Source organism: Astyanax mexicanus, chromosome 5 (genome assembly GCF_023375975.1).
Source record: "Astyanax mexicanus isolate ESR-SI-001 chromosome 5, AstMex3_surface, whole genome shotgun sequence".
In the NCBI taxonomy this organism is placed as follows: Eukaryota; Metazoa; Chordata; class Actinopteri; order Characiformes; family Acestrorhamphidae; genus Astyanax; species Astyanax mexicanus.
This window is the reverse complement of record NC_064412.1, coordinates 41,546,019-41,662,182: the sequence shown is the minus strand read 5'-3', so window position 1 is coordinate 41,662,182 and position 116,164 is coordinate 41,546,019. Positions and strand designations below refer to the sequence as shown.

The 116,164-nt window shown below is 39.1% G+C and overlaps 3 protein-coding genes across 6 annotated transcripts; 2 read left to right on the top strand and 1 right to left on the bottom strand.

The window, feature by feature from the left end:
• Nucleotides 1-5,185: 5,185 nt before the first annotated feature.
• fmnl2b (formin-like 2b) lies at nucleotides 5,186-66,285 on the top strand. 4 transcript variants are annotated; one of them, XM_049479823.1, is made up of 28 exons: nucleotides 5,187-5,842; nucleotides 16,060-16,143; nucleotides 21,830-21,910; nucleotides 27,422-27,498; nucleotides 27,603-27,686; nucleotides 28,434-28,583; nucleotides 29,389-29,497; nucleotides 32,261-32,337; nucleotides 34,039-34,132; nucleotides 35,554-35,628; nucleotides 35,745-35,855; nucleotides 37,867-38,016; nucleotides 38,321-38,422; nucleotides 41,235-41,610; nucleotides 42,907-43,083; nucleotides 43,343-43,363; nucleotides 44,152-44,276; nucleotides 44,988-45,190; nucleotides 46,619-46,853; nucleotides 49,259-49,327; nucleotides 49,421-49,501; nucleotides 52,527-52,656; nucleotides 52,914-53,077; nucleotides 54,173-54,274; nucleotides 54,371-54,472; nucleotides 55,263-55,386; nucleotides 62,319-62,433; nucleotides 64,343-64,478. In XM_049479823.1, the coding sequence occupies exons 1-27, from the start codon at nucleotides 5,726-5,728 to the stop codon at nucleotides 62,408-62,410; spliced, it is 3,312 nt and encodes a 1,103-aa protein (XP_049335780.1). In that variant the 5' UTR covers nucleotides 5,187-5,725; the 3' UTR covers nucleotides 62,411-62,433; nucleotides 64,343-64,478. The 4 variants fall into 4 exon arrangements, with proteins under 4 accessions (XP_022531003.2, XP_049335781.1, XP_049335780.1 ...); XM_022675282.2 differs by lacking the exon at nucleotides 62,319-62,433 and having other exon boundaries at nucleotides 5,186-5,842; nucleotides 64,343-66,285; XM_049479825.1 differs by lacking the exon at nucleotides 43,343-43,363 and having other exon boundaries at nucleotides 5,188-5,842.
• A 5,169-nt stretch (nucleotides 66,286-71,454) lies between these two features.
• arl6ip6 (ADP-ribosylation factor-like 6 interacting protein 6) lies at nucleotides 71,455-91,490 on the top strand. The gene is made up of 4 exons (XM_007230841.4): nucleotides 71,455-71,807; nucleotides 74,721-74,774; nucleotides 74,863-74,995; nucleotides 89,362-91,490. Exons 1-4 carry the CDS (start codon nucleotides 71,561-71,563, stop codon nucleotides 89,453-89,455), a joined length of 528 nt encoding a protein of 175 aa, XP_007230903.3. The 5' UTR covers nucleotides 71,455-71,560; the 3' UTR covers nucleotides 89,456-91,490.
• A 15,000-nt stretch (nucleotides 91,491-106,490) lies between these two features.
• rprmb (reprimo, TP53 dependent G2 arrest mediator candidate b) lies at nucleotides 106,491-107,503 on the bottom strand. Its single transcript, XM_007230840.3, has one exon. It carries the CDS (start codon nucleotides 107,217-107,219, stop codon nucleotides 106,899-106,901), a length of 321 nt encoding a protein of 106 aa, XP_007230902.1. The 5' UTR covers nucleotides 107,220-107,503; the 3' UTR covers nucleotides 106,491-106,898.
• Between the last annotated feature and the right edge of the window lie 8,661 nt (nucleotides 107,504-116,164).

Here is a 116,164-nt window from a genome sequence, read left to right as displayed (position 1 = left end):
GTGAATTTTGTTTTGCACCTGTTTTCCTCCTCCGCCCGTTTCGGCGAAGCCTCTTAAGCACGATTAAAGCAGCTGCATTCCAATCCACTAGTTGGTGCAGTGGTTAGAGCATTGGGCTGCAACTGCGGTGGCACGGGTTCGATCCTCGCATGGGGTGGGGTCCAATAATAAGAATAGAATATATATAATATTATTATATATCCTATGCATATATATATATATATATATATATATATATATATATATATATATATATATATATATATATATGTGTGTGTGTAGTAATAATTATATATTAATTATTATCATTATTATTATTATTATTATTTTCCTTTTTTCTTGGGTTTACCTGCTTTGAGATCTACTGCTCTGAAGTTGGGTTCTGCAACCTTCTGGGCTGGAGAGCCACTGCTCCCCAACCCCTTACAGTTACACAGTTCTTTAAAATGTCCTCCTGTCTGCTTCACCAGAGTTACACAGTGCAGTTAGCAGCATGCCAAGCTCCGAATAGGAATGACAAAAATAATTTCCTTCCTTCAGGTCAGTGAAGCATCAACTACAGTTTGGAGCTTTCAGTTTAAGGTACAAGTACTACATTATATTGGAGATATCCAGTGTGAAATAGACTTGGTATTTAGTGAAAGATGATAGCGAGTATGAATGTTTGTCCAAAATACAACGCATTTAGCCAATTTTCCCAACAGGCTGACAATGCTAGCGATAGGGGCATAGCATTACCCATGCAAAAAAATTTCTATTCACTCCATTAACAAGCTCAAAGTAGCTTTACACCTCATTGGGAGAATTCCGAGGGTCTTAAACTTAGAAAAGTGGGCAGGTAGTTTATAAAAAAGACACTGTTTACACACATTACACACAGTTCATTGAGGTACTTTTCAAGGAGCCGCCATCTTGAATCACAACTGTCAAACACATTTCCACCAACAGCTGGAATTAGTTTCCTCTTTCAGCTTGTTAATGGTGTGAAAATAGCTATTTCTTTGCAAAGGCAAAGCTATTCCTATATCGCTTTCACTGGAAGCCTGTTGCTAGTATCAGCTAAAAGTGCTGTATTTTGGAATGCTGGGGGTAAACGGAGATAAGCTATTCAACCCATATTTATATTCTTTATCATCTTTTACTACACCCTAAGTTCATTTCACATCGGAGTTATCCCTTAATTTCTGGAAAAAACAAATAACAAAAATATTTCATAAAACAAGTTTCTTAACAGGGAACGCGTTCAGCTGCTTATTATAAGAAATCCATGCTCCTGAAACCACACTGATATGGAGAACATTGCAGCTCAACCAATCAGATTACCTATCACAGCTATGGGCGGGACAACACACTTTAATCGGTCACTGCACGGTCGGTACAACAGATGATGTAACGATAAAAGTAAAGTAGCTAAAGCTAACGCTATAGCATCACATCAATATGTTGTTTTAGTTTATTCAGGCTAAAACACAGAAACTCAAGTAGAGCAGCCGAAACAGCTTAATCTGCTTTCAATAAAACAGCAGAATGTCATTCAGTCCACTGTTGATTGTTGAGTTTTACTGGATACACTTTTAATGTGCAATGAAATTAATTTGACAAAAAAAAATCAGAGATATCAAAGCTACTGTTTTGAAGTTAAGTAAACTTAGTAAACTATAAGTAAGCTAGTAAACTATAAGTAAATTATATAACAATTTAACTTCAGTCATCCTCAATATTTGTTGTGTGAAGGTTTGGGAATGATAGAAATTTGGGAAACAGTCAGATAAAAATATGATGTTAGCTGCACATAATTTTTATCTTTAAAGTTTGATTGAAAAATACTTAATTTTTCTGTTTGCCCCTAGTCTGTGTGGGCTTTCTCCAAAATTTCAAAAACATGGAAATTAGGGGAATTGGTTATTTAAATCACCCTGGAGTGTTCAAATTAGTGAGTGTGTACAATTATCAATCATGTTAAATCTCTACATAGAAAGATTATTTATCCTAAAAGAAATTAAATTATAATCACAGGACCCCCACAAATCAGCTATTATTTGGGTGGTGGGTAACTTTCAGCAATGCAGTGACACTGACATGGTGATGGTGTGTTAGTGTGTGTGTATACAAATGGATCAAACACAGCTGTGCTGCTGGAGTTTTTAAACACTGTGTCCTCTCATTGTCCACTCTGTTACCTTGTAGATCTACCGGACACAGGATCCTGCCCACAGGACGCTGCCTACAGAATGCTGTTGGTGGACTATTCTCAGTACACCAGTCACAATGAGGTGTTTAAAAAAACCAGCAGCGCTGCTGTATCTGATCCATTTCTACGAGCACAATACACACTAACACACCACAACCATGTTAGTTTTTTTTTTTTAAAGAAAGGGTGCTCTAGAGGGCACTTTGTCTTGTTTTTGCCACTCTAGAGAGCACCTTACCGTTGGGGGGTGTTGCCCCCCACCCTCCTCCTGAAACTTAGAACTGCAATGTCCAATATGGTCAGTGGAGCTGAAAATTGGTAAATGCGTGTAAAAACAAGGAGTTGGTCATAAAGAACCGCTTAATCTGTGTAATGTTTATTTATCTCTTAAACAGAGCTGAGCACCTACCTGCAAGAAGCACTTACTGCTGCTGAGGGATATTCGCTCAGAAAAACCAAACTAAGCATATCTTCAGTTTACCACTTGCCACCAGGGGTCACCCAAACTCTATTACAGAGTGTTAAAGTCCCTAATTTCATTAAATTCAATCTAAACTGATATATTTTCCTACTCTTCTTATTCTTAAATATGTCCTAAAATGGATTAACATGCCCAGATTAGATGAATGGGTGAATGCCCATAGTGCCCAATGCAGTCCGTGAATGGTTGTTTCCTGTTGAGAGTATGCTATGCCTGATTGGTTGATGCTTCTCGACTGTGTGTGTGTGTGTTGGGTGAGTGCTGAGTGTTTACAAATGTGTGTAGTGTTGACTGAAATATGCCCTTGGGTTTCTAAAAAAGGCACTACATAAATGTAATTTCATGCATAACAGAATATAACAGAAGTTGCGGGAGTCTCTGGCCCATCAATAATGGCTCCATGATGCCCGCAAATCAGATCAAATCTACCGGAATCTAAAACAAGTGGCCCAAGACTACACACAAACGCACACTCAGGCGACACAGACTTTTTCCCCCAATCGCATGTGGGGAAAGAAAGGGAGAGAAAGCCGCTCCCTTGTGTACATATTCATGATGCGCATGCTAAACAGAGAGAGTTCTAATTGGCCTGTTTTCTGAAAAGAGTCTGTGAGTCTGCCAGTTTTTAGTGTGGACGGGATGCGTTCAGGAGCATCATGGCTCCCATCAAAAATAATTTCACCTCTGACTACTCTAGAGTATATCCATGTCTGGTAAAAAACAATCAAAGTCTTGCCCTCTGTATAGTGTGTAATAGTGATTTAAGCATTGTTCATGGAGGATTAAATGATTGCAAAAGGTATGTTGATGTAGGTAGCAGGGGGTTTCCAAATTCAGGCCTGAGGGTACCTCCCTGAAATTAATTTTTGCAACTTGGGATGTCTTTAAAACAAAACCTTACTGAAAGAGTTGTAAAAAGTGTTATTAGCATGTGATCCCTTTACCAAATTTAAATGACCAATATGTATAATATTTTGTGTAGTAAATACTAAAATGATGCAGATGTGTGATCAGATATTAAGGAAACATACTAAGTTTAAGCAGTGGCAGGTCTTGGCTGAAGCTGTTGACAGCAGAGCTTCAGCCAAGGTCACTATATAACATTGTTTTTGTCTTATTTAATGTAAGTAAAAAATAATTATCTTAACAGCTACATTTACAGTTAACCTAAACGCTAGCTAACTATCAAAGAATCAGTTTTTCAGCTTCTTCAGCTTCACTAGCTATAGCTAACTAATGTAACTTCCTGCTCTAAACCACTTTTGCCCAGCAGGAGGTTTTGGGCCAGTCACAGGTTTCTGCCCTGTCACGGGCTCATGTATCATGTTTTACTACTTTCCAAGTCTATTTCCCACAGTGTTTCTCATTTTAAGGTCTAATTCCATCTTTTTTACATTCATTTTAAAATGACTAGTTGTGGTCTCTACTATGAATGAATGCCATGTGAGCTGTTTTTTGTATTAATAAAAAGTGCTACGGTGATATCTGGTATAATGCTGCTTTAGCCCAATGGAGGAGTGATAGGATTTTGGCTCTTGCTCATGAATATTCATACATGCAAACACATGGCCTCTGATTGGCTAACAGCACTGTGACACCAGCAAGATGGACACCATTTAAAAACGTTATAAAATAAATATTTTTTACACTAATAACAGTCTTTGAAGTGTCATATGTTACTTTACAACATGTGTAATGCCCTGCTAAGTGCAAAAACACTTTAAAACTGTAACTAACTGTAAAACACCAAATCCACCGGAGATCCTATGTAAATCTATCTTAACACAAGGAGGTGGGTAGTCTAGCTCCAGACAGTAAAAATCCACCAGGCAAATTCTAACCATTTGTTCCTTAGCTCTGAATTATTGGGCAAAGCATAAAACACTGATGTGTTATTTGCACAAATAACACAGGAACGAAGTGCCATGTTGTTCCTAACCCTGTTAGCTCCTATCTGGCGAAATGATGTCACTGCCCGGCTTCAGCTCTGCCTGTGGGTGGTTGCGAGCCCAGGTGGGTGAGGCCATGAATACTAATTCACAGGTTGACATAGACACGTGCTTTCCCTATCGACTCATTTTTCTGAATATTTTATTGTACTAGCTACTGCTGACGATGAAGGTTGAGGAACAGTTTTATGTGCAGCTTGCACATAAAATATAGTATTTCACAAAGAACAAGTGGATTTTAGCGGAAGGAGACCTTTAATAAATATTTGGCCCAGCAAGGGAAGACTGGCTATAGTCTCCAGCACTTCATGCACAGAATAGTGGCCCTACAGTATTATAGAAACAAACCAGGCTGTGTAGAAACGTTTGGAGTCTCTGAACTGCATTTACCAGCATGCATCAGAACAAAACATTGCACCCCCCTCCGCCGCTTCTCGGCTTTTTGGCACGCCCCAGCGGGGGCTCGCAGCTCAAAGCCTTCATTGTGTCTGTCTGAATGGGCTGCTGTGTGTGTGTGAGAGAGAGAGAGAGAGAGAGAGAGAGAGAGAGAGAGAGAGCAGGCAAAATACATACAGAGAGAGAGAGAGAGAGAGAGAGAGAGAGGAGGGGGTGGCCGGGCAGTGTGCGTACGGCCGAGCCTCCGTCTGTTCTCCACACACACACACACCGCGGATTAACTAGCCAGCTCGCCGCTCTCTGCACGCCGAGGTGAGCCATGCCCGTCCCCGTTATCCGAGCCGAGCCGCTGGAGCCGCACAAAGCTGCCCTCCCACGCTGACTGACTGACTGGGTGGAGGAGATGCTCAGCGCGGAACCGGGAGCTCGGACGACGCGGACGGCGAGCCGCCGCGGATTAAGGATGTAGGCTGGGTTATTGTGGCGCTCGGCGTGGTTTTATCCCTTCTGCGGAGCATCTTCTTCTTCAAAGGGATATCTTAATATCAAGATAGATAACGCTAGATAGCTACACTCGCTATCAGTGGCTGCGCTCTCCATCTCCTCTTTTTTCTCACAGAGGAGGCTTAACGTTCACCTAACAGCTGACGTCTGAACAGAAACGTTGGGGAGACGGCCGTTGTCTACTCAGGCTAGCTAACAGAAAGCATGGGGAACGCGGAGAGCATGGATGCCCAGCTCACGGACTTCAGGGCGAGGAGTAAGCCCCCCAAGCTGCCCATGCCGGACCCGGCCGAGCTGGAGGAGCGCTTCTCCATCGCGCTGGTAGGTTGGTTAGCTCGCTAGCTGCATTAGCTAACTAGCTACATTTATTTATTTATGAGGGGAACTCGGGAAAATCGCTGCACTGATATATCAAAGAACTACCAAAGAACATGAAATAAACGAGATTTTTTGGGTTACATTACAGATTTTAATGTTAATAATGAAAACTAAACATTTAAACAACGTCTCTTCAACATTTATTACGTATCTAATAAACATGGGTTAATTAGTGTTGAAATCCTGACACGTTAATTTGTCTAGTTACAGGGTTAGAAAGGTTGGGTCTCTGTCTTCTACACTCACAGTGTTTCCCACTAACAGTACTAATAATTATTATAACTATAATGATAACAACAATAATATTAGTATATTATTGTTAGTATGTCTCTTTCTGCATTGAAAAACACAGTTTAAGCTATAAGAATAGCATATAATAAAGATATATAACTAGCTTTATAATAGTTTAATGTAAGTAAAGTTTAATACAAACAATACATACACAAACATAACAGTGATTTTAATGTTGAATCAGCTTAAAATCGATGTGCACAATGCCTTAGATAATTATTAGGCATTAGTTCATGATTAAAGTTTATGTGGGGTCAGTGTACGTGTATAATTTTTTTTCACGGTTTGGGCTAAATTTGAATAGACAATTGGGTGTGAAACCTCATTATTTGAATGTTTCCACCTAGAATGGTAAATGCGTAACGTGGTTTAATCTAGTTGGTTGTGTAGTTTTTATTTAGTTCTATTTTTTATGTCTGCACAGTAAAAAATAGGAAAATATACAAATAAATTATTACACAAATCTGATTTTTCTGTTTTTTTTTTCTTGTTACAAAATAAGGGTAGATTATGTCAGTTTTTGTTACAAGATGCAAAAATGGAAAAATAAAAATGAGTATAAGATTATTTTTTAAAAATTTCTTTAAATTGTGAGGGGTTAAAATACAAATTAGAAGTTTAAAAAATGGAAGTTATAAAATTTGATAAATCTATTTCTTTGTTTAACTATACTAAATATAAATCTTTTCTTTTTCAGTTTATTTTAGCCTCAGTCAGTCAGAAAATCATAACTGTTTACTGACTGGAGGATAGCAGGGGTCGTGTTTTTGTAGCTTAGGTAGCTAGCAGCGGATTGCTTTCAAGCTGCTAACACACACTCGCACGTACACACACACACACACACACGTCCATTGTGTGGAGGCTGCTGCTAGCTGTGCGCCTCAGTGATAGCGGCTAATCATCTTCAAGCGGGCTAGCGTGCTAGGCTAGCTACTTTAGTGAATAACATTAATTCCCCTTTAGTTGGCCTGGCTAGGCTCGCTTTGTGCAGTGTCTGTGTTGTGTGGGATGTGTGTAAATGTATCTGGTTGTGTTTGTTCGAGGTGTGTCTGTGAGGAGACCCTCATATTTGGCTGTAATCCAGTGTCTTAGCATCGCCCAGGCCAGTGTGCTCCTCTCCTCACAGCTCTTTTGTTTTTAGGGCTCTCGTGTTTTTGACATGCAGCCTGTCTCTGTTAGGCTGTGGCGGCGTGGGTAACTAGTGCGGTCTGATTAGCTGTGCGGTGTGCTGATTATTAAAAACCACTGCTGCAAATTAAGTTACATATTATAAAAATGGTGCTTGATCTAACCTAAGTGTGTGGATGTAACAGTAAGGATTAGACATTAAGCTACCACACACACTAATGCTACTCTAGCCCAGTCCAGTTTATGTGAATGAACTGTGGAACGTCTCCAGATAGAAATTTAGAAACACTTTGAAGCAAAACATTGAGAAGTCATTATGTTCTACTTCTTTTTTTGTTTTTAATGCTCTTTTGAAATGAATGAAGCTTTTATTGGAGAGTTGTATGAGGTGTTGGTCTTCTTGGTGTAGGAGTTTTAACACCCCTGTCCCAGTGCTGGGAGGTTAATCAAATCAACCTGATTAATCAAATTACTGTTTTAAAGTATTCAAAAAGAGATGATGCATCCTTATATATAGAAGCTGCAAGAGGGATTCTCAGTAGATATGCATGTGTTTCTGTCAGAAACCCGTGAAGAACCCCTATGTTGCATTGATTTTTCATTTTACGCTTTTCTTTGACTGAAATTTAAGGAGGCAATTTTTGCACTGTGTTCAATGTAAAAGCTGCTGAAAGGTTAAAGGGTCACTGCTCACTGTTTCTTCAAAAAAAGCTAAAATAAACATTTGTTTTTATTGTTCCAAAACTGCCTTATGAAATCTCTGAGGACTGGCTTTAAAATCTATTTTCTTGAAAATTAAGTAAATCAGTACAGAACAGAGTTGATTCGAACTGGTAATCAAAATGATTTGTGAATTAGAATTAATTAGATTCAGCCCAAGGGCTTGATAATATAACCAAACACTGAACGATCATTTTTTTATCTCAGTTTATACAACTCTGGGAAAAAAAGAGACGATTGAAATGATGGGTTTCTTTGATTTTACTAAATTAAAAACCTCTAGAATATAATCAAGAGGAAGATTAATTGTCACAAGCCATTAAACCAAGCTGAACTGCATGAATTTGTGCACCAGAAGTGGCATAAAGGTATCCAAAAGCAGTGTGTAAGACTGGTGGAGAAAAACTTGCCAAGATGCATGAAAACTGTAATATTTTTTTTTTCTTTGCATTATTTGAGGTCTGAAAGCTCTGCATCTTTTTTTGTTATTTTAGCCATTTCTCATTTTCTGCACAAAATGCTCTAAATGACTATTTTTTTTAATTTTGGAGAAATATTGTCTGTAGTTTATAGAATAAACAACAATGTTCATTTTACTCAAACATAAATCTATAAATGGCGAAGTCAAAGAAATCAATAATTCAGAAACTGACGTGGTCTCTTAATTTTTTCCAGAGCTGTATATATTAATATTTGAATCTCAGTGCCACTACTTTGTGTGTGCACGTGTGTTTTGCCAGTGTTAGTGTGTGTATGAGACGGAGAAAATGGAGGGAATGCAAATGTATTTTTGCTGCCTCATTGTCACCGATTTGCATCACAAATTCTGACCCAGTAGGACTGACTGTGCAGTCTGAATCTGAGTCTCTCTCTCTGCTCAGGTTCTGACGCATAACTCCTCCGTTTGTGCCGATTAATCCATCAGCGATCCTCAGGTCCGCCTGCCTGCCTCTCTTTCCCTAAGGAGGTTAAATTCCCCTGTAATTACAGTTGGAACCCCTGACGTATAGGACTCGTCCTGGGCTGAAGTTTATAGCAGAGTGGAGAAAGCCCTGGGAAGCACACTGTAGGTGGACATTTTGGCGACAAATTACTGTACATTCGCCTTCTGTCAAGATGTAATTTTGTGACTTCTTTACACCATGTCTGGTTCAGTCCTTCAGTATGAAGCTTAAAAGCATTTTGCAGATTGTACTTTCAATAACACATTTTAACAAATTCTTGTTTGTGTTTTAAACTTGTGAGGTAGTAAAATTAGCTGTTGGAAAAATAACAAATAGATTTTTTGATAATGCTCATTATTTTTGTTTAAAACAACATGTATTATTCTCAGACACATTACTAAGCAAGCAACAACTCTCTTCAAAACAGTTGATATTTTATGGAACTAAAAAGAGATCTTTAAACAGTGAAAAGATGTATGAGCAGTTAAGATAAAGGCTTATTTAGAAAAGTTTTGGATGAATGCCAGGCAACACTGGATAGTCCAGATTGATGGAGTTCTGAATGGTTGACAAAGTCCATCCTGATCCAAACACTGTGACGTCGAAAACCATGTTTTGGGCGGCAGTATTTGGAAGTGAGATGAGGATAAAATGTATTTTATTTACATTAAAATGTATTTTCCTGCAAGGCAAGACACCCTCACATGCTTCAAAAACACCATTTTGTTGTTGCTATGGGCATTAAAAGTGAAAAATTATGGTTTGGCAATCATTTTCTCCTAACCTCAGTCATATTGAGAACCTGTGGAGCATCCTTAAAATGAAGATCTATGAGGGTGGGCATCAGTAAACCTCCAACCAGCATCAAAGAAAAATACAATCAGAAACTCACAAACATGACTAGCTGGACCCAGCCAGCTAGGCCTGTCACGATAACAACATTTTCAGGACGATATATTGTCCCAGAAATTATTGCGATAAACGATAGAAAATGTTTTTTCCTGCTTCTGGGCTCCCAAAAGAACAGTAATGAAATACTAGCATATTACTATTACACCATTTTACAGTTAAACCATTTTTTATTTATTAAAAGCAGCATATTTTAATGTCCTAAATAACTAAAACAAATAAAGTACAACCACTCTGGGACTCTGAGAAAACTGCACTAAATATTAAACAACAAAAAGTAACAACATTAAAGTAACATTTACATTAATTCAACTTTTTATTTAACTCTGGACACAAAGGCACTTGCAGTTTCCTTTTTCTGATCATATATGTATATGCTGTAAAACACAAATTAGCGTCCAAAGACACAAGTGTCCATATGATCTCACAGATGGCTCAGCAGACCAGAGCTCTTGCTATAAATGTATTTTTAATGTAACTGTCAGACAAATTCCGAGCAATGAACACCAGCATGTTTTGTGTGGAGGCTTGGGGCAGGATCTCTCTGGGGGAACAATATTCATATTCAATATTCAGCTCGGAAAGTTGGGCTGGATGGTTGTGCTTTACATGAGATCCATCAGAGTCCATCTGGACTTCTAAAAAAACCTTCTAAATGCTCTCTAAACTGGTTTTAACTTAGAAAAAATCCTATTAGCCTTGAAACGCAAATTATTTGTCAGCTCCCCTGTGTGTGTGCGCGTATGCGTGTGCTCATGCGCATGTGTATGTAAACGGCGTCACTGATGCATAAGCTCCGCCTGCACTACACATTTCCTAACTGATAGATGCCGCTGTCTCACAGATTCATCGAGAGGTTGAAAGAGCAGCACAGCTCATCAGCAAAAACGATCGTGGTTAAATAAATGATTGTGCAATAAGTCGATAACATAGTTATCGCGACAGCCCTACAGCCAGCCTATAGTCACACTGAGCAACATAAAACTTAGTAACTCTTATAGCCTACAACACGGAGTCCAGACACTTACCTATTATATAACACATATTTAAATCCCAAGAGAAGGCAGTCTGTGAAAAATGACTACACATTGATGGTGAGTGAGAAGTGGCAGGACATGCCCAGTATGCAAATACTGTGACCAACATCAGGTGAAAACCCTGCATAATTGCTCAGTAGACACCGTTTAACTAAAGAGTCAAACTGAGCATGTGCAGTACAGCAGAGTAGTTGGCTTGGCTTCAACTAGGGTTCAACTACAATTTGTAAATTATTTTAGTTAGACCAACTTTTAACACAAAACTGAATAATGGTAGTTGAGGTGATTAGTTTGCTATAGTTTAGGGTACAGTTCAATATTTCTTGTTCAGCGGACTTAAAAATCACATTAAGGAGAACTATTTTAGGTTTTGTTTTTTTACAGTGTAGCTTTAGGTTTCATGCCCTTTGCTCTGTTTTATCTATATAAAAACAACATATTCCAACTGATTCTGACATTTTTTTCTTCTGTGTTCTGAAAACACGTCTAGAAACTTCAGAGCACTTGTAAATGCACATTTTGCACTGAAAGTGACGTGTTGGGGCTACGTGACCCTCTGAGCGCCCTGCTGCAACAGAGAACTATTAGAAATCACCATTAAGATGGCGATAACCATTGTAATAACCATTACATCATCTTAGTTTAATGTGGTTTCAGTGTATGATGATCCTTTCTTATTATAACAACCATACTTGTCACTCATCTCAGTAGCTAATTAGCTAGTTAACTACATTTCCTGTTCTGCCCTACATGGTACAGCAGTTTTATTCTGGCACCTGACAGCTGCATGATTTAAGGAGGATCTGGGAAATTTGAACAAGAAGCTACCAAATAGTTAACTTCGTCCTATATCATAGAGCAATTAGGGGAGGAGATATGATTAACTTTACTGCACCTTAACAGACTGGCTGCGCCCCCCCTAGTAGCAAGGGTAAACGTATTGGAACTGATGGCAAAACTATTTAAACGGGCCTTCAGTCATAACATGATGCTGTACAAGCTAGTCTACAGTTTTGTCTCTAAATCTCTTCTGCAATGCAATGCAATGCAGTTTTCTTTACAAGAACATTGTATCATCTATTAGATAAGCTATAAGACTTTATAATATTTATGCATCCAATTTACATCACATGAAGCATGTTGCATCAGCATGATGGTTGTGTGTGAGTATCCATACAGGGTATTCACATTTTAAGGAAAGTCACAGTTGGGAGAAGTCACTGCGGTCTCTTCCACTGAGTGGTGAAAAGACAGTCTGAGAGTTAGCGTTAGCATTCAGTGTGGCAGTGGTTCTCGAGGACCCGGTTTACTCTGTGTTCACACTGGCAGGCAACCAGTCAATCACTTCACCTCAAGTTTGGCTCATATTGGTGTGTTACAGGCCACTTGCATTGTAGTGGATGGGTGTGTATCAATGTGGCATCAACGTAGCATACTGGCTAATCTAGCCTGCTACCTATCGATACTTTACTTTCTCCCACACTTCATTTTTTCTTCACATTACAACCACAAACCAAACATTTTATGTGATAGACCAACACAAATCAGCACATAATTGTGAAGTGGAGCAAAAGTTATACTTGGTTTTCTAAATTTTAATCAAATAAAATTCTGTAAAGTATGACATGCAAAAGTATTCACCGCCTATATCAATACTTATTAGAGCCACCCTACCCTGCAATTACAGCAGCAAGTTTTTTAGGGTATGTCTCTAACAGCTTTACGCATCTAGAGACTGAGATTTTTGGCCATTCTTCTTTACAAAACAGCTCAAGCTCAGCCAGGTTGGATGGAGAGCGTCTGTGAACAGCAATTTTTATGTCTCTCCACAGAAGCTCAATGGAATTTAGGTCAGGACTTTGACTGGGCCATTCTAACATGAATATTCTTTAAGCTAAACCATTCCACTGTATCTTTGGCCGTATGTTTAGGATCATTGTCTTGCTGGAAGGTGAATCTCCTTCCCAGTCCCAAGTCTTTTGCGTAAAGACTTCCATAAAGGCCAAATTTGAGAAGTGCACGACTTATTGTTGTCCTGTGGACAGATTCTCCCACCTGAGCTGTGGATTTCTGCAGCTCCTTCAGAGTGACCATGCTGCTTTGCTGCTTCTCTGGTCAGCGCTTTCTTTACTCGATCTGTAAGTTTGGGTGGACAGCCATGTCTTGTAGGTTTGCAGTTGTAGAAGAGGGGCTGTATATTGTGACACATAACTTTTCAGATTTTTATTTTATTACAATTTTAAACAATTATCTGCTACTTTGTGTTGGTCTGTCACTTAAAATCATAACAAAACACATTAAGATTTTTGGTCGTAAGGTAACAAAACTATAAAGACACTGTAGTTTATAGCTTACTGTTGTTTTGTTACCAGTTTGGCTGTTTGCCCTAAGAAATACAGGTGCTGGTCAACAAATTAGAATAATTTGACATAGTGCAATCATGAAATTCTTTGAATGCATTTTTTGTGCAGAAAGCAAATCAGGTGTTCACCGCACCTGTCCTACTTGTTAGACTAATCACAGAACTCATTACCTGGAAAAAATTGGCTCAGCTGAGCTTTCCAAAAGGCCCATTTAGGCCATTTAACTGTGACACTGTTGTTTTATTGAATTAGAATAATGGAGAAACCGTTTCATTGAATTAGAATAAATTTTATTATAATTACAATCATCACTTTCTCAGTATTTTGTGGCTGCCCCCTTGGCTTGTATGACTGCCTGAAGTCTCCGCGGCATCGATTTGACCAGCTTGTCGCAAGTTTCCGCACTCACAGCTTCCAAGGAAGTGGCGATGTTCTGCTTCAGTTGGTCCAGTGTAGTAGGCTTTCTGTCGCGAATTTTCCGCTTGGCGATGGCCCAAAGGTTTTCAATGACATTGAGGTCAGGCGAGTTGGCCGGCCATGCCAAAACTTCAAGCTGTTTTTTAGTGAACCAATCTTTGGTCGACTTTACCGCATGAGCCGGTGCAAGATCCTGTTGAAATATGAAGTCTTCTTCGCCGAACTGTTCCTCAACAGTCGGAATCAGGAACGTTTCCAGAACATCTTGATATACGGCAGCATTGACAGTCTTCTTGAGGAAGCAGAGTTTCCCTACACCTCGAGCGGACATGCATCCCCAGACCATAACACTCTGGGGAAACTTGACGGATCTTTTCACGCACTCGTGGTTGTAGGTTTCGCCATCACGACGCCAGACACGAGGACCTTGGTCACCGAAGGAGATGCAGAAGCGTGATTCGTCACTGAAGACCACTTTCTGCCAGTCTTCAGCAGTCCACTCGCCGTGTTCTTTGGCCCACTTCAGCTGTTTCTCCATTTGTTTCTTGTTCAGCATCGGTTTTACTGCTGGAACGCGAGATTTGAAGCCGAGTTCTCGCAGACGACGGTAAGTGGTTGATCTGGAGACGTCAGCGCCGGTCTGCTTGTTCCACAAGTCGGTGAGCTCGGAAGTGGACTTGAACCGGTTGCTGACTGCGATCTTTCTCAGCTGCTTGTTGTCGCGAGCAGAAGTTTTTCGGACTCCGGAACAGTTGGTGCGCTTGCTGCAGTTTTTCTTGCGAGCTTTGCAGACGGAAGACTGGCTGATGCCGAGCTGCTCAGCAATTTTAGTTTGGGTCAAGCCTTGTTGGCGAAGGGCTTGAATTTGAGCCACTATTCCGGTTGAGAGGTCACGCTGCTTACCCATGATTGATTTTACAACTTAGAAATTCTACTCAACCCTGACTTTATACTGCACAGTGAACACTCTTCACAGAAAACAAAAATTCGAGCATTTATTCTAATTCAATGAAACGGTTTCTCCATTATTCTAATTCAATAAAACAACAGTGTCACAGTTAAATGGCCTAAATGGGCCTTTTGGAAAGCTCAGCTGAGCAAATTTTTTTCCAGGTAACGAGTTCTGTGATTAGTCTAACGAGTAGGACAGGTGCGGTGAACACCTGATTTGCTTTCTGCACAAAAAATGCATTCAAAGAATTTCATGATTGCACTATTTCAATTTATTCTAATTCGTTAACCAGCACCTGTACAGCTACTCTGTCTCAGCGTGACATCTGTAGAAACCTGTTAAAAAAAACTTTCGGTGCTGTTTTAGTTATATATAGTAAATGCCACTGGCTTAAACCGCATTTTTGTGTAATGAAGCTCCACTTATCGGTTATCAGGGCTGTAAATTCTGCAACTGTTCACACAACAACAGCAGCACCTGTGTTTAAGTTGAGCATAGCTGGTGTGAAGACTTTAAATATTATCCAGTTTGACTGCTTGTCACAGACCACACAAAATATTTAACATATCTTTACTTTGTCATACAATAGTTTGAAAAGGTCTAGTAGAATTACTTGCTGAAAGAGTATTTCATGTTTAATGTAAGATGCATGTTTGCATGTGTGTAAAAAATGGTGTTACCCATATACAGTGATAAGCTTAATGCAAGTTTGGCAGGTTAGTACATAAAATATAAATAAAAAGATTATTACAAAATATTAATGCAATATAATCTTTTTTCACTAATGTTGTTTCAGACGTGAGTGATGTTTCTGTTTTGCATTGCATTTTGGGATTATGGTATGCCTCATAAACACACTGTACTTCTGTAAATTCTGTGAATTTAGTCTGGTTCTTTAGCACTAAAGAACCTTTCAGGATTCAGTAATCACACCCTGTTTGGGCGGAGTCTCCATATATTTGACACTGTTTGGTTTGTAGAAGGGTGTGCGTCAGGTGGTGGCATGTTTTTTTTTTATTTAGTGCGATGCCTTTCCAGGTGTTGTGCCAAATTCTGCTCTCATCAGAATCAGGCTCACTTTGTGTGTAGATGCATCATGCAGCAGAATGAGTGTAACATAACATGAGCATTCCTCTCGGATTTTGGCAAAACCCTTTTTCTTGGTGCTATCAGGTCAAAATCAGACTTTTATGTAGTACTACATCTTCCTTTACTTTTAGAAGGAGTTCTGGTTTCAGAAATTTACAAAAGGTCAGTCAGTTCAAAATTGTTACCATCAGAGCTGTAGAAAGTACAGATGTTCATGCTCATTCAGGTCCAGCTTTATATAATCCATAATATTTCTATAATATTTCTTTGAGTAAATAAACTGATAGGTGTCTGTCTCTGTCTTTTTCAGAACTCCATGAATCTTCCACCGGACAAAGTGAGGATTCTGCGGCAGTACGACAACGAGAAGAAGTGGGAGCTAATCTGTGACCAGGTTAGTAAGAGAGGAAATCATATCAGTCATATTCTTAAAAGTATATTGTCATTTGCTAGTCTGGCAGAGAAAGAGTGTGTTTTGAGCCTGCCACCACAGCTAAAAAAGTTCTAGAGGAAACATCTAATCAATCTGTCAAGTCTGTGTAGATAGATTGATAGGTCGATTGATTGAAAAATCACTTTATTAAACCCAGAGGAAGATTTACATATTGCAGTAATGGCAAACATGTCACTGCTGGACTGAGAATAGACTACTAACCAAAAGTGTCCTGTGACCACTGGTGAAGGAAGAGAGAACACAGTGTTTAAAATCTCCAGAAGCACTGCTGTGGCTGATGCGCTCATACCAGCACAACACTCCACGATGACCCACCACCCAAGTAATAGATGCTCTATGGTGGTCCCTGTGGGGACCTGACCTTTAATGAACAGGGTGAAAGTGGGGGGTGTGATATATGTTCCCTACAATAATACTAGTTCACTCTAGTAAATGACAGTCATGTCACCCCAGGTTTGTCTGTTGTGAGTGTGTGTATGGCTGCCCGCACTGTCACATGTGGGTGTTTATCAGTCATGTTAAAAAGTAGATTATATGTTAATTATTCTAAAGTTCAGTCTCTCTCTCTCGCTCACTCACACACACACACACACACACACTCACTCACACACAGCTGATTCCTCTTTCCAAATTGTTGAAGTTGAAACATGGTGGAATATGGAGCAACACTAGTGAGTATTTACTCCATTAAACTCAGCAACTCAGAACATTTAAAGATAATCACATTAGCATCAAAAGCATCGAAACTACCCTGAGATATTACAATAAAATAAAAAAAAGAATCTAGTCTGCCAGGAATATCACACTGCGTTATTATTACTCCCCCTCCCACAAATCCAGGAAAATACTAGCGAAAATGTCCTCTCTGCTGTAAAGGAAATGCAGGCCTCCAGCACATATATGTTTATGCAGTATTACTCTCTCACAGGGTCGCCTAAGATGGCGCCACAACCAGGTGCTAAGAAAGTTGGCAGAGCAGTTGGAGAGATGCAGGGTCTGGGCAAACACCTTTACAGATCCCTCTCATCCACACATTCCATTTGTTATACCAGGAGAGGGCATACATAAGACAGTGGTAGGAGGACACACATGTCTGCTTACTCCTGGAAAGGAATGAAATATGCGTCTTGATCTGGCTACTCAACTGGTTTTCCCAATTGAGATCACACAGACAACCTTGAGACCAGATCTGGTGATGTGATCAACAGCTGCCAAGAAGGTCCTGAACTTTAGCTTACTGTGCCATGGAAGGAGGGAATAATGGCGGCATATGAACATAAGCAGCTCAAGTACTCTGACCTCGCATCCACCCAGTGGAAGTCGGTTGTAGGGGCTTTGTGGGAAAGTCCACACCGGAATTACTGGGAAAAGACTGAAGAAATCTTTCAAGAAGCTGGCAGAAGAGGCAGAGAAAGCAAGTTACTGGCTCTGGCTACGGAGGAGGGATACGAGTTGAGGTTCGACACCCCAATGAGGTGAGCTGGTGGCACTAGTTGATGGCCCTGCAGCTGACCATAAGTGCACTTGAGGAGGTGAGGCAGGCAGAGATGCCAAGCAGAATTTACACCATCTGTATATTGTATTCACAAAATATAATTATGATTTTACCCATTAAAGTTTAGAATGTCTGCATGAGCTCAAGCCTGACCCGGTGTCCAACTCGCTAGTTGGTGACCCTGCAGCTTTTACTCGGGCCAGGTTGGTCAGAGAATTCCCACCACGGGAATTTGCGTCGGGCTCAAAGTCTGTGATGTATGCCAACATTTTTAAATCCTATTTTTTATTTTATGCAAAGCTATGGCCTGCGCAGTGTGAACATGTGAGCTTCTTCACATGTCTGCAGCTGCAGCCTAACCTACATGGTTAAAATTAAAAACTTCACATGTTGGTCAGTCACCGCACACCTCAGGATTTGTGTAACTATGCAGGGGTACCCCCCCAGGCAAGAGAGTGGGAACTTTTGGGGGCAGAAATCAGTAAGAACAGGCACCTACATCTCTGAATTATAGTTAAAAATGATCAGTAAAGCTGATAAGATGGACAGAGAGTGCAGAAACAAGGAGATGGTCGGAATATTGTCAGTCCACTGTATAGTTAAAAGGGGTTGTGGTATATAAAAGTGCATTGTAACTGTATAACCTGTTTGAGCAAATGAGTGCTGTGGACAGTGGTGGAATAGTGGACTGTACTGAAGTGACTTAGTACTTAATAATATCCTGACACAGTGGAGATGGGTTGTACAATGTAACCGCTGTTGGTCACAATGATCTCTTGTATCGTTCTTTGCTGAAGAGGAGCTGGATGATTCTATGAGGATAGCAGTGAATACATTCATTATTGTCCGTCTTTCCACCACAATCACGAAACTGTCCAGCGATCAGCCCAGGACTGAGCTAGCCTTCCTGATCAGTTTGTTCAGCTTCTTTGTGTCTCTGGCTTTGATCTAGGCTTAAATCGTTCACCCTGTGTGATAATACACTGGGAGCTGGCATGCTGTTAGCTATAGATTATGTTTAAATTCCTTTCAAATTGATTTTGAGCATAGTTGATCTTAAAAAGTATCAGGCAGGGCTTAATATTTTCATATCAGTATTGGAAAAGAGAAAGTGGTTACATAATATTTATGATTATAATTTTGCCTTATGTATACTATATGGACAAACTATTGAGACACTGCTCATTTATTGTTCCCTGAAATCAAGGGAGTTAAATGATTTACTCTTGCTTTTGTTGGAGTAACTGTCTCTACAGAAAAGTCTTTCTATTACTGTATTTTTTTTGTACTATAAGGCACACCTTAAATTCTTTAGTTTTCCCAAACAACATCAGTGCGCCTTATAATTCAGTGCACTTTATGTATGAATTCTACCAATCAGGTTGTAAGGAGCAGTAAAGCCACTCCGCTTGTGACTTCCCCCATAAGGGGAGCACAATAGAAAATAGAATAAAGAAGGTCTCCTGCTTCCTAACACTGATAGCTAACACGTCAAATCACTCACACGTTACCACGGATATGCCATTAACCCCACATACTACTTTTATAGTGAATTGCCACAGAGATCGCACTGACATAGATTATAAAACAGTAGACCAAATTCCACATAATTACACAGTCCTTAGAAAAAGTTTTGTCCAGTTTCCGGCCAAAAAGTACCCAAGAAAAAGAAGGAAAAATATGAAAAACAAGTTTTCAGAAAAGATCCCAAATAATTTGATCAGTCTTACCAATAATCCTTTTAAAAAGTGGAAAAAATGGTCCAAGCAAGATGTTCCTTAGATCCGTGTGTTTATGATTCTGATGCAGCAATTCCTGGGTAGACCCATTTTCCCAAGATTCAATACATCCCCAAGTTGGAGCCTGGTTCAAAAACTCCTCCTAAATAAAACATTTAAGCCATTCTTTAACACATTGGCCCAGCATAATACAGATCACAACACAGCATGTTAGCTTAGCTTAGCCTATCATATTAGCATAGCATATTAGCATAAGATATTAACGTAAGACATTGGTATAGGTTATGACAAAAGGTAATTTGCATAGCACGTTAGCATAACACATTAGCACAAGACACCAACATAGCATAGGTCACTAGCATAGCATGTTAGCATAGCACATTAGCTTAAGTCACTAACATAGATCACTAGCATAGCACATTAGCCTAGCATTCAGATAGTGAACAGGTTCCTCAAACCCACTACTCATTTTCCCACAACAAAAATAAGATAAATCTAAGAAACACTCCCTAAAATATAAACTCAAAAGGAGGTACTTACACCCAAGCAGAAAAGTAACATGTTTCTCAGGCTAAGAGTTTTGAAGAACATCCAGAGCCAGTCTGGAACACCTGTAGAAGCTCCTCAACTGCTCTACCTGGAGGCACTAGTCTACTTCCTTTTCTACAGGAAATGTACCTATTAATATCGTCGCCCCCTAGTGGATGCTAAAAAAAATTAATCCTGTTTTTTTTTATGGTGTATAAGACCATGTCTGTTATACAGTATTAGCATTAGCCGCTAAGCGCTAGCTTTTTTTTGCAATTCCTAGGTGAGTATTATTGGCCTGTAGTCTGTGTTTACCGTGTTAAAACAAGCTACATGGGATGAACCTCTAGGTTATATCGACCTGGCTTACCGGAACACACCGGGTTCCTCAGAGTACCGCTGTCGTGCGGCATTAGCCAATATGCTAGTGGTTAGCCGCTAGCGCTAATGCTGCTGCACCCAGCTTTAGTGGAAATCTGGAAAATCTAGCTTACTGTTAATAAACTGAAGCTCTTTTCTCACCCAAATAAACAGTTTTCATGAGAGAAATCAGTGTATATTAACATCCAGCACTTAAAAATGTTTTTTTTTTTTTTTTTAAGAATTACAATAATTACAGTTTTGTTTACTTAAATTAGTTTAGCTTTACAGGTCTCGCCACCCAGCGGTGAGGCCTGCCTAATTAAAAGGAAAACATGGTGTCGCATAATGCACCTTGTAATCCAGTGCACCTTATATGAAAATAGACCAGAAAAATAGACGTTTATTTATGGTGCACCTTTATGGTGCAGTTTATAGTTGGAAAAGTACGGGAGATGATGCAGCATTGCTGTAAGGATTTGATTGCATTCAGTGACAAGAGCTTTAATAAGCTCAGGACACGAAGTTGGATAATCACCACCTTACTTATACCCCAGCTCTCCAATTCATCCCAAACGAATTGGATGGACCACAGTTCAATAGCTGGTGGCTTTATACCCCTCTATCTAGCAGTCTTACAATAAGTGAAAGCTTGAGCAGCTGAGATTGGTAATTACTCTGCATACAACAACTGTTGCCCAGTTTCAGAGAATTGAACCTCGACTGCAGTTCACCCTGAGGCATGAGGGAAACTCCTAGCTCAACTGGAAGAAGTTTTTTTTTAGGCAAAGAGACCAAAATGGATATTTTTGGCCATTAGTCTAGATGCTATATTTGGTGGACTCCAAACTGTGCACACCACTGCTGTACTATACCGCACTGTGAATGGAGATTCTTAATTGAAGGAGATTTGTAGTTTTAAGACTAGGCTTAATCCTTGTTCTGAAAGCCAGCCCATAGTGTAAGAGTGTAAGAGGGTAACAGTAGGATTAGCAACTGTAATAGCTGTTTAATTCCTTACTGTTAGAGTTTTTATTACCCCAAATCACTCACTGATTTTTTTCTCCCTCTACTGAGCACACATAGATTTCTTATTAATACACACTCGCTGCATCTCATCCACTGTGACACGTCGCCATGGTTACTCTGACGTATGCCGAGAGGGTGTGGCTGGTTTGGTGATGTGTGTGTGTGGCGAGGTGGCTGGGTGAGTGAGGGATGAATAATGAATGATGATGTTTCTCTGGAGAAGCGTGCGGGACGGGGGCGGAGTTCAGGGGTGATGGGGTGCGACTGTGGCTTCCTGCTAAATGTTGGGCTGAGTAATGTAGCAGGACAGGAGGCGCATCAGTGGGGGGTCATTAAATTTGCAGGAATACACATAATATTTTAAATTTAGGTTCAGTGTTGCATTCAGTACGCATTCATTTTTACTTATGATAATAATTGTAACTGGCAAATTGTCTGTGTGTGTGTGTGTGTGTTTATGTATACAAATAAACAGGAACGTTTCCAGGTGAAGAACCCTCCCCACACGTATCTCCAGAAGCTGAGAGGATTTCTGGACCCAGCTGTCACAAGAAAGGTGTGTATAAAACTCAGTTCTTATTTAAGTGTGTGTTCACAAGTTTGTACCATCTCAATGTTGGTGTGTTTGTTACATTGTATACTGTGCATTAAGTCCAATTAGATTTGGTTTCACACTGCGGTTTAGTGACCACTCTTCAGTACTTCCTGTAATCATCACCTTCAACTCTGAAGCAAATAAGACACCACTTAAAATTGATTCATTTCATTCATTTTACCAAATTGAAAACCTCTGGAATATAATTAAGAGGAAGATGGATAATTACAAGTCACCAAACCAAGCTGAACTGCTTGAATTTTATCACCAGGAGTGGCATTTCTCCAAAAGCAGTGTGTAAGACTGGTGAAGAGATCTTGGAGAACATGCCAAGATGGATTAAAACTGTGATTAAAAAGTTATTCCAACAAATATTGATTTCTGAACTCTTAAAACTTTACGAATGTGAACTTGTTTTCTTTGATTATTTGAGGTCTGAAAGCTCTGCATCTTTTTTGTCATTTTAACCATTTTTCTTTTTCTGCAAATAAAGGCTTTAAATGACAAAAAAATCTATTTGGAATTTGTGAGAAATGTTATCTGTAGTAATGTTCATTTTATTCAAATTTATACCTATAATTAGCTAAATCAGAAAAACTGATTTAGAGACTGAAGTGATCTGATAATTTTCTCCAGAGCTGTATGTAAGTCTCCCTATACTCCACACTGGTTGGTTTGTAGAATGTTGTCAGTTTGGCAAGTTGCCTGTCCACATGTTGTGCCAAATTCTGCCTTTCTTCCAGAATCAGACTTTCTTTAAGTGCAGGTTTGCCCTGCAGCAGAATGAGGCTAACAGATTCTCCTCAGATTGTTTAATTTCTGTTTATAAATAAGGATTAATCTACAGTTACAGTAGATACAAAAATCACCAGCGTAATCTGTTCTGTACCAATACTGCTGCTGTTGTAACCTGAATAGTAACATGCATCCCCTCCACCATCAAAAAACCTGAGTGATCATGTCTAAGTGGCTTGATGACTACAACAGCATCTCAGCTAACCATAATTCAAATCAACATACAATGTTTTTTCTGATAACATAAATGTGGGATTGATTGATCTGAAGCAAGGCAAGGCAAGTTCATTTGAATAGTGTAGCGGCTCAGTGGTTTAATACCTGGTGCTAATTGAGATGTTGAAATATTTTTTAATTGGGCGCCAGTTATTAAATTAATTTAATTAGATTAATTAATTAATCAATTAACTAATTAATTAATTAACTAATTAATTAATTAATCAAACCAATTAATAACACAAGACATCTCAGGGTGTGGTTTCTACAGGTGACAGAAATTTTCATAACCAAGTTATCCAGAAAAACACACTGAAATGACAGGTTTTGTAAAATAAAAGTATTTATTAAATCACACAGATATGAGTAAATAATTCATTAAAAAGTCATAAATGTAGCCATTAGCTATCAAATCATAGTGTAGAATGATAAATGAGAAATAAAAGAACAAACACGTTATAATGCTGATATGAAAGGAATAAAGATTAATATAACTATTAAGTGAGTATTTCTAAATAAGGGTCTAAGGCATTTTAAGTCTACGAAACCAATTCTTATTTCCAACCAAGCCACTCAAAATGAGTCATCTATACTAAAGACGCTCTATTAAAGACCCGACCAAACCATGACCAACAGACACCATCTGCCGAAAGATTAAACCCAGCTCTGCCTTACTCTGAGTTGTTGAAGTGGGCCTTGGTGACGTCCGCCTGGGTTGGTCGTCTGCTGCTTCACCCCGAAAAAGGATCACGTGAGCCTGTTTGCAGGGTGGGTGGACTTCCTGTGTCAGCACGGAGCCCCAGTAGAACCCACAGGGAAATCCCTTCGCCCTCAGGTGGCTTGCTGGTGGCCTCCGGACCGCAGGTTTCTGGGTTGGATCTGGCGGATCTCCTTTTCAGCTGTACTTTAGCTAAACTTAGATGGAATAATGCTTGGCTTCGTAGATTGTAAAATAACCTTAGATATTTTAACTAGGATAGCTAATATTAATATACTTGAAGATTAAATGCACTAGTCTAAGAAAACTAACTTAAGATGACTAAACTAACGGTCTATCCTTTCTCCATCTCTGGCTCCCTAACCTCTCTCCTCTAACTGTTTTCCTCAACTCATCTTCTCCAACTCCTTCTCTTCAACTCCAAACTGAACTGAACTGCAAACTCCTCCAACTGAACTGGAAACTCTAAAACTACTGGCAAACTGAACTGTGTCTGCCCAGTTTAAACTATTAGTCCCTGTGGCCTGTTTGGCCCCTGAGCTATGATTGGCCCTGTGGCCCAAGTGTCTGTGTTTTGATTGGTCTAGGAGCAATTTCAAACTTTGGTGGGGATTCACAAAGGGCCATAAAACCCCCTCTCGCTCACATGGTCAGCATGCTTCAGAATTTTTCTAATAGATCAAACCAAAAGAAAACTCAATTAAACAGTGGATCAAAATACATTTTTCAGCATATCAGTCTGTGAGGATAAATTCAGGAAACAACAATCTTACAATTGAATCACAATAAATGTAATATATATATATTTTGCCCACAAACAGTTTTGTAATACTCAAGATAATCTTAGAAATACATCAATGGATGGAAAGATGGAAAGAGATCAAGAGTCATGTTATTATTTAAACCCAATTAAATCACTTACAAGATAATACCTGGTTAAACCACTGATAACCAAATAAAGCTAAATTATCAAATGCTAGTTAAACCTTGTTGATTCAGACTTGAATGTGTAGGAAAATTTTATCAGGACAAATACAAACACATATACCATATACCAGACACATATACCATTATTTAGTAAGCATTCTATAAAACACCTTTTTTTATATAGTCAATTTATATGTATTTTAAGCAAAATCTTCTTAGTGAGAAATTCCTCTTCCGTCTGCTATGTTTAGATAAGGCTTGGTCCTTGCCTGTCTGAATTTACGACGGTGGGGGAAGTTGGTGAAGTTGGTGTTGGGAATGTAATTTCCAAGCTAAGAGCATTCATTTTAACTTCATGAATCTTATTTCTAAGTGGTTGCAGAAAGCACAAACCCCTAAATTGGTATAATATATTTGGTGAATTAACAATTTCCAAGGCATTAATTAAGTTTTGACACTCTCTTAAGTCCGCAGTCCCGTCCTAGTGATGCAAATGTTGCAAATGTGTTGCAAATGTTCCAAATGTTTACATTAACTCCGAGGTTTATGACTTGGAGGAATGTAAACAGAATTTTACCCTAAACTCGCATTTAGGGCTCTCGGGCGAGGCTGAGTGAAGAAATAGTCAGTAAATGTCATTTTGAAATTTAAGGTTGTTTGAAAAAAAAGATTACTCCAAGGTTTTTTTAGAGTGTTCTGGGTTCGAAGTTTCCTTATAGGCCGTAAAGTGGGGGTAGTGTGTGTTTGTGTCCAAGCAATGAAGAAATCCTCTGGTTAATCCACTACAATAGCATCTTTCAAACACAGAGGCAATTCAAAGTTGTTTACAGAAACAGGGGTAAAATACAATGTACAGACATTTGTACAGAAAAATACAAAGACAGACACAAAAACAAAAGGCATTAAAAATCAGCTGATTATATTTAACAGCAGCAGAGTGGCTAAACTGTGCTTCTCCACGTTTAGACATTACCTAATGATCTTTAGGTCCTTATGATCTGAAAGCTCTGCACGGCTGTAATAGTTCCTTATAGTCTTGAGTCTGACGGTTAAATATGACTGGGTTATCCTCTCTGGCACCCGGTGGTCTGACCTTTAAACTCGTGAGACATGATTCGTCATGTTAGTGTGTGTGTGTGTGTGTGTGTGTGTGTTACAGTTATGCATTGTACATTGCATGTGCTGATGTGTCAGGAGACGTGTGGCTCTGCGTGCAGGCCTGGCACGCTTGTTTTGGAGCAGCAAGTCCACAGTGCAGAACTCCAGAAAGAAAAATGTCTCCTGCATTATTCAGTTCATTTAATATGCAGCAGTAATGGAAGCGAGATGATTTCTTATTCTTAATGCCACAGAGAGAAATATGCAGAAAAATCATATTTGAATGATTCTCCCTTAGCACCAGTTGTAGAATATAAAAAAAAATCAAGTGTTTGGTGTCTGACTGGACAGTGAAAAAAATAGCAGCAGCTTCCTAATTATATGAATTCATACTGGATAGAGTTTACTCAGTCAGTTGAATCAGACCATTTATTTTGAGTTTGTCTATTGGTTTATGTTTCATCTGTCAATCAGAAATTCTCTGTACTTGACTTCCAGTGCTGATTTCCACCACATTACGGGTGTACTCAGACTAGGCAATCCGGTACTCTGAACCATGACTTTGCTAAAATGAACCCCGCCTACACGATGCGGGGAGGGGTCGAACTGTGATTATGTTGCTTGGGGTACAGTTCAGAACAGCTTGAGATAGTTCTCAAGTCATGTCCCCCCACATCTAGGTAGGTGATGAGGTGGAGGCGGGTGTGAGGTCAAAAGTCACGAAGGTGAGGAGCACCTATGAGGTATATATAGGACCAGGGGGAGGAGCTCGGGAAATTAAGGCGTGGTCCATATCCCAAAAATTATTTTCATTCTTAACAACACTTTAGGCAGGTATTTCTAAGTGAGTTAAAGCAAACTATCTCTGCTTTTATCAAGAAGACACGCTCGTGAGAGAGGGTGCTTTTCATGGCGGGGGTTTCAAATTCGGCACAACACCGGCAAGCCCACTGAGCAGTGAGTGATGTAACTGTGCTCGGGCACGGATTGTTTAAACGCAGTGTGGGTGCAGGCCAGCAGGGGAGTGGGGAGGGTGTGAGTACACCCTAAGAAAGTATTCAGAAGTGCTGCAACTAATGGTTGTTTGGTAGTAAAAGTTATTGGTAGTTAACGCTATGCCATTAATCACTTTAAAACTCAAAAAATGGCTGAACATGAAATAGAAATGTCCTTTAAATGCCAAAAAGATGTTTAAATTTTGAAAGTGTTGATATTGAGTTAGAAATATATATATATACTGTTGTGTTTGTGCACATTTGGAGACACAGACTGAATTAAAAGTAAACTGTGTGACCCCAGCAATTTGTGTATTGCAGTGCTGCTTCAAGTTGCTAATTCATAAAAATTTGACTCCAATGTTCACTAATCATTATAGTCGATTATAACACCGTCCACTGTCCGTACAGGTTAGCTAAGCATGCTGCAATAACAAGCTAATGAATAAAAGGGATACTTGTGACTGGAGCTCAAGCTATGTTAGCTAGATTTAGGCTGAGAACTCCATCTAAATAAAACTAGAGACTCTTACTGTAACCATCTCACCTCCAGCCTTGCCACAAGCATTCACAGGAGACACAGTTAAAATAACTGGTGTGTTTTGTGAATCATTTGTGATTAGATCACCCAGGATGCATTTAATACCAGACGGTTGTGTGGTGCATTAGATTTTTATTTATTTATTTTAAATATGAGGCTAATATATAGAATTTTTTTTACAGAAATTCAGGAGGAGAGTCCAGGAGTCCACACAGGTGCTGCGTGAGCTGGAAATTTCACTCCGAACCAATCATATTGGGTGAGTTATAGATTCAGTGCAGTGCAGTTTGTGAGGACTTGTGGGTTGTTTCAGATAAAATGTTGTGATAGAATTGGTTGAGTGTGACTGTGTTGTGCTCTCAGGTGGGTGCGCGAGTTCCTGAATGAAGAAAACCAAGGGTTGGACGTGTTGGTGGAGTACCTGTCCTTCGCACAGTACGCTGTTACGTAAGTAGAGTGGCTTCATTCCTTCCTCTGTCAATCACTGTCTCTCTTTTTCTATCCATGTTGGGGGTTCTCTCTCTCTTGGCTAAACAGAGTCAGAGAAGGAAAAGAGCTTCATATGCTGAGATGCTGGTTATTGAATTTTGCGCTGATAGCTTTTGCTTTGCATGGCAGAGTTTTAACTTTCCATCACTGTAGACGGAGTGACCCAATTTTGTTGGATCTGACAAAATCGTCGGATCCGAATTTCAGTGTCATGAGCGGCAAAGGTCCGTGTCGTGACATAGTCAAAGAGCAGTTATTTGACATGAGCGATGCCGTGAGACCATCCGACGAAAAGACAAGCATGTTAAATTTTTTGGTATTTTTTATTGCGTAATTTACTCCTTTACTCCTGACTGCACACTGTTTTGATATTTATTTTTCTTTGTCTGTATGGTGTTGTATTGTCTGTCTGCACTTTTGTACTGTTGCACTATTGTTCTGTCTACACTGTGTTTATGTGCACCATGGTCCCTGGAGGAAGGTTGTTTCGTTTCACTGTGTACTCTGTATATAGCTGAAATGACAATAAAAACCACTTTGACTTTGACTTTGACTTTGACAATTTACCATAAAACAGATTTTAAAATAAAAAGAAACAGAGCTGATGCAGGTCTGATGCTTCCTTTTGATAAGCTTTTAAATTTTAAAACCCTGATAAGTATTTAATAATGCCGTATACATACTAACCATGTTTTTCTCCTCTAGCTTTGATGGTGATGTTGCAGAGAGCAGTGGTGAGGGGGCGTCTGTGGAGACTCCCTGGAGCAGATCTATAGAGGATCTTCATGGTGACAGTAATCTGCCCTCACCGGTCAGCAGCAGCAGCATCCCACGCTCCACACGACACTCCTTACGGTAAACAGATCAACACAGATCAGTTCTCATTTCCTGTTTTGTTATTAATTGATACTAAATTATACAGGTGGGAGGGAAGATGAAAACATCCACAAACTAAACGTTTAAATGACATGAAAACATGTTTCAGCATAAAATTTAAAATGAGTGAATATTTGCAACAAAAAAAACAAAAAAAGTTTATTACTTAAAACGGTAAATATCTTGTCCCTGTAGTGTATTCAATTAAATATATGTTGAAAAGGATTCGCAAATCATTGTATTCTGTTTTAATTTATGTTTTACACAACGTCCCAACCTGGGGTTACATTAAATTTATTCAATTGAAATTGATAATTGATACTAAATTATGCAGGTGGGAGGGGAGATGAAAACATGCACAAAATAATTACTTACATAAAATGAAAATGTGTTTCAGCATAAATTTTTTATGTTTCTTTTACAATCTAATTTAGTAATTTAATTGACTAATTTATCTATTGATGCATGGTCACAATTAGTGTCATTTGTTGTCAACTGGTGACTTGTTGCACATCTGCCTGAAAGTTTTGATTGCAGAAAGTCATATAAACAATTTATATGAGAGAAAATCAAACAAGATATAACCAGTTTTAAAGGAGCAAAATGGAATTTAGGCTATTTATGGGGAGTGAATTATTTTTTGTTCTTTTGTGCCGAATCTCTTATTTTCATTTTGTTGTCCAGTCAAAAAGTTCTGGACAAATAGGATGATGTGATACTGCAATAGTTTGCATATTGGCCCACATAAGAAGGTTTAAATACCTCTGCTGTAATGTGTCCTCAGGTCTAACACCCTGCCCAGCCGCCGAACGCTGAAGAACTCTCGCTTGGTGTGTAAGAAAGATGATGTGCACGTCTGCATCATGTGTCTCAGAGCCATCATGAACTACCAGGTATGAAGAGTGACCCAAAACACATCCTGGAAACACCACTGCAGCAGTGCTGATGCAACACATGTACTGTGACATCTGTACTGTGCCATTTACAAAAATGGGCAATATATCGTAAATATTTTTAAAAACTATCAAATTATCAAAAACGACTGTACTGTAATCCTGCAACTGTGTTTTTGGTGTTGCAAATTTATACTGAGACTTTAATATTATATCTTTTTAAGTTTTTCAGCATATTATATCATATTACTTTTCACTACATTTCTAAAGCATGTTGATTAGTGTTTTTTCATGACTTTTAGTCATATCCTGTGGTATTTTACCAAGTGTGGGAGATTCTAGACTTTGAATTCACATTCACATTTAAATCATTTTACACCTGAACAGTTTATGGGACTAGTATCTGGATTATGTCTTAACCCTTGTGTGGTGTTCGGGTCTGTGGGACCCGTTTTCATTTTTCATCAAATGATATTTTTTCTAACTCAAACTCATTGGCATTGGCTCATTTTTTGTGAAAAACATATATCAAAACACATTTTCCATAAACACACACTGTACACCCCTTATTACATACAGTATGTTTGGCCAAGGGCTAATAAACATTGCTTCATTTGTAAATTTGAAACTAAACAAATTTTCTACTCATATCTTGAGTTTAATTCATTTTCTTTTACATTTTATTAAAAAAACTAATACAAAAAGAGTAGCACTTTTTAAAAGAAATGTAACATAAGAAAGGTAAAGGGCAAATATTAACCATGTAAGCTGTTTATATTGCTTGCAATTTAGGTGAAGCAAGCATGTGTAAAGCACTTTAATGTAAAATGGCTTAAATTTGCTGAATTAAATACAAGTAACAAAGTAAACGAGTAACAAAAATATGAACACCACACAAGGGTTAATAAGATTTTAACCACATGAATTTACTTACACTTGGTAGTCAAATGAATCTCTGGTTTGACAGACAGAAGTTCAGTTGCTATGTGGGAGGGACTGTGCAGATTTGCTCATTGCACTTCAAATATTACTAGAGAGACGGATGCATTTATGACTTATTTATAAAGTGGATTAAATGCATCTCAGACCAGCTCCTGAAATGATTTAAGTGATTGGGTTTGTTTCTGTTGTCAATGTGTGTCAGACCATCTTTTTAAATGGCTTGAGTGATGAGATTTGTACCTGTTTTAAATAAGTGTAGGGAGTGTTAACACTTTTAACATTTTTATGTGACTTGGCCTTATCGAGATATAATCCTGATGTAGTCAGGATGTATGAAGTGACCAGGTGTAAACGATAGGGGTGGGTTTCGTCACTGATTTTCCAGATCGATTCGATTCTGATTCACAAGGTCCCGATTTGATTCAAAATCGATTCATTTATGTCAATTTCAGTTATAATAAAAATTGTAGTTTAAACATGAAATGTAATTATACAAGGAGCACTCAAACTTCCATGAGGATGGTCTCGCGAGATAAACAGGGAAAATTGGCTATTTCTAAAGATCGATTCGGGGTTTATATGAATCGATATCGGATTATTCAAATTAAGATCGATTTAAATCGACCCCTAGTAAAACAGAATGTGGGTCCAGAATGTTTTCTCCTGGACACCTTAAGCCATCATGTGCACTTATTTAACTGCATTAGCAACTTACCTGATTTATCATCATAAAGCAGTGATTTACCAAACCAGATGTTGATATGTTAAGCTATAAATAATACAGGACTCCATGAATAGAGATTTGAAAACGTAATAATGAACACTGTGAATCAAAACCACTACTTTTTGTATTAAAGTTATTTGCATCTGTGAAAAATATTTCACACTTCTACTCAGTGATAAAACTCTTGCATCCAGACTGCGATTGAAAAAACAGGAGGACCAGTGAGTTTTCTGGCTTTCTCGGTCATGTGGCATCACGTTCAGTAGCTCCTCCATTTCCATCCGCTGTTGTGTTTACACGAATCTCCGTGGAAACGTGCGCCCAAAGCGTAATAACGATGCGTGTCAGTGGACAAACAGCTATTTTATAAATCGCAAGGAGACGAAACTCAGATATGTCCGGACGGGACAAAAATTACTGTAGGATCGCGGAGATCAGTGAAGGTAGAACAGTAGGTAATTAAGCCTGTAATTTTTTTAGGGGACGTCTGAGAAAACACATACATGGATGTTCCAGATGGGAATAAAATGACAGAGAACCCCCTATAAAAGAGATAATTACCCCAGGATCCCCTAAGAAACAAATTCTGTTCTGATAGGGCTTTAGTTAATTTAATTAGATTCATTCTTTCACAGTATTCTATTTGTTTTGGGATGCGCTCACTGTATGCTGTTAATTTGTATTAAATATTCAGCAGCTTGCATTGTGGTTCCAGATGAATTATTTTCCTTTCTTATTTACTAACCCAGTTATTAAGAATTACAGTTGCAAGAAAAAGTATGTGAACCCTTTGGGATTACTTAGAGTTCTGCATAAATTGGTCATTAGGTCACAACAATAGACAAACACAGTCTGCTAAAACTAATACCACACAAAAATGATATGTTTGCATGGTTTTATTGAACACAACATGTTAACATTCACAGTAATGGGGGAAAAAGTATGCAGAAATGAAAGTAATCCCAAAGGGTTCACATACATTTTCTTGCAACTCTATAATAAAACTTGACTTGACGTGACCAACCAGCGGCTGACTTTCACGGCTTACATTTAACCCTTTCTGCTCTTTCTCTTTCTCACGCTCTCTCGGCTTACAGTACGGCTTCAACATGGTAATGTCACATCCGCATGCTGTGAATGAAATAGCCCTGAGCCTCAACAACAAAAATCCAAGGTAACCCCACCCCCTCTCTTACCTCACACACCCCCTGCTTTCACTCGCTCTATCGCTGCCCTTCTGTCTCTATTAGCATGTGATGAAACTCTATCAGGGTCTGGAAAGCTGATTCTGATCTCAGTGGTTGAAACACACTGATAAGTGTTGCATGTATCGGCTTTAAAGCAAAAGTCTGAAAATGTTGTGTATTTGGGAATTTAGAGCTCTCTCTGTTGGGAATATGTAATTGCACAGAGCATGTGGAATATTTCTTTTTTTAAGCAGGTTAGTGTAAATAAATTGCAATGTGTTAAATTGTGGTTTTGGAGGTTGTGGTATTGTTTAGATTTTTTTTTTTGTTCACTACTGTCAAAATGTATGGAGCAATTACACCCAACAAACAGGCTATTGTGAATAATGTGGCCCCTCCCACCTCAGGAATACTATTGCTTTCCATTTGAAAGACAAAAATCTTAGGGACTGCTGCTTTAAGCTGTAACAATTGATCAAAGGCTTCAGTGATGGGCGGTCCCTGTGGTGCAATGGGAGCTCTAAATGGCCGATTATTGTCAAGTGTGCTGATTACACTGATGTGTGACCACTTCCTGTAACCTAAACCACTCACTGGAACATTAAGGTGAAATACCTGTGCAGAATTTAGACTAGTGATCTAATTACCTTTATGAATACACTCCATTGTGATCAGGACAAAAGCACCTGCTCATAAACCAATAATCTGTAGGAATGCACCAAATTAGATTTTCTTTTATAAAACTTGAAAATTTGAAAAGTGGATACAGAACAAATTGTTTTGCAGGATTTCGTTACTTTTGACACTTTTTTCATAATGTAATAAATTGAAAAGCCTCAATGTATAATATTTTTTCAATTACAAATCTTCAATTTAAAAATATATATTGGAACATTTAATATTTTAATAATCCAGCAGCCAGTCTTTTGGTAACCAAACAATTGCTAAGGCTTAGACTATCCTAGGCCTGTACAGCTTGTATCTTTCACCTGAAAAATCGCCTTATTTTAAGTTTATTTTTATTAAAAGCTTTAAGTTATGTGAGTAGTACGTAAATATTGAGTTTAAACTTGCAGTTTGTCTTTGCTTGTGGAAAGAGTCTGAAGCAATTATGCTTGAGTTAAAGGAGAAATCCTGTGTGAAAAGGATTTGGGATGTAGTGAAACATGATAGCAAGTACAAGTTTTTGTTAAATAGCCCACTGCGTTCTGAAATACAGTGCTTTTAGCTAATGATCCCAAAAGGCTTATAATTCTAAAGATAGTGGCATAGCATTTCCCATGCAAAGAAACTGCTGTTTTTACATCATTAACAAGCTCAAAGTAGCTCAAAACTTCATAAGTAGAATTCTAAATGAGGCCTTTTCAGAATGCTGGGGTTGAGGGGAAGTGGGCTATTCAACAATAGTTCATACTCGTTATCATGTTTTACTAAACCCCATTGTTTGGTGTAATTTATTGAGTTTTTCTAGTCTTTCAGGGTCATTTTTCAGATATTTTCATTGGCAAATATTCTGTACATTTCTACCATAAACGAATAATATGTTTACCTTGGTTTAAGCTGAGTGTGTTACAGAGTTTCTCCCCCTGTGTGGTATGAGTTCTCTGGTGATAAGTCCTGAGTAACATTACTATTGTTGAAAGCTGATTGTCTCTGGTTTGTTTTGGTGATGTCTGTGTGCTGAACAGGACCAAAGCCCTGGTGCTGGAGCTGCTGGCTGCTGTGTGTCTGGTGAGAGGAGGGCACGAGATCATTCTTGCTGCCTTCGATCATTTCAAAGAGGTGCGTTATGATTTTGACTTATAATTTCTACTTTTAACAGGGTGTCTCTGGTCCTTAAAAAGTCTTAAATTTGTTTGTATAAGAAAGGGCTCTGAATGGTTCAGTGGGCTTAGCGCTGCCATTAAGCTCGGGAGATCCAGTCCTGGTCATGCAGCTTGCCATCTCCCTTCATCACTCCAAAGGGTGATGATGCTCAGCACAAGGCGTCTGTGAGCTGATGTATCAGAACCGCGCTGGCTACTCGACAATGGTGCATTGGAGGCGGTGGCTGTCTTCACATGTGCTAGTCTTCACCTTCCTGGTGTTGTGGCATCACCAGTGATGGGGGATATACTGCTGACTAGCAGCTGAATAGGTGGGAAAATCACACAGGGAAAACTATTTCTTAAAATGTCTCAAATCCATCTTCCGAAACTCTGAAAAATGACACCGACAGTAAATACTATTTGATTTCTTACAATTTTCAAATATCACATGCAAGTTTACCAAGCTTACTGATTTTATGCCAGACTGATATTGGGCCAATCTGATACTTTCATTACTTGCTTTTGGCTAGTTAAGATACTGTACTATAGAGTTGGAGAGGTGTAAATTTTACGAAAACCAGTCAGATAACCCCAAATTAGCATGTTTTCAAAGTATGAACAATTCCATTTCTATTTGTAAAAAAAAAAAAATTATGTTTATTTAAAATATAGTTCCTTCAGAAAATGGAGTAATCACAAACTATAAAACTTAAATCTGTAAACCTAATAAGGTAGGATTTTTTGTTATTAGGATTAATTTTGTTATTTTAAAGAAGTCTTAAAGTAGAGCAGACATAGAACCCCTTATAAAACTTGAATTTTATTTCACCACACCTGCAGTACAGTATTTTTTAGATTAGTTTAGTAATTGGGTTTCATCAGATTCCATCCAATCAGATGGAAAACTCTGCTGGAGTCTATTATAGCTTCTGTGAATCAGTGTTGGATCAGTGGAAAACTGATTTCCAGATGTGTTTCTGTGATCATAGTGGCTAATTTTACTTAATGTTACTTAATTTTATCGTACTTACTTTTACTTAATTTTACTTTTCTGCGTAATAATATGTATAATTGAGCTGTAAGATAAGTTGTATTGTAATTGGTTTTGTGATACAAGTTTTGTTTTGTGTCAAACTTAAACTGCAGAACCCAGCTACAGCAACAGAGTGCAACCAAGCAAAATACTGAAATACATCTGAGAAGCTCCAACTAATTTAGGATCTTTTATTTGTTTCACATCAGTATCAGGATATCTAAGAGTGTTATCACACATCACATTTTTTTGTCCATATTGCACCCCCCTACTGTAAACGTATTTGTCCAGTTATTATGTTTTCAAATGATTAGGTTAATTCTCTGTGTTTTAATTATTCTGTTTCTCTTCCTCTGTCTCAGGTCTGCTCTGAGACCCTGCGGTTTGAGAAACTAATGGAATATTTCAAAAATGAGGACAACAATATTGATTTCATGGTGGGTTAATATGAGAACGCTCTCATGCTAAGTGCTTGTACTCCTGGAGATGTGGCTTCCTGAGTGCATCTGCAGCTCTGAAGGACGTGTTTCTGTTTGTGTGTAATTCTCTGTAGGTTGCTTGCATGCAGTTTATCAACATTGTGGTGCACTCCGTAGAAGACATGAATTTCAGAGTTCACCTTCAGTATGATTTCACCAAACTCTCACTGGACGAGTACCTGGAGGTAAGAATCCCTCCTACTTAGTCTAAGGCTACATTCACACGGCAGGTAACAGTGGCCAAAATCTGATTTTCTGACCAAATCTAATATATATTTTAGGCTTCTCACAGTATCTTATTAATGTGACCCATATCTGACATCTGTATGAACGTTGTATGCACTGTAATTGACACGCGTGCGCAAAAAGAGATTGCTTCACGTTTAGTTTCACTTTAATCTTTGTCAGGCTACAGCTGCATTCATGTAAAAAAAAAATGTTATTCAGCCATGGCCAGGTTTTTAGTTTAGTTTTTATTTTTTATTTTTTTCTTTGACGCTATAACCGTGATCTGTAGCAATATAGCTTTGTTTTTCCCAATTTAATTGGAACATTGCAAGGCTGCAATGCGAGCAGTCATTTTTTATTATTATTTTATTATTATTAATAATATTCCTTTGTATTTTTTGACGTAAAATCAAATGAATTCTGATCTGGTCGTTTAGATAAAGTCAAATAGCCGCAACAATACCACATATTTAAATTCAATTCAATTCAATTTTATTTATATAGCACCTTTTTACAACAAAATTGTTAAAAAGCAGCTTTACAAAGAAAAACAGGTGCAAACGTTTATAAGGGAGCACCACAGTGATGCAGTTATTATGTTGACAACAGTTACAAGGAAAATCTCCCTTACAATAACGAGAAGAAACCTTAGAAGGAACTAAGACTCAGTCAGAGGAACCCATCCCACTCGGGTTGACCCGCTCAGTACAAACAAATAACAGAACAAAACAACAGAACAGAGAGATAATGTGGAGCTATAGCTAATGTAACAGGTACTAATTTATGCATGTGAAAATGTGATGGGCACATAATAAATATTAGAGAGCTATGGCTAATGTAGAAACAGGTTCTGAGCGTGAGTAGGTGAGATCACAGTTAATGCATATCACAGTTAATGTTGATCAGGAATGCAACACAGCGGGCAGTGGAGAGCCAGGCTGGGCAAAATCAGGAACAGAGCATCTCGATACATGTAGAAGAGATAGATATAGAACGAAAAGCAAAGAAAGGGAAAAATGCGGTATTAAAATGATTGTGTAAAAACTCTGCTGAGTAGAAGGACAGGGCTGATATTCAAGTGGCTCTAATTGAAATTGAAAATGTGATTCGTTGCTTTTTTTGCACACACGCAATACACAAACACATCTGTGTCACAAATGATGTAAAAAAATGATTTTGGGCCCACTGTTTTTTTTTTGCACCAAATCCAATGTATATATTAGACTATTTACACTATCTTTTTTTTTATTGTGACCTAAATCTGACATTTGTCTGAGCAGTTTTTGCTGTGTAACTGATGCGCATGCTTTAGAGAGCAGTCCTTTTCTTCTTTGCCAGAGTCACAGAGCAACACAGCATCTGAGCTCAATGTAAAAAGGGCCTGTTACTCAGACACACCCTCTCATTTGATTTGTGTTTATTTAAACGCCATTTCCTGTGACTGTATTCTGCCTTTTCTTTACAAACACGAAGCAGCTTTTTAATTTTATTAGCAAGGAAACATCAGCTTGTATGTGTATATGTTGAGGCGTACCAAATCGGAATTTAAAAAATTAGATTTGATGTGTTTTTTGACATTCAAACTTAAACAAAAATGACACGTCTGTGTCAGATATGAGGAATGATTAGATTTGGGCCACTTTTACCTGCTTAGAGAGCTTAGACCTTACTCTTTGGTCATATCTTTTTTCATGATATTGAGTAAATCTCCCATTATATTATTTATGTGTTGAAATTAAATTTTGCTTTGAGACATGGAATCTGTGTGGAATCTAGTTTGAGGTGAGAAATTGTAGAGAAACTGTAGAGAATGTTTCTTAACATTGAACCATTTTAACCAGTAACAGTTGAACTGATCAGCCAATTATTAACATATATAAAATGTAGCCACATTCTATGATAGACCATATATTTATACTGCCTGTCTGTATGTTTGTTTGTTTGTTTTGTGTTTGTTTGTGTGTGTAGAGACTGAAGCACACAGAAAGTGATAAGCTGCAGGTGCAGATCCAGGCATACCTGGATAACTTATTTGACGTTGGCACCCTACTGGAGGATGCTGAGACCAAGAACGCGGCGCTGGAACGTGTGGAGGAGCTGGAGGAGAACCTTTCACATGTATGGAATATTGACTTCTTCTCTGCAGGCATTCTGCGCACCATCACTTCCTCTGATGGCCACCAAGATGCCAAATGCATTGCTATAATAATCAGGTCCTCCATTAGTTGCATAAGTGCCACATCTGCTCCAGTGCCAGATGAAAACTCTGGGACTGGAAGCAGCCATTAAATAGCATGAACAGATCATTACAGTGATGTAACGTTTTAATGTGTTTTTATCTCTAAAGGACGGCTTTGAGAATAAACTTGGATTGTTCTGGAACTTACCCTGTTATTGCCATCTGCTTTGTTTCTCTTGCCAGCTGACGGATAAGCTGCTAGACACAGAGAACGAGGCCATGTCTAAGATAGTGGAGCTGGAGAAGCAGCTAATGCAGAAGAACAAGGAGCTGGACTCTGTACGGGTGAGTGGGAAACACAAGAGTTTCTAAAATGTGGCCAAAACAAGGAGAACTGAACTTGGGAAAAGTTTCTCAGGACCTCATAATCACTACCCTTTTCAATTGCAGGACTGAATGGTTACTAAGGCTGCACTAGATAGGACCTGATGGCTTAATTACACTTTTTCCATTTACTGTATTAATAAATCAGGAGCAGGAAGGAGCACAGGGTCTTGTCAGTGGCTGCTGTCAGATCAACCCAATCTCATTCCTGCATGTTAATTTTTATTATTTTTTTTTTATATAATTTTATTTCTAATTTTTTCCCATTTTTCTCCCCAATTTACACGGCCAATTACCCAACCCACTCATTAGGACTCCCCCTATCACTAGTAATGCCACAACACACCAGTAGGGTGAAGACTAGCACAGGCTTCCTCCGATACATCTTTTCGAGCTGCTGCTGATGCAGCATTGCCGAGCAGCCAGAGCGCTTGGAGGAAAGCACAGCGGCTCGGCTCCGGTACATCAGCTCACAGACGCCCTGTGCTGCAGACATTACCCTAGGAGTGATGTGGGGAGAGAGCACCATCTACCCACCCGGAGGGAGCAGAGCCAATTTTGCTCCCTCTGACGCCGGCAGCTTGATGGCAAAGCTGCATGAGCCGGGGTTCGAACCTGCGACCTCCTGCTCATAGTGGCAGCGCTTTAGACCACTCGGCGCCCCCTGCATGTTAATTTGTGAAACAGATCTCTCTTTTGCTTTTTGTTGGTATGCTCTCTGTAGAACTTACAGCTCTGGAAAGAATTAAGAGACCACTTCCGTTTCTGAATCAGTTTCTCTGATATTGCTATTTATAGGTGTATGTTTGAGTAAAATAAACATTGTTGTTTTATTCTATAAACTACGGATAATGTTTCTCCTAAATTTCAAATAAAAATATTGTCATTTACAGCATTTTTTGCGGAATATAACAAAAAGATGCAGAGCTTTCAGACCTTAAATAATGCAAAGAAAACAAGTCCATATTCATGAAGTTTTAAGAGTTCAGAAATCAATGTTTGGTGGAATAACCCTGTTCTTTAATCACAATTTTCATGCATCTTGGCATGTTCTCCTCCACCAGTTTTACACATTGCTTTTGGATAACTTTATGCCACTCCTGGCGCAAAAATCCGGTTTGAAGGCTGTGATCATCCATCTTCCTCTTGATTATATTCCAGAGGTTTTCAATTCGGTAAAATCAACGAAACTCATCATTTTTCATTGATCTCTTATTTTTTTCCAGAGCTGTATTTAACATCGCTACTGCAGCGTTAGCACACCAGATACTGTCCTCGTCCAACATCGCTAAATACGCCAGCTACCAGCCTCAGGCCACATTATTACTAGCCAGCATTGTTACCAGTTTATGCCAAGATTGCTACTGGGGTTGTACAATAGATCATATTTTTGTTGTTATAGTCTATATATTGTCTATATAGTCTATATATATATATATTGTTTTAGTTTATATTGTGTGTGCCTATTTCCCAGCCCAACTACAAGCCTGTACTGTATTGTACTGATGTACTCTAGGTAAGAATTATCCTGTCTTAAAATCTAAACATTGCTAATGTGCTAAGCGTTGCGCAAAATATATTGTGTTCAAATGAAGCAAAACATGCTAGCGTTAGGCTGTTTTTCTTAATGCCCATGGGAGTCTCGGAAGTTTCACAAGTTTGTGAGTTAAAATAAAAACCCAGAAACATCCAAGTGCAGTTAGTTTTTATTGAAGTGGATCATATGAAGTCTATGAAATCACTGGCCAGTCTCTAGGGGTCAGACTTTAGCTGAACCTGTACTCCTGATTGTTTTTTGTCTCCTACTTCCTGCGGTGCCTGCTCACACAGTCTGCTGCATCAGACAATGTGACTATCCCAGGGCCTGATCCTCAAAACCAGTGTAGACTTTTCTGCACATACTGGTAGCATGTTGTCAAATGTAAGCATCATTAAATGGAATGCACAGGGATGTGAATTTACATTAAGAACATGTTTTTGGTTGATCTATATCCTTGGGAGACCTGTCAATATATTTTATATGGTTTGGGTGGTTATGAGCTCAATAACTGGGCTCAGCAAGCTGCTATGTATTGCCACTCTATTGTACAGATGACAGGGCTGTAGGTTCGATACCTAGACTTTGCAAGCTGACACTGTATTTAATCGACAACCTTCTTGTATTGATACCGACAGGGTTGTGGGTTTAAAATAGGGGTGTGCCATATCGGATCATATGCAATAATATCGCCAACATTTTTGAATGTCGTGAACCGTATATTATACCCTGAAATATCGTGCCATATCACCCACCCCTACTTATCACATCCGGTTACTACTTTTTTGCTGTTTTGAAAATTCACACTGTTCTCATTTCCTATTTTTTACTAGAGACAGATTCTATCTGTCCAGTATCATTTATTTTACTTTAGTCCTTCTTGTATTTTTAATCTCTTAGTTAGGGGTGTGCCATATAATATCGTATGCAATAATAAAATTTTGTGTTTGGTCATATCACCAAAAGTATCGTTATCGCGAAAAATACCATTAAATATTGTGATATTATTTTAGGGGCATATCGGCCACCCATAGTTTGATACTTAACTTGGCAAGTTGCCACCATATTGTACTAATTACAGAGCTGATGGTTAGATCCCTGGGCTCTACAAGTCGCCACTGTACTGTATTGTGTTAATGGCTGGGTTGTGAGTATTATATGGGGTAATTTACAAATATCAAACATTAAATGTCAAAAATAATTTCAAAAACAAACGTACTTGTGTTTGGCACGCAGGCCGTGTATCGGGATGCCAGTTCACAGGTGCACACGCTGCGGCGCATCGTGCGCGAGAAGGACGAGACCATCCAGCGGCAGACCAAACTGGAAAAGAAGATAAGTGAGCTGGAGCGGCGCGGCAGCCTGCAGATCCAGGTGAGGGGGGAGGGCGATGGGGAGGGTGAGGTGTCCCCCCTGCCCTCTCCTCCTCAGCCCATGCCACTGTCGCCGTGCCCCGATGCCATGGCTCAGGCTGGAGCATGTGCTGGCACCTCCTACAGTCTCAGCAGCACTTCTCACACTGGAACTCTGAGAAAGATGGCCACACCTCCTCCACCGCCGCCTCCACCTCCACCACCGCCTCCACCGCCACCACCTATGCCAGGCTCTTCTTGTAAGTGTGTGGATACAAATCAGTTTAATAGTCTTAGAACAGTGATTTGTGTTTTAGGTGCAGTCTTTTAGATCAATAAGGTGATTTTTAGGTGGGGCTGGATGCCACATTATTTTTTTAAGGCAAACCTGGCAGCGTGTTTTCATGCAGGACTTTTCCACACTGTCTCTCAACATGAAATTTATTTTTACTTTTTGGAATCAACTTCATTAAAACACTGGCATTCCGGCTGAGAGGCTAAAAATAACATAACCTACTTATCCAGTACTAAATGCTGAACATGGTTCTTTTATTCTTTCAACTGCTGCTGCTATACTTTTGGTTGTTGTTAAATGTGGTCTGCAGCTTAGTGTTGTTTGTTAGCTCTGCAGTGTAGCTGTGTTAATAGTTTCTCATGGTATGGGCCGAAAGCTGCACTCTGGAGAGTGGTATCCAGTTAGTAGGGTTAAAAGTCTTTACTTTGTTTACTACATAAGACATATAAGTCTTACACATTCTACACATAAGATTTTGAGTCAGAAAAGAAACAGAAAACAAAACAAAACCAAAAAATAAAAACAAATGCCAGACATACAGAGCTGAGCTAAGTCAAGAACTTAAACACTGACTACGGTGTCTTCCTGTGCTCTAGCTCCCATAGTTCCATCTAGAGGTCGAACAAGGAATTGCAGCTTCCTGTAACTGTGGAGCCTCTATAATGAAATTCTTATTAATTGCTATATCATTAAATTCTAATGTCATAATTTCTGGCTCTCATGATTGGCTTAATTAGACAAATATTGGGCAAAAGCATATTTAGGCAAAAAAAAATCATCCGATGCGATACAGTGATGCCAAGGGTTTTTGATAGCGAGCACATGTTATTGACAGAATGTGATCAAAACAATTAATTTAATTTAAATTACTACAACTTAAATTAAATTAAGTTAACACATTCGGTTTTATTTCCAGGTCTTCAAACAACAGTATACTAAACAATGTATTGATTTGATTTTGCTGAGCATCAAATAATTAGGAATATCAATGCTTAAATAGCACTGACCAGCTGCATATTTTATACGAAGAGTATAAGCTTCTTCTAAATGCTCTCTTTTTTATTCTGACAGAAACAATGAATAAGCAAGTACATTGTTTTAATAAAAGCAGTTTTTAAGAATCATATACTACAGCTGCAATCTGTCTGTGGGTCAAAATACCATTAAAATATTTATATTGTTAAATGTCTTTAAATATTGTGATGCAATAATTTCAGCTTGAGATTCTGATTTAAATTTCTCTTTTTGTTCTTTTGTCCAGTACCTAATGGACCCTCAGCTGCTCCGCCTCCCCCTCCTCCTCCGCCCCCTCCTCCGCCCCCACCCCCAGGGCATGCTATAGAGATGTCCACCCCTCTGCCTCCTCCCCCTCCCCCTGTAGCCCCTCCCCTTCCAGGCTGTGGAACGCCCACAGTCATATTCAACTCTGGCCTAACGGGTATGTAGCTGCTTTGTTTGTTTGTGTGTATGTTTGTATGTGTGTGTATGTTTGTGTCAGATAGATAGATAGAAATAATTGTACTCTTCCTTTTTCTGCTGCTTTAATAATAATCTTCTGCAAATTTATGTTTAATTATTTTTTTCCTGCTATTAAAAATCCAGTTTTTTTTCTTTTCACTTTTTAAAATTACTTGCTTATTTTACTCTCTAAACTTTTATGCTTTTATCTTATTTCCTTTTTCTTCCTGCGCTCAAAGACGGACCAATCAAGCTCTTCTGTAGGTTCCCTCTGTTTAGGTGATCTGTGCTGTCTTATGATTTGTTGTGGCCGTGAATGACCCATTCTCACAATCTCATCTTTTGTTTGTTTGTTTTTTTGTTTGTTTTTTTATATGTGGTGTTGTTTATGAACATGTTAACCCCAGTGTGTGATCTGTTCATTAAGGGTGTAATGGTTTCATACACAGTTGAGCACAATCAATCTTAAAAAGTTTTAAAAGTAGAGCTGTGTACAATTGACCAACTTTAAACACACAAAATTATTAAAAACTAAATCTTAAAATATAAAAAAAATCTAGCTTGGAAATGTGTATCATTACACCCCTACTGTTATTTATCCATAATCCACTCATAATATTATGACCATCTCCTTATTTCTAAACGTAGTGTCCATTTTATTCAGCTCCAATAATCATATAGGACACTTTGTAGTCCTATAATTACAGACTGTAGTCCTGTATTTCTTTCTCTGCATACTTTAATATCCTCCTTTTACCCTGTTCTTCAATGGTCAGGACCCCACAGGAAAGACCACAACAGAGCAGATATTATTTGGTTGGTGGTTTATTCTCAATAGTGTAGAGGATGATAAAGTATGCAGAGACACAGAAGGACTGCACTCTGTAATTATAGAACTACAAGGTGCACCTATATGATCAGTAGAGCTGATAAGATGTTCATTGCATATAGAAACAAGCAGCTGGTCATAATATTTTGATATAACTGTGTATATTAAGAAAGTCCGTGTCGGTTTTGTAATGATTTATGTGTTATTTTCTCTTTATAGCTGTGAAGATTAAGAAGCCAATCAAAACCAAATTCAGAATGCCAGTCTTCAACTGGGTGGCTCTGAAACCCAATCAGATCAATGGCACGGTCTTCAACGAGATCGATGATGAAAGGATCCTGGAGGTAATCATTTGAGCTGTGTAATAGCTGAGCTTTTCTTCTAGTTTCGTGTTGTTCTTGTCTTGGATTAAACTTTTGTATTCATTACCCAGAGCCTCTTAGTTAGTCTTTCCTTAACTTGTCCCTAATTGAACTGGTAAAATTAATATACTTCCCAAAATGTTATATCTCCTTAAAACAATCCCTCTGTTTTTGACCAAATCATTCTTTAAAACTATTGTATTGTTTGCATAGTTCATTTTATTTGGAACAAGAAACCCCCCAAAATTCATAATGTCATTTATATAAAGTCCTAATCAACTAGCTGGTCTTGCATCTTCAAATTTTCTTTTTATTAATCTGTACCAGTATATACCAGTTTTGATGTAAAATTCATTATAGGCTAAGTGTGTAGGTCCTGTGTGGACAGTGGTGGAAATTGATGCTGTAAAACCGATGGCTGTACTGTATACTCCTCTGGAATCAAGCTTTAATAGATCTTTTGCCAACCCAATTTTAATATTTCATTAGGTATTTGGCATAAATCTGACATTATTTTGGTCTTTATTTTCTATTCTAATCTATTAATAACAGCCAATCCCTTATTTGGAACAGGAGGTACAGTTACAGTTTCTGGAGGATGATTGGGAGACGATCTGAGAGAAAATAACTGACCTACTCCAGTGGAATTGTAACGTGTAGTGAATTGTGCTTTCTTTTATCAAAAATGATCAGGATCTGAACGTGGATGAGTTTGAGGAGATGTTTAAGACCAAAGCTCAGGGTCCAGCGGTGGACATGACCCTGAGCAAACAGAAGGCACCACAGAAAGGCCCCAATAAAGTGTCGCTACTGGAGGCCAACAGGGCCAAAAACCTGGCCATCACCCTCCGTAAAGCAGGAAAGAGTCCGGAGGAGATCTGCAAAGCAATTCAGACGTGAGTAAACTTTCTGTATCTCAGAAAACATTTAAGAAGAGCTTAATTATTCAGTATAGTGAAGTCAGTTGACCTTATGCATCTGTAAAACAACATGTTTGAAAGCAAAGATTTTTTTATGCCATATTCACATGAATTTATAAAAATGATCATGGAACTGTCAGCAGAAAAAAAACATGACATATACTGAATATATTTTTGTTGCAAACTATAATTGTGTCGAATACTTGACCTGTAGCACATTGCTGAATTATATTTATGGCATTTTAAGTGTTTCTTGGTTTTAAGCAAGTGGTGATAGCTTATCTGAGGCATTTGTAGCTGGTAAGATATGCAAGAAACCACTCTTCAACAGTGAATTACTAAAGTAATAGTAAGTACAGTCTACAGTATATGAAGGGTATAAAAGAAGTGAAGGGTGGGCAATATGACCACTAAATAATGAGAGACAAAATGGTAAACACTTTATTAATTTTAAGAACATGTTACTGCAACAAAATATAAGTAAAGCTTTGTTTAGTATAAATGTGACCGTTTCAAATACTAAAGTACAGAATAATAAGAGCATATACAGGGGTTGGTGCACGTCTTGCTGGCGCATCTGTGACCAAGACAGCAAGTCTTTGTGATGTATCAAGAGCCACGGTATCCAGGGTAATGTTAGCATACCACCAAGAAGGACCAACCACATCCAACAGGATTAACTGTGGATGCAAGAGGAAGCTGTCTGAAATGGCTCTTCAGGTGCGGATTGTATAAAAAAAAACATAAAACCACGGCTGCTCAAATCACCGCAGAATTCAATGTGCACCTCAACTCTCCTGTTTCCACCAGAACTGTCCCTCGAGACAATAAATTATTGTGGTCTAAAACCAGGTGTTTCAGTTTCATTGTCCAACCCCTGTATATGAACTGCAAACAATTCTACAAAAAAACTATGAAAAATACACTTCTTTCAAACACAGAATACCACTGTTATTATAATATGGGTTCTTATTGTTTTTAATCCTATTTTTCGTATTTTTACCCCTAAGATAAGATATCTATTAATCTTCTATTAGCCCACCCATTGAGCAAATGCACAGTGTTACAGCAGCAAAGAGATACCAAAGCACTCAAAAAGAAAAAAAATATCTATTTTATGTAACTAGTTTTGACAAATTTTGTAGAACAAGGTAAATACTAGTTGTTATAAGAAAAAATAAAACAAATGAGCTGCTCAATTAATTTAATATAACTGATTCAATGTAGAATTTGTATCAATATTCAGTACTGGGTCTGGGTTCTTATTGGTTAAATGTAATTTGCCCATACCCTGGTATTTCCTCTCTATTTCCTGTATGCTCTTGCTGATGTAATGTGATTCAGGTAAGATCTGGATTAAATCAGGCGTGTGATTAAGAGAATGCTGGATGTGTGTTTGCTCAGGTTTGACCTGCGCACTGTTCCCGTGGACTTTGTGGAGTGTCTGATGCGCTTCATGCCGACGGAGGGGGAGGTGAAGATGCTGCGGCAGTACGAGCGGGAGCGGCGGCCTACAGCCGAGCTTACAGACGAGGACCGCTTCATGATGCTCTTCAGCAAGATCGAGCGGCTGCCTCAGAGGATGACTATTATGGCTTTCATGGGCAACTTCAACGACAGTCTGCAGATGCTCACACCGGTGAGGAACATGGGGCAGGATGGGTGGAGGAGAGTTGGATGGGTGGAGGAGAGACGGATGGGTGGAGGAGAGATGGATTGGTGGAGGAGAGATGGACGGGTGGAGGAGAGACAGATGGGTGGAGGAGAGACGAATGGGTGGAGGAGAGACGAATGGGTGGAGGAGAGACGGATGGGTGGAGGAGAGACGGCTAGATGGGTGGAGGAGAGATGGATGGGTGGAGGAGAGACGGATAGATGGGTGGAGGAGAGATGGATGGGTGAAGGAGAGAAGGATGGGTGAAGGAGAGAAGGATGGGTGGAGGAGAGATGAATGGGTGGAGGAGAGACGGATGGGTGGAGGAGAGACGGATGGGTGGAGAGACGGATGGGTGAAGGAGAGAAGGATGGGTGGAGGAGAGACGGATGGGTGGAGGAGAGACGGATGGGTGGAGGAGAGACGGATGGGTGAAGGAGAGAAGGATGGGTGAAGGAGAGAAGGATGGGTGGAGGAGAGACGGATGGGTGGAGGAGATATGGATGGGAGGAGGAGAGACGGATGGGTGGAGGAGAGACGGATGGGTGGAGGATAGATGGATGGGTGGAGGAGAGATGGATGGGTGGAGGAGAGACGGATGGGTGGAGGAGAGACGGATGGGTGGAGGAGAGACGGCTAGATGGGTGGAGGAGAGATGGATGGGTGGAGGAGAGACGGATGGGTGAAGGAGAGAAGGATGGGTGAAGGAGAGAAGGATGGGTGGAGGATAGATGGATGGGTGGAGGAGAGACGGATGGGTGGAGGAGAGACGGATGGGTGGAGGAGAGACGAATGGGTGGAGGAGAGATGGATGGAGTGAGAAATTGGTGCATAATTGAGTTGAGCTGAGAGGTAGTTAGGTTGTTTCCAACAATAATAATAGAGGGTCCAACCTGGAAAAGTTGAAATTTGAAAATAGCAATTTTCAGGCCTGGATAATTTTTGGAAAAATAAAAATACCTAGAAAGTTTTGGAAAAGTCATGGATATTTGGTCTACAAATCTTTGTGTTTCAGTTTATCGATGGAGAAAATCTATTTTCATTTAACAAATACATCAGCTTAGAGTTAATTCAGTAGTTTAGCCCTACAAAATGGAGGATCTGAGGATCTGAAACACATTTTATTATTAAAGATTGTGTGTCAACATTTTTATCAGATTCATTTTAGGCAGACTATAATACATTTAAATTATAGTTTTAGTTGATTTTTGGTTTTATTGTCAATTTCTGCACTGATCGTATGGTCATGAAAATTTGACTTGAAGGCATGAAAAAGCCTTGAAAATATAATGAAAATTTAATGAACCCTGATGATAAGACCAGGGTATTTAGCTGCAGTTCACTTTATACCATAATACAAAACTATTGCAGAAGCAAGCAGGGATAATAATAATAATAATAATAATAATAATAATAATAATATTTTCACAATAACAGTATTCTGGGTAACATGATGAAACATTTCTTATTAATTTAAAGCATACACTACTGTAAGAAAAAATAAAATGTTTTCAAAACTTTACAAACATTATGTAGAAACAACCAGAACACAAAACCAGATTTTGTGTGGTACAATAGTAATATACTTTGTTGCAGCGGTGATATTACAATGTTGTTATTTTGTATACCTTGTATATAAGATTTTGTAATATATCAGTATTAACAATATATGTTTAAGTCCTGCTTGACCTGGGCAATTAAAGGCAACTTTGCCATCTAGAGTGCTAAAGTAGTAATAGGTCAATGTGTTGCTTTTACTTAATTAAACATCTAAAGTTATGGAAAAAGTAACTGTTGAAAATTTCCAGTAAACTTAATCATTGTTCATGGGTTGAAAAAGTCTGTAAGTTTTTCAATAATGTAAGAAGAAGAAATAAGCTCTGGTTAATTGGATGTAGTGTAGCAAAAATCTGTTTAGTTTTAAAAAAGTTAGTTAGTTAGTTTAAAAAAAATAAGATATTAATGGACTTTAGTGTTTTTAGTTGGTTCATCAAAATTTAATATTGTGACAATATTTTTTTCCAAGATCACCAACTTTTATTGCTGGGCAAAAAAAAAAAGTCCTCAAAATTAATTTTGTATTTAGATGCACTTTTATATATGTCTAATGTATTATTTATGATTCAAAATGATACAAATGCAAATTCTATTTATACTTATTGTATATGCTGTCCTGATAAATAAGTATTAAAATATTCCATTTCTTTTTTCAGGGTACAAAACATTATTTAGGGCTAAAAGTAATCCATTCAAATTGTGCACAGTTTAGCAGCATTCCTTTACTTGTTCTGCACAGGTCTGAATGGCTACAAACTACTGTGCAATTGCAATTCTGTTATCAAGTGTTTGAAAATATTCTTAATATAATATTTTTTTTTCTTTTTTAACAGCAACTTCATGCGATCATTGCAGCCGCTGTATCTATAAAATCGTCCCAGAAGTTAAAGAAGATCCTTGAAGTGAGTAGCAGTGTGTATTGGACTTTTTACAATCACTGGCGTTTCTGATTCTGATCCAGTATTTTTGACCTGGTGATGTTTTTTATTTCTCAGATCATCCTGGCTCTGGGGAACTACATGAACAGCAGTAAGAGAGGAGCTGTGTACGGATTCAAGCTTCAGAGTTTAGATCTGGTGAGTGTGTGTTACCCGCTGCATCATTTGTGAGAGGTTGCATTTGTAGAGGTTGCAATATTTCTGGGAATTGCAATATTTAGTATATGTAAATATTTGTGTAAATGACAGTGGTTTATTTAGTGATGTGTTTAAACCCCGCCCACTAACATTGTAGCCTTTTACTAGATCCAACTGTTCTAATTGGATAAACATGGTGTGTGTTTTTATTTGGGATGCACTAATGTGGGAATTCTATGTTAGTGTTGATATCCAATTTTACACATGTATGCAACTCTGGCAAAAAAATTAACATTTTATGAGTTTTGAAAAATGATAAGTTTCTTTGAGTTTACTTAATTGAAAACCTCTGGAATATAATCAAGAGAAAGATGAATGATCGCAACCCATCAAACCAAGCTGAACTGCTTGAATTTTTGCACCAGGAGTTGCATAAAGTTGTCCAAAATCAGTGTGTACGACTGGTGGAGGAGAACATGCCAAGATGCACGAAAACTGTGATTTAAAACCAGGATTATTCCAACAAATATTGATTTCTGAAATCTTAAAACTTTATGAATATGAACTTGTTTTCTTTGCATTATTTAATGATCGGAAAGCTCTGCATCTTTTTTTTTTTTTTTTCAGCCATTTCTCATTTTCTGCAAATAAATGCTCTAAATGAAAATATTTTTATTTGGAATTTGGGAGAAATATTGTCCGTAGTTTATAGAATAAAACAACAATGTTAATTTTACTCAAACATATACCTATAAATAGCAAAATCAGAGAAACTGATTCAGAAACTGGTCTCTTAATATATCTGCCGATGCACATATATATAACTTCTCAGTCTAATACATCTCAGTCTAACTTCAGAAACAAATGTTTTAGCTTTCAACCAACTGTATGCAGACAATACAATAAAATACAATATTTACAATACAATATTTATTTAGGTAACTGGTCCTTACATGGACTGTTAACATGTTTTAAATGACCAGTAACATGTTAAATAAAACAATAGATCTGTTAAAAAATATACACTGCTCAAAAAAATAAAGGTAACACTCAAATAACACATCCTAGATCTGAATGAATGAAATATTCTCATTGAATACTTTGTTCTGTACAAAGTTGAATGTGCTGACAACAAAATCACACAAAAATCATCAATGGAAATAAAATTTATTAACCAATGGAGGCCTGGATTTGGAGCCACACACAAAATTAAAGTGAAAAACACACTTCAGGCTGATCCAACTTTAATGTAATGTCATTAAAACAAGTCAAAATGAGGCTCAGTATTGTGTGTGGCCTCCACGTGCCTGTATGACCTCCCTACAACGCCTGGGCATGCTCCTGATGAGGTGGCGGATGGTCTCCTGAGGGATCTCCTCCCAGACCTGGACTAAAGCATCCGCCAACTTCTGGACAGTCTGTGGTGCAACGTGACGTTGGTGGATGGAGCGAGACATGATGTCCCAGATGTGCTCAATCGGATTCAGGTCTGGGGAACGGGTGGGCCAGTCCATAGCTTCAATGCCTTCATCTTGCAGGAACTGCTGACACACTCCAGCCACATGAGGTCTAGCATTGTCCTGCATTAGGAGGAACCCAGGGCCAACCGCACCAGCATATGGTCTCACAAGGGGTCTGAGGATCTCATTTCGGTACCTAATGGCAGTCAGGCTACCTCTGGTGAGCACATGGAGGGCTGTGCGGCCCTCCAAAGAAATGCCACCCCACACCATTACTGACCCACTGCCAAACCGGTCATTCTGAAGGATGTTGCAGGCAGCAGACCGCTCTCCACGGCGTCTCCAGACTCTGTCACGTCTGTCATGTGCTCAGTATGAACCTGCTTTCATCTGTGAAGAGCACAAGGCGCCAGTGGCGAATTTGCCAATCCTGGTGTTCTCTGGCAAATGCCAAGCGTCCTGCACGGTGTTGGGCTGTGAGCACAACCCCCATCTGTGGACGTCGGGCCCTCATACCATCCTCATGGAGTCGGTTTCTAACCGTTTGTGCAGACACATGCACATTTGTGGCCTGCTGGAGGTCATTTTGCAGGGCTCTGGCAGTGCTCCTCCTGTTCCTTCTTGCACAAAGGCGGAGGTAGCGGTCCTGCTGCTCGGTTGTTGCCCTCCTACGGCCTCCTCCACGTCTCCTGGTGTACTGGCCTGTCTCCTGGTAGCGCCTCCAGCCTCTGGACACTACGCTGACAGACACAGCAAACCTTCTTGCCACAGCTCGCATTGATGTGCCATCCTGGATGAGCTGCACTACCTGAGCCACTTGTGTGGGTTGTAGAGTCCGTCTCATGCTACCACGAGTGTGAAAGAACCACCAACATTCAAAACTGACCAAAACATCAGCCAGACAGCATAGGTTCTGAGACGTGGTCTGTGGTCCCCACCTGCAGAACCACTCCTTTATTAAGTGTGTCTTGCTAATTGCCAATAATTTCCACCTGTTGTCTATTCCATTTGCACAACAGCAGGTGAAATTGATTGTCAATCAGTGTTGCTTCCTAAGTGGACAGTTTAATTTCACAGAAGTTTGATTTACTTGGAGTTATATTGTGTTATTTGAGTGTTCCCTTTATTTTTTTGAGCAGTGTATATATATATATATTTTTTTTAAAAAATAGCTTAAATCAGTATATTTTAATTAGCGCCAGCATCGATTGATTCTTTTCCAGCATACAATAAAATCATTAGCAAGCGTTAGTTTAAAATATCGACCAACTAGGCAGATTCTTATTATGCTAAAAAACATTATTGGCCGAGACCGAAATATTTACAATATCATCGTCTATCCCTAGTTTTTATACTATGATTGTTTAATCATAGTGCAGTAATCAACTATGATTGTTGATTGATGTAAACAATTGCTATATATTGCCTTGTTTAAAGTATCCCAATATGCTATGATATATTGAATTGTAACCCCTGTATCGTGATACGTATCATATGAAGTATGAATTATGAGTTTCAGATATAGTCTTTGTATAGTTATTCTTGTTTGTGTTTTTTACCCACAGCTGCTTGAGACCAAGTCCACAGACAGAAAGCAGACTCTGCTACATTATATTGCTAATGTGGTGAGGGAAAAGTACCCTGTGGTTTGCATGTTCTACAATGAACTCCATTACGTTGAGAAGGCTGCTGCTGGTAAGTTCTTTTACACAGCTCAGTTACAATATTATGACGATCAACTGATTTCAGCTCCACTGATCATATCATAGTGTAGCTTTATGCATACATTATTATCCCCCTTTCACTCTGTTCTTCAGTGGTCAGCACTGCAGTGACACTGGCCTGGTGTTGCTATGTTAGTAGTGTGTGTTGTGCTGGTACCAGTGGGTCAGACACAGCAGTGCTGCTGGATTTTTTCAACACCTCATGGTGTCATGATTTTTGTGTTTTAGTCTCTTTGGAGAACGTTCTTCTGGATGTGCGAGAGCTTCAAAGAGGGATGGATCTGACCCGTCGAGAGTACAGCATGCATGGCCACAACTCACTGCTCAAAGACTTCATCCACCACCACGAGACCAGACTGAAGAAGCTGCTGGATGATGCCAGGATCGCACAGGTACAGTAATGCCAGAACTCGGGCTTTTGTGCCACATTAGATGTAGGATAATATCTGACAATCCCATGCAGCATGAATTAGGCAGTGATGACTAGATCTAACAGATTTAGTGTAACATGGTAGACACTATTATCAGCACTCCAAAGCCTAGGCTGCAGCCAAGGTGAGTGTAGAAGGCTGTTCTGAAAGTGAAGGACCCTTCACAATACGGGTGCAAGAATATATCCATATATATATACATATATTGTTATATTTTGTTTTGCAACATTGTATTTATACAAATACAGCATACATTTAGAATTATTAGTTTAGATGTAAAGATTGGTGTCAAACAGTGGTTCATTTAGTGTTGTGTTTAAACTCCGCCTACTAGATAGCAGTGTTGTACTCTCATTAGATCCCACTGTTCTGACTGGACAAATAGTAAAAAAAATATTTTACTTACATTTTATAAACATGATGTAAATGTGATTTAAAGAATCACAATATATTGTCTTAATTACAGTATATATAGCTCTGGAAAAAATTAAGAGAACACTTGAGTTTCTGAATCAGTGTCTGAATCTGATTTTTCTATTTATAGGTTTATGTTTGAGTAAAATTAACATTGTTGTTTTATTCTATAAACTACAGACAACATTTCTCTCAAATTCCAAATAAAAATATTGTCATTTAGAGCATTTTTTTTTTTGTAGAAAATGAGAACTGGCTGAAATAACAAAAAAGATGCAGAGCTTTCTGATCTCAAATAATGCAAAGAAAACAAGTTTATATTCCTAAAGTTTTAAGAGTTTATAAATCAATGTTTGGGGGAATAACCCTGGTTTGTAATCACAGCTTTCATGGATATATAAATATATCCATCAGTTACCCAAAAATTACTGCACATGTACAATTGAAGGGAAAAAGAAAAACAGCTCTATGAAAATGACTGAATGGTAGGGAACACATAGGTTACGGAGTAGGTTCCATTCAGAAGTATAATTTGGTCTTTAGTTTTACTCCAGAATTTTTACACCATTTCTCTAAAATAATTGAGATTTCTCTAAAATAATTGAGGTTTAATTTGTGTTGTGCTGTGTTTTTTTCCCACAGGATGCTTTTGATGATGCTGTGAAATACTTTGGGGAGAGTTCCAAAACAATGCCCCCCTCCGTCTTCTTCCCAGTGTTTGTTCGATTTGTCAAAGCCTACAGGGTGAGCCAACATTTTCTGTAGAAATGCTTTTAATTCTTTTACATTTAGTTCTGTTTCAGTCTTACGTTCTCTTTGCTCTGTTTTTGTCTTCCACAGCAAGCAGACGAGGAAAATGAGCAGAGGAAGAGGCAGGAGCAGCTGATGATGGAGAAACTTCTGGAACAGGAAGCGCTGATGGAGGAGCAGGAGGATCAGCAGGTATGAAACATAAAAAAACAGCATTCACATATCCAGCAGTACAGGGAAGAGATTAAGATACACATTTTTATGCTGCTTCCTATACTCAGCAGTTGGAGTCCTAGAGAGTACAATAGGCCGTGCTCTCTCTGTGGGTGCTTTTCCAATGGCATGGTGCCGGTGCTGGTGCCAAGTTCTGTGAACAGTTCTGTGCTTTTCCACCACAAAATCACAGGTTCTCGGCCAGAAAAGGGTCGTTCTGGCCCCACAATCTTGCTGGTCTGGGAACAGAGAACCTGTGATGCAGGCATCCAAAGGGCGGGTGTATAAAGCGCCACAAACAAAGGCGTCCAAATCGCCCCCTGACTTCTGTTTCTGTTTTGTGGAACACGCCCACATTACCATATGTAGGGAGTGATTCCTTAAAGCTGTGGAAACATGGGCCGGTTTTTAAAAGCACCCGCACTTTGTTGGTGGACAAGAGGTATGAGTGGGTGCGTGGGTGGTGATCTCTTGCCTCAGCACTCTCACAGACGTCTGTTGGTTGGTGTATCTGAGCTGGGAAGCTGGACAACTTTCTCAGTTGTAAAGGAGGTGGAGTTTGACTTGAAATGTATCAAAGGGAGGCATGGGCTTGTCCTCGTCCTTCTAGTGTTGGAAATATTGCAAGTAATAAGGGAAGTCCTAATGAGCGAGTGGGTTAAATTGGTAAAATAATAAAAAATTGGTAAAATAAATAAAAAACGTGTAAAGTTTTTTATATAATTGTCTCAAGATGTCTCAAACTGTCTTTCTATTCTCTGTACCCTAGTCTCCATCACATAAGGGGAAGAGGCAGCAGCAGGAGCTGATAGCTGAGCTGAGGAAGAGGCAGGGGAAGGATAGCCGCCTCGTCTACGAGGGCAAAGATGGTGCCATCGAGGACATCATTACAGGTATGATCATAAGATGCTAACAGGTAGAGGGTCATTAAAAAACGAATCAGGGTTCCCACAGTCCTGAAAAGTCTGGAGTCTCAGTGTTTAATAGGGATGCACAGAAAAGTTAGCAATTGAAAATATTTGTCTGATATTGGCAAAACAAATGGCTTTTAGATAGATAGATAGATAGATAGATAGATACTTTATTAATCCCCACAGGGGAAATTCATTTGTCCAGCAGCAACAACTATACAAAAATATACCAAAAAGAAAAACACAACCACAGAGTACACACGTCAACAAGAGGTGTTGTATAGCCTTATGGCAGTAGGAATGAACGACCTTCTGAACCTCTCAGTTTTATGTCGCAGCGAAAGGAGCCTGTTACTGCGGCTGCTTTTTTGAGCAGCCACAGTCTCATGTAAAGGGTGTCTGTTGTTGTTAAGGATGGTTTGCAACAGACACCTCACCCTCTTCTCCACCAGATCCCCCACATAGTCTACTTTCCCACCCATCACAGAACCACACTTTCTGATCAATTTATCCAGCCTGTTACAGTCTCTCACAGTGATGCTGCTTCCCCAACAAGTCACCCCAAAGAACACAGCACTCGCCACGACGGAATGGTAGAAACTGCGCAGAAACTCACTGCAGATATTAAAGGATTTAAGCCTCCTTAAGAAATAAAGTCTGCTTTGTCCTTTTTTGTATACTGCATCAGTGTGCACTGACCAGTCCAGTTTGTGGCTAAGGTGTATTCCCAGGTATTTGTAAGATTGAACGGTCTCAATGATTTGTCCTCCAATTTCCACAGGCCTGTGAGAAAATTTCTGTTGACGGAAGTCCACAATCATCTCCTTGGTCTTAGATATATTGAGGATCAGACCGTTTTTCCTACTCCAAGCTGTAAAAGCAGCTACAAGCTCCCTGTACTCCACTTCATTTCCTCTCTTCACACATGCCACTACTGCTGTATCGTCTGAATATTTCTGGATGTGACAAAGTTCAGACTTGTATGTAAAGTCAGCAGTGTACATGGTGAAGAGAAAGGGCGACAGAACTGTACCCTGAGGAGCCCCAACATTGGTCACTATAGTCTCTGAACTGCTGCTGCCCAACCTGACGTACTGTGGACGTTCTGTGAGGTAACTGTTAATCCATGTGATTAACAGCTGATCCACTCCCATCCGTTCCAGCTTCTCTCTCAGATTCTCAGGCTTGATTGTATTAAAAGCGCTGGTAAAATCAAAAAACATTATCCTAACGTACCCGCCTGGCTCATCCAGAAATGAGAGAGTTTTATGAAGCATATACAAAACTGCATCATCAACCCCCATTTCCTCCTGGTAGGCAAACTGTAACGAGTCAACAACCTGCTCCACCTGTGGCTTAAGGACCCTAAGTAAGAGCCTCTCAAAAGTCTTCATAATGACTGATGTTAGGGCCACTGGTCTATAGTCCTTTACCCCCGCCGGTCTACCTACTTTAGGCACCGGCACAAGGCATGACAATTTCCACCGGACAGGGACTTGTCCAGTGTGAAGACTCTGGTTGTATAAATTGCAGAGAGGTAATGCCAGCTCCGATGCGCACTCCTTAAGAAGTTTAGGTCCTACCCCGTCAGGACCAGCAGACTTCCCAGGACGCAGCCTCCTCAATTCAGTACGCACCTCATCTACAGTAAAGCAATGTGGTGGAGCAGGGGTGGAGCAGCCGCAGGATGGAGCAGAGCAGGACACAGCAGCAGAGGTGGAGCAGCCGCTAGATAGAGCAGAGCAGGTCACAGCAGCAGAGGTGGAGCAGCCGCCGGATGGAGCAGAGCTGGTCACAGCAGCAGAGGTGGAGCAGCCGCCGGGTGGACCAGAACAGGTCACAGCAGCAGAGGTGGAGCAGCCGCCGGGTGGAGCAGAGCAGGTCACAGCAGCAGAGGTGGGGCAGCCGCCGGATGGAGCAGAACAAGTCACAGCAGCAGAGGTGGAGCAGCCGCTGGGTGGAGCAGAGCAGGTCACAGCAGCAGAGGTGGAACAGCCGCCAGGTGGAGTAGAGCAGGTCACAGCAGCAAAGGTGGAGGTGGAACAGCCGCCGGGTGGAGCAGAGCAGGTCACAGCAGCAGAGGTGGTGGAGCAACTGCCGGGTGGAGTAGAGCAGGTCACAGCAGCAAAGGTGGAGCAGCCGCCGGGTGGAGCAGAACAGGTCACAGCAGCAGAGGTGGAGCAGCCGCCGGGTGGAGCAGCGCAGGTCACAGCAGCAGAGGTGGAGCAGCCGCTGGGTGGAGCAGAGCAGGTCACAGCAGCAGAGGTGGAGCAGTCGCCGGGTGGAGCAGAGCAGGTAACAGCAGCAGAGGTGGAGCAGCCGCCGGGTGGAACAGAGCAGGTCACAGCAGCAGAGGTGGAGCAGCCGCCGGGTGGAGCAGCGCAGGTCACAGCAGCAGAAGTGGAGCAGCCGCCAGATGGAGCAGCGCAGGTCACAGCAGCAGAGGTGGAGCAGCCGCCGGGTGGAGCAGAGCAGGTCACAGCAGCAAAGGTGGAGCAGCCGCCAGATGGAGCAGCAGCGCAGGTCACAGCAGCAGAGGTGGAGCAGCCGCCGGGTGGAGCAGAGCAGGTCACAGCAGCAGAGGTGGAACAGCTGCCAAGTGGAGCAGAGCAGGTCACAGCAGCAGAGGTGGAACAGCCGCCCAGTGGAGCAGAGCAGGTCACAGCAGCAGAGGTGGAACAGCCGCCAAGTGGAGCAGAGCAGGTCACAGCAGCAGAGGTGGAACAGCCGCCGGTAGAAACAGAGCAGAGTGGAGCAGAGCAGGTCACAGCAGCAGAGGTGGTGGATTCAGAATCAAACCTGCTATAGAAGCGGTTAAACTCATTAGCCATGTCAACACTGCCCATAGACATACTATTTTTATTCTTGTAACCAGTGATGGTCTTCATACGCTTCCATGCTTCTTTTGTGTTATTATGCTGCAGATTCCCCTGGAGACCCCTTCCAAAGTCCCTTCTAGCCGCCCTTAATGTCCTCTTTAGCTCGCGTTGGACACTCCGGACCCTCCCTTGATCACCAGATTTGAATGCTTCTTTCTTGGAATTTAGTAAGCTTTTAATGCTGCTAGTGATCCATGGTTTGTTATTTGGAAAGCACTTAACTGTCCTCATGGGCGCCACCACATCAGTGCAGAAGTTTATATAGTCAGTAACACGCTCCACTGCCCCATCTATGTCATCATCAGATCCCTGCAAACCAGTGAGTACATTCCAGTCTGTTGACTCAAAACAGTCCTGCAGAGCTTCGCTGACCTCTGGGGTCCACTTACGGAATGAACGACTGGTTGGAGGCAATCTCATCACACATGGTTTATACAGAGGTCTGATGTAAATCAGATTGTGATCAGATTTACCCAGGGGTGGCATAGGCAGTGCATGGTAAGCATCTTTTACATTAACAAAGCATAGATCTAAAATATTACTCTGCCTTGTGGGACAGTTGACATACTGTGTGAAACCTCCTAAGTGCGATCTTACGTCCACATGATTGAAATCCCCTGATATTATCACACACGCATCAGGGTGAGTAGACTGCACTTTAGCGACCGCCTCCTGGATGATGTCACACGTGACCGTAGATTCTGCGCGAGGTGGAATGTAAACAATAATGGCGACGATGTGGGAGAACTCACGCGGCGTATAGTAAGCTCTCAGACTAACTGTTACCAGCTCCACATCAGGACAACAGATCTTTCCTTTTAATGTAATGTGTCCAGGATGGCACCACTCTCTCTCTCTCACGCTCGCACTGCGCCCTCTCTCTCTCACACGCTCGCACTGCGCCCTCTCTTTCTCACGCTCGCACTGCGCCCTCTCTCTCTCTCTCTCTCTCACGCTCGCACTGCGCCCTCTCTCTCTCTCTCTCACGCTCGCACTGCGCCCTCTCTCTCTCTCACGCTCGCACTGCGCCCTCTCTCTCTCTCACGCTCGCACTGCGCCCTCTCTCTCTCTCACGCTCGCACTGCACCCTCTCTCTCTCTCACGCTCGCACTGCGCCCTCTCTCTCTCTCACGCTCGCACTGCGCCCTCTCTCTCTCTCACACTCGCACTGCGCCCTCTCTCTCTCTCTCTCTCTCTCACGCTCGCACTGCGCCCTCTCTCTCTCTCACGCTCGCACTGCTCTCTCTCTCTCTCTCTCTCTCACGCTTGCACTGCGCCCTCTCTCTCTCTCTATCGTTCGCACTGCGCCCTCTCTCTCTCTCTATCGCTCTCTCTCTCTCACACTCGCACTGCGCCCTCTCTCTCTCTCTCATGCTTGCACTGCGCCCTCTCTCTCTCTCACGCTCGCACTGCGCCCTCTCTCTCTCTCTCTCTCACGCTTGCACTGCGCCCTCTCTCTCTCTCTCTCTCACGCTCGCACTGCGCCCTCTCTCTCTCTCTCACGCTTGCACTGCGCTCTCTCTCTCTCTCGCACTGCGCCCTCTCTCTCTCTCACGCTTGCACTGCGCCCTCTCTCTCTCTCACGCTCGCATTGCGCCCTCTCTCTCTCTCTCTCTCTCCCTCTCACACCTGCACTGCGCCCTCTCTCTCTCTCTCTCACGCTCGCACTGCGCCCTCTCTCTCTCTCACGCTCGCACTGCGCCCTCTCTCTCTCTCTCTCTCCCTTACGTGCACACCCGCTCTCTTTCTCACATGCATGCTGCACCCTCTTTTTCACAAGTGTACGCCCTCTCTCTCTCTCTCTCTCTCTCACGCTCGCACTGCGCCCTCTGTCTCTCTCTCTCTCTCTCTCTCTCTCTCTCTCCCTTACGTGTGCACCCGCTCTCTTTCTCACACGCATCCTGCACCCTCTTTTTCACAAGTGCACGCCCTCTCTCTCTCTCTCTCTCTCTCACGCTCGCACTGCGCCCTCTCTCTCTCTCTCTCTCACGCTCGCACTGCGCCCTCTCTCTCTCTCTCTCTCTCACGCTCGCACTGCGCCCTCTCTCTCTCTCTCACGCTCGCACTGCGCCCTCTCTCTCTCTCTCTCTCTCTCACGCTCGCACTGCGCCCTCTCTCTCTCTCTCTCTCTCACGGTCGCACTGCGCCCTCTTTCTCTCTCTCACACTCGCACTGCGCCCTCTCTCTCTCTCTCACGCTCGCACTGCGCCCTCTCTCTCTCTCTCTCACGCTCGCACTGCGCCCTCTCTCTCTCTCTCTCACACTCGCACTGCGCCCTCTCTCTCTCTCTCTCTCTATCGCTCGCACTGCGCCCTCTCTCTCTCTCTCTCTCTATCGCTCTCTCTCTCACACTCGCACTGCGACCTCTCTCTCTCTCTCACGCTTGCACTGCGCCCTCTATCTCTCTCACGCTCGCACTGCGCCCTCTCTCTCTCTCACGCTCGCACTGCGCCCTCTCTCTCTCTCTCTCACGCTTGCACTGCGCCCTCTCTCTCTCTCTCTCTCTCGCACTGCGCCCTCTCTCTCTCTCTCTCTCTCTCTCACGCTCGCACTGCGCCCTCTCTCTCTCTCTCTCACACTCGCACTGCGCCCTCTCTCTCTCTCTCTCACGCTCGCACTGCGCCCTCTCTCTCTCTCACGCTCGCACTGCGCCCTCTCTCTCTCTCACGCTCGCACTGCGCCCTCTCTCTCTCTCACACTCGCACTGCGCCCTCTCTCTCTCTCTCTCTCTCTCACACTCGCACTGCGCCCTCTCTCTCTCTCTCACGCTCGCACTGCGCCCTCTCTCTCTCTCCCTTACGTGCACACCCGCTCTCTTTCTCACATGCATGCTGCACCCTCTTTTTCACAAGTGTAAGCCCTCTCTCTCTCTCTCTCTCTCTCTCACGCTCGCACTGCGCCCTCTCTCTCTATCTCTCTCTCTCTCTCTCTCTCTCACGCTCGCACTGCGCCCTCTGTCTCTCTCTCTGTCCCTCTCTCTCCCTTACGTGCACACCCGCTCTCTTTCTCACACGCATGCTGCACCCTCTTTTTCACAAGTGCACGCCCTCTCTCTCTCTCTCTCTCTCTCTCACGCTCGCACTGTGCCCTCTCTCTTTGTCTCTCTCTCTCCCTTACGTGCGCACCCGCTCTCTCTCTCACGCTCGCGCTGCACCCTTCCGCTTTCTCTCTCTCTCTCTAGTAATATGCTTAGGGAAAAATAATTCTAGTTTAAGCCGTAGTTAAAGTAATGCTGTTGTTTTGTTCTTAATAAAGCGCCACTATTAGTTAATAAAAGTGCAAAACAGGATTATAATAAAGATTCATTGTTATTTTGAAGCTAACCAAGGTGCAGCTATACATAACGCCCAGCCTCTATATTTTTTTCCACCAACCGTACCGAAAATGTACCGAACAGTGGGGTTTATTCTGAGGTGTGAACCAAACTGTGAATTTTCTGTACTGTACCGTTACACCCCTAATAGTAACCACTGCAGTATGACTTACAGTAGTCAGTGTTTTACTTTAAAAGTGCTTTTTTGCCATTTTTGTTTGCCAAATATTTTCGGTTGCCAAATATTCTGTGGCTCCTTAAATTTAGACTATCCTTATTGATGACACAAAAAAAAGATTTTTGAAAAGCAGTTTGCATAATCTGAAATTTGAACTGTGATCTACCCTGAATTTTAGTCTGAACATTCTAGAATTTGTATGTTAATATCATTAAATTTTCTCTTGGGTAAAGATGCTGCCGGAGCTCACTGACATGCTTTGGTTTCTGAGTTTGTAACTTTTTATTGTTTATAAGTTGTAGAACATTTAATTTTATCTTTTTTTTTTATTGTTTTGTAATTTTGTGTTATGAAAAGATGTGGGAATACTGATTATCTGCTTAACTAGCTTTGTCTTGCATTCTGTTTGTCTCTATTTCTAGCTGTATAGATGACTGTGTGTTGCTTTGTTTTATTATATTAGATTCTCTCAGTTTGCTTTTCTACAGTAGGCTTTAGTGGCTTTAGTGTTCCTGTGTTGTGATTGGCTGTTGTCTTGCTACAGTGCTGAAGACCGTCCCCTTCACCGCGCGCTCAGCCAAACGTGGCTCGCGGTTCTTCTGTGACCCCACCCACTCCGAGGACTTCCATTACTAAACACAATTCTCTCCCTCTGAAAGGTGGCTTTACGTCTGTCTCTCTCTCACTCACCTCATCTCTCCGTCCATCAGTCTGTCCCTCCTTCCACCTTTCCCAATTTCTCTCTGTTTTCCCCTCATTCTGAATGAATAAGGGAATGCAGTCTGCGCTCAGATGCAGGCGTTTATGCATGAAATCCTAACCTCACTCAAATCCATGACATAACACATGCATGTAAAATACATCACTGACCATTTAGGCCTGTCACAATAACTGTTTATTCCTGCATGACATATTGTCCCATGAAATTATTGCGATAAATATTATTATTGCTATTTTAAGAAACAAGCATGTTATGCTACAGACATAATGATAATACAATGCACTTACACCATATTAAAGACAAGTTAACTTTAAATTACTAAAAATATTCATATATTCTAAAATTTTAATATAAATATTTTTTAAATGCATGTTAATTGGCTCTTCTTGCGAACAAAAACACAATACTGAGGTGAGCGAAAATTATGTGTCTATTTATTATACAATAAATCAATAAAATTAATAGTAATTGACGCATTTGTAGGTTTCAGCACAGGTGGGATGATGCAATTAAGATTCTTTGATTCTGATTTCATTTTTTTTATATAAAAAAATCTGCCAATCTGCTTTTTTTCGCTAAATCAAACAAAAGTTCAAATTTCAATGTAAGAGTCTTCGGGCCAGGTAGTGTTAATGAATAAAAAATAAACCAACTCTCTTTTATTATTTGATATTAATTGTTATTTGGTCTTTGCTACGTAAAAGTTAAAATATGTTCAAATATCTAAATTCTGTTAATATTTAGATCTTAAATTAATACATTTTTAATTAGTCTAGGATCTTCTAAAAAAAATTACATCTGGCATGTAAGACCTTTAATGCGTAAAATATGCATATAATTCGTTTTAAATTTTAGTTTAATAAGCTACATCACACTTATTAAAAATCAACCTATAATTGTAAGATATTTACGGTACAGCATGTAAATAATCTGTAATTTACTGAAGTACATTAGAGGACACTACTGTCAGTTCACTGCATTCAAGCTTAACACCAAAGAGCAGAACATTATAAACATCTGTATTCTGGCAGTGCCAGTGTGTGTGTGAGATGTGCACCACAGGTGAATGCTTTTATACTGTTCATATATGAAATATTTTCACACATAAAATGTATCCATATCTGTAGTGACACTTTCTTCCATTTCAAAGAGTACCACTTAGAGCTGCAGACACAGAAATTTCTTTACGCGCACGACACAAGTTCTTTAAGTTTAGGTGTCTTTACTAAGAAATTCAAAAGGTTACAAATGTGAACGCACGTACGGTAAGAAAACGATATGCTCCCGTACCTATCGCAGCTCCGACTAAACTCGTGCTGCGCTTGCTCAGTTACTTCACTCTTAGGGAGCGTCAACATTTTTTGCATTAATAACCATTTTCTTCGAATTATGAATTACACAATGACATGAATTAAGAAGGAAATAAAATATAAATTGTACATATTTCCACATTCTATATTTTCTGCTTTATGGCTCTTACAATATTGTTTAGCCCTGTGCTCAGTAATACTGCATATTTCAATTTTACCAACTTTAAAAGCACAGACTATTTAGATTGTTTGTTAATCTCTGAAAACAGATTGTACTGGCAATTAACTGGCAGATGTAGTTATATCGTGAAATGTAGTTTTCTGAGGTTTGATCAGTTTAAAAAAAAACAGTTATTTTAATTCTGTGTTTAAAATATTTAATTAAATTGTGTAATAAATGTAGCTGATATCTTTCTACTAAAATATAGAATTATATACTGTGATCATCTCTGATATCTTGTAGCCTGGAACAGGACATATCTACTGTAAATCCTTGGGTTATTATTGGAGTTTAATGTGATTCTGTCGCCCACACAGACCTCCGGAGTCATCCCTTCCGTCGGGCTGACGCCTACAGGAGGAGCACGAGGAGGAACTTTGACGGACAGCACCTTCAGCTGCTCAGCGTGGAGATCACCACCTGCTAGCCAGGCTTACTGAGCCCCAGAAAACAAAAAGACTTTGGGGAGGGGGATCCAGCCTAATTCACACCCACCTCTCACTTCTCATTTTTAAAAATCAGGCCGGAGGAGAATCAGGTTGAGGTTTGAGACGCTGTGCACTTGGATCTTGGGTCTGGTTCACCTTCAACTGACTACAGATATAAAACACTGGAACTGATCAATCAAACCGACCACACAAGAGAAATGGAAATGTTTCTCTAGGAATGCGCCGAAATTTAATTTTTAGTTTTTTTTTTTTTTACAAGTTATCATTAATATGGAATTTATTTTTGTCTTTCTTTTTAAACAAAAGGTAGTTGCAAAGCTATTATTTATAAATATTTATTGAACACCAAACAGTTTTTTTTTCCATCCATGTGGCTCCAAATAGCTGATAGGACTAAGGCACTGTCACTATGATACCAGTGGACACCACGTCGAATGCTAGATTATGCTGCTTCACCATCAGCAGCCGAAGTCCGAGAGAGCACAGTTGACCGTGCTCTCTCTGGTTGGACAGGTGGTGCTCTCTCCCCTCATCACTCCTGTTGTGATGCTTGTTGTGATGCACAGTCGTCCGCTGGCTGATGTATCAGAGCTGGGAATGCTGTGTCTTCTCCCTCCTAGTGTTGGGGGCATTACTAGTGATAGGGGGAGTGAATATGAACAGAGGATGGGTAATTGGCTTCCCAAATTGGGGAGAAATCTGGGTAAAATTTAGAAACAAACAAAAAAACACTAATATTTTTAACAACCAACAGAGCACAGTACAGTATTTTTTAATACATATATTTAACAGTGGTGCTCCATGCTATTTTAAAACCCATGAACACCGGAAGTGCTTTTTTTTTTTGTTTTTTAGTTGCCAAATAATTGGTGCATTCCTTTTTTTCATTTTTATATAAAAAAACATTTTTTTAAGACAGTGACCAAGTACACCCCCAATAAGCTCACAGTTTACATTCTACTGGAAACTACTGATCTCGTGGACCCCAAACTCCTTGGGTTCCGTAAGTGGCTCAAACTCCTAGTTGAGCAGCTGTAACTGTCAGACTTGGGAAAACGCCAATGATGCACTTTGCTTTTTAACATTCAGTTATCGTCCTACTGAACTTTTAATGCAAAAAGAAAACTGGATGGAAAGAAAGAGTGATGAAGAGAGAGAGAGTGAGTGATGGAGAGATGTTAAGCTTATTCTTCACTGGTGCTATTGAGAACAATCTCCCTCTGTTTATGGCCTAAACACAAAAAGGTGCAGACTGACGGACTGATGAAGCTCTGTGTAAAATTTAATTGTACGTCTCATTCTGAACATAGATTTCCTCTCCCACTCGGCTTCTCTCGTGATCGTTTGTGAACAGTGGAAAAAAAATTTGCTTGTTTTAAAAAAAAAAAAAAAAGTGAAAAAACAAGGACATTGCGTTGGAAACAATAATTTTGTTTTTCGTTGTTGTTTTTTTTTTTTAAATGTACAGATATTTTGCTACAAAGTTGATCCCCTTATTTTTTACATTGCCCATCCATTGTGATACTGTATATATTGTTGAAACAAGCCCACTCTCCCTCCAATATCATTTTAATGTTATGATGTCACGTTGTATCAGTATTATTTAGTTCAGTGGTGAAGAAAGTGGACCAGATCACTCTGTGCTAATTATCTCTCACTCATCACAAGTATCCCATAATGGTCAATGTCTGTGATTGCACGGTACACTCGAAGGCTTGGACAGACACTAGTGGCACATATAACGTTTTTATACATTGTTCTTTAAAAACAAAGTGGAACAGTTGTCTGCAAATAAAGCAACGCCACCAGAACTGGACTGTGTTTTCTTTGTGTTCCACATGACCGGAGTAAACCTGGCCGTTTTTCCACTGCAGGGCTCTGAATAGAGAGGGTCACTGTTCTTGTGGCTCATCCAAAATGGCACACTCGGCACGTGATGCTTACAAACCGCGCTGAGACCGGCATTCTCAGCATGGTTACCTGAACCATTCAATGGGAGGGATTAAAGACTTGAGGGATCTGCCTATTGGGCAGTGATTAGCGAGTGAACAATAGGCCTTAAAGTTTAACAAAATATGATAAAGCTTTACTAATCATTTAGGGATATTGAGAGAATCTGAGGAAGGACAAATAGAAAATAAGGATATAACAAAGAAATTAAAAATATGGATAGAAGAAAGAAAACAGGATTGTAGAAAGAGACACCTAATACTACAAAATGCAAAAATAACATTTTATAACCTAGTAAAATCTGTAAATTCCACTTTAAAAACATATACTTGTATTATAAAAAAAAAAACTTCTGAAAGTCTATTATTGTTGTAGCAATGATAAGAGTCTGCATGTAATAAAAGATATAAGATTTTATTAAAATAACCCCAAACTGTGATTAAAAACACAAGACCAGACAAAGGCCACTTAGGGGTTTCTTATACACTCAGACAGACAAGAAACACCAGGTGTCAATAACAAGGACTGGGATAAAATGAGACACAGGTGGAAACATTAATGGCAGGGCTAGGGCAGAGACAAGACAGAAAACAGAGCCATGTCCTTAGGAGCACATCTATTTTATTCACATCTTAAGTTTTAATACTTACAAAATCATGGCATTTAAAATGTATGTATTATGCTGTTCTATTGGAATTACATATATAGTTAAATAAAAAATAAGTAATTTACTGTTTATACTTTTATAAACTAAAAAGTGGGAAGGAAGTACAACCCTAATTCCAAAAGTTGGGACGCTGTGTAAATTGTAAATAAATGATTTGCAAATGAGTTTCATATTGCCATATTTTCTAATTAGAAAGTATTTGAGGCAATAAGCTGGCACCACCGATAACCTTAATTTCCCATGTCAGTGCGAGGAGTACCCCAGGGAGAAGATAAATGGATGGCTCTGAACTAGTCGTGTTCTAAAAGCTCTTAAAAATCGTATACCTAAAGTATACTACTAGTACACTGATATTAGTTTCCCTACTACGTAGGACATATATTTTTATTTGCTTAACAAAATAAACGTATTCAAATATTTTTTAAGCTCTGCTATACTGGTGAACTGCTGCTTCAGCTCCTCCCTCAACATTTCTACTAGGTTAAGATCAGGACTTTGCCTTAGCCCCATTCCAAAAGATGTAACATTATTCTCCTTTAAGGCAACATTACATTGGGGTTTGGTGAGAATGTGTACTCGCATCAAGCATGCTAAAATGTACATTTAAGTAGTTTAATGCTAGTGATTTTAGCATGGATTCTGTTACCAAGGATTCTGTGCTCCTATTTGTCTCACCAGTTCTCCTCTGTTCTAATTCTTTCTCTGGTTTAATAATGCAGGAATGAGCAGATGCTGTTCTGATATCTCCATGTTTGCATTAGCTCTTGTGTCAGTGCTATTAGCAGCACCGTGGTTGCTTCGGTGAGCGGGAACAGCTGTTAGAAAGCTTGTAAGAAAGTGGTTCCGGGACCTAACAGACACCCTGTTTTTAGATTATATACAGCTCTGGAAGTGACCACTTCAGTTTCTGAACAGGTTTTTTTGATTTACTATGTATGTTTGAGTACATTTTTGAGTAAAATGAACATTGTGATTTTATTCTATGAACTACAGACAACATTTCTCCCAAATTCCAAATAAAAACAGCGTCATTTAGAGCATTTCTTTGCTGAAAATGAGAAATGGCTGAAATAAAAAATAGATGCAGAGCTTTCAGACCTCAAATAATGCAAATAAAACAAGTTCATATTATAGTTCAGAAATCAATATTTAGTGGAATAACCCTGTTTTTTTAATCACAGTTTTTAATGCATCTTGGCATGTCCTCCTCCACCAGTCTCACACACTGCTTTTGGATAACTTATGCCACTCCTGGTGCAAAAATTCAAGCACCTCTAGCTTGGTTTGATGGCTTAAGTGGTGTCTTATTTTTTCTAGAGCATTATGTGGCTGTGCAGCAATGGTACCTGAAGCACCCTGATGCCATTACTTATAATATTTTTCTCCCTTCACACTCAGGAACACAAATACTATCAATTTTAAAGCAAATATCCCGACATTTCCTTAATAATTTGATGGATTCATTCAGAATTCCTCGTTCCATCAATGAAGGCCAACCATCTTGGCCCAGATTCAGCAAAACAGGCCTAAACCATGATACTACCAACACCATGTTTCACAGATGGTGTAAGGTTTCTATGCTGGAAAGCAGTGTTTTCCTTTCTCCAAACATACCACTTTCTGTTTAGGCCAAAAACAATATTTGTTTTCATCCGTTCACAAAATATTGTAACAGTATAGCTTTCTGGCTTGTACATGTGATCCTTAGTAAAATATTTTGAATAAACTATAGTCTTTAGTAAAGCAGATGAGCAGCGGTGTTCATTTCTCCCTATACACCTGATATGCACAGCGTTGTTGTTCAGTGTTCATACAAATACTTCCTGTTCTAAAGGGTTACAAACTATTAAGCACTTTTGTAAAGCACTTTTTGGTGCGCATTTCTAGCGCAGAAAATCGGGCCAAAGAGTCTAAAAGCGGAGAGGGTGCGCATTTCTAGCGCAGAAGAACGGGGCAAAGAATCTAAAAGCGGCGAGAGTGCGCATTTCTAGCACAGAATAACGGGCCAAAGAGTCTAAAAGCGGAGAGAGTGCGCATTTCTAGCGCTGAAAAACGGGCCAAAGAGTCTAAAAGCGGAGAGGGTGTGTATTTCTAGAGCAGAAGAACGGGGCAAAGAGTCTAAAAGCGGAGAGGGTGCGCATTTCTAGCGCAGAAAAACGGGCCAAAGAGTCTAAAACCATAGAGGGTGCGCATTTCTAGCGCAGAAAAACGGGGCAAAGAATCTAAAAGCGGAGAGAGTGCGGATTTCTAGCGCAGAAAAACGGGCCAAAGAGTCTAAAAGCGGAGAGAGTGTGTATTTCTAGAGCAGAAGAACGGGGCAAAGAGTCTAAAAGCGGAGAGAGTGCGCATTTCTAGCGCAGAAAAACGGGCCAAAGAGTCTAAAAGCATAGAGGGTGCGCATTTCTAGCGCAGAAAAACGGGGCAAAGAATCTAAAAGCGGAGAGGGTGTGTATTTCTAGCGCTGAAAAACGGGCCAAAGAGTCTAAAAGCGGAGGGAGTGCGCATTTCTAGCGCAGAAAAACGGGCCAAAGAGTCTAAAAGCGGAGAGAGTGCGCATTTCTAGCGCAGACAAACGGGCCAAAGAGTCTAAAAGCGGAGAGAGTGTGTATTTCTAGAGCAGAAGAACGGGGCAAAGAGTCTAAAAGCGGAGAGGGTGTGTATTTCTAGAGCAGAAAAACGGGGCAAAGAATCTAAAAGCGGAGAGGGTGCGCATTTTTAGCGCAGAAAAACGGGCCAAAGAGTCTAAAAGCGGAGAGGGTGCGCATTTTTAGCGCAGAAAAACGGGCCAAAGAGTCTAAAAGTTGCCGTAATTAAGGAGTTTAATATTAAGAGACATCATGAAATGAAACATCAATTTGAAAAATCTTAGTTTACACAACACTGTCAAAGATAAAGATAGTAAGTCAAGTAAAATGGTGTGTAAATTAAATAATCAGGAAAAATGTATTATTTAAAGTGGTATATTTCATTATTTGTTTTATTATAGAGTCTGTGGCCCATGACTTCAAATATATTTCTCCTTCTGGCCCCCAACAAAAAAAAGTTTGGACACCCCTGGCATAGACTGTATATAAGTATGTAAAACATCAGCAATTATGTGTTCCCACCACTAGATGGCAGCAGCTTATCACGGCATAAAAAAAAAAAATTCAGGAACTGAAGGCAACAGTAAACCTCAGTGTGAACAGGCACTATAAACTGCTGTAGACTGAGGGCTGTTTTTGCAGCCTAATTGAACTATAAACCTGTTTTACTGGGATGTGAAAGACCCTTAGGAAAATCCAGTTTTCCAAGATATGGCCGGGGTTACCACGTCCGCAGTGCTTTTGGTCACCACAACAATTCAGCATGTCTCTTCAACAAATTTCCATCAAATGCCACCAAATGCCATGTCGTGCAGCTTGCTATAACATGTTGGACAAATCCATGACATGATTTCTGTGTAGTCTTTTAAATATGAATCTTAAATATGAAAAGTAATAAGAATGCAAAAGATTTTTTACATTTAAAAAGCGTTTTTTTAATAATGATTTCATTTATTAGGGGGAAAAAACTATCCACACCAACCTCGCCCTGTGTGAAAAAGCTCGCCCTGAACAATCAATGATCTAACCTGCTTCAGCATCACCATGATTACCGCACCCAGATTGATTGACACGAATTTCACGCAATCATGTGCTTGGGATTCGACAGTACTCCCTTTTGATTGGACAAAACTATTGTGGGCGGAGCTTCCTCTCGGAAGCCTGAGCCGCGATGTTTTGAAAATAGCTAGCATTAGCTACCCTGGCTGGTTAACATATGGAGTTTAGTTTATTATTACTCGGGTTTGATGCGTTTTATCGTGTTTTATAAGTGAGTGAACATTTATAAAACGGGAAATATGATATACTGGTTTAAAGAAACGTTTTAAACAACGTTTAGTTCGCTTTACTAAAGTAAAACAAAACCAATGAGACTAAACATGCTAACGTTAGCTCAGCTGGCTAACTAGCTACCTTCGCCTGTAGTACACAGACAGGGCCTGTTTATAGAGAGCATGTTCACTTACTGTTCCTGCAACATGTGTTACAATATTACTGCACACCTCCAGAGGGAGCCCGCGAGTGAGTCTTCAATTAATGGGGTGAAAGGAGCTAAACGGCTAAAAACACAAATTAAACATAGAAACTAACTACTTGTCCGAGATTTTCTTTTAATTTTAGAAAGTACAATGAATTAATTTAGCTAAAAAAGCAGTTTAGCCTATATTGTAATGCGTTGTGAAAACGAGCGCAATTTTCATAATTAAAAAAACATTTTATAAACCATGATTTTGCTGAAGTGCTCCATCTGAACCCATTCTCAGGAGCACCCTCTAGCGCTCCATCAAACCCGGAAGAGGTTGTGAAGTGGCACCTCTCCTGTGTACGGGCGCTGTGGCAGAGTTTCCAGTCTGAGTTTTGGGCTGGTATCTGTGTTTGTGAGGCATGTCGGGGGTCTCTGAGGGGCCTGACGTGTTCTCGGGCGATGAGGAGGAAGATAACAGCGGCGGCAGAGCTGCGAACACCAGGCAGAGCAGCAGCATGAAGCCCCGAGCCCGGCTCGGGTCTCCGCTCCAGCAGAGACCGTGGAGGGACGGCCAGTGGCCGGCCAGGCTCTGCTCCATGCTCTGCTGCCTGTTCATTTTCTCCTTCATCGCTGTTCTCGCCTCCTTTCTCTATATCATTCTAAAAGGTAACTGTGTTAATCAGCCTTCACTAACTAACCGGCGGGGTGTGCTCACTTCCTTAAACAGCTTAACTAACAGAAACAGCTGAACTTACCTAATTGTACTAAAAACAACAAACTAGCCTAGCTAAACTTCCTAACGACTCTCACTTTACTACTCTGTGATACTGAGGGAAAGTAATAGCTACATTTTACACTAATCTTACTTTTCCTTCCCTTTTTATTTTCCTTCCCTTTTTATTAGGGTTGTAACAAATTATTATTTTGTTAGGTTAGTTGACTTGATCTGATAATTGATATTTCAATTAGTCGGTTTGTTGACTATCATAGCTAATCATATTCGTCGTTGTTGATTATATCGAATAATAGTTTATATATTATTAATAAAAAAAAAACTAACATGGTTTAAGGCACTAAAACAACAGCATATGAACACCAAAATTCCCCACCCCATCTGTTTCTCTTCATAATCACTCTGTACCGCTGAACCTGTGATGCAAAATGAAATTAATATCTAAGTTAGACTTCATATCAATTTAAATATTTCGCCCCATTAAAACTAATATATATATATAGGCTTTGCCTGGCTTAGTGTTCTAAAACAACAACCACAACTACTGTAATTACACATCAGACATAGCAGATATTATAGTACACAATATAATAGGAAACAGGGATAGGTGATATGGCCCTAAAACTGTATGATATGTATAATATATTTAAGGGTATTTATACCATAGCAGTATTTTTGGTGATATGCCAAAACACTGAAAACATGTAGTACTTTAAATAATAATAATAAAATGTATAAAAACAAAATAGAAAATAAAAGACTAAAGTGCTGATTATTTAGTGCACGCAAAAAACTGCAAATACAAACAATTATACACAGATGTATTAAAGCTTTACAGTGAATAGAGAAATATGCTAGTTTGAAACATGCCTTTGCTTATGGTTTTGAAGAAAGAGGGAGAGAGAATTTTGTTTTAGGCTGGAGTTTAGTGCTTCAGTTATCTAGGGAGATAATGAGTAGAGTCAGGAAGGAGAGATAACAGAGTTCAATGGAGGAAATGTGGAGGTAGAGGGTTGCAAAAACTCGTCATGATACATAAGAAAAGTCCAAAGCATAGTTATTTCATTAAACACATGTGCCTCAACTGTGTTTTTATAGCGCCACTATAGAATGACAAAGATTCTGCTTTAAACTGTTAAAATCTATTAGGCTTGAAATGTGTTGACTGCATGCTGTCAAAAAGAGACAATATTGGTGACAGTCTTAAGTTAATTTTTTGTCACCAACTCCAGTTCTTACCTAATGATATAAGACAGTCTTACTACCAAAAAAAACAACATAAAATTCTTTTTGGGGGGGAAAAATCACCAGGAAAGATCTCATGGTTCTTATCGCATCTTAATCTCAAACACCTAATTTAATACATATGTAGCAAGATATATTTCCCTTATCATGCTAGAATCTTTGAGCAGCCTGTCTGGATATATAAAATCAATGTATCAATGTGTATGTTGCAAATAGACAAAAATGTGCTAAAGTGGTAATTAAACCCCAACAAACCACAAACCATCTAACATAATGAAGCTAAAAACAACTTGATCTAAGTATTTTCTTGGCTGATTGATTACATCTGGAGATAAAGCATGTTAATCCGATTTTTCTCAGGACAGCCCCTATAATAAGCACACCTAATTTAATTTACCATTAAATTAACAGGTTTAGTTAGTAGAGAAGAGGTAAAGTAATGTTAGTAGCTGTCAAAAACCTGCTTATTAGTATTGGGGTGTAAGAAAATATCAGTATAATCAAAGTATCTTAATATTCGAATATTTGAAATGAATAGTTTTCATATAAAGAGGCCTACCCCTGCAACTAATGATTATTTTGGCAGTTGACTACTCTGATTATCTGTTATTTTTCAGACTAGTTGATCTTGAATAACAACTTATTTATGCCACCCCTTCAATCTCTGTGGCTCCTGTTTCAGTACATGCTCAAAACTGCACACCTCAAGTCTGCAACCTGTTGTCCAGTCTCTGCCTTAACTTAACATGAATACCTATAGCAAATGAACAAATGAAACTTGAATATAAAATTAAAGCTTAATAGCGTAATCAAATGTATTGGTATGAACTGAATGAGTGAGCAGTAGAGCTTAGATCGGGCCCAAAAAATCCAGCCCAACCCGGCCAGAGTCCGCGCTGCCCCGAATATAAAAGAATATAAAACACTTTCTGAACAAACAAACATGCACTGCAAGTCAAGTGCATAATACGGACAAGTAGAGGAGCTCACGTGTGTGCACTGCGCAAGCCAGAGCTGCGTGATTATAACATCCTAACAAACAGTTTGATTTGTTACTGTGCTGTGTTGTGATTATCACAATATCGATTTATATAAAATAAAAATAGCATTTAAAACATACGCCTACTTCACAGACAATTTTCTTGAACCCAAGAATCTAAACGCTAGTGAGCAGTAGGGCTGCAACGTTTAGTCGATATAATCAACAGTGTTGATTATTTAAAATAATTGACTACAAATTTCATTGTTGACTAATTATTAATTTGTTACAGTCCCGCATTACACAAAATGCTGCGGACAGAAGTGCAATGGGAGATGGGTAAATGTCTCACTGATACAGTTTACACTCAACTTATTCTGTCTTCAAAAGTGCCCAAACAGGACACGTTTAAAACCATCCAGATATTTGATTTCCATCATTTTTGGAGATGGAGCACATGGCAGAAATAATCGTAGTTTAAACCCTGCCAGCTTGAAAAGCAGTGTTTTGTTTACACTATCACAATTTAACACAATATATTGTATCATAAATCTTATACCAGACTCTTGCCAATTTACAGCCTACTTATTAAATCAAAGGATGCTCTGTTTTTGTTCTCCAGATCTACGAGCTGAAAGAATAACCACTGAAGATGGAGCAGAAGTAAGACTGCTAGGTATGCCCAGGTCTCAAGCTTGTCTCGTATATTCATAAAGGCTGTTAGTCTTCTGTAGGTGGATGTTTGTGCTACGTTCTGTTTACAGGTTTTTGGAGTATGCTGGTACTTTCCTCCGTGGCTGGAGTGCTCTGCTGCAGTTTCTCCTGGACTCTTACCTACTTCGACTCCTTTGAGCCTGGGATGTTTCCTCCTACCCCACTTTCTCCAGCTAAACTCAGGTACTTTTAGTTCACCTCACCTAACCCTACCATCTATATTTAAATATTCAACTGGCACATTAAACCAGGTCTGTACCTGGTTTGCCATAAGAATCCGTTTAAAACTCATACTGGCTGCTTGGAGGGTTGCACGATATGTACCTAAAATGTGAAGTGTGATGTCAGATTCAGCTCTCCAGGCACTTTCTGTTTTAAAGTTGCCTTTGTACAAAGAACTTTGTGTAACATACAATAATTGGTGTACTTTTACAAGTTCAGGACTTTCACCTTTCCAATGCTGCTGCTACAGTTTTGAATATACAGTGGCAAGAAAAAGTACCCTTTGGAAATTCATGTTTTTTTTAGATCAATTTGTCAACAGTGTGATCTGATCTTCATTCAAGTCAAAACTATTGATAAATAGTGAATAAAAGTGTTTGTTCGTCAGCTGAAACTTAAAACCATCCAAAACAGCGGAGCATGTCCACAAGTGGCCTCTAAAAAACAAAATCCACCTTTTGAATTGGCCAAGTCAGAACCCAGAACTAAGCCCTGTAGAGATGCCATGGTTTGACTTAAAGAGAGAGACGTACGGGAGGCGTCCATGGAATATGACACAGCTAAAGCAGTTTTGTCCTCTTGAACTAGGAATGTGCCGATCACAAAATCAGACTTCAGTCACTTCAGCCTGGTAATGTGAACGTAGCCAAAGTCATCACAGTTCTTTTGATGTGTATAGTGAACTCATATCACAGAAATATTGAAAAAAACGCGGTTAATCACACAGCCCTTGCTGCTAGATTTGAAAAGTAACTTAAAAAGTGCACAGTATAGATTCGGACAGATTTTAAGAAGTATGCATACTCCCCTCCGAGCCTGTAATGGGTTCAGCTTTTTTTTTTTTTCCCCTCCTGGTCGCCATTGATCTGTGACTAGCTGTGAGAATAACTCTGTTTTTCCAGAATAGATAGCACTGCACAGCATCAGTGTAATAGCTGAGATAGGGACAGGGGGTGTTTTAATACGCTGTTGTGACGGTTCCCCAGATTTGGGAGTTATTCAGACATTTTTCTCATTTCGCTGTTAGCTGTAAGCTCAGTGGCTGCATGTCGGCTGGTAAAATAGAACATTAGTCTTGTTTCTTCATGCCAGTCGGACCTGCTCGGGCGGGTGCTCACAGGGGGTGCTGTGACGAGAACAGAAAAGCAATTTTCCTGTAATTGGTTTCCATCGTGCAGCCCCAATGCTAGAGCCCAGCCGAACATTCAAAATCTCCAAAAAATTGACCTGGTGGGATTTAGTGATGCATCAGGCTCCTTCGATCATTGCCGAGAACCTTTTTCACTGCAGCCTTAGATGCGTCTTTAGGACATGAAGACATTGAGAAGGAAATAAAAGGAGTGGGAAGTGTTCATAATCAGACTTGTATGTTATTTATAAGTTATGTAACAAACTGATTCTTGCTTTTTGTACCAAAGAACACCATGTCTTTCTTGTACGATACTAAAATTTCATTTTACACAATCCAATCAGAATATTATATGACCACCTCCTTGTTTCTGCGCTCTCTGTTCATCTTATTAGCTCTTCTGATTAAATAGGGCACTTTGTAGTTTTATAATTGCACCACTAGTCTTTCTGTTTCTCTGCATATTTCACCTTGTTTGTCAATGGTCAGGACTAGATTGAGATTAGGCCCAAAATATCTAGCCCGACTTGGCCCAAGCCCGTGCACGTTCTGCCAGAGCCTTGCCCGACCCACCCCATACACTGTCATTTTAAGCCCAAGCCTGATCTAAAATCGACATTTTTTTAGTAAATAGAGCATTAAAACTGAGATTTTAATAAACATTTCGGGCTGTTTGAATAAGCAAAATCTGTTCAGAATGATGATAATTAACATTGCAACACTGAAGAAGATCTATTATTTAAGAAAAACACAAACAATGCGAACAGTGATCCAAAGGCCTAAACATTGGTAAATTAGGCTACAAGAATGATGTCTGAATGACTTTCCTCTAATCTATTTTAACATGGTTTAAGAATAGAAAATAATTTCTAAACTAATTTTTAGGGTTCAAGCACAGAAGGTGCGTAGAACCCTATTGTTTTTGCTAAGATTTTTCTTCTTATTATTATTATTAGGGTTCAAGCACCGAAGGTGCGTAGAACCCTATTGTTTTTGCTAAGATTTTTCTTCTTCTTCTTATTATTATTATTATTATTCTTTTTCTCCTGTAAAAACAGTTGTGCAGCCTAAACCGTAAGTCATAGAGAAATGAAACTTGGTAGGTAGATGTAGGATCAGTGCATCTCGATGGACAACAAAAATGGCACCGATTGGTCAAGTGGTGGCGCTATAAACAAGGAAATTCATTTTTCACAATTTTCTCAATAACTCACAAACCATAAGACCTACATTCAAAATTCTTTTTTTGATGGATTCCTTGGGTCAATACCAACAACTTTCCAATTTGGACCATGCACTTCCGTCTATATAGATTTTGTGCTAATTTGCATAATATGCAAAACCTACTTTTGCAAACTAGTCCTAGGAATTTTGACCAATCCTGGCATGTTTGGTATCAAAACACTCGTGAGAGCATGCGTTTCAATATTCATTAAGAAAAAGTTGAAATATGTAAACAATATGGCCGCCATATGCAAATTAGTCCTTCCGGATATATGCCCCATTCACTTCAAGAGGTAAATTTGGAGCACTGTTTCTCAGCAACCGTGCAACCTAGCAAGTTGAAACTTTGCATGCAGAATCTATCATACAGCCTCTAAAGGATGTTCAAAGGGCAACTTAATCAATCAACATGGCTGAACACCATCAGCCAATCAGCATTCAGCAGACATTTTGGCAGGCTGAATGTTGCCCAATCTGGATGATATTTGGCAGTTATGTTCAGGTGGAGACACTGTAGTGACCTGCAAAGTGCTGAAACAATCCGCCCACTGGGGGGCGCTGTTCCAAAAAAAACGAGTATATGTCAATCATGCTGTACTATTTTGACATCTAATTGTTTTTGCCATATTTAGTACAGTGGCTCTGACAAATTTCTCAATACAACTATGTTTAAAAAGTGCTTTGTTCATTCATAATTGCTAATTGTTTGAAAATAGCTATATTGAAACTACTCTCTGGATATTTGGCCTATCACCTCCATTTCAGTCTTGCTGCACACTGTAGAGTCTCTAGGTAAATGTTCATTAAAAACATTTGTGAAAATTTCACATACAATACTCTCCAGGCATCAAGCAATCTGTGCGTCCTTGGAATTTCTAACCTAAATTGCTGTAACTCTGCAGTATTTGCTGTAATCTCACAATGTTAAAGACCTCTGTACAATATCACTCTGATGAAGCGCCATTTAATACAGAACTAGATTAAGAATAACTTGACATTACATGTCATATCAGAACATTCACTCCTTTGTGCCTCTTCTCAACATTAATAACAGGTGAAAGACTTTTGATCATTTTAAATGTGACAGAATGTCTCCAATTGTGTTAGACCTTCTTACACATCACCATCCTATGCTCTAGTAGGCACCATTGTGCTAGTTGGTGCTTGATGAAGCGCCATTTAATTCAGAACTAGATTTATAATAACTTCGTAATTACATGTCATATCAGAACATTCACTCCTTTGTGTTAATTTAAACTTGTTTGGTCAAACATTTCAGCTTGTTCTGCAAAGGTTCAAAGGTCAATCTGAATACCACTTTGTGAACATTCTGGTTGAAGCCACCTGATCAATACCAATAACATGTAGACACCTTTTGACTAGTTCTAACTCACTTAATGAATATCCTACAAAGTTCACTAGATTTACATGTGAATTTAAGCACTGATCAGGTTGAAAGGCCTCTGCTCAACATTAATAACAGGTGAAAAACTTGATAATTTCTAAATGTGACAGGGCATCTCCAATCATATTAGACCTTCTTACACATCACCATTCAATGCTCCAGTAGGCACCATTGTGCAAGTTGGTGCTTGAACCCGATGATTGCCGCTTGCGGCTATATTTATTATTATTATTATTATTCTTTTTCCTCTGAAAAAGCAGTTGTGCAGCCTAAACCGTAAGTCGTAGAGACATGAAACTTGGTAGGTAGATGTAGGATCAGTGCATCTCGGAGGACAACAAGAATAGTACGGATTGGTCAAGTGGTGGCGCTATAAACAACGAAATTCATTTTTCACATTTTTCTCAATAACTCAAAAACCATAAGACCTACATTCAAAATTCTTTTTTATTGGATTTCTTGGGTCAATACCTACAACTTTGCAATTTGGACCATGCACGTCCGTCTATATAGATTTTTTGCTAATTTGCATAATATGCAAAACATACTTTTGCGAACTAGTCCTAGGAATTTTGACCAATCCTGGCATGTTTGGTATCAAAATACTCGTGAGAGCATGTGCTTCAATATTCAAGAAAAAGTTAAAATTTGTAAACAATATGGCCGCCATATGCAAATTAGTCCTTCCGGATATATGCCCCATTCACTCCAACAGTTAAATTTGGAGCACTGTTTCTCAGCAACCGTGCAACCTAGCAACCTGAAAATTTGCATGCAAAATCTTTCATACAGCCTCTAAAGGATGTTCAAAGGGCAACTTAATCAATCAACATGGCTGAACACCATCAGCCAATCAGCATTCATCAGACATTTTGGCAGGCTGAATGTTGCCCAATCTGGATGACACTTGGCAGTTATGTTCAGGTGGAGACACTGTAGTGACCTGCAAAGTGCTGAAACAATCCGGCCACTGGGGGGCGCTGTTCCAAAAAAACTAGTATATGTCAATCATACTGTACTATTTTGACATCTAATTGTTTTTGCCATATTTAGTACAGTGGCTCTGACAAATTTGTAATTACAACTATGTTTAAAAAGTGCTTTATTAATTTATAATTGCTAATTGTTTGAAAATAGCTATATTGAAACTAGTCTCTGAATATTTGGCCTATCACCTCCATTTCAGTCTTGCTGCACACTGTAGATTCTCTAGGTAAATATTCATTAAAAACATTTGTGAAAATTTCACATACAATACTCTCCAGGCATCAAGCAATCTGTGCGTCCTTGGAATTTTTAACCTAAATTGCTGTAACTCTGCAGTATTTGCTGTAATCTCACAATGTTAAAGACCTCTGTACAATATCACTCTGATGAAGCGCCATTTAATACAGAACTAGATTTAGAATAACTTTGTTATTACATGTCATATCAGAACATTCACTCCTTTGTGCCCGTGCTCAACATTAATAACAGGTGAAAGACTTTTGATCATTTCTAAATGTGACAGATTGTCTCCAATTGTGTTAGACCTTCTTACACATCACCATCCTATGCTCTAGTAGGCACCATTGTGCCAGTTGGTGCTTGATGAAGCACCATTTAATTCAGAACTAGATTTAGAATAACATTGTTATTACATGTCATATCAGAACATTCACTCCTTTGTGTTTATGTAAACTTGTTTGGTCAAACAGATCAGCTTGTTTTGCACGGGTTAAAAGGTCAATCTGAACATCACTTTGTGAACATTCTGGTTGAAGCCACCTGATCAATACCAATAACATGTAGACACCTTTTGACTGGTTCTAACTCACTTGATGAATATCCTACAAACTTCAATAGATTTGTATGTGAATTTAAGCACTGATCATGTTGAAAGGCCTCTGCTCAACATTAATAACAGGTGAAAAAAAATTTATAATCTCTTAATGTGACAGGGCATCTCCAATCATATTAGACCTTTCACACATGACCATTCAATGCTCTAGTATGCACCATTGTGCCAGTTGGTGCTTGAACCCGATGATTGCCGCTTGCGGCTATATTTTTATATTGAGCTTATAGTCTATGTGCAAAAACACACAAAAAAAACAGTAATAAGGCTATGCACTGCACTGCACAACCCTGCAGGTCAAGTGCGTATACGGACCAGTGGAGTGAGCACTGTGCACTTGTGCATTTAAAAAAAAAAAGAAAAATTTTGATAGCTTTATATACAATAAAAATAGCATTAAAAAACAGACACCTACGTCACAGACCATTTTTCTGAGTCCGACCCGGCCTGGCCTGAGGAAAGTAATGGGAAATCTTAGCCTGACCCGGCACGAGTCCCGGGTCGGGCTTTTAATCGGGTTTGGACAGAGAATTTAAGCTCTACAAAGGAGAGACCACCACAGAGCAGCTATTATTTGGGTGGTGTGTCTTTCTTAGCACTGCAGTGACACTGGCATAGTGGTGATATGTTAGTGTGAGCTGTGCTGGGTGATTTATTGTACAGTTCTTACTGGGAGTAGACAGGGTATTTTCGCTTGCATGTTTTGTGTAATGCAGCAGCAGCAGCAGTTTGCGTGACTTCATCAACGAAATGACTCCTGATCCCATCCACGGCTTTTGTCAGCCAGAGGTATCTCGTGCCACCAGAGAGGCAAATAAAAACTGGAGCCGGGACTGAGAGGCGTGCGGGAAACACTTAGGCCTCATTTAACATGCCATTAAGCACCATGCCTGATTGAGCTTCAAGCTCACCGTTCAACATCAGCATCTCCTGTCCCCTCCTCAACTGACCGGAGTGCAGAAATCTGTTTTTGTTTACTGTCTGAATTGTGACAGATGGAGAAAGAGCAGTACTCGGTGGGACAGGGAGGGAATGATACAGCGAAGGAAAGTTTAGAGCGCACCGGCAGATGGGTAGGAAAATTGTGCGGGGCAGCGACGGCGCTCCAGCATGCCCTGCATCAGTGGTGCCCTAGTTACGGTGGAACAAAATGTGTGACTCTGATTGACAAGGTCACGTCCCAATTTAACCCATTCTGTTCCTGATAAATTAAGTCTAATGCAAAGTTTAAGTGTAAGGCCAGGCAATATATATTGTAAATATATGAATGTGTTTTTATTAGTAATTTAATGTGTCTAATTAGCATACAGGTTATTTTAAATTAATATACATCAACTTTAAGGGTGGGTATCGTCACTGATTTCCCAGGTCGATTCGATTCCGATTCAGAAGGTCCTGATTCGATTCAAAATCACCACAACAGTTACATACTTTTTTTTTAACATCATTTAATGTAGCTTAGTTAATTGCGACACCATGTTTCACATCTTTATACAGGTTTGGAATACAGATACAAGTCAGATCATCCCAGCCAGAGGGCGGTGCCTGAGAGGATGGTCTCGTGAGATAAAATGCGAAACATTAAAACTGTACTCATATATGGGGACAATGGGCCAATTCTATAGATCGATTCCGGTTTATGTGAATTAGTATTGGATAAATTAAATGACGATTGATTCAAATCGAAGAATCGACTTATTTAAACACATTCCTAATCGACTTATTGTACGACAAATGAACATTAAAAACTATATCAACCTTAAAAACATGTTCACATATCTGTAGAATCAATCAGAAATTAAAATGCCAGTAAAGACGAATGCAGAAGCATTACATGCACACAGTCAGTGGAGTTCAAATCTTTCGGCGTGCCTAAATTTATCTTTTGGAAATCAGTTCAGTTTCTACTATTTACAACTATTTACAGTAACAGAAATCTGAACCAGATGTTTGCATGACATTGTATAACTTATTATTTTTAAGTATTTATTAAAATGCAAAGTAATTACTGACCAGTGTCTTCAGATAAGTAACTGAACAATTACCCTAGAGGTCAAAGGTTTGCACATGTTCAGACTGTGTTATAACCCACATGGCATAAGAGAAATTATGGCATGTTGGATGAAGTACACACAAGCAGCGTGCAGCATCATTGGCTGATGGTTCAGAGACATGCACCCGTGTGGGAGAAAATGTGTTCTCTGCTTAGCCTGAAGCTCATATGCCTCCTCCTGATTGGTCTACACAGGGTTAGAACATCATTGATCAGGTCTTGGGGACTGGTGATAAACTGCAGGGTCACTCCGTCACAGTGCGAGGTGGTTATCTAATCACACACCACCGCTTCTCTTATGTCTGCCCCAACACGGCCTTCACACACCGCTCGCAGCGATAACAGCCTATCGACCAGCTGCTGGCCGGATGGGTGTCTATCGACTGACCCTGACTGCGCCCGCCTGTTCTCTCGCTCTACCACACAGCCATGCAGATGTGCCGGCATAGTGGTGATCCTTTCTTAAATCTGAAGCTTGGCAGAGAGCCAAAGAGGGCAAAGTTCTGAGTGCAGACTTAAGAAGATCCGTCTTGGTGAAGAATAAGTGCGTTTTCACACCTGAAAGTCCAAACCAAGGTTGATGTTTTATACATTGTATAGTGTGTCTTTGGTCAGGTTAGTTTTGTCCAGTTTTACACTGCAGTTCTTACACTCCAATTTTACACTGCAGGTCTTGACAACATCCTTTCGTCATTACCTACGTGGCTGGAGTCATCTCATACTTTACACTGATTGGCTTGTAGAATGTGGTCAATTATCTGAGGCCGATCCAGATGTGTAAATTCAACTCCCTTCAAATCCCACAGTAGAATGAGCATCTTTTATATCTGTTTATATATAATGATTAATATACAGTTACAGTAGATACAGGAATCACAGGGTAATCTGTTGTACACATACTCTCTCTGTTGGTTGGACCAAATTTTGGTCTTTTGGTCCAAACTGAAAAGTCAGAAGGTCTGGACTAGGGTTATACCAAAGATGTATATCACGATATATTTCTCAATCTCAGTTGATAAAATATAATAGTGATATCTGTAAGAGCAACATAAAAGCCACAGAAAAAACGCCAAGAAATGCCTCATCGGATATGTGAACCTGCAAACTTATGAAAAATCTGTTTGCTAATTTATGCAATGCATTGTGAAATGCAGTGTTATACTAGTTTACGGTTTAAATGAAACTTGTTCTCATACATTGTTGATTTAACATTTTTTTAAAGCTTTTAAACTCCAGTTATATTGTTGCCTAAAACCTGTTTACTGTAGAAAAATTATAATATACTAGTGCATCTCATACAATTAGAATATTATTGAAAAGTTACTTATTTCAGTAATTCAGTTCAAAATGTGAAACTGGTGAGCCATGTCATCTGCTGGTGTTGGTTTTAATTTTTTACCTCAACTTGATTCAAATTCAAATCACATAGTGTCATACAGTGAAAAACACAATGTAATGTTGTAATGAAATGTTGGAAAAATTATATCCACATTATTAAAACATTTTATATTGTGAAATATGCTAATATTAACCTATTGTCCAGCAGTACTTCGGACCAAACAAGGTAGGTGTGAAAGCCTATGTGCATTAAGTAACAGTTGTGCTTTTAGAATTGAACTGCAGTGATTTTTATTTTAAGGCAGATGGGAGGCAGTTAAATCCTTTTGTTGCCTTTGAGCAGCTGTATTAGATTTTAATAGGCCTCTGACTTTGTTTCCATAGAAACACATTCTATTGCTCTGTAGTTCTTTGGAAATCTTCCTGTCTGTTTATATCATACACACTGCAGTTTAATAGCTGTGGAATGAACTGGTGTGCATTCTGTATTTTATTCAGTAATCTTTTTAGAACTAAAAACAGTCGTTTATTTTATTTTATTATGGAATGTTTGTCTGTGACAAAAATGGAGCCCTACTCCCTTTCAAGAACATGATGTATAGTTTTGTAGCTACAGGGGTTCACAGACTCTCAGCTGGAGCTCACCCAGAGTTTCACAGCGTTTTAATATGTTTGATTACAAAAAGAAAATTATTTTTTATCTTGAGAGACTTGAGATGAAGACGCATTACCATGTTTGCCTAAAAAGGTTAGTGTGGTATCTAGTTCTGCCCTTAATTAGAAACTTCAATTAGCCAATTGCACTGAAAGACGATTGGTGATTTATTATCATTTTGTTGTCAGAAAGAGACTTGCAATCCTTTCTGGTCCACATCCATGTAGTGAGCTAAACTGTTTGCTGTAATTTTACGAGTTAATTTTGGAAATTTATTAGAGATGATCAGTGTTTTGTGACTGATACGATCACTGATCGCCTATCATCTCAATCTTCAATACCAATCGTGTGCATGGCTGGATGCAATGATAACCCAGGTAAACTCGAGGTAAACTTAGTTATGCATCATTGCTTAATTAAAATTTTTTTGGTTGTGGATAAATGTGGTCTGCAATGGTTTGTGCGGTTGGCAGTGTTTGTTAGCGCGGCTATGCTGCAGTTCTAATAGCTAATCACTGTATGGGCTGAGTGATCCACTCTGGAGGGGGTATCCTGTTAGTGGGGTTAAACAGCGTTATTCTTTTTTTTTTTACTAGATGTGTAAGTATACACATTGTTGATATATGTGAGTTTGAATCCGAATCAGCAAAAGACACATGCCAGACTGACAGTGAAACTCAGCCTGCAAATGCATTGAGGAGTTAGTCACTGGCTGTAAATGAGTATCTGCAGAGTATCTGCAGTATCTATAGAGGTTGAATGAGGAACTGCAGCTTCCTGTGCCTCTGCAGTGAGCCTCACACAGAGCTTCACAATATGGTCTGGTAACCTTTCAAGATCACCTAAATTAAAGAAATGTTAGCTGATCGATGATACATATTTTGGAAATAAATTGTCCAATTTTAATATGTAACTTTACATGTTTAGAGTTTATAAGGCCCTCAGAATCATGCTCAAAATTCACTTAAAGATTTAGACACTCTTTCTAAATATGTTCCAAATGTAAATAGCTTCTCTCAGATTCTCTCGAATAGTACTTTCAGTTCCTTGGTTGCCTGTTTGGTTTCATTCCTTGACAATCTCTGTCTCGCTAAATATATATTTTTAATTTGTTTGCATTGCATCAGGCATACAAAAATAAGCAAAGTAAATGGAGCGTTATCAGAGCATGATGTATCTCTGGGAAGATCACAGACCTGTAACAGTGATTTTTAGAGACGATGGTATGCTCTATGGGTGTTTAGCACAAAAAATGGCCTCAGGATGACCCAAGAAATAACACAGGCATTTAAGACATGCATTAGGTCAGTCCTGAACATTCCAGTTAGGCAGTGAACCATGCCTTTTTTCCTCACTGTCTAATTAGGTATTTAGCCTTTCAGATGTCTGAGTTCTTGCTTTGCTATTCATACACCCTGGCAAAGATCGTGTTCACTGTGCAGAAAATAGACCAAACCGTAGGAGTTGTCCCGAAGTGACTCGAATTTTCCTCAGTCTGTGTTCTCTGGGTCTTAATGGTGTGTTTGGTTTCATTATGTGAGCCTTTGAAGGCTCCCAAGTCTACAAAGCACCTGTAGCTTCAGACAAATTATGCCATGTGCCATCTGTTCCGGGAACATCTGGAAATTCAGTATTCAGACTCATTTTCAGGCTGGCAGTGATGAGACATTGGGCTTTGCTGCTCAGCTGATAGATGTAAAAGATCAGACACTAATGCTCTTTTGTTATTCTGCCAAATTAGAGAAAAGACAAAATAAACAAGTTATAAATAAGTCTTATTTCAGTGTTTCCTCTAAGACTTTTAAATCATTACACCCTTCCCCTCCTCTCCCAGTGGTGCATATACAGAGCAGGAAGTGAGGTAAAGAGCCGGCAGATTAAAGTTTTACTCTCTGTTCACCCCAGAATGTTTGTGTAATGTTTTAAAGATGTGATTTGTAGCCACAATTTAGCAACAAGCAGCAAGCGACACAATGATACACCACAAATTGAGATTTTTTTTGTGCAAATTAATTATGACACAATGAAGTGACATTCTAATCTCAATGGCAAAAAAATTATTTAGAGGTCCCCCCCATCTTCTGCTCCCTGAAATGTTGGTTTCTGCCAGCATTGTGTTTCTATCTCCAGGCAGTGTGGTTCTGAACATGAAAGAGAGGCTCAGAACCGCCAATTCTTATGTTTCTGTTTCATGTGATACATCTTTGCACTTATACACGGTAGACAAACTAATCCCAGGGCCGATATAAAAAGCACACGGGATGATATTAAAGCTCTTATGGGACACTGTTGAGACTATAAATTTGTTTACGGTGAAACCAGATTGTATCAGTTTATGAGTCTTTCCTTATGAGCTGATTTTAGTACATTATCAAAGCTGTGAAGTAAAGCTTGCCAAAAAATATAGCCATTTTACAAATAACTTATAACTGACTATGTATGACCTCACTGACTGTTGAACACACAGTATTTATAATTATATATAGTTTGCATAGTCAATATTGTCCAAACAACTGATTATCAACTGATTATCATAAATTGTTCCTAAAATGTTTAACTTTATTTAAGACAAGATATACAAAACGTTAAGATATGTAAAAATGTAAATAATATGCAAGGATAAACTGAATATTTGCCTACAAATTGCACTTGTTATACAATTTAATTCTTTAAAAAGAGCAAGTGTGGATCATTTTATCACATATCGCATATCACTCTTTTTCTGAAAAGTATATTAAGATTAGTTTTTAGGCATATCACACAGCCGTAATTAGGAAATAATACAGGGTACGAGGTTCGTGCTATAACGTGTAATATTGGCACTGCTGTGCTGCGGTCGTAGGCATGAGGCTGCACCAATATTACACGTTATAGCATGAACCTCAAGTGTATTATTGCGATTATACCACTGATCTATTATCGCTGTTCATTGAAAGATTTTGAGTTAAAGATCTGTTTGGTTATAAACACTTTGCGAGTTAAATTCTTTCCTTTATTGCTCTGTTTGCAGCTGCACTGTTTGGCTTGTAAGCGCTGCATCGTTGTTAGATTACCTGTAATTTGGCAGAGTAATACATGAAGAATTTCGGTTACAGTGCATTACCGGCTGATAACGGCACTCATAGAATGCCTCTCAGCCAATCACATTGCAGAGTCGGAACTAACTGCGGTATAATACAGTGATAACTTTATTTATTTATAGTTTGGGTAATTTAGGTGCTATTCTCATAAGTCATATTTTTTTCCATATTGTACACTCCTTTTCCAAGTGCAGAGCTAGTCCCTCATCATACATATTTCTTCAAAGCTATCAATTGAATGATCAAAAGTTCTTTGTTTTTAATTGTTCACTGTTCAGGTTTACTGTGGAAGGGTATGTGAGCAGTCTTCATCCTGTCAGGGTAGCGATGATGCAACGTTACTCAGAGACAGACATTTGGAACTGGAGACCACTAAATTAGAAGAAAAGGAAAGCACATTAGAGGCAGCCTTTGATCATGGCACTAATATCCAGACTCAGGGTGTTTTATAGATCTAACAGACTGCCTTAGAGAGTAAAGCCTGTTCTTCTAAAAGCATTAGCCAGATTGCCCATTATCATGGGACACTAGGATGCTTCTTAATGGTGTTTTTATGAGCTTCCACTCGCGGGTTTACAGGCCACTGAATACACCGCTCGACTCGCAGTGTTCAAGACCAATATATCAAAAGATCAATATATAAACCTGTGATCTGTCAGGGTGTCTGCAGGTCTTTAAAAAGTCTCAAAATCCTTACATTTATTTATCAAAAAAAAAAAAAAGGACGTAATTTTTCTTTCTCAAAGACCTTAAAAATGCCACAGACAGTGAATACAATTTTGGTTTTATTTTTGTGAATTGTGAATTTCCTAATTGGAAATGATAGTTTACTGATGTAACAGCAGTCTGTACTAAACACAACCAGCAATATTATTTATGTTTTTGAGGGGAGCTGTTTTTGGGTCCATTACATTGCTTGCTTTTAGCTAGTGAAGACAGTACTGTAGACATGGGGGGGTTAGATAACAATTTTGCTCTGGACTGTATTTTTCAGTGTATGAACAGTTCTACATGCTCTGTGCAATTACACATTCTCACCAGAGAGGTCTCTAAATCCCCAAAACAGTTATTTTAAACTACTGGTTTAACAGAAAATACGGAAATCAAATGTTTACTGTAAATCTGGAAACTATGACAATTTAAAAAGTCTTAAATGGAATTTCCATGTATCTGGAGCTACACTGTCATAGGGCAGGGAGAGTCTGTAAAAATAATAATAATAATAAATAAATAAAAAATAAAATAAAATCTACAATAGCCAAAAGATCTACAATATCTTTTTTCTGATAATTACATGGTAATTCAATTAATAAAATAAATAAAAATGTAAAAAAAGTTTTATTGAAATTCTCAATACCTGTAGATACCATGTCTATACATTGATAGAATAGAATAATATAATAGTTCTTTAGTGTTTACCTTTCTACTTGCAGTAAATTGAGATATTCAGTAAATACTGTCTGTTTGTTCTGTTTAACTCCATACATTGTGCCATCAGATGTCACATAATGCAGCAGCAGGCCCATAGAGGGTATTGAACTGCACACAGTGTAAGTGAGATGGAGTCTGTTGAATAATTAAAAGTGTGTGTTTGTTTGTTTTGCAGGAAAATGACGGGCCACTCCTTTCACATGGGCTACAGCATGGCCATCCTCAACGGCATAGTGGCTGCCCTGACTGTCATCTGGTATCTTACCTAACACCCGACACCTGACACCTTCATCGCCTTAATCATCATCGTTAATCATCACTTGGGTAGTTCAAAAAGAAGATCTAAAGTGGAGATGAACTAATGTATAGTTTTGTTAAATGGAGCAATAATGACTTTTTACAGTGTTAAAGCACAATGCTGTTACATAATAGTGTTTTAACAGCTGATCTGTCAGTTGAGGCCTTCCAACAAATAACCGTAAATCAGGCCAATTCTCCTATTTGGTACATTATCTTATATATATATATGTTTATGTGTATGTGTGTGTGTGTGTGTGTGTCTGTGTGTGTGTGTGTGTGTGTGTGTGTGTGTGTGTGTGTGTGTGTGTGTGTGTGTGTGTGTGTGTGTAAAAAAAGTGCTTCATTAAGACTAGGCCTGCTATGATAACTATTCTTATTTGGACAGTAAATTGTCCTAGAAATAATTGCAGTAACTTATATTATCATTTTAAGATTTAATTAAGATTTCAGTTACACATTTTAAAGAGGGTGTAATTGGAATAGTATAATTAATAAACTGTCTATAGAAAATGTTGACATTGGAATTAAATATAAAAAAAAATAATACTAAATAATAAACTGATTGAGATCATGTCTGTATATTGACGGCCCTTTTATACAAAAAATATTTATTCATTTATGAAGCCACTAAAAGACATGAAGACACGTATTATAATAAAATAAATAAAATAACTATATTCTGATAACTGATTTCTCCCAATTGAGAGAAATTATTGCTATCTGGGTATTTGTTGGAAGGGCTCACTCTTCAATAGCAGAGCAGCATAGATTTTTAAGGGACCAGATTTTTGGGAAAAGGAGAATTTTTCACTCTCATTTGTATCAGTAATAGTTTGTTGCAGTTCTTCCTGCCAGTCCAGGGGATCAAACTGGTGACTTTGTAGTCCCAAGCCGCATCTTTAACCAACAGTCTAAAGAGATACTTGCTGTTTACCTAGACAAACTGTTATAACGTAATTTGTAACTGTATGTCTATGTTCTGCTCGTGTTTCTGGAGGCTAACGCTAGAGACATCGACACATCATACAGATATAGGCAGCTGTTTACCTAAATTGCTGAATGGCAACACATTCCCTACCATTTTAGTATGTACTGCACCTACATATGCGTAGTGTTAATTTCTGAGGATGTGCACAACCAACACTCCCAATGGACACAGGATTCTTAATACAGCCATTAGGAGTGCGCGAACATGTATTTAACAGGAAGTATATGAACAAAAACACTAGTCCTTCCAGTGTATGGAGAATAGTTTGAAAATGATCAAACTAATTTTAATTCTGATCGTTTTTGCTCAAGGAAATGAATACGATCTATTTAAGTTTACTAAGACTGTTTTATTACTGAAATTGAATTCTGTTGCCTGAATCATGCACACATTAGGAACTCAACTAAATTTTCTAAATGTGTTCAAATCCGAAAAACAGATATTTTGAATAACGAGGTTGTTAACAAGACAGAGTACGAGACCTTTCACTGCTGAGCATCGAACTGACACCACAAAACCAGCAACCAAAATTAATAAATATAGTGAATGAAGTTTCCTTTGCAGTGATAGAGTTAATTTAAACTAGCTGCTCCTGTTTTGTAAACCTGTTAAAGATGAGTTTTTCAAGTTTTAGTCATTTTATACTTCAGACGTTTCTGTTTCAGTTAAATGATCCAGTACAATTTAGGAGGAAAACGTTCACAGGAAAAAAATGTCGAAAAAAAAATATACATAAAAAAACCCATTTAATAATAATAAATATAATAGTTATTTTCATTTCTTCCATACAGAAGTCCAGCTTATTCCCAAAGTTATATGGGACTGATGTCAACTGCAGAAAAATGACCTGATTGCAGTGGTGTATGAATGTTGAATTGGGAATTGTTACATTTTAAAGCAGCAGTCCTGCAGTATTTCCAAGTAGGGAAGAGACTAAATATTGTATTTAATGGTATCAGTGTCCTTACATTCTGAAAACAGAATGCTTCGTTCTCTACATTTTTACAATTTCATAAATAGGGCTGTCCCTAACGATTATTTTTTAAACGATTATTCTAACGATTATTTTTTTCGATTAGTCGACTAATCTATTCATTGAGAAACATATTTAAATAATTATTATTTTACGTTTTAAAGCAAACGATAAATTACTATATTTATATATAATAACAACAACAACACAAGCCTACTAAACCAAACCCCACACTTATAATCACTTACATGTACAGCACGTTGTTTAGATCTATAACGCTAAAAATGGATAAGCTCCCATACACCACAACCGTGTGTTTTCTGTGACCGCTAGATTTTGTGACCACTGGCAAGTAGTTCTCAGCAGACCGGTGCACTGGCCGATTCGAAACGTGTTCGTTTCTAATGTTTACCCCGACTGGCCAAAACGGTTCAGTTTAGGGCTGAGGGTAAGGTGTAGGTATAGAAAGCTTCCGTTTTGCCAATGAACGCTCATAACCGTGAGCACTGGTCACAAAATTCCGACGGTGACAGAATACGGTGTGACACCGGTGTGACACGACAAAAGCTAAAATAACTTAAGGCAGCTAGCTTAGCTAAACACCTGAACTTATGAATAATGCTACTGTTTCTGGAAACTATATATATAAATATAAACCAAAAATGTATAATTTCTGCCTGTGGCAGGTTTAAAACCTTTGGTAGACAGTCTTAAGTCTTTTTAAGGACACCCGCGGAGACCCTGATGTAAACGGTAACTTACTGTGTGACCCTGTTGACATAGTGCTCCTGGATGTTTGCGCTTCAAGTGCTCCTTTTGCACATATGGCAGAGGACCACATTGCCTTTTGCGTGAAATGCTCCCAAACTTTAGATGCCCGCTGGCGTTTTTTTGTAGCTGGAGATTGCTCTCCGGAGTCCAAGCTCTCTAGAGCTTAGATTCTCTGCCCGAACCCGACATGACCCGAGGCCCGCCCGTAAATCCGACCCGGGCTCCAGAAAATAGTCCGAGATGTAGGCGTCTGTTTTTTAATTATATTTTTATTTAAAAAAAAAAATAACGAAAATAACGAAAACTGAAAGTGAAACTAAACTAATTTATTTATAAGCGCTGTTTTCACTACCGCAGTTCTACAGCGGGGGTGTTGTGCCGATTCTGTCCGCGAAGCGGGAGTCAGATTTAGCAGAGAGTCGGATTCGGCACAAACGCGGCGGCACCTCGCGGTCCGCGGTGTCAGTTGTAAGCGCTCGCGCTAGCCGCAAAATACGGCAGAAAACACTGAGGGAGCTGCAGAATTATGAATGGGACTAGAATAGGAGCACGAGGAGATCAAAGAGAACCTTCACCTGTGAGTAGTTCTCACCAGAACACGCAAATCTCTCTTTCTCTCTCTCTCTCTCTGTGTCTCTCTCTCTCTCTCTCTCTCTCTCTCTCTCTCTCTCTCTCTCTCTCTCTCTCTCTCTCTCTCGCACGTGAACTCCTCCGCGTTTGACCTGCAGAACTGTGTTTAGCTGTTCTTAAAAATCATTTTAATTAAATAATAGTTCTATGCTTCTATGTTACCGTGTTAATTAACATAATTCTGATCATATTTCGCTCATTAAAACAGCCCGAAAACAGCCAGTTGGAATTTTTGGGCCCAATCTAACCTCTAATGCTCTCCACAGGCGCCGCCATGTTTACGACGCGCCGACGCACGTTATGCAAATCGATGTATTTTTGTAATCGATGACGTCGATTATGTCGACGCGTCGCCCCAGCCCTATTCATAAATGAACAAAAAGAACAAAACAGTATACCCCAAAACACATCCTCCGTGCAATTTCACACATTCTCACCAGAGAGGTCTTTGAATCCCCAAATCCACAAAATGTACAGACTGTTATGTTAAATATCTGGGATTTTAGACCATATTTAGAGCACGTATTACGAGCACAAAAGTTGTAAACGTTTATGAAACACATGATGGCATGATGGCCCTTTTCTAAACTAAGCAGACCTACTGCAGTGTTCTGGATGAACATTAGCTACATTAGCAGAAATGTAGCTTTATTTGTCATGTAATTGTGTTTGTTTTCAAAAAAGCGCTCAGCTCTCTCTTTTAATGCATTGATGCAGCGCTAATGTTTTTCCACCACAATGGTGAAGCATTAGAGTGTGCTTTTTGGCCTTTGATCGGGGCCATCATTGGGTCGCCAGTGCATCAACAGAGCCACAACTTAACTGCTGTAAGATTAATGAAATGGGCATGTTAATGCGTGTGCTTGGCAGAGAACAGGGCCTTTTTTTACCGTGCTTTATTAAGACAGGAAGATGCAGATGAGTTGAGCTTAATAATAGAATGACCATAGAAAGTGAGGGAGAGAGGGAGGGAGGGAGAGATTTGTTGAATGTATTTCTTTAATTATTTGACTTCAGCAGGGCTTGATTACTTTTTGTTGGAAACTAGATTAGCAGGCCCTGTAGTGACTCATTGTACTTGACGCTAATGCACTGCCCTGTTTCCTTTCACTCTGGGATTTACTAATGTCCCATCCCCCCACCACAAAAAGCAGGTGTGCGTGTGCGTGTGTGTGTGTGTGTGTGTGTTTTGTGAAGTACCTTCTCCTGTATCTTGTTGTTTCCAGACATTTCGTCTGGCAAGAGTGACAAAAACCTTGTGTTCTTTCGTATCTAAATCACTAAAGGAGCAGCAATATTGAATCCACGCATGTAAAACACAGCCCTCTTATCTGTGTTCATAACCTTGGACAATATGTTAAGGACTGCATGTATTTGATGTGTTTTTACAATAAACGCACTGAAAGAGCTGCAATAAGATTCATAACAGCAAACTTAAACTGCATTACCGCGTGCAGCAACAGAGGGAGCTCTTTATTCTGCGGAGCATGATCACGTGACATTACGAGGCTAAAGGTTGAGGGAGGTAAAGCGGGGCAGACTGGGGTAGAGTGGGGCAGAGATGGGTAGACTGGTAAAGCGGGGTAGACTTGGATAGAGAAACATTACGGGAGGTAAAATGGGGTAGAGTTGGGTAGAGTGAGTTAAACTAGGGTATACTGGGGTAGTGTGGGGTAGAACAAGGTCGTGTGGGGTAGAGTGGGACAGAGTGAGGTAGAGTAAGATGGCGTGGGGTAGAGTATGTCTTATTCTAGGAAAAATCAGTGCAGCCAAGCCAAGTGCTGAAAATCCTTTGAGTAGATTAAACTAATTTATGGTGTTTTACATCGATATCAGGATCTCCACCAGCATTATCACGCATCACATTTCAGTTCCTCAGACCAGACCATATTTTTCCCAATGTTGCCAAGGTTCTTACATGCTGTTTATATAGTGCTTTGCCAGACAACCAACCTTAAAAAGGTTAAAAGTTAAGCCTGACTTTTTTATTTTAGAACATTTGAAGCCAGAGTGGCCATTTAAATTCACATTTAAAGTTTTCAATATTGTTTTATATACTTGACTTAATGTATGCCAAATTGTGTGCTATTTGGGAAGGAATAAGGTTTCGTTATTTTACAGAACATTTGTTGGCTCGCCAAGAACTTTTGGGGTAAGGGAAAATTGTGTGAATTGTTTTTTTTTAAATATCTATAATACAAATATTTGTATTCGTCTGAACTTTATAGTCAGCTTCATGGCACTGAAACACTCAGGGATGCTTAACACTGATCTAGTCATTCCCCACACTGAGCTTCATGCCATATTCTGACATGAAAATGCATAATCAGGGACGACTTTTGAACTTTTTGCATTAATTAATGACATCAAGTCAAATATCAATAAATTGGTATTACAACATGTTTTAAGTATTGTTTCTTTGCCTTTTTTTCTTACAATAAATCACACCATTTACACTGGCATGCAAATGTTTGGGAACCCCTGGTCAGAATGTCCACAGTTGGTGTGTGCAGTTTAGTGAGCAGAAAAATGAACTCATCACAGAGAGCTAGAAAGTTGTGATTTTGTTCAGTTCAGTTAAAATGTATTTATTTTGCACTTTTCACACACAAAAAAAACCCAGTTCCACTATGATTGGGCAAAAATGGCCGAAGCAAAGCCTCTGGAGTTCCTTTTAAAATGTTAAAAATATTTATGTGAAGAAACCTAAACTGTTTGTGATGTTTATTGGTGGCATTACTACAAAGTCTCCTTAGTGTGTTCCATATGTGTGACCATCAGGCTACTGAGGAAGAGTCTTTACAGAACACAGCTTATGATTCCTCAAACCTTGTCCCAATAATCAAGAGTCATGGGCTCCTCTAGTCTCTGCCTAGCACTCAAAATATTTAAATGATTGCCGAACCTTTTACCACGATAATGTGAAGGTAGTTTAGGTTCAGTTAGACTCAATACATTACCAGTAGCAACTCGGACAACAAATTGTTGCTAAATTGTTGCAACAAATTACTGCTAGTTATAAAGTGTTAAAGTGTTAAAGCCAACATGTTTATATAATTTACATAGCTACAATCATTGGATGAAACTATCAGAGTGAGTTTGTGTGGCCACATGATCTCCCGCTCAACTATAGCTCAATATACAGCTCTGAAAAAAAAAAGAGACCACTTAAAAATAATGAGCTTCTTTAATTTTATTAAATTGAAAACCTATAATTAAGGGAAAGATGGATGATCACAAGCCATCAAACCAAACTGAACTGCTGGAACATTTGCACCAGAAGTGGCATAAAGTTATCCAAAAGCAGTGTGCAAGACTGGTGGAGGAGAACATGCCATTATGCATAAAAACTGTGATTAAAAACCAGGGTTACTCTTAATTTTGTTTCCAGAGCTGTATATTCAGTGTCATTTCTGCCAATGTTAAGAACCAGTCATTTTATTCCATATTTTACCTATGATCCAACATTTTTGATATTTAAAAAAAAAGAAAAAAACTTGATATACTTAAATACTTAAAAATAAGAGCAATTCTCATTTATGATTTTAGTAGTTCTTACATAACATTTTTTTATTGTTTTATTTGGAAATGTATACAAAATAGTAACAGCACCATTCAGACCTATCAAATATGCAAACTAATGTTTCTTTCATATTTATTATTTAAGGGAGTCAAATTCCAATATAAAAAACCAATATAAAAACAAAAGTTTAATTTAGTTATTTTAAGAATAGCAAGCAGCTCCCTTCTGTCTCGCCAGAGGTTTTTCATATTAAACACGGTGCAAACATAACTTCTTTATATAACAGTGAAGAAAAACTATTAAAAAAAAAACTCGTGAGGGTGAGAGTTTTTTTTACATGTTTATGACAGAAGCAAAAAATCTCTTGAGATCCCCTCTGGCAGCTTCTATATGTAAATATCTACAATCTCCATTACCATATTTTGAAAATCACTTTAAAATAGTTTTAAAACAGCAATGAACCTCCCAACTCTAAAGTTTAACCAAAATGATGATTATCATCACATTAGTGTTGTATCACCTTAACCTTCTATATGGGTTAACTGTTTACAGCAGCAGATATTTTGAGCAGAGGAGCCCTGGCACAACGTGACGCATTGTGCTCTCTCAGACTCCGGCTGCTGATGGAAGAACATCATAATCCAGGATTCAAACCAGTGGGTGTGTAATTTAAAACACACTGTTTAATTGATTATTACAATTGTACCCAAACAAATTCTACAGCACTTTTTACAGCACAGTTAATTCCTCACAATTACCTAGATAACTATAAGCTGTTGGGCAATAGTTAGGCAAAATAATTAACTTATACTTATAGATCTGAATAAAGGCAGTTGTAAAAGTAAACATTATTAGAATATAAAATAAAGCTTGCTTTTTGTCTGTTATGGACTAAACCATTCATTTTACATCCTGTATCTGAACACAGCAGCTACATGTAGGGGGAAACATCAGCAATGACCATTTAGAGGCCTTGTGGTTACGTAAGTGAGTTCTGAGAGAAAGTTAATGGGCCAGGAAAGGGGGGGAAATACTGGAACAGCCATTTATGCACTCCGCTCATCCAGTTATCTTTGAGATGCTCTGGTGTGGCTGGGTGAAGAGTGTGTAGAAAGCAGGTTGTGTGAATTCCTGAAACAGGCTGTGAATTGGTTTTCCCAGATTTAGATTTACCAGATAAAGATTAGGAGCTAGTTTTAGACTAAAAATAATTTCCAGCTGGTAAAACCACATATGGCTCTGCAATTCATTCTTACCCTCAGCTTGATCCATAACCATATAGATAACTAAACACATAGAACTGAAGAAATTACTTTTAAACATAAGTTGTAAAATGTAATGAACAAAATCGCAAATTTCTTGTAAGGAAAAAGCAGAATACATGTATTACTACTTAAAACGTGTAAAATTAGAACGAGGTGCAGCACATGAGCTGCAGATGAATAGAGCATGCTTAGAGAGAATGTGGGAGGAGTCTGTCTTATTAAACTTAATTTAGACAATATGCTGCCTTCAAGTCATATCTTATTTGCTTCATTCTCTTGAAGAATATCAAAATAAACCTCCTGTTTTTTTATCATAATAGACCAAAATAAAAAAAAAAGGATTTTTCTAATGGCGTTTTCAAGTCGTAATTATGACCTCCAACCTCTTAAGTAGGAATTTCCGGGAGGACTTGAAGGCAACATAAGATTTTTATTTTTTATTTTTAAGTTTAAGGAGTAGTTGAACCATAAGAAATGAGAGCGAGTGTGTGAAATGGCTACAGCTGTCCAATTTCAAAACACCACAAAGAGTTGTCTGCCCCGCCTATCCACAGACGTGCAGTCACTCGGGTTGCCAGACTGAGGACAATGAACTGACAGGACCACTTTAATAACTTCTACAAAACAGGTATTTAGCTTAATATTTATTGTATTTTACACAATATACAGAAAATTATACAGCTAAATAGCAAGCTAGTTTCTAGAAATGGCCACGAATAGCACTTACTGTTACTCGTTTTAGACGTATAAAATTAATCAACATATCACATTTGTAGATAAATGTATTCAACATAGAGTCTACCTTTTGGGTTCTGCCATATATATTTTCGGCATTCTTGTCACTGCTGAGGTTGTAATCATATAGCACACACCTGCACATTGTGACTGACTGCAGTTCACGTTAGCATGTGTAGCATGATTGCATTTGCCAGCCTAGTCCAGATCACTTTAGCTTACCTTGTTAACCTAGCTAACTATCCCAATTACCCTTGGCCTTTTTAACCCAGCTGCACACAGACCACTGATATGATTGCAAAAACATTGTAATTTTTTATTTAATTTAATCCAAGTAGCTGTCTTGTTCAGGAGAAAAGTAGCAACTCAGCCTCTTGTTGTCTTTATGAGCTGGAAGTCTTCTCCATCTGTCGAACTCACTGCCAATATTTACTCTTATTTTATTCTGTCTTAGGTCATTGAGCTTTTTGACAAATGCCGAGGATTTTTATGCAGATGTTTTAGGGGATTGAGCAGCAGGCGGAGTCAGAGGCCACACCCACACTGTTTTTTGTGTTCTAGTAATAAAATACTGGATTTAGCTCTGCAGACAAGAGATGACAGTGCTTGAACTTGACCATTTACTACTAAAAATAGAATCTTTATTGGATTAATGGATTACCTTGACCAAATCCAAACATCTCCCTAAGGATTTCAGAAAGAAGGGTGTAGAAGCAGAGGATTCTGGGAAGAGGATTTAAAAGATCTCAGGACTATTAGACATCTGATGTTCTACTGTATGGAAAATCATTTACACGTGGAAAACATTTAAACAGTGGACAACATGTCCAGGTCAGACTGTCCTAACTGTTTCAACTGTTTCAAGATCAGATTCACAGGATCTACAAGTAGCTCCACCCACAGCTGATGTCAAGTTACAGCATCTCCTCTCAGAAAGAAATCAGGCACTTCTGATTTTCATGTCAGGAGAGCAAGGAGGAAACTAATAAGGTTGGCAAAATCCTGGTATCTAGTGATGTTCGATACCGAGTAAAATTCAGGCTGGTATCGGCGATACCGATCCGATAACGATACTTTGTGAAAATACACTGTTATATCTAAAAATGTAGTGTATTTCAAATCATAGCTTCATACAAAATAATGATAAGAGGTTACAAACACTTCCTGTTTTATAATCTCAATAGTTTAGTTATTTTCCTCTGCGTTCCTGTTACTGATATATATATATTGCCTCAAATGACTGAAGTATCAAAAGTATTGATATTTTGATTTGAAAATCGATTTTACAGCATAAAGATCTGGTATCGGAGGTATCGATATTTCAGGATCGATCCGCACATCACTACTGGCATCTCCTCTGGGCTCTTGAGATTGTACTGGCAGATGCATCAAACCTTCAGTCCACAATGGGATGTGCCAGGACCTGAACAGGATGCAGGTACCGCCTCATGCTTCCAGTAGTGACAAGAAAACTAGAAAAACAAAAACTAGAGAAGAATCAGTCAGAAAAGGTGAGGAGAGGGTATTTATCTGTGAATACCATCTGCAGAACCATTCCCTTTTGAGGGTTGTCTTGCTGGGGCATCTCCAGTGCATCAGATGTCACTTTAATTTGCACCAAAGCAGACAAACTTCATACACAATAGCTTATGTGTCCAAACTGGGCAGATTTACAGGAATTGTACAATAAAACTGAAACACCTGGTTTTAGACCACAATAATGTATTGTCCTGACAGACAGTTCTGGTGGAAACAGTAGAGTTGAGGTGCACATTGAATTCTGCCGTGATTTGGGCAGCCGTGGTTTTATGTTTTTTGATACAAACTGGGTTTGTACCCGAACATCCCTTCCAGACAGCTTCCTCTTACAGCGTCCACAGTTAATCCTGTTGGATGTGGTTCATCCTTCTTGGTAGTATGCTGAGAATACCCTGGATACCGTGGCTCTTGATACATGACAAAGACTTGCTGTCTCGCTCACAGATGCACTAGCAAGACGTGCACCAACAATTTGTCCTCTTTTGAACTCTGGTATGTCACCCATAATGTTGTGTGCATTGCAGTATTTTGAGCAAAACTGTGCTCTTACCCTGCTAATTGAACCTTCACACTCTGCTCTTACTGGTGCAATAATGTGCAATTAATGAAGATTGGCCACCAGGCTGCTCCAATTTAGCCATGAAATGACAGGTGTTTCAGTTTGATTGTCCAACCCATGTATATATCAGGTTTAACTGAATACTGTGATTAGGTGTTTCCTGTGTTTTTGAGCAGTGTATTTTCACAATGACAAAGGTTTTCACAGGGGTACTTTTTTTTTTTTCAAAACGGACTCATGATCACATAATTGGACACTCTATTATCAGTTCCAGTAGTTCTGAATCTTATATAGGTAAAACTGAATTGGATGTGCAGATTATAAAGCAGATTTAAGTACTCACCTTGTGTGCTGACTGATTTAGTGTACTATATATGTTTGTATAGTTTTAGACGATGACCCGGTTCAACCCTGTGTACTGACGCATTTGTAGCCTCTTCTCTAGCCAGTGTTTAGGCTATCTCTCAGCCAGCTGGTGAGCTGATCTCAGGCTGTAAAAGTGACTCAGATATTTATACAGAATCGCAGAGTTTCCTGACCTGCCTTCTGGATTACTTATTACATTTGGATCCCAGTCAGTAAATAACTGCAGCCAGGACAAACAGTTTTATAGCATTCTGAATATGCTTATATTTCACTCCCACAGATGCCACCTGGATCAGCATCAGAATACTTTTGCCCTCATAACTTGAGAAAAATGACTTAAGATTCTTATTTAAAGATACTTTTAGTTTTTCTACAATTATTTTAATTGCTATGACATTTTACCACAACAGTGTAAGCTTTACCCCAGCAGAATGAAGGCAATATGAGAAATACACACAAAATTGGACAAAATTGTTGGTACACATTGGTTAATGAAAGAAAAACCCACAATGGTCAAAGAAATAACTTGAATCTGACAAAAGTAATAATAAATACAAAAAATCAATAAAAAATGAAAAAAATCTGACATTGATTTTAAAGTGTGGTTCAACATTTTCTTTAAAATAAACTCATTAAACAGGACAAAAATGATGGTACCCCTGAAAATAATGCGACCAAAAGGACATGTTAAATCAAGGTATGTCCACTAATTATCATCACAGGTATCTACAATCTGGTAATCAGTCATTGGGCCTATATATAGGGTGACATGGTGTGTACTAGAGCCTAGAAAAAACAAGAAACATCAGTGTCAGATCGTACCATCCATCTTAGTGGGAGACGACCAAGAAGAACACTATTGCTGGAAATTAAACATAAAAAAGCCAGACTGGAATTTACTAAACTACAGCCACAAAGCTTCTGGGAGAATTTCCTACGGACAGATGAGACAAAAATGGAACTTTTTTCCAAGGCGCATCAGCTCTATGTTTACAGACAGAAAATTAAAGCATTTCAAGAAAAGAAGACTGTCTCTACTGTGAAACATGGAGGAGCCTCTGTTATGTTTTAGGGGCTGCTTTGCTGAATCTGGCACAGGGTGTTTACATTACATTACATTACATTTGGCAGACGCTTTTGTCCAACATGACTTACAATAATGATGTACATACAGTAATAGAAGTTTAAGGTAAAAAAAAAAAAAAAAAAGATTTTTAGATAGGGCCTAAAGGAGTTCAAAGGAAAATAATGGGATTGAGGAGTAAAGGAGGGAAGAAGGAAATGAGGTTAGAAGTAGAAGTAGTAGGTTGTCTTGAATCTGTGCAGGAAACTCAAGACTATCAAGTGATTCTAGAGAGAAATTTGCTGCCCAGTGTCAGAAAGCTTGGTCTCATTCGCAGGTCATGGGTCTTGCAACAGGATAATGACTCAAAACACACAGCTAAAAACACCCAACAATGGCTAAGAGGAAAACATTTGAATCATTTGATTTAAATTTGCGGCGGCTGCCTCAAAAGGTTGTGCAACAAAATATTAAGTTAAGGCTACTGTCATTTCTGTCCTGGCCTGTTTCATGAGTTTATTTTTATAAATAATTCTGTTGAAGCATGATTAAAAAGCAATGCCTGACTTTCATTTATTAATTTTCATAACGTTTTTATTTACTATACCTTTTGTCAGATTCAAGTTATTTCTGTGACCATTGTGGGTTTTTCTTTCATTAACTGAGGAGTCCCAACAATTTTGTCCATATATGTAGTAAGTAAAATTAATAATACAAACGGCTGAACATGCAGCAAGTGTGTTCAGTCCCTAGCAAATACAACAGTGTACTAGTTGTGATGTCAGGGATGTCAAAGGATTTTTTATTTTCTCAAAAAGGGTTGTCCTAAGATGACATTATTGTTACAATACCTAAATTATTTTAAAGGGTAAAATTCTTCTGTATGTGTAATGTTACTCGGAAATGTGTTTTCATTCCGAGTAAATCTTAAAAATTAATATTGTTACACAGTGTTCACATTAAATTTTTTAACTATTCTGGGACAAAAAAGACACTTTATATTGACCCAGGTACACACTTTTGGATGTTGTGTAATTCACTGTTACACAGCACACAGTGTATATCGTCGCTGTCCAATGAAAAACACTTATCTCCAAAACAGCAACTTTACAGGAGAGAGAAAAAACATGTAAACGTGGAAGTCAATGTAAAAAGAGTTTATTTCAGGTCAAATTTGAAGAGTTCCTTTTGGTCCGTTCATCAAGAAATTTTGGCACAGTGTGAGGGACAGTTTGTCTGTTTAAATTTTGTAGTAAACTAAAAATGGACAAAAATGGAGATAAGTGTTTTTCATAGGACAGCGACGATATGATAATCTAGGAAAAGATGCAGGTGAACATGATGTATACTCATAACAATAACCAGTTATGAGATGACAATCCTTCCTGACAACCACAAACCTGTAATTGCATTTAGCCAGTTGCATGATCTTTCCATGGCCTCACTGACTTTAATGATGACATATACAAGGAAAAATTAACAGTCATATTTAACTCACTGTAAGATCAGAACCCAGGGGGATATTAGTTTTTGGTAGTGGTGGGCTAAATATGACTAAAAACTCATATCTCAATATGTTTAAAAGAAATTGCAATATACAATATAAGACAATATGATGAAAACCATAGCATCAAGTGTAATGATAAAGTATCAGTACAGCATGCCGTATAATGTGAAAGTGTGTTGTGCTGGTTTGAGTGGTTCAGACACAGCAGTGCTGCTGGAGTTTTTAAACACCTCAGTTTCACAACTGGACTATGAATATAGTCCACCAACCAGAAATATCCAGCCAGCAACATCCTGTGAGAGGTATCTTATGGGCAGGGTCTTGTGGCTGGCATCCTGTGGGCGGCATCCTGTGACCACTGACTGGGTTTGGGTATCTGGGTTCGGAATGGTGCCGTTTTTAGCCCCTACCCGTCACTGCTTCCCAAGAGCCACAGCAATGGCTCTTATGTCTTGTCTTGCGATGCTGACCGTCAAAGTCTGTCAGCTGATTTATCAAAGCTGTGCATCCAGCATTTCCTCTAAGCCTGTTTACTAACTACTGACTCTGTATTGGTGGGGTCTGACTTCACATGTATTGGAGTAGACAGGTGCTGTTCACCCTTGCTTGTGTTGGATCATTGCAAGTGATGAGGAATTTAAATGATAAAGTATTGGGTAATTGGCCCTTCCAAGTTGGGTAGAAAATGTAGTCAAATTGGATTTTTTTTGTTTCTTTTGTGTTGAGCTATCAGTGGTTCTCTCATTAGTACTAAGCTCCCCAAGCAGAGGGACGTTTAAGTATTTTTAGGTTATAATTTTAGAGTAAATTATTTATTTACTAAAGTTGAAATACATTTTTAAATGTGACACTAATTTAAACAGAGTTACAATTAATAAGCTAATTAAACGTTTAAAGCTTACATTTTGTACTTTTTTAAAGTTACTTATTTGTTGAGATAAGAACTGCACTGTAAAAAGAGAAAACCTAAAAACATCAGTACATAACCTTTTCTTTTTATTATTCTTTTTCATCTTTTGTTTGCCTTTTTTTGAGGGAAGATACTGCATACTACAAACCCATCTGGGCTTTTTTTACTTCTTCTTTTACTTTCTCATTATTTTACTGTGTTGTAAATCCTAGTTTGCCTCCTTCTTTTATATATTGTGCAATATTAGGCTCATTCAAATCAAACAATGTCCAGCTGACCAACCTCTAGTGTTAAAATGTAATGATAAATGGTTGAGAAAAGGTTACCAGAATAGTTACAAAGTTATGATTGGGTGTTTTTAGTGTTTTTTAGAGTGTGGATGGTTGCATATAAAACATTGGTTTTACTAAACCATGGATAAAATGAAGAACGAAAAAATAACAATAAAACAGTATCTTAACTTAACTGATACATTATTTTCCAGCCAACGTTTTACTCCTTCTCTTTACATTTTCACTGGATTAACTGAACCTTCTGTTCCTTACTCCTTTAAAAATAGCTTTGTTACTCTTACATTTTATTTCAGCTTGATTTCATTCCTGCATCTTATTGTTAAATAACCCCTATACAGATAAATCTCTCCATCCGGATAAAGTGAATCTGATTATGATTGGATGAGAAGTATAAACATATACCATTCCGACCATTCCGTTGCTTTATCCGATCAATCAGAGAAAGCCACACTCCAGCAAGAACATAGCAGACGTATGTAGCCATGGCATTAATAACTTAAAAAGTGCACAAGAAGCTTGTTAAAAAAATATTTAAATGAAAAAAATACCTTGTTTTAAATGACAGGGCTCTTCAGATTATAGCAATAAGGTGTGGAGCTACTTTGAACCTGGATAACGGTGAAAAAAACGGTGAAAAGCGATTTTTTGGGGGCAAATTATGCCCGTGTCATCCAGTCTCAAGGGTGTTTGGACAAACTGTTAAAATTTCTGGGTCTTGGGATGCTGTGGGGAACAGAGATGTGCTATTCATCAAATGTAAGTACTTTTTTTTTTACATGTTTTACTACAACAAAAGACCATTTTACACCGGAGTTCACCTTTAAGTCATTCAAACTTTGTTGTTGTTGTTGTTGTTTTTTTTTCTACAATGCATTAATGAATTCTATATTTTGTACAGCGAACCATAAATTCAATGGGTGTTTTTAGTGTTTTTTAAAGTATGGATGGTTGCATATAAAACATTGTTTTTTACTAAACCAGGGATAAAATGAAGAACGAAAAAATAACAATAAAACAGTATCAGAAGTGTCAAGTAAGGAAGTACAAATTCTTTTTACCTTACTGAAGTATACGTTTTGGTACTACACTTAACTGATACATTATTTTTCATCCAACTTTTTACTTCTTCTCTTTACATTTTCACTGGATTATCTGAACCTTCTGTTCCTTACTCCTTTAAAAATAGCTTTGTTATTCCTATTTAATTTCAGCTTGATTTCATTCCTGCAACTTATTGTACAGAAAACCCCCTATCCAGATAAATCTCTCCATCCGGATAAAGTGAATCTGATTATGATTGGATGAGAAGTATAAATATATACCATTTCGACCATTCCGTTGCTTTATCGATCCATCAGAGAAAGCCACACTCCAGCAAGAACATAGCAGACGTATGTAGTCTATAATAGCATTAGTAACTTAAAAAGTGCACAAGTAGCTTGTTAAAAAAATGTAATTAAAAAATGCCTCGTTTTAAATGTCAGGGCACTCCAGATTATAGCAAGAGGGCTTGGAGCTACTTTGAACCTGGACAACGGTGGAAAAAACGGTGAAAAGCGATTTTATGGGGGCAAATTATACCATGTGTCATCCAGTCTAAAGGGTGTTTGGACAAACTGTTAAAATTTCAGGATCTCGGGACGCTGTGGGAGAAGAGAGATGGGCTATTCATCAAAGGTAAGTACTTTTTATCATGTTTTACTACAGCAAAAGTACATTTTAAACCGGAGTTCTTCTTTAATACAAACTTTCATTCAAACTTTGTTCTTGTTGTTGTTGTTGTTTGTTTGTTTTTTACCATGCATTCATGAATTCTATATTTTAAACAGTGAACCATAAATTCAATGCAGAGAATAATCTGTTTGATAACAATACAGCTGTGTAACAGTAGATCTGTTTCATTTATTTGGACGATAGCAGGGACTTGTTGTCCAGGCTGTTTTCAGACACCATGCAGTTCTTCAACACATTTAAAAACAATCAATTCTTTACAAAACAGAGTTTTACTTTACATTACTTCGTAGCAGCGCAATCCAGAACAGCGGACCGGAGAGAGAAATTGATTGAATTTGATCGTCCGACGCGTCGCGTCTTTCAGATCTGCTGTTTTTGCGGAAAGTCTGCGGGGTTTGGAGAGGGGTCCATTGTGCTGGTCTAACTGGTTCTCGGTTCCTCTGGGGGTGAGGAGCTGTGGTTTACTGAAAATCAGAAAGTAAGAAATCAGCTTCCACAAGGCTCCCGGGACGTGGAAACGGCGGAACGGGGGCTCGAGCCCGCGCGTTTTTACGCGCTAATAGGAGCCCACGATCACCGCTTCCACATCCTTGGAGGATCTCCTGTCCGTCACCAGGAAGTTGATCATCCCCTCGGATTTGATCAGGAGGTTACATCCCAAGAAGAAGATGCCGAACACCACGGTGAGCGCAAGCACGCACATCACGGCGATCTGCACCACGCTCATGATGAAGGTGCTGCGCTCATCCAGCGCCGCGCCCGCCGAGCCGCCGCTGTCCGTCAGGGCCGGGGACAGGCTGCAGCAGCTCAGGAAGTTCTCGCTGCTCCGGTTGGAGAAGAAACCCGGGTCCGTGTCGTTGAACGCGCTGGAGTTCATGTCTGCGCCGCGGTCCGCTGCCCCGCTGTTCCGGGAACTCCGCTGAAATCACGCTAACAGGTGCGCAAAAGTTGCGCCAAGTCATTCACCGAGGAAGAAGCGGGCGCGCGGGAACCCGATTGAGAAGAGCTGCGGTGGACCGGTCCGCGGGGTTTTGGTGCTGATGTGATGAGGAGTAATGCTGGTGATGATGAGGATGGAGGTGATGAAGACTGTGCCCATCCCACACGGCGGCTGGACTGGTGGTCTGAGTGAGAGCGCCGGTGACGGGACTCCAGAGATAAGCGCTTGATTCATGCAAAGTGCGCCCCCAATAGCACAATCTGGCAACCACGCCTACCTCTGTGTTCTTTATTTATCTCCGATTAAATAATAATAAAAAAAAAAACATTCAATAGATTAATTAGTCCCTGCAAATACAATCGACCACATGACATGTTTGGTATCTGACATGTGCTTCTTTGGTTTACAAACAGAAATGTTCTGCATTCTTGACTAATAATAAAGTCATTAGTCATTAACAAATTGAGTTAAACAAACCAGAATATTATTTTATATTATAAATTCTTTAAAGTAGCACCTCTTGCTTAGATGACAGCTTTGCACATCTTGGCTGGATTTTCTCAGTCAGTTTTATGAAGTAGAGTCACCTGGAATGAACAGCTTTCAGTTAACAGCTGTGCTGAACTTGTCAAGAGTTCATTAGTTCAATGTCTTGCCTCTTAATGTGTTTGAGAGCATCAGTTGTAAAGTTGTGAAGAGGTAGAGTATTGTTTTAGCGTGAATAGCCCTATTTGAGTAATGTTCTTATCAGGTCAGTCAATCCGAAACATTTTAAGAACCTTGAAAGCATCCTCAATTGCAGTAAAAAAAAAACGTCAAGAACATTATAATGAAACTGGCTCTTAACAGGACCGCCCCAGGACAAGAAGACCATGAGTTACATCTGATGAACAGCCTCAGAAACTGCAAGTTAACAGCATATTAAAGTATTTTGGTTTGTTAAACACTTTTAAGCTACATGATTTATTATGTGTTCCTTCATAGTATGGATGACTTCAGTATTAATTTACAATGCATTAAAAAAATAAAACAGTGAATTAATAGGTGTGTCCAAACTTTTGCCTGGTATTGTAAACAAAATGGGAATCCTACAATCATCTTATTGTTTTCTTATAGTTTGTACAAAGGCCTCATAGTTCATATTTCTGTATTGTACAGAGGCTTTGGAATGTATTCAAATTCACTCACCCTTCTGTGCACCAGCAAGGAGAGTTATGCCGTGCTCAAGGTCACACTGAAACCTTAACAAAGGGAGTCTTTGACAGGTTGACACTTTATGTCTAATTAAGAATTACATAATTACAGCATAATTGTGTACAAATCATATTTGTTTTTTTACATAACCTTGTTAAAAGCAAACATATGTTAAGCGAAAAGGAGAATATACAATATATTAGAGATCACCCTGAATTCTGAGAGGGTTTAAATACAAAACCTGCTGCTCTCTTCAGTGGTCTTTTATCTATTCTTTTTTGTTTTCATTTTGAGTTTATATCAGACTCTATAAGTATAGATACTGTGGCCATGGTAACTTTATAATGACTTAGCACATCAATGGCCAGCTCAAGATAGACTGATAGAACAGTATACCAATAAAAACTGGTGTCAATCAGATTTTTTCAAAAGGGAAAAACTGAAATCAGGCTGCCACTGATATCATCTTTGTACACTTGCCTGAAAAGATATTTTATTCTGTAAAAAAGCACATCCAGATCTGCAGTGACAAGACAGTTTGAACTAGTCTGTATAAATAAACACAGACAATAATTTCTGACAATCATTTTTAATGTGTTTAAAATAACAAAAAAGTGGCTCAAAGCAAAATGCTGGACACGTGTTAATATTTAGCAAGAATAGTTCTGTGAGATTTTTACATTGCCATTCATGAACTGCTCATTTGAGGACTATCCACAGATTATTAATGGAGTTAAGAGGATCGTGCCATACAGTAGATTTCAGTTTTTGTCTCTTTAGACAGTCAGCATTCTCTTTTTATCTTTAGCTTTTTTTATTTTTTTTTTTACAGATGGTGTGATGTTTATTAAATGAATTCTTCCTTCTACCCGTAAAATGTTCTCTGAGCTACTGACTGCACACAAGCATGATCAGTCCACCCCCATGATCAACAGTTGGAAAGGTGTTCTTTTTATGCAATTCACAGAACTTTTGGTATTTCTAGGGATATTTTTACACCTAAACATCGGGACCAGGGTTTGCACAGAGGTTTGTGTGTTTTTGCAGTGAATACATTCAACAGTTTGGTGAGCAGACTAAATAGTCTAGATGGAAACAGGGGTCCACGAGCACATCGAGGATTTTTTTTCGCCACCTGTTTTTTCTTAATCTTTGAAGTGTCTATTTTAAGATTCTGACAGGTAACAGGATGAAATAATGTCCCATGATATTTATTTTTAACCCTTTAATGCATCTATGCTAATTCCGAACCGGAAAAAAAATATGAAGAAATTGGCATAGCTCCTTAAGTTAACAACCTATACAGACCAATGAGCACACTTTTCCATACAATTCTGGGCCAAGGAATTTAACGGAATGGTTATTTTTAAGTTTTTTACACATTTTGACTGGGACAAAAAGATAAAAAATTTGCAGAAAATGTTAGTTTGTCCGTATGTTTTCACATTATACTAAAATCCTGTGCATTAAATAAAAACATCTTGGGATTTTTCTTAATCTTTGAAGTGTCTACTTTAATGTTATAACAAGTAACAGGACAAAAAAATGTCCTGTGGGGCTTATTTTTAACTTTATTTTCTGAATCAGTTTCTCTGATTTTGCTATGTATAGATATATGTTTGAGTAAAATCAACATTGTTGTTTTATTCTAAAAACTACTGACAACATTTCTCCCAAATTCAAAATAAAAATATTCTCATTTAGAGCACTGCAGAAAATGAGAAATGTTCAAATTACAAAAAAGATGCAGAGCTTTCAGACCTCAAATAATGTAGTTTTTGGAGTTCAGAAATCAATATTTGGTGGAATAACTCTGTTTTTTAAATCACAGTTTTCATGCATCTTGGCATGTTCTCCTCCACCAGTCTTACACACTGCTTTTGGATACTTTTATGCCACTCCTGGTGCAAAAATTCAAGCAGTTCAGCTTGGTTTGATGGTTGTGATCATCCATCTTCCTCTTGATTATATTCCAGAGGTTTTCAAATTGGTCAAATCAAAGAAACTCGTCATTTTTAAGTAGTCTCTTTTTTTCCAGAGCTATATGTCACGATAATTAAAATAGTTTTAGAAATCTAGATTTATCTTTTAACTAATTTAACAGAACAAGGTTTTCATGAACAATTCAGCATGTCTGCAAGTCTAGGTCAACCAGGTTTCCATCAAAGGCCAATTTTCAATAATATTGTCCAAACTATCATTGTCCAACCTGTCGGCAGCTTGAAAAAAAAAAAGTTCTTAATAAATATGATAAATTGTCAAAATAATCTTACATTTTGTTACATCTTAAAATATTACATTTTGACAGACAAAAGCACAATATTCTGATGACTACTCAATTATTTTTGTGTGGCCTAACAGCAGTCTAACAGCAGAGGGTAGTGTTGATCTTTCTCAGTTAAAAACTTTCTCAGTTGAAACAGCTGCCAAAATGCGGCAGTGGTCCCTTGGGGTCAGTGTCTGATTGGTATCAGATATATTTCAATTTCATACTCCTCTTATATCATCAGACTGTTATAAATTATTAACTATAACAGCTTATAATGACATAACTGTTAGAGAAGCATTTAATGTGAAGATGCTAAGATTTTGAGTAGTATAGGATATGTTTTCATTTGAGATTGATGGTTTAGCTGGTTTACAAACATGACCAGCATGATGACCAAGCTAGACAACCAGTAAGACCAAGCTTGACCCAGCAAGTTGACCAGCATGGCCAAGCCTGTTGAAAAGTGTGACCAAGCTGGTTGACCAGCATGCATGACTAAGTTTGAATCAAATGCAACTGATAACCAGTTTTGACCACCCTGACCAATCAAACACCAGCTTAAACCAGCTGCCAGCAAAACCAGCAGTCTTGAGCTGGTCTTGAGCTTTCAGCAGGGACGTACTGCTTCTAGCTGAGAGGGCCGGGCATAACTGAATCACTCTCAGGGTGTAAACAGTCATTATCTCATTTGTTCATATAAAGTCTCATAAAGTTTTAATGCAGATCTTAACCTATCCAGAGCCTCTGTTCTGAGTACGGCCCTGGGGCTGCCTGTATATTGGATGAGCAAGCACTCAACAGCTCTGCTGTACTGCACGTCAGTACTGTGCAATATTCAACAAAAGAAATAGCAATAGTTATTTTCACGACACAATATTAATAAGGCACTCTATGTATTTTTTTTGTTGTTGTTTTTGTATTAAAAGCAACAAGAAAGTAGCATAATGTAGTGTTGTAGTACTTGAGTCTCACGAGACAGGTCTTGAGACCATAACATAAATGAGTAATCTCTGTCTTGTCTTAAGCTGTTTATATATATATATATATATATATATATATATATATATATATATATATATATATATATATATATATATATATATATGATTAAAACAATCTTAATCTTTTCATGGAACAACACTATAAAAAAGATACTTATAGTTTACTGTAGTTGATGTACTTGATGTATGGCGGTATAGATTTATCTGAAAATAACTCAACACACAGCCTTAAATGTCCAAATAGCTGCCAACAAAATGAGTACACCTCACAATGAACATGTTCAAATTATTCACTGCAGGCTGGCCTCTCACTTCTTCAACCTCTGCAGCAATGCTGGCAGCATTTTTGAAGCTGTCATGGAAACCTGCTGTAAGATCTCAGCCACCATGCTGTGGCTCAGTTCCAATCTTCTTATAGACTAGATCATCTGTGTGAATAGCAACACTTATACCATAGTTAGTTTCGACCCTGCATTGTGATTGGCTAATGTCATTCTATGAGTGCCATTATCGGCCGGTAATGCACTGTAACCAAAGATTTCCATGTATTACTCCACCACATACAGGTAGCCTAGCAACGATGCAGTGCTTACCAGCCAAAAAGCACAGCAGTGCCAATATTACATGTATTATGTGTATTATTGCTTAATTATACTTCACACATCCTTAGAGCGTTCTGTGCCATGTTGAATATCCAGTGGTCAGTATGAGAGAGTTAACTAAAACACCAATCTGGTCCCTACCTTGCTCCCCATTCCCACCTGGAACTTTGTAACTTTAACAAGTCACATGACACCAGGAAGGGACAATGAAACATTTTGTTTCACACTGCAGTTTAGTGACCAAGCAAAGACTAATTAGTTTGTAGAATATTGTCAGTTTGGCGAGTTGCCTTTCCAGGTGTTCTACCGAATTCTGCCTCCCTGTCAGAATGGGCTTCCATTTGAGTGCAGGTGTGTCCAACAGAATGAGCAAAGCACATTATGTAGTAAATAAGGGTTAATCTACAGTTACAGTAGATACAGTGATCACCAGCAGGATCTGTTATAGCTGGTCAAAAAGGCTTAACAGTTTAAGATGTCTCCCAAAATACTCTGCAACTTCTACAGTTGTGTCATTGAGAGTCTCTTGACCATCTGTATCACTGTGTGGTATGACAACACTACTGCGATGGACTGCACACGCCTGCAGAGAGTGGTAAAGATTGTGGAGAAGATCATCAGGACTCCACTGCCCTCTCTGCAGAGCATCTACCACCAGAGAGTCCTCAGGAGAGCTGCCTCCATCCTCATAGACTCTACCCACCCACAGCATGGACTGTTCACTCTTCTGCCTTCAGTTATAGAAGTAAGAACTAAAGAACTCCTTCTTCCCCACTGCTACCAGACTGTTGAACCTACCTCAGAAATAACTCTCCACCTTACTCTCTACACGATTACATGTCAAGGACATTTCTCAGAGACACATGTTGACTTTACTGCAATAATGTTATAATTGCACTACTGAACTGTTTGCACTGCTGTAGATAACATGTACTTACTTGTGAATAATATCTATAACACGTTACTGTTATCATGTACATATTTCCACCCTGGATGTAAATTTAAAACCAATTACTTTTTTATTCAGTTTATTTCTTGCTTTATCATATATTTTCTACTTTTATCTTTATGCGGCATACTTGGTAAGGAGCAAAGAAAGAATTTCATTGTACGAGGAAACTTGTTTCTTACTGTGCACATGACAATCTGTGCACAAACTCTTTAAATTGAATAGGTATGTTATAAGTATTGGCTGCTGCGTGATGCGCCTACACTTCAATGGGAGTCGGAGTTTGGCACAACACCATGTCTTTTTCTTCTTCTGTTGTTTAACTTCCTGAAATTGATCTGAAATTTTGCAAAATCAAAAAAGTGTTTTCACACTGCAAACAAACCAAACTATGGTTCAGTAGATGCGGACCAAGACCACCTCTTTTGGTTGAATACAAATTTTGTTCCTTTTTGTTCCTTTGCACTGTGTGTTCCTTGTGGCACCTTTCACACCTGCTATTTTTTGGTTCGCGCCAAACAGTAAAATGTGATCAATTTTACTCAATTAAACAAGGTATGAGTGAAAGCATCCATATGTGACATTGCTCACACTGTAATGTGATTTTCGTGCATGTCCACATTGCGATGGCAATGCTGAAATGATATATTGTGCAGCACTACTGCTCGTGTTAAAGGCTCCTGTTTTATAAGACAACCTCAAGCTTTGGTGGAAAAATGAAGGGTGCTTAGCTCCTCTCAAGCCTGGTCCTTTAATCAACCGCCAATAAACATGAGTGTAGCACATGTAATCACTTTTTTAAAGGCTTGGGGGGAGGGGTGTGGGGGGCATCCACTCTTATGCTGTCTGTTTTGCATGCTTGTACTCCTACGCAAAGCTTTCTATGTGTATATGATTCATTAGACCATTCCAGAGAAAGAGAGAGAGAGAGAGAGAGAGGGAGAAAGAGACGGAGAGACAGAAAGAGTGGGGGAGGAGAAAGAGAGAGAGAAATGAGAGAGAGAGGTGCTATTCCTGTCTGGGTGTTTCTGTGCACTGCTGAAATACACTCTTCAAATGCTCCCTCTGTGAAGAGCTTTCTGCTCTTGTGGTCTTGTGCGTGCATGTGTGTGTGAGCGAGAGAGAGAGAGAGAGAGAGAGAGAGAGAGAGAGATGATGGTGTAGGCATGGTGAAAGAAAGGTGCAGATGGGAAGAGGAGAGGGAGACATGTAGGAGGAGAGAGGGAGAGCTATTTGCAGGGTCTGGAAAGTGCTCATGCTAGTATGAAGGGAAATACTGGGATAAGCAATGTGGAGAAATTGGGTTATAGCTCATTTTCTAATATGAACACAGAGTATTACTGGTTCGTGGACTATTCCCAGTCCTGCAGTGACACTGAGGTGTTTAAAAACTCCAGCAGCACTGCTGTGTCTGATCCATTTGTATCAGTACAACACACATTACCAACACACACCACCACCATGTCAATATAACTGCAGTGCTGAGAATGACCCCCATCCAAATAATAGATGCTTTGCAGTCATGTGGAAGAGAGTGAAAGGAGGATAGTAAAGTATGCAGAGAAACAGATACACGACTACAGTCTGTAATTATAGAACTACAAAGTGTCCTATATGATCAGTGGAGCTGATAAGATAAACAATGAATTTAGAAACAAGGAAGTGTTCATAGTATTCTGACTGGAGTGTGTATATGTAGTGATTGTTTTTATTGGTTGTTTATTTTGTCCAGTCTGTGTTATACTGAATAAAGTACAGGGGTTGGACAGTGAAACTGAAACACATGTCATTTTAGTGTGGGAGGTTTCATGGATAAATTGGACCAGTCTGGTGGCCAATCTTCATTAATTGCACATTCCACCAGTAAGAGCAGAGTGTGACGGTTCAATTAGCAGAGTAAGAGCACAGTTTTGCTCAAAATATTGCAATGCACACAACATTATGGGTGACATACCAGAGTTCAAAAGAGGACAAATTGTTGGTGCACGTCTTGCTGGCGCATCTGTGACCAAGACCAAGTCTTTGTGATGTATCAAGAGCCACGGTATCCAGGGTAATGTCAGCATACCACCAAGAAGGACTGACCACATCCAACAGGATTAACTGTGGACACTGTGAGAGGAAGCTGTCTGAAAGGGATGTTCGGGTGCTAACCCGGATTGTATCCATAAAACATAAAACCACGGCTGCCCAAATCACGGCAGAATTCAATGTGCACCTCAACTCTCCTGTTTCCAACAGAACTGTCCGTCGGGACAATAAATTATTGTAGTCTAAAACCAGGTGTTTCACTTTCATTGTCCAACCCCTGTAAGTATAAACCCTGTGATATTCATGTATCAGTCTGTGTATTTTGGGTGCAGTCTGTTAGCAGCACAGACTGAGTAGCGCAATGTGCTGTAGAATTCTCAAAACGAAAACACAGCAGAGCGGTGCATCATACGGTCAGTGGGGTGGGCAGCTGAGGATGACACTACTGTCCCCTTCTGTTCTGGGATATTGCTGAGTAAACACTTGATATTTGTTGACACAGAAACACAGAAAGGGTGAGAGGCTGACGAGGCTCTAAATGAGAGCAGGGCTGCGATGCAGAGCAAACAGTGCAGCAATAAGTCGTCTGCTTAAGTCGACTTTAACAACACTCTTAAGTTGCAATTGTCATCTTCATCATATAAATATATGTCACATTAACTCACCTCAGCATGTCTTTTGCAATTATTTAGTCCCATGTGGGCAATGCTAAAATCACTATTACAAACTGTACAGTGTGCAAGACTTACATAGTTTTTTTTTTTTTTTTTTTTTGAAAGACATGGATATATACTTTAGAGTATAGTCAGAGGTGAAATAAGTTTTGATGGGAGCCA

Bases quoted from the DNA above. Each gene is read 5' to 3' on its own strand.
- fmnl2b (XM_022675282.2), top strand. From the start codon at position 5,726: ATGGGGAACGCGGAGAGCATGGATGCCCAGCTCACGGACTTCAGGGCG. The intron at 5,843-16,059 runs GTAGGTTGGTTA...TGTCTTTTTCAG, and splicing joins AGCGCTTCTCCATCGCGCTG to AACTCCATGAATCTTCCACC. The intron at 38,017-38,320 runs GTATGGAATATT...TTCTCTTGCCAG, and splicing joins TGGAGGAGAACCTTTCACAT to CTGACGGATAAGCTGCTAGA.
- arl6ip6 (XM_007230841.4), top strand. From the start codon at position 71,561: ATGTCGGGGGTCTCTGAGGGGCCTGACGTGTTCTCGGGCGATGAGGAG. The intron at 71,808-74,720 runs GTAACTGTGTTA...TTTGTTCTCCAG, and splicing joins TCTCTATATCATTCTAAAAG to ATCTACGAGCTGAAAGAATA. The intron at 74,775-74,862 runs GTATGCCCAGGT...TTCTGTTTACAG, and splicing joins AGCAGAAGTAAGACTGCTAG to GTTTTTGGAGTATGCTGGTA.
- rprmb (XM_007230840.3), bottom strand. From the start codon at position 107,219: ATGAACTCCAGCGCGTTCAACGACACGGACCCGGGTTTCTTCTCCAAC.